The sequence below is a fragment of the Amphiprion ocellaris genome, chromosome 9 (genome assembly GCF_022539595.1).
Source record: "Amphiprion ocellaris isolate individual 3 ecotype Okinawa chromosome 9, ASM2253959v1, whole genome shotgun sequence".
Taxonomy (NCBI): domain Eukaryota; kingdom Metazoa; phylum Chordata; class Actinopteri; family Pomacentridae; genus Amphiprion; species Amphiprion ocellaris.
Window position 1 is genome coordinate 33,970,182 of NC_072774.1, and position 142,529 is coordinate 34,112,710.

Genomic DNA, 142,529 nt, shown 5'->3' on the forward strand with positions numbered 1-142,529 from the left:
CTTTATCTTCCTGCTAATGTGAGGGTATGCAGAAGGCCAGGAGAAGCATTATCTCCAGCATATACAGTACCTACTGTCAAGCATGGTGGAGGCAGTATCATGGTTTAGGGATGCATGAGTGCTGCTGGTGTTGGTCATCTCACTGTCTGTGGTGGCACATTGAACTCAAGTAATGTTCCGTTCTCCAAACCCACATGCTCTCTTCTGCAAGTGCTCTGTTTTGTTGAAGTCAAACTTGATGTTTCAACAAGATAATGCTCCTTAAACACATCCAGGACCAGTAGAACGTGGCTGTAGGAGCTCAGTATCCAGGTCTCAGAGTGGCCAGCTCAATCCCCAGACATGAACCCCATTGAAAAAGTGGTAGATTATGAAAAGGTCTATTTCAAAGCGTAAACCAAATAATTTAGAAGAATTAAAAGCAGTAATTCAAGAAGAATGGGACAAGATTACCTCTCAACAGTGTGAAAGCCTGGTGGAGAACATCCAGCCAGGATTAGAGCTCTACTCTGTTCCAGTCACAGGACTACTAAATACTATTTTGATGATGTGATACTTTATCTATTTTTGTTCAGTTTTGAACACATTCTCTGTTATTTGTTGACTTTGATACCAACAGTGTTGAGAACTGACATATTGAAACTGTCAAGAATTTAGTTTTGTTCATTTTTCTTGTAAACAATAAACAAAAAATATATATAATTTGTATTTGTGACAGTCTAATTCAGCCACACCTTTTTAAACACAAAAAAGATTTTTTCACAAATATTTCAGGATAATATTTGAGATTGTGTAAAATTTTAAGAGTGTCCAAAACCCTTTTTCTACCACTGTATATGTTGAATGTTACTGGTGCAGACTCTCACAAAATCAATTGCAAAAGATCCAAAAAGTAGTTCTCACACACTTTTAATCAAATCATATTCATACACATGCAATAGTGGAAGAAGCATTGCTGGTAAAACTTATATTTCTTCTATCTCCAAGATTTTACACAATGAAAAATTTAACAAACTTTTAACACACAACATTGATAAAGATTAAACCAATGATTTTCCAACCTCCTGTCTTACATCAAGCTGTCTGTAGTCGCCTCCACATTCAGAAGACTGAGTTGTTCACAGCTACACCAAATGCAAATTTCCCCACACTTATATGGTTTATTTAAATAAATGCTCAGATGATCCAGTGCCTCCTCAACAGAAAGCAGATTTCTGTATCAGAATTTATTTTTTCTCCTTTCTTCTCCCATGAATCACCTGACAACCCTTCACATTTATCTTGTGCTTCTTCATATAAAACTGTCCAAAACTCTTTCCACCTGCAGCAGCTACAGCAGTAACATGCTGTGTACTTTCTGATGCTTCACTGTTACTAATTTAATCATCAATGACATGCACCAAACAATTGCTTATTAGTTAATACTTTACAACTGCCTTTTGTACATTTCATGCAGGACTTCTATTTGTAATGGATTATCTTTTACATTGCTGTATTGATAGCATATGAATAACTAAAGCATTCTTCCACTGCTGAGTAAAGTATCAGTAGCAATCTATAATAATACTCCATTACCAAACCTCATAACTGTTTCATATACTTTTAAGCAGTTTTATCATCATCCTTGCATTATATTTTACAAAATGATTATATGCTTTGTGTGCAAAATCAGAATCTGAAAGGGAATTATCACTGTTAATTTAAAGTGTGATGAATTAAAAAGTATATTTCTGCCTGAAATGGAGAGGTGTCAAGCAGAATACAATGGAAATACACAACTGATGCATAAGTAGGCTGCCTTACAACTGCACTTGATTATTTTCCACCACAGTGTGAATGTGCCAGTGTATTGTACATTTCAGAATAAAGTAATTTAAAAAACTGCTCACTGTGCCAATTAATCAGATTCTTTGTAAAATAAATATCAAACAATATAAATATAAAAAAATATTCACTGCAAGTTAATGAGAAAAAGTGTTAGTGGGAGAGGGAAAACTGCCACCTCCTGGGGAAACATCTCCAGAAGCAAAAACTAAAAAAGAAGAGGTTCTGGTGGAAGAAGTCTCTACAGTTCTTTAAGAGAATTAATAATAATAACAATAATAATACATTTTATTTATAGGTGCCTGTCAGAACACTCAAGGTCACCGTACAAAGGAAACAAAGTAAAAACACATTCAAATAAACAATAGAAAATTTAAAGATGTAAAAAAAATTAAAAGAAGGAAATTTAGCAATTTTAAAATAACAGAACAAGAAAGAGGAATGGAGGTCACAGTGAGTAGGCTAGTTTGAACAGGTGGATTTTGAGATGAGATTTGAAAATGTGCAGTGTGTCGATGTTTCAGATGTCAGGTGCGAGGGAGTTCCAGAGGTGGAGGGCAGAGCAGCTAAAGGCTCTGGAGCCCATGGTGGTCATAAGGTGGGATGGTGAGATTGAGGGAGGAAGCTGATCTGAGAGACTGGCTGGGTGTGTTAATGTGGAGGAGTTTAACTGGAAGGACCAAACCCCGGATATAAGTCGACCCTCTTCCTCTCAACCTCTGCCGGCCTGTAGGTGGAGTCAACTTTCCACTCCTCATCCAAACCAACGGTCCTGGTTCCAAGATTCCTTCTGCATCCATTGAAATCTGCAGCATCATTCTCTCCAGTGCTGTACAGATGACTAACAGAGCTGCATAGGTTATTCCTTTACAGCTGGTGATATAACTGCTCCTCTAAGTGGAGCACATTTTAAGGTTTTCTCTCATGCTTCTCTCCAGATTTAAATATTTAGTGTATGTGCAGTCATTTACAGTTGTAGTGATTAAAGGTCAAAGGGGGGACATCTTGTTTTTGCAGATTCCCAGTGAAATTTAAACACACAAACTTGATCTGTTTATTTAGAGTAGCTAATGCTAGTACAGTATCGTAGCCTCAGAGCTCCACAGGCTCTGGTGGAGATGCTACGAGGAGAAGAAAACCAAAAATCCATATAACAACACCAGTTAATTTTTCACAATTAAGTCTATACAATTACTCATTTGCTGTATCTCAGTTGTCATCAATTTTTAGCACTTCTCTAATGTAACGGTATGTTAATTAAATAATCCCACAGACATCGTCACTCTAGCAGCAGCCTCTGCTTTGTCATCAGGTGATGAAATTCAGAGATCTGAAGTAAAACCCATTTACCATCACCAAAAGAGGAAGAGTGACACAGGAAAAAACTATACAATGTCACAAGGCTGTTGGAAACTTTATCATGAAAGACTTAGAGCCTGTCACTACAGTAGAGTGTCCAAAATGGCTTAGGCATGATAGATAACTGTATATACTGTAAGTATGCCATGTAAAATGTTAAGTTGTGTTCAGGCCTCCTCCATATCATCAGAAAAATGTTTGTCCACAGCAGGGGAACACTTCTTGAACAAAAAAATGGTTGATAGGTGGGTGAAATAATTCAGAAGAGAATGTCTTAAGCTCTCCTCTCCATTGTTCTGGTTACATTTTCTTAGGCAACCATTTTTGTTCATTTTAAAGAAGCTCAAGGACAAGGACTTTTGTTTTGTTACCCAACTTTACAGTTCACTTAGACTGTGAAAGTAGTCTCAGTGTAAAAAGTGATGAGTCACATACACTCCCACCCAAAAGTATTGGAACAGTGAGACCAATTCCTTTATTTTTGCTGTAGACTGAAAAAAACATGAAGATGAGACAAGAGATCAACATTTCAGCTTTTTTTTCTCCAAGTATTTACATCTGGATCTGATACACAAGTTAGAAGATAGCATTGTTTGCAACAGAACACCAAATTATTAGGTGATCAGAAGTATTGGAACAGATAGACTTTAGCTGCAAATCCTTTGCTTATAACTGCCTCAAGCCTGTGACCCACTGACATCACTAAACTTTTCCTTTCTTCTTTTGTCATGCTTTTCCAGGCTTTCAGTGCAGCTTCTTTCAGTAATTTGTTTTGGGGGGTTACTCCCTTCAGTCTCCTCTTTCGCAGGTAAACGCAGCTCTGCAAGGTTCAATTCTGGAGATTGACTTGGCCAATCTAAAACCTTCCACTTCTTGCTCCTGATGAATTCTTTGTTGTTTTGGCAGTGTGTTTGGGTTGTTATCTTGCTGCACGATGAAGAATCTCCCAGTCAGTTTGGTTGTACATTTCTTTAAATTGTCAAAATTGACAAAATGTTTCTGTAACTTCTGGGATCATGTGTTCCATCATGAATGAAGATTAATGATCCCATTCCAGAAGAAGACATACAAGCCCAAGCCATGGCATTACCTTCACTGTTCCACAGATGAGCTTGTATGTTTGGATCATGAACAGATCCTTTCTCCAAGCTTTAACCTTTCCATCACTTTGGTAAAGGTTCCTCTTTGTCTCATCAGTCCATGAAACTTTGTCCCAGAATTTTTCAGGCTCATCTCTGCACTTTCAGGCAAATACCAGCCTGGCCTTCCGATGCTTCTTGCTAATGAGTGGTTTTCATGTTCTGGTTTAGCCTCTGTTCTTTTGTTCATGAAGTCTCCTGTGAACAGTGATTGGGGGTATCTTCACTCCTGCCCTCTGGAGATTGTTGCTGATGCCACTAATAGTTGTTTTAAGATCTTTCTATACAGCTCTCACAATGTTTCTGTTGTCAGCTGCTGCTGTTTTCCTCGGTCTACCCGTTTGACATCTGTTACTTAGTACACCAGTGGTTTCTGTCTTCTTCAGGACATTCCAAATGGTTGTACTGATGTCACAGTGTATATATGGCAAATAATTACTCCACCAAGGAACACGGCAGAGTTATGTGATGATCGGCGCTGGTTTGTCTGTCTGTCTATCTGTGCACAACATTACTCAAAAATGGACTAATGGATTTGGATGAAATTTTCAGGGAAGGTCAGAAATGACACAAGGACCAAGTGATTAGTATTAGCCCTTGATGTGGATTATAGTCTGGATCCAGGGATTTGTTAAAGATTTCTGTATCATTGTGAAATAGCGGCACAACGTCTCTGCATTATGACTACAAGTGAACACTACGTCAGCTGCCTGCTGATGATCATATGATTGCGATCCTACTACAGATCCATCCACCGCTGTGGATCACAAATTTTTTAAAGATTTTGTCCATTGGAAATCACGCAACGACTGAGCAGCCTTGGCAAAGTACTGCACTCTCTGAGTGCTTTTCTTGTTCCACTTGCTGTAGTTTGGTTTTCATTTATTGTTGTTGGCTCAGTAGTGCCTTCTCTGGAGCTGTAGTGTGTAACTGCCGTTGGTGCCACACTGTCAGTTCTTGAGAGGCGTGCACGAGGTAGGTTGTGGAGCACAGCACAGGCTCATAAATGGTTGTTTTCCTGATGTCATTTTATTTATCTTATGAGTATATGTACACTATGATCTACTCGGATGTTCATTGGAGTGTGTTGACGCATATTTAATGTTTTTATTTGTTCAAACGTGTTTGGGGAGTTTGACACACTCCATGAGTTAGCTATCTAGTGAGCATTAGCCTAATGAACGTGCTGCTCCCTTTTCAGTGTGCTGTGCACGATACGGCTGAGTCCACTTACCAGAGGTGGTCTTACATTTACCAGGTACATACTGTGTTGTATTACCTTGTCTTAATATTGTATAACTGTGTAAAATTGACTGTCAGTTCTTGAGAGGCATGCCGTCTTATGCACAGGTTTTCTTATATTTACCGGTTACCAGAATAAATGGCACAAAGAAGACATCTCAGCCTTCTGACTTCTTTATACAAAAATTTCACAACGCGAAGTTGAGGCATTTTGAACCAGCCAGTGACAGTGTGACTGCATGATTACACTGGCAATGGCCAATGTTCAATGGCTCTGATTGATTTTCCATCTTCCCTCAGCTTCACAATTGCTTGTTTTTCGCCCATAGACAGCTCTCTGTTTTTCTTGTTGGTTACACCTCTAACTGTAGATGCAGTCTGCCCAGGAACAACCCAAATCTGAAACTGAACGTACACTGAGCGCGATTTATTGTTTGAATAATCAGTGTAATAGGACACACCAAGGCAACAAAAATAAAATCCAAACAATACTCATCCCTTACAAAAACTCAAGCAAAATAAGCCATGTGCACACAGAACAAAAAAAGAAAGACAAACCTGGGTATTTCACAAAGTCTTAGAGAGATTCACTATGAAGTGAGGTTAGGAGGCTATCTGTCTCTGGAGCTGCATGTGTACAGTTCAATCTTACTGGACTCAAGGTAGATGGTGAAAATAGGAGGGTTCCTTAGTTCACAGTAGTCCTACTACTGGAACCAGGTTTGGCACCTTGTAGACTGGATTCACCATCCAGTACTGGAAACTGTTCTCTCTAGAGTCTATGAAATCTTGTCTCAAATCTCTGCAATCTTCTTAGATGGTTCTGAGATTCACTCTGAGGTCTCAGCTCATCTGAAGTATGCTCCAACTCAAAAACCTGACCTATAAATAAGGTCAAAAGAAAATTACATCCATGCTAATTCTATCGGCATTTCTGGTCATAGGATATAGCGTATGAAATCAACTTATTGCTGCAATATAAGTGTCTGTTGTGCAACATAGATAATTCACCAGTTTCAGAATCACAATCTCTTTCAATAATTACTTCTGAGAGCTAATACTTTAAGCAAAACCTCATTTGAAGCTCAGCGACATAATGGAAAACATAAAACAACTGATACAATTTTAACTTTAGAAAACACCAGTCAACGTTGGAATTTACTGGCAAAGTAAATTTTAACCAGCAGCTCAGCTGCAGCAAATGACACTAACAGTTCTAACAGTGCATCAAAATTAAACAAGTGTCTCTAAAATACAGAAACATCACAGAACATGTCTACGAATCAGCAGCATCTCTTAAACTCTTTACAAATCCAGCACCTCAAGTCGCTGATATTTTAGCATATTCAATTGGGATCTTACATGGCACTTATTAGCATTTAAGCTACAGGACTTCCATAGCGCTAAGGTTTTAGCAGAAGTCAATAAGGTTTAATCACAGACTGTATATAAAGATCTTTATATACAGTCTACTGCATGTGTATGAATATGATTTGATTAAAAGTGTGTGAGAACTTCTTTTTGGATCTTTTGAAACTGATTTTGTGAGAGTCTGCACCAGTAACATTCAACATGTACAGTTGTAGAAAAAGGTTTTTGGACACTCTTAAAATTTTGCACAATCTCAAATATTATCAGGAAATATTTGTGAAATTTTTTTTTTGTGTTTAAGAAGATGTGGCTGAATTAGACAGACACAAATACAAATTATATATATTTTTTGTATATTGTTTACAAGAAAAATGAACAATACTAAATTCTTGACAGTTTCAATATGTCAGTTCTCAACACTGTCGGTATTAAAGTCAACAAATAACAGACAATGTGTTCAATGCTGAACAAAAATAGATAAAGCATCACATCATCAAAATAATATTTAGTAGTCCTGCGACTGGAACGGAGTAGAGCTCTAATCCTGGCTGGATGTTCTCCACCAGCCTTTCACACTGTTGAGGGGTAATCTTGTCCCATTCTGCTTGAATTACTGGGTTGATAGAATTATTGTTTAAATCAGTTTGTCTGTCTGTGCTTCTTTTCATCATCAGTAAAATAAGTCAAACTGGGTTGAGAAGAAATAATGATGCATTATTTTGAAACGTGTGTGTGTGTGTGTGTGTGTGTGTGTGTGTGTGTGTGTGTGTGTGTGTGTGTGTGTGTGTGTGTGTGTGTGTGTGTGTGTGTGTGTGTGTGTGAGGGGGACAGGGAGGGATCATGTGATGGAGGAGTGAGCTCGCCTTGTTGTGTAGGGATGTGAGACAAACACACACCGTTCAGAGTGTGTTCTCATCCACACCGTCTTGTGACCGCTGCTGCTAAAACCTGAGCGTCTGGCGGAGAAGCTGCAGCAACCGGAGAGCTGCTTTCTCCTCCTCCCTGCTGCTGCTTCCAGCCGGACCATCAATGCCTCCAGACTGCTTTTCGCACATCGGCCTGGACCAGTTCTCGACATCGGGCCTCCTGCGCTGAGAGAATGAAAGGATGGCCGAGCAGCGGTGCGGCGGGGACCACGGAGGACTGACGGATGCTGCTACAGCGACTCGCCGGGATGAGCAGCAGCATCACAGCACGATGAATTCACCGGAGGAAGCCGGAGCGGAGGACCTGTCTTTGGAGGAGATCCTGAGGCTTTATAACCAGCCCATCAACGAGGAGCAGGCATGGGCGGTGTGTTACCAGTGCTGCAGGACGCTGGCCAGGAAGCACCGGGGCAGGAGGAGCTCTTCTGCCGCTGCAGCCGCCGCCGGAGCCTCGTCAGCGGCGGGTCCGAGGAGGATATCTGGATCTGGGGATGTTAGGATACAGAAAGACGGGTCTGTGAGGGTGGAACACCAGGACTGTGAAGGTAAAACATTATGTAAGAGTGAGTGTGCTTAAAGCTGCTCAGATCTGGGCCAAGCCATCACTTGCATTTCAAATAAGGATGTTGTGATTGTTCTCAGTGTAAAAGCTGTACCTAAAATAAATTCCAGGAAAGCAAGACATCCTACAGAATTGCATTAAGAATAATAGCATATCATGGTGATACAGCTGCAATATGTCACTATTAATAAATGCATATTTTTAGCTCACATGCCAAGCCTGCTAGATATTTTTCGTGATTAGGTGCTTAATTTGCATCTCAGGATTAGCCTCCTCTCTAATCTGTAGCCGGATATCAACAACCATTAGGGCTCCATTACACACAAAGGAATGCCATCACAGACCCCTGCTGCCACTGGTGTTTTCACTGATTTACCCTGTTTCCTTACCACCAAAGGCACGTGTTCCTGGGCATCATGTGGTTTCATCTTCTAGCTGCCACTTCATCTCAGATCAGAGTGTTCATTCACTTCACCCGATTAAAGCATGTGATTACAGGCTGAAATGTGGGCACTGATCGGATCAAGACGTGGACCCATGCCCACAGAGAGTGGAAGAGGATGGGCACATTGTTTTGCCGTGTTGCTCCCTGTCACATGTGAGCCCCCATTTAATAAGTATAATTAATGAAGTGCTATGAAGATGAAGAGCTGGAGCCCTGCTAGTATCACAGTGCTTCTATTGCCAGGATGAAAATATCCAGGAAAGTCAGAGGAGACAGTGTGGCAGCAATGTGTGCCAAAAGAAAAACCAGTGCAATATTCTTAAGATGTCCCTTTAGACATTCACAGTGTGGCTGTGGTGCTTTAACGTCGACTTTATTGTACTTTATGGTAATTTGCCTCTCTTATGGGGCAGAGCTACAGTGCTTCAAGGTAATTTTTCTTGTAGAGTAGATTTTTTAAAGAAAGAAACAAACCAGGATTCACATGAAAACACAGCAGATGGCACTGCCATATGTATATCTGGCATGTGTTCTGCATGTCTGGCCTCCGTGGATGGGCGTGTCTGTGGATGTCAACATGTTCTTAAAGCAAACACTTCATGGGTCTTGTCAGATGAAGGCTTGACAAGTTCATCGTCTGCTGTAATTACATTTGCAGAGTACAGAGCAGACTGACTAAATGCCTATCTATCTATCTTTCTCTGTAATGAATGTAATGGATTACCTGAGGGCCTGGGGGATGCGCTCTTAACTCAGCTACAATTTACTCACACAGTATGCAACACTGCTGAGTCAATGCATTGGCCTTTGATTCAATAAATGCACAGCAGGCGTCATCCAATCGCCTCGTATGAGCAAATCTGAAAGACACAGCTGGGATGATGATGTTTGTGGCCTGTATGTCTATATGGCTAGAATGAATGGGCTATTTTTAGGAGCATGGAAGCAACCATTGGAAAGGGGAGTCTGGGCTTTTATTTCTCTGCTGCCCGTATAACATCACATCATGAGAAATGTTTTAAGAATATCTTGAACTGCACTGCAGTTAGATTTTTGGGGGCATTTTTTTCTTGCAAGCTGTTATGTTTGATGCTTGATTTTGTTTGCTGTGTACTGCTTTAGTAATCTGTAATGTTCCTATTCCATAGATGAACATCCTGGTAGTGTCTGACCATTTCGTTGGGTGATGTAGGTTGATGCCAGTTAGCTGTAAGGAAGTGGAATATGCAGAGGTGAATTGTTTTTCAGTAGAGGGTCTTGAAAATGTACATTAAGGTAGTGTTTCCCAATTCCTTTCAGTCTGATGTATCAGCAAGGCCCCATCAGATGAGTTCAAGCAATCCTCCACCTGCCATTTCCCAAATGTGTTTAATTCAACTGATTTTACCACTGTTGATGAAAGGGATTAGTGTATATAACAGTTGCTGTAACATTTTTTTCATATAAAGAGTTTGTGTTTAGGTTTGGGTTAGGGTTGAAATTTTGTGTCTGTCAGCTACATTTAGTTACTTTCAGTATTGTGTTTTGGCCATTTATATCTGTCACTATTAGCTTGTTTTTCGCTGTTGGTCCATTACATTTAGCTAATATTAGCAACCCATTGCTAATATTAGCACGTCATCACTTGTTTTTCAACTGTGTATCCATTATATTTCCTTTTAGCTACACATTTTAGCCATTACTTTGGAGTGTTCTGTCTTTTTCCCCCCACTAGACTTCATTTAGTTACTTTTATCCTTTACTTTTACATATCTAGTTTTAATCTGTTCATTCATTACATTTAGCTACTTTTAGCTAGTAGACTCATCCATTACTTGGCTTTTTAATCTGTGATAATTAGCCATTTTTTGCTACAAATTTTAAACATTTTTATCCACTAGTTTAGTTTTTTTCACTGGTTATACATGCCATTTACTTTTGCCTACACATTTTAGCAAGTTTAGCCTTTTAGCCTACATTTAGCTGCATATCTTAATCATTTTATCCATTACTTTGAGTGTTTTCATCTGTTTCACTGAGCTGCTTTTAGTGACTTTAGTACTTTTAGTTGTTTTCAGTTGTTTATCCATTACATTTATCTACTTTTAGCTACATATTGTAGCCATTTTATTGGTTGCTTTAGCTTTTTCATCTCTTTTTTCACTATAGTCAGCTACTTTTAGAATCATATTGGAGCCGTTTTTACAGTTTTCTTTTTATTTGTTATGTTAAGCTACTTTTAGTAGTTCATTTGAGCTTTTTTAAATACATTACTTTCAGCTTTTTCAACTGTTTGTCAATTACACTTGGCTAGTTTTAATGACCATTCAACTTTTTCCACTATTATCTACATCTTTAGCTAATTATTTCAGGTGTTTATCCATTTATTTTAGCTAGTCTATATACAGTATTCCAGCCATTTCTAGTTCTTCAAGCACTTGTATATTACTTTTAACTCAGTGTTTTTCAACTGTTTGCCATTACTTTTTAGCATTTCTCCACACTAGATGATCACACACTTGTGATTACAAATGATCTTTTCTTCAATTTACTTGAGCACACACTTTTTCCATGCAGCACCTGATAGCTTTAGAACTACTCCTCTGCTGGGAATTACATCACACCATGGCTTTAGGCAGTTCTAAGTAATTGTTGGAGCATTTTCTGGGTATATTGATCAGTGAAACCACACAGTTTCAGTTTTCAAGGTAGTTTGTTGCTCTAATTGTGCTGCTCAGCACACACTCTGTTTCCTGGATGCATGAGCTTAGCAAGCCAGAGCCATTCATGTAAATAATGAGATAAATTTGTGGCAATTGTAAAGCTTCTGAAGCTCTCATCACCCAAATTGGCTTCAAGTTAAATCCAGATGAAATTAGTTTTAGACCCTGTTGTCAGTCAAATCCATGTCTGCCCAGTATTCCTTTATTCAGCTGTTTATCTGGGGCACCTGACACTTTCTATCACGTCTGACTCCATCATGAAAGCAGGGCCCTTCAGTAAATGTTTTCATGTCACACTTGTGATAAATAGATTTAATTTCATGCTGGTGTCCTCTGTGAGTATTTTAGAATCATAAAAAAGGCACATTTGATTATCAGCTCACCCTATTTGCAGCACACACAAACACACACATTATGCATCCTACCCGTACAGATGGCATTCACCTCTGCTGATGCAAGTTGAGGTCATGAGATGATGACTGAGCGGTTGTGATGTTGCATTGCTGCATATTACAATACAAAACAGGCATTTGTTAAGAGGGTCATCTGTTATCATGCTGTTTGTTCATGAAGTAAAAGCTGAGCTGATGTAGCCTGAGGAGACATTAAAGCGGATCTTCAGTCTGAAGGGAGTACATTGATGAAACACAGCTGCTCGGAAAGAGTTTTGTCGTCACCGGTCACATGCCACTACAAATAATAAAGTAATTTGAAATGAAACAGAACATTTAAAAACAACATTCTCCATTTTTGAATTATTTCATCTTGTCCACAAACCATACAATGCATACTCTGTACATTATCCTGTTGTAAATAGTCAGCAGAGCATCAAATGTGTGTTAAGCAGGAGCTAGAAATAGTCACCAACACATCCACTGTTTCTTCCTGTTTTTTTTTTTTACTATCCCTTATTAATCCCACGAGGGGAAATTCTGATTTTCGCATCTCTCCCCAATTGGAGGAGAGCGACGGGTCAGCCGTGGTACAGCGCCCCTGGAGCAGGAAGGCTTAAGGGCCTCGCTCAAGGGCCCAACAGTGGCCGCATCGGGGCTTGAACCTCTGACCTTCTGATCTGTAGTCCAGAGACTTAACCGTTGCACCACCACTGACCCCAGTGAGGCAATGTTGGAGTCTTGGTTATCATTAAACATTTTTTGGTCTATTCAAAAGCCTTTTAAGATATCAAATATTGTGTTACAATGTATTTATAAGTAATTGGTAAAGATTTATGTTCCCTTATGTTGGATCAGGAGGAGTGAATTGGCTTTGGGCTGTGAGCCACAGACAGTGTTTAATACTCAGAAAATATTGTCAAGCTAACCTTTGTTATTTTAGGTATTTTAATTGAATTTTGTTGCTGGTAGGACTAGTTTTGTCCTTTAAAGCCTATCCCTATGAAGTTTAGAGTTGGCATGTTAGCATTTTTTGGACATGTTTTTCTCCTATGTAGTGAGATTTAGATTTAGTGGATAAAAATCATTAAAACAAGTGCTGGACTAGAGGTTGTTGAATCTTGATTTATCTTAGTAAAGTCCTCACTCAGTCTTTACTATTTGTATGCACAATTTCCTGCCTCCTGGGTTTCATTATTCATGATCGTAAACATGTCACATCTTAGTTGACAGTGGGTCCTGAGTTAATGCATATCAATAATGAAACAGTGCAATAATCATCACATGTGCTTAAAGCTCTTTAAGTCACATATACAGTATTTATGCAAAATAACTGAACCGGGTTGTGCAATTTGTCATGCATTTGTGTGTATGAGCTTTTTGTTTAGCCTTGTTTACTGCTTATTGTAACACTGTTTTCTTGTTTCTCTGCAGATAAATACAGGCCTTGCACAACAACAGAGGTGAGCAACTCCACTGTAATCCTATTGTACTAGTTTTATTTCATCATCATTACGCCTACAGAGGTTTGAGTAATATTATGTGGATATTTTTACTTTTGTATAGTATCAAAAACACACATACCTGCTGTTTATAAGAGAGAAATGCATACTGCTGGATGTGAAAAACAGGAAAATGTTTTGGCAACACAAAAAGATTACTTTGGCTGTAATTAGTTCTGAGTATTGTTTGCAATGCTTTTACTGCTCAAAGACTTCAGCAAATTCAGTGTTTCTGGAAAGGAACCAACAAGGCAATTAACAAAATATTTATGAGGGGAAATATGTGGCAGTACAGAGATAATAGCTAAGAGGTGGCTTTATCACAATAACAACTTGATTTCCTTTTTAATCATTTACCCTCCATGGGTGGTTTCCATGCATTAGCTGGCTACAGCAACAACAACAGAGACTGAATTTAGAATAGAGCGGGCACCCCTGCAGGATTATTTCAAGTGCAACTGGTGTCAGACAGTGCTGTGGTTAAAACTGTCATAAGCCCTGGGTGTGTTAATCCTGATGCCTGCAATGCAGCTGTTGCGGCTTGTCTGCTGCCGAAAATATTATTAAAATGTTATATTGCATTTTCTTCCAGGAGGCAATTGGAAGCTGTACACGCACAAAAAATAAACCTCAAAGCAGTAAAAACAAATACCAGACAGTAAATCTCCTGCGCAAGGTGTTGTTGTAGAGTTTGTGGCAATAATAGCTGATGTCATGATGGGCTAAGCTAGGCAATTAGCGTAGCTTAGCTTAAACACTGATAGCAGGTGGAAATAACTAACCTGGCTCCCTCAGAGGTTATTGTTTAAGAGGGGCTTGTTGTTGAAATGTGGTAATTAGTCTGTACTTGTATAAATCAGTCATTTGTAGAGGTGCTAGTAGTTGTCTATCTTAAACTTACTGTGCAGATCCAGGCTAGCAGTTAAGCTAATATAGGCTAGTTTAAAGAGAAAAGTAAACCTCCCACAACTTTGAGCTACTCCTTTCAAGAGATACTTCATTAATATATAATTGCCTCAGTAAAGTTGGTCTAATTGCAAGGGATTCAACAAGAAGCTGACATAATGCGACTTTTAGCCCAAGCTCAAGCAACACAACATCCTGCACTTTTTAACATATTTTGTTAAAACTTCCTTGCTGAGACTTTCTAAACTCTCAATTTTGTGCACAATTTCTGTTCTAAACCTGTAGTCTTTAATCCCAAGCCAATCAGGGTTATTTTCTCAAGTCTTGACAAAGCTCCTTCAGCGTCTCAGAACATATTATACAACAGTTTTCACTGGTTGAACAAGACTGATTGACAATGCAATTTGATGGACTGCTGCTTTAAAACACAGAACCTATAGATCAGCTATAGTGCTTGCTTTGCCACAAGTTAGATCATTTGAATGCATTATATTTGTGAATAGTTTATGTCTATATGGAGAGCTGCTTCCTTTAACCAGTTGTTTCCTCCTTCAGCCTCCCAGCTGCAGTCTCTGATTGACTGGTTGGAAATGTCAACCAGCGAGGCCTCCTGTTTGATGTGAGCTCTGGGAGAAATTTCAGACCTAATTAAACAGCTTCGCAAAGTCGATCCTCCTCCACAGCACACGCTCTCTCTACACTGTCCTCAGCTGCTGTTAATGTTTGTGATAAATGCTTGTGAAAAGACATCTTACAGTATGTGGGGGTTAGCTTCTCTGCTTTTGTGTTTTAGGACTATTTTGCTGGGCTTGTAGATGGAATAATTTTACTCCTGCTGGGATCTCTTTGGTGTATTTTGTGCATGATGTTGCACACTGACTGAGGATTTCCTCACGGTTAATTAGAGACAGTGTGCAGTACTTTTCAGGGAGTTGTGGTCTTGGATTACTGTGTAATAGACAGATGGACAGTCAGTGAATAATTCAAGCACATACACATACAGTCCACTGTTGAAGCAGTGAATGTGAAACTGTATAGACAAATCCCTACTAAGCAGCTTTGCACCAGAAATGAGTTCTCACAATGCTGTGTGTGACAGAATGGCTGACAAAACTACTGGCAAGTTGGTGGAGTTGCTTGATGCTTGACAGCATTAAAGGTATTCTGCTAGCATACAGCGTGGAATTAGCCCAGAGCTGGATGAACAGCAACACACGTGTAGTCGTAGCTGACACACATCATTTGCACACAGATTCAAACAGCGTGAACTCGTGCAAATGATGTGGCTGTACATGTCAGATGATGCTGTTTTCTTCATAGCCAATGAACCGAGTTCACCGGCACAGCATGCTGCAGCATAAGGTTCTTGGTGCATTAACCGCTAAAGTTAAGATCACTGGAAATGGATGAAATTCGTTAGAACTTTTATATGCAATCAGTCAAATGTAACAATTTGATATGCTGTTTTTAGCAAGGAATTTGATGATGAAGCCTCATCCTGTGATCCCGTGCTTTATCACGATCCATTCTGTCAAAGTTTAACAGTGTATGCCCCGTGCTCCCTTAATGCCCGAGCTTTAAAGTCTGGAAAAAGAATTAGAGTTTCATGTCACATTCAGTGTTTAATGCAAACAGAAAATTCTGTCAGAAGTCAGCAGTTAGTTCTCAGCAGGTATAATGTTCAGTTGCATTTGTTCCCTAGAAGGTTTGTACATGCATGACAAACAGACTAATTTAGAATATAAAAAAATAAGGCAAACTTTGGATGAATGTAAAACAATATATGTTTTCTGTTCAGAAGCTCTCTGTTTTGAATGTGAACCCATGTGGGTCCTACGTCTGCTAGAAAAGCCAGAGCAACCTTGCCCAGTCATATGACAGTCAGAGGTCACAGCAGCATCGGGCAGAAGAACCTCAGAAAACATTTGTTTAACTGTTTTCATTATTTAGAAAGGCTGCATGGTTATAGTCAAAAATTCTATTTTTAATTACATTGGTCAATACTGGGATCACCATTATTTACTACGATTACTCGCTGACTTTGGAAACATAACGCAGTTTCAGAACTTCTAAAGAGAACAGTCTTTTTTTCCAAACAGTTGAACTGGTTTCCCCTTTCTTGGTGACGAAAGGTTTTCTTTTTACCATCTTGGCTCAGCTTGACCAGCTTGTTCTGCAAAATTAATGACGTTCCCTGAGCCTCAGTTGTGTTTCATGTTATTTTGTGAACATTAGCGAGCTAACACGCTAAGCTAACTAATAGTGAGCGTGGTAGTCTGCCTCACCAGATGTAAACTGTAGGGATAAGACTGACATTTCTGCAACACATTTCATGTGACATACTCCTCATTTTGTGCAATCTGTATATTACCATTTTAAAAGTTTCCTTCCCTATGGGAATTAACAACAACAACCTCTGAGCAGCAGTCTACACGCTGGGAAAGACAGGTTTAACCAGAGATTTGGATTGCGCAATCAGGCCGGCCTGTTTGGTTCTTTTGGTGGTGGTTTGGTGGGACATCAGAACAGTTCTCCCAACACTATTTTGCAGGCTCACCTTTGCTGTATTATGGACTAGTCCCACCCAAAATGACTGTGATTTGTTTAAAGAAATACAGAAGAGGGAGTTTTCACCCTGTAATGAAATGAGTGCAGCCAGACCATTCTTCAGTGATGTGGAGCTAAGTCTGGCTATACGAGGCTAGGAACATGGTCAACATTAAACCCCCTAACATGTAGCATGCTAGTACTGTGGCTGTGTTTGCCTGCTGATGTCTGCATTTAATGTAACTCAAAGCATCACCTTTAATTTCTTCAGTTTCAGCTGAGCAGTTTGTTCTCTCTCATATTTCAGTGTCTCTGGTTAAACATGCTTTACTTATGTCAAATGGATTCAAAATTAGAGTACTCTTTGTCTCACATTTTCTTACAGTACATCTTTATTTATGGAGCTAGCCTTCGCCTTTATGACTGAATAAAAAGAAACACTAAACTGTTCATTAGTGTCACAGAAAAAAAAGGACATCATGTGGATTGGCACTGATCCTAAATCTGTGCTACTGTTGTCAGAAAAGTGTACAAAATAATCAGCTATAACGTAATTTGTGAGACAAATGCTTTAAGTGACTGTGATCTACTGTAGAGTGGTTGTTCGTTTGTCGCCATCAGTTCCTGTTTACTTTCACTGCGTGACCTAATTTCTCTGGGCCGACTAATGAGGAAATATAAATGCCTTTAATCCCATCATTGTTTCCACAATCCTTTAATTCAAACTGGTTTACCAGGTAATTATAGCAGTTCTTTGCTGCCTGGCTTGCAGTGATAGATGGCTTTTATGTTTGAGAGAACAGATCTCTTAGATTTCAGGTGTTTAATTGGAAAAGTTGGTGTTTGGTCACACAAAGCCATGTATCTAAAGCTAAAGTATTTCCCAGATTCTTAATGGATGTTTATTTCCTTGTTCAAAGGCATCTCCTCAGTAAAACTGTGTTGCCATGAGCTTGGTTTTGTCTCAACATATTACAAAGCTGGATTGCATCATGTGCATGGATAGACTGAAATGGTTTCTATACTGATTGATTAGACATCAGAAAATAAATCATGAACGTTTGGATAACAGATTCCAATGTCCTACTGTGCCTTTTCTGTATTTGTAGCTTTGTATTTATGTGAAACTTCTCAATATCAACAGGAGAAATTAGATTTGGTCCTATCATAGACACAGAATGTTGATGTTTAAATCATTTGAAGCAGTTTGCTCACATTGCCCGGTCTTTGCTTGGATTAAGAGTTATATTGGACTTCACACTGCAGGAAAATGTACATTCTAAACACTGACTGTATGGTAGGAAACACCTGGCTGTATTCACCCAAAGGGCCCTGTTACGTCATGTGTAGCATACTTTAGCTAGGACAGCGTCTAGATCAGGGCTATTCAATTAAAAATTGACTCGGGCCGGATTTTCAGACTAAGAACATGAGCTGGGCGGGATGTTTTTAGCAGACAGTGAGCAAAGTTAACCATTTAAAATAAACACAAACAGATAAGATAACAAACACACTGGATGTTTATTAACGTATTGCCACATCCAAAAGGACAAAAACACAATAGAAGAGCAGTACTTAAACTAAACCTGTGCTGAAATACTGCTTTTTTAAATTTTACATTTCAAACACACAACTTCAACACATTTTGATAGGTAAATACAAGCACAGGTTAAGGTGCATATGAACATAAAAACTAAGTGCCGATTAGAAACACCATCTTTTGTTTTGGTCACATCTCAAAGTGCATTAAAAAGTAACTTGCTTAACAGTAACTTTTCAGAACTTGAGACATTTTTCTTCTTTTGAAATAACAAAAAACAGAGTTTGTCCCTGTCCATATTTGGTCTCATCTGAGACAGTCACAGCTTCAGTGCATATAATCAAAAAATAAACAGTAGGCACAGTGATAATTACTATCCCTTTGAAATGAAATAAAGCTGACATCAAAGTGCATAATAAAGTGCAACTAAGTGAAATAACTGTCAAAACAAAACGTCTTTCTTAAATATTAAACTTATAATAAGTGAACAGAAAATAGTCACATAAATACATAAAACTACCTTTAGTGTCTGCTACAGCACGCTGCTTTGTTGCACTTACCATGTCTCAAAGACATCTGTGGCGAGAATGTTTGACGTGTCAGACCTGTTTGTTAGCAGATGTCACACTCGTCTTAACTTTATCGTCCGTTAAAACTTCATCCACGACAGCCAACATGCAGTCCTTCACAGTTTCTGAGTCTGTGAACAGCCTCTTTTTCGTGGCCCTTTCCTGAGCTGTGCAAGTCCGCTTCATTGTAGTACAGCTCCGGTTGTAAGATGCAGTCAAACTTTGAATTATAGCCGCTCTCTCATGAGATCCCTCGGGAAAGTTTGTCCGAAATGCGGCATGTTTTTTCAATGTGGTGTCTTCGGACATTATATTCTTTCAGCGCAGCAAAGCACTCGTTGCAGAGTAAACGCATTGGTTTGGCGTTCGGACTTGGTGGTAAATAAATAAATACTTGTCAGTCCAAACCGATGGTTTTCCTCGCCGCTTTGTCGTTTCAGGATAGAAAAAGACATGCTGCTATTTTCGCCTGTATAGAACTGCTAATGTTAACTTTTCAAACGCGTCTCCTCAAGACAATGCATTGTGGGTTAGTTGCTAGGTTACGGTAAGTGTTGCATTCAATGTTTGCAATAATGTTTGAATTTTTGTAAGAACTTGTCAGCGTTACTGAAAGATGTTTTGATGTTTTTCTCGGACCCAAGTCCCAATCACTCGGCAGTTGGTTTAGGGCCACTCGAGGGTTGCTTTCAGGCCACATGTGGCCCGCGGGCCGCTAATTGAATAGGGCTGGTCTAGATGTTACTTGTACTCTTAGAAACACAAAGCTCTGTGGTCATGTCATCCTGCTGGGTGTTAATATTTACACCTGAGGTCATGGCACTTTGCAAAGCTGTAGTGAAATTTGACCTTGACTGAAGTGAAATCTGGCAGCTGAACATAACATTCAAGTGTTTCTTTATGAATAACTTCAGTCTACTAGGTCAAAACCATCATTGCTTGTCAGCAGTAGTAGTAGTTATGTAGCTGGATGGTGGATGGATTTGAGCTGTATGTTGGACAGAAGGGCTCTAAATAAAGTTCTGTCTTTCTGTGTAGCTGAGGAATACATTTGCAGTTGTGAGAACATGTCTTTCACCATCACAGTTTCACTATTTGTTGACATCATGGGGCAATTTGAATAACATTAGACATGAAATAAGGGTCAAACTTTAGTTTCATCCAGTCTGTTCTATCATGAGGCCACAGTCAGTGAGTCCAATGAAAGGTTCAGGTGAGGTTACGAGGTACTTGCTGGACAACAGTGATTCAGTGGCCTTAGGAAAACCAATGTGATGCACAGTACCCTGTGCTCGAAATGTTTTGGCTTTTGTCCCTTTGGTGCCTTTGCTAAACCTCTACGTGACAGGAATCCTGGAATTTTTATCCAAATGGTTTGATTCTGCTCCTGCCTTAGATGATGGCTGCTGCTGCTACTCTGCAGCTCCGTTAAATCTCCTTTAGTTGACATCTTCATCCCTTTCCTACTCTTTCTCCTTCTCCCTCTTCGTTTTGTCTTATCCTCACCCCTTCCTTCCTTCAATCCCATCATTCCGCTTGGTCGCCTGGAAGCCTGGGAACCAGTCGGGGAGACTTTAAAGTAGAATGGAGACATGTTTGCTTTAGCCTCACAGTCACGGGAACTGCTCTTATTGCCTACAGTTAGTAACATATTGCAGTTAATTATTTGTGAAGAAATGACTTTTTTTTAACTTGGGTGACAGCTGCAATGTGGCTAGGGCTCAGTTTCACACAGTTTTGTTATGAAAAATAGAAAAATGAACCCATGGTGCATAGTTTTTAGTGTCACACTAACATTGTTATGATCAGGAAGGGAAGTGGAGGCCCATGAAATGTGAAAATCTGACACATTTTTGTGATACAGTTTTATTTTTTTGCTATAAAATGTCTTTTCGCTGTTGCATCACAAAACAAAATGGAACATGAGTCAACAACATATCACCTTTTCATGTGAGGTGCATGTGAAACACATTGTTGTGCTTTGATCTGTTTTAAAATTCTGATGATTTTATGCCTGTCTGTTGTATTTTTTTTTTTGCCTTGTGAAGCGCCTTGAAATGCAGGTTCTGAAAAATGCTAAATAAATTTCTAATAATTATTATTACATACTATGAAACAAAAATACAAAATTTAATCAATTTAAATGTGCAATAAACCAGTTATTGAACAAAACTAGCGTTTTTATTTTAAATAATCTAAATTTAAGTAAAATCTTCTGATTCCTCTGTTAATGCTCTGTATTAAATCCACACTACATGTCAGCTGACACAAATTGCAACCTTATTTTTTTTAAACAAATGCAAAATGTCAGTGTTTTAATAAAAAATTGTAAAGACTAGAGACCATGGCCAGACTAATGTGAAATTTCCTGTCGGGCTCCAGGGTCCAGAACAAAGGAAGCAGAACACTGTGGAGAAGGAACCAGCTCTATTATATTTTGTCATTTGATGAAGTATAACTTGATTTAGAAAAAAATACATCATGTGAACAAAATATGAACAATTTTTAGTAATCAGATTACAAAAAGCATTTGATCTAGGCTAGCGTTATACTTGCACGAGGGTCACATCTCCATCACCAGAGGGTGTACATAAGAGTCTGTGCAGATATATGTGCACCTTTTAATTTTTAATGACTTTAATGACTTTTAATGTGTGCGTTACGGCCACTGTGCTGGAAGGGCATCAGCTGTGCATTTGCTGAACAACCAAAATGGGCTATGATTTGATTTGTGGTGCGTGTGCCCAGAATACTTAAACACTGATCTCTGTATTCTGTATGGAACACATCGTTCAAACAGAATCCAGATGGACTAGAAAGTAGTGCATTAGGAACAACTATGCATCCTGGTGTCTGCAGCTGTCCATGTACACAACAGCAAAGGAGTCTAACCAGGCCCTTATAGTGAATCCTTCATCAGCACCATTGTTTCAGAATATCACTGTTGTATTTTAGTAAAGAAATAAGAGACCCAGCTACACTCTGTTAACCACAAGCATGTATTTCAGCATGCATTCTCAAAAGGAAGGAAACAGAATTGATTAAAAATAAATTGAAGGCTTTTGAATGTAGGACGATCCATCCGTCCATAATCTATACACCACTTTATCCTCATTAGGGTCATACGGGGCTGGAGTTTATCCCAGCTGACTTAAGGTGAAGGCAGGGGACACCTGGACAGGTCACCAGTCTATCACAGGACTACACATAGAGACAAACAATCACACTCACATTTAGAATCACAAATGAACCTCAGCATGTTTGGACATGACAAAGTCCAGGCTACAAGACTTCTGCTAGCAATCGGCTGAAACTTAATTCTACTTGATTTCAAAAGGATGCTGGTGTCCTTACAAGGCTGGACCATTTTTTTCTTTAACAGAGAAATGAACATGCCCTGATGCTGGGTTAAACACCAGGGGCACTAACATAAAGGACCACAACATATTACAAAATGAGCATCTTGAAGCCTTTAATCTTTGCTGTGAGAAAACTGAAGCGTTTTCCAGTCATTTTTTCTATTTAATCTCTTTGCAGGTCAAGTCCTGTTTCAACCCTTGACTGAATTCTTGAAAGGGAGGTTTTCTGATACCTGAGGAAAACTGTAGATAGGAAATAGAGGACCAAAAATCCACATACTTATCACATAAATCCATTCACTGTACTGGGCAGGGAGGGATAATCCACATCTGTCATATTGTCTACTACATGCTGTGTCTGCTGAAGGGGAATTCTCTGTGATTGCCTGAGGTTAAAGCAGGTCCCTGGAGGAATACATGGATGTGTGTGTGGTTGCAAGGTGTCATGTATCACTGGGTGTGTGGATCCGGGTGGAGCTCAGACAAAGAGGTTGCATTCAGTCATTCCCCCCCTCAGGAAACCCAGCTCTTACGCACTGATGGGGGGAGAGGAGGGCAGATCTCTCATGCGACTCCTCCCCCCTCCATCATTGATCTGTCCTTGATCTTCATGTCTGCACACACACACCCTTTACGATCCCCTTTCTCTCGATTTTGCCCCTTTGTTTGCCCTCCTTGACCTCTCTTATCCCTCCAGTGACTCTCATCACTGGCCCCTCCCCCCGTTTCCTGATATATTTATACCTCTGATCCCTGTCTTTCTACCCCCTTCCTTCCCCCATCGTCTCATTCAGCCCCTTTTCCTCACAATGTCTTTTCTCTCAGTGGTTTGTATGTTGTCTCGCTCCCTCTCTGCCTTTTCTGAGTGCTCAGGGCTGCAGAATAATCCCTTCTGTGATTTCCCACTCTTGTTTTTTGTCTTGGCTTTGGCAGTGCCAGCTTTATCCACCATGACTTTCACAATTCCAGAAGAGTGCTATAATCAAACGCTCCATCTCCTGACCTACATCCATCAACGCCTGAAATAAGAAATAGGGTTTGCTTTCTCAGTATATTCAAGAAAGCATTTTCTACCATCCAGGCAGCCAATACCTGAACATAATGTCTAGTGTTGAGCCTTACTTGACATACTTACTCATTCACTATGAATTTAGTTGTTCCTTTTTGTCAAATCTGTGGTGTTGCTGAGTATTGTTGCAGTTAAAATGATGCACAACCGTTTAAAAGTTTGGGCTCACCCAGACAATTTCATGTTTTCCAATAAAACTCACACTTTTATTCATGTGCTAACATAACTGCACAAGGGTTTTCTAATCATCAATGAGCCTTTCAACACCATTAGCTAACACAATGTAGCATTAGAACACAGGAGTGATGGTTGCTGGAAATGTTCCTCTGTACCCCTATGGAGATATTCCATTAAAAATCAGCTGTTTCCAGCTAGAATAGTCATTTACCACATTAACAATGTGTAGACTGTATTTATGATTCATTTACTGCTATCTTCATTGAAATAAACTGCCTTTCTTTCAAAAATAAGGACATTTCTAAGTGACTCCAAACTTTTGAATAGTAGTGTAGGTTGTACAAGACACTAATGCTTGTTTATTGACTGTCCCTTATGTAATTATTATATAGCCAGCTATAGCTCATGCTCTTTTATGGCTGGTTAACAGTATTAATGGTCTTAGAGAGGAACACTTTCCTGTGAATGAAAAAATAAAATGTGTTATGTACATTTATATTCTGCTATTCAATATATTTTTGCCATTTTATGTTTAAAGGTTTAGTTAAATCTGTATTTATCTCTGCATTTTTAGGATGATTCCTGCAGTAAGTGTAAAAAGGTGTAACTGCGTAATTACTACTGAATGGTATGGAAGGTTTTAAGTTTTTACAGCTGATTGATTTGTGGTTGCAGTTTTACTATTTTGGTTCACTTGCTCTGCTCTCAACAGATGATGGAGAGTTAAACCAATATAAAACAAAACTGTATTTTAGAATGTCAGAAGCATGACTCCAAATAAAGGTAAATTTGCTTTGTGCATCTGCGAGATCTATGAATAAGAAACTGCAAACACAAGCGATGTACACCAATCAGCTACAACATTAAACCTCCTGCCTAATATTGTGTCGTATGGTGCTGCTAAAACAACTCTAAGCCGTTGGTGTTGGGGAATAAAACTTTGGCGCTGGATCCTTTGGGTCCTGTGAGTTGTGGGATGGGGGCCTCCATGGATTGGGCTTGTTGCAGTGCATCCCATAGATACTTGATCTGGGGAGTTTGGAGGATGGGGCTCAACCTTGGGCTCTTTATGATGTTCCTCGACCCATTTCTGGACAGATTTTGTGCTTTGGAGGTGCACATTATCTGGCTGAGCGAGGTGGGTGCCAGTGTCGGGGGAGGGTGCTTAGCCTGGAACAATGTTAGGATGGGCGATGCATGTTAAAGTAACATCAACACAAATGCCAGGAGCAAAGTTCTACCAGCAGAACATCACAATGTGGTATGATGATCAGTACCGTTCTCTTAACCTGTCAGTAGTGCTTTTAGGAGCATGCTGAGGATACAAAATGGCAGTGGATTACGTGACAGGAATGGTCTGAGCTGTTAGACTGAAGGTCACATAAAATGATTTTTTAAAAAATATGCAATTACAATTCAAGTCTAATTAGTAGACTTTCTGATGCTAAAAGCTTGGTGCATTATGATTTGAAGTTGTTATATTCAAAGTCAGACAAACAGCAGATGATACATTCCTCTTTAATAGTTAAAAACACTGACTTGCTTGAGAACATGTATAATGGGATGATGGTCTTTTTACTCATACGTCACTTGATCACAAGATCAACAGTAATCTGCTCCCAGGGTCGACTTGTCAAAGGCCAGCCAGTGTGTTTATATGAATGGTGGAGGAGGGAGTCACGAGGTCAAAATATTACAGATATTCAGCTTAGGCCTGACACACGAAAGAGGATCATATTACATAACTAAGACTCAAATCCATTTTTTTAAATCATGTGGCAGATAGACAACAGAACAACATACAAAGCAAAACAAAAGGCACATAGACAATAAACAATAGTAGTATTAGTTTCTGTATAAAGCATTTTAAATCATCAGATACTGATTTAACTTGCTGTGTGTACCGCATTTGTACACTGTAGGTTTTTCACGATATTAGATCAACAGATGAAAGAAAAATTTTGGTTACAGATAAAAGAAGACTTGAGTGTTGTAAACATCTATCTATACTAAGCTAGCTACAGCATAAAACCCTGGTTGTCTTCTGGGCTCCTGCAGGTGATCGAGTCTCTGGGCATCATGATCTACAAGGCTCTGGACTACGGGCTGAAGGAGAATGAGGAGAGGGAGCTCAGCCCTCCTCTGGAGCAGCTCATTGACCTCATGACCAACATGGCCGAAGTCGAGAAGGACGCCTGCCCCGATGAAGGCTACGAGGCCACTGAGGAAGAGGATGAGGCAGAGGATGATAACATCTCCAACACTCACGGCTACAGAGATATCCTAAAGGTAAGTAGTTTTGAGAAGTGATTGCGTTTTTTTATGTGACATTGTGACTTAAGCTTTAGCTAACCAGCCTCCCATTTGTCTGATTTCAACCTTTTTAGCTATTGGTAGAAACGTAAAACTGAAAACTGTATATAAAAGATGGACATAAGATCCTCTTCTGAAAAATGAAGCCAGCAAGGAAAAGCTTAAACCTGCCTTCTTTCTAGTGGACAGCAGGGGGCGACTCCTCTGGTTGCGCAAAGATGTCCCATTGTATGGAAGTCCATGAGAAAATGACCTGACTATGAATGTCCTATGATCTGTTACCTTAGCAAACATCTCATCTTGAGTTTATGATCTCAATTGCTAGTTTCAAGACTATTTTAATACAGCATCATGTTCATTTTGCTTTCAGTTAAACATAGGTAAAATACAGAGCAAATGTTGTTTATTAAGTATGAGTAATGTAGGCGAAGTACATAGCTGCTGTAACAATGTAAATTTCCCCTGGAGTGGGGAGAAATAAAGAACTTTATCTTATCTTATCTTATCGTACAAGGTGGGAGGAGAATCATGAACTCATGACTTCACTGGCTCCAATAATGGAAGATGTGGCTATATAAGTAGATAATATGCTGTAAGTAATAGTATTAGTAAAATTTAAATTTACTCATTTGCTGTTTAACATCCTGCATATAAAATTCACAAGTAATTACAGAGATATTATCAGCAAACTATTCTGATTTGTATTGTTAGATGCTAACCAAACATTTAGATGTTTTACCTGGTCGAGGTGGAGCCATTTTTTGATTTTGGGCCATTTTTGGTTGCCTGGTAAAGTGTTCAGTATTTTCTCTGCAATGTTATAAAGTTAAGTTCTTGATGACCCATAATCTGTGAAGGGATTCTAGGAACACAAAAACCAGAGTAGTAACTGTTCCAGATAAGATGTGTGTCAGAGGGAAATGAAAATGTTAAACACGGCTCTGAACACAGAGATTAGCACCACAGTGCAGCCAGCCTGCCAGCCTCATCCATGCTGGGAGTCGTGTATCTCTGTTGACCAGTGGAGCAGAGTCACTGTGTCAGTACTCATGTGGTCTCACACACACACACACACACACACACACACACACACACACACTGCTCTCCAGTGAGATGTATTGGAGCAGTTTAGCATCCTGACTAGCCCAGTCTGCTCCCTCTGTTTACCTTTTGTCCTACAGTACTGACCCTTAATAACACTATTTACTACTTTTACCCACAAAGCCACCTTTATCAGGTAGCATTACTGCATTTTTTCTGTTAAAATAAGAAAGTCATTATCAATTAACTGAATCCGTATTTCTGTTAATCTCACTCTTGGAGCAGGATGTGAGCAGGATTACATTCACAGGGAGGCAGTTGTCTGGTTTTATCTGTGGTTAGAAACATTTTTGCAGTCTGGACAGATGGATGCCAAGAGCTTGCTGAGCATTGACCAAAGATACCTTCTGTTCCTCGGAGAGAAACAAGGACATATTCTGTCATCACTGTGTGTGTGTGTGTGTGTGTGTGTGTGTGTGTGTGTGTGTGTGTGTGTGTGTATCTGGAGAGTGTGTGTGTGTGCGTAGCAAGGCCTCGGTCAGTTTAATTTGACTGCCTCATTGTTTAAAACCTAGATACAGACAGATATGTTACCTGAAACTGTTGTGCTGTTTGTATAGCTAACAAGAAAGCAATCAAAATACGCAAATTAGACCTTTATCATGATATGTGACATGTCTCTGCTATCGTTTGCCAGCTATAAACTAGTCATTATTAAAGCACTAAAGTATTTAATGGTATAATATATGACATGAAACCTGATATAATTGGCTTTTTTACCTCTTCAATGACAGTCTAAGATAGTGAGTACTTTACGTTACACTGTTAATTTCTTTTTGTCTCAGGTTTGCGTCATTTTAATAATACAGTTGTGTGAAGTATGTACAAAAAATGCTTTACTTTCTCTATTATAGCTGTGTACAGCTCATCTACCCAGTCTGTCAGATGCCCCCAGTCACTACCAGGCAGTGTGCCGGGCTCTGTACACAGAAACCAGGGAACTACGCACCTTCCTGGAGAAGATCAAGAGTGCCAAAGAGGTGGGTCCTTATTATCATCCTTATAGCTGTGAGCTCTTGAAACGCCTTCCTCAGAGACATGTTGCAGTTTAGGCCATCAGATGTGTGTTTTATTACACATTATACAGCTGAAACTGGAAATTATTTTGTAGATTTGGTGAATGCATTCTGTTTTTACATAATGCTAGACGAAACAAAGCCCAAACTTCCTACGTCTAATAAATCGTAGAGGGTGATCACTGACCTTTACAGTGGCCACAAAGGACACAGTGAGACATCACATCAGTAGATTTGGGTCTGTGACCTTACATGCCCTGTGCACCCGACTAACCAGCATGACCCTCGCTGTCCCTGGGTACCACTGATGGTGCTGCCAGGGGCCATGTTAGCGTTGTAGAGCAGCTGATACCTCTTGGAAAAAAATAATCTTTCATATAACGTTGTTATATAACAGGACACATGATTATGTGGGGTTTCAATCCAAAACGCTGCATTTCTAATATAATTTATGTAAATTTAAATGCTGTTGCTGTTTTGTTAATATATGATTTACGGTATTATAAAATGTTCCAATTCTGTTAACTGAAGCCAAAACAGTACGTACAATATTATTCAAGCTATTGATAAAGAAAACAGCTTTCATATAACAAACATCAGAGTGAAAACAGTAGCATGATTCTCTCATCTTGTGTATTAAAGGTTCAAATGAGCAAACCAGTGGAGTGTAACAGTCATATCTGAGTGATCCATCCTTCCTGTCTCAGTTATGAGCCGTAGCTTATGCTGGATTTTAGCATGTAATATGCATGGACATAAGAGAGACACACAGAGGAATGACGACAGCATTCGTCTTTGTTTCCCGTATGACAGCAGCGGCAGTCAGCTGATACAGCGAGGCATCCGTGATAATGGCTGTGGATAAAGAAATGAATGGAATGTACACATGAGCGCACATCCTTTATTCCTCATCCTGTGACATAACAGCCCATAAAACACAGCTTTCACGAGCAGTTCATCCTCATCACTTTCAAGCAGAATTAATTGATTATAACATGTTGGGATAAATGGACGAAACCAGAGATGTTTTCTACGCTCACTTTTACCTAAAAGCCTAAAATCATGTCCAGAGTTTACAGAATAAAATAAAATACACATAAAGCTTCAAATTCCCATTAATAGATACTAGATTGAGCTATTGGAGGCCTTAAAGGGGAATAAGCAACAAGTAAAGGGATTTCTTTGGTCTTTTACTTTGTCACAATCTGTTTTACTCATTTAACTTACTTCACACATGCCACTCTTACCTTAACATTAATATGTCAGAAATTGTGTGTAAATAACAACCAAATATAAGCATGAGTTAAACCATGTTCAAAATGTGTTTTAATGTGATTTTGTTAAAAAATGCTGTTACCATCTGTCTAGTGCATATAGGGACTGTATGACAGTTGCATAAACCGGGAGAGTAATGCAATTTTTTTCTAAGGTGAGAAAAACACAATCAGTTGATTATACAATAATGAAAACATAATTGTGAATATTGCATTCCATTTCTGTTCTGATCCTCCTAAATCGTTCACACTAGAGCTTTAAGATATTAAGCTTTAAACTGGGGTACCTGATTAAACCACTTCAATCATTGTTACCGTTATTCAGTGACATGTTGCAGAGATGCTGCTTTGCCTTTTTCGAGGTCAAAAAGCCAGTCTGAAGACACCTTACTTTAAAGTGAAATATAAGGTCCACCCGCCTTACCCATCATAATAGTTTTTGCACAGTCACTTTCAAGAACTGATTTCATTTAGGTTTATTAATATGGGGCTGCACAGTGGTTTTGGTGGTTAGCACCGTAGCCTTGCAGCTAGAGGATCCCTGGTTCACATCCCAAACTGGGCTTGGGATCTTGAGCATTTAGTGGTGTATAATAATGGATGTTGATATGAGAAAAGGTTTGGTTTTGAATCAAAAAGTTAGACAAAGGATTTTAAATGTTGAGTACAGTTTCACTAATGCTGTCTAATTTAAGCTTCTGATTACACCAGTGTGTTATTTAGAGAAAATATAACTCCAAGGGTTTTCTTATTTCATTTAAAAATACAATGATTTCACGTGAGGATGTAGAAACTGTTTAAGAGGATTTTCCAACCTGGCATGTCTGCATTTTCAGCATGTCAGTGGTAAAGCTTGAAGAAAATGATGACTATGCAGCCAAAAACACCAGCTATCGTCAGCTTTGATGCAAACTGGCCCAGTGTTTGTCATCAGTGTTAGAATATCCTCACAGTGCGAGGCAGCCGTACAGGGTTTGGATGACAGCTGACAGGCTGAAGTGGGCTGCTGTGGAAAAATTGTGATGCGTTTGTCGTGCATGTCAGACATAGATGACAGTATCTGCAGACATGCTGACTCTCCTTCTGCCAAAAGTGCTGAGTTCAGGTTCTCATGACAGTAATTCAGACAGAAGTGATTAAAATAAACATGCATGAGGGTCCTGTTCTAGTGATTGGTGAGTCTGTGACTATATAACTAAGTATTAAGGCTCCCCTTAGTGTAACATGGGTATGGTGGCTGTTAAAGGTCAAGAGTCTATTCAAGAAGGGGGAGGTGGCAGGTTATTATCAATTATCATTCCAAGTGGTCTGTGATTAGCAGCTTTACAGAGTCACCATGCAATGCTTTCTACTTAATAAAACGGCTTGACAAGTGTCTTGGGGAGAAAATGAATGTGAGTTGATAGTCTGATTCTTTCATCACAGGTGCATTATCGACTTATTTCTCCCAAGTTCACATTCAGGCTGTTCTCTAAACACAAAGTCCCGTCTTGTTGCTGCACATTAAGATCCAGCACAGGACTCATTTTGGACTTTGTTTCTCTTCAGGAGCATTTTGAAGCTCAGCTGTGGGTTGGAACATTTCCCTGTGAGGAGTTGTGTATGTGTGTGGGTGTGTGTGTGTGTTCCACCTCAGGGTTCCTTCCTGCTATGCACTACTGCCACTGCCCTTTTAGTGTGCGTAATGCATCTGCATGAATAGAGGGGATTTGGTTGGTTACATAACTCGCTTGTAGGGGAGAGTGGACTCTTATTACAGGGTGGAAAATGCTGAGAAAGATGCTGTAAACCGAGGAAAGTTTGGGACTGCAGTAATTGTAAACTGAAGTGTCACACCATCACCGTTTACCATTTTATACAACACTTCATATGCAGGTAGCACAAACAGCGTGTTCAGTAATTAAAGAAAACAGACTATACTACAGTCTATACTGAGGTATAGTATATGACTTTAATATCATATAAACCATAGTATAAAGTCTAGAATATGCAATACCAAATACCATCCATCCATTATCTATACACCGCTTAATCCTCACTAGGGTCGCGGGGGGGGGGGGGGGGGGGGGGGGGGGGGGCGAAGGCAGGGGACACCCTAGACAGGTCGCCAGTCTGTCGCAGGGCCACATACAAAGACAAACAAGCACTCTCACATTCACACCTACGGGCAATTTAGAATAATCAATTAACCTCAGCATATTTTTGGACTGTGGGAGGAAGCCGGAGTACCCGGAGAAAACCCACACATGCACAGGAAGAACATGCAAACTCCATGCAGAAAGATCCCGGGAAAGCCGGGACGCGAACCAGGGACCTTCTTGCTGCAAGGCGAAAGTGCTAACCACTACGCCACTGTGCAGCCCCATACCAAATACCTAAAGTGAATGATCTTCCCATCAGCCCCAGCTGCACGTTGCATTGTGTGCAGGAGTCAGCATGCTAAGGCACTAAACTGGGACATGTTGAACATTGTATAATAATACATATACATTATACCTGCTATATCCATCCATTCATCCATTATCTAAACACTGTTTAATCCTCATTAGGGTCATGGGGGGCTGGAGTCTGTCCCAGCTGACTTAAAGTGAAGACAGGGGACACCTGGACAGGTCACTAGTCTTTCACAGGACTACATATAGAGACAAACAATCACACTCACATTCAGACCTACAAACAATTTAGAATCACCAATTAACCTCAGCATGTTTTTGGACTGTGGGAGGAAGCTGGAGAACCTGGAGAAAACCCACACATATACAGGAGAACATGGAGACTGCATGCAGAAAGATCCTGGGAAGGTCGGGACATGACCAGGGATCTACTAGCAGGAAGGCGAAAGTGCTAACCACCACGCCACTGTGCAGCCCTACCTGCTAAATGTCATGTAAATATTGTTGTTCTGATCATCTTTGCATGTTGACATTTGCAATGTCTACATTATATCTTCATAATTACTTTCCCACTTGTAAATAGAATTCACGTCAGCATCCAAGTATTAATTATGATTTTTTTCTGAAAGATCTAATATAATCTGACTAGGCACTAACAAGCACAGAAGTACCTGCAAAAGCAAACAAACAAGTTAGCCAGTGGGTGTTAAGGTAATTAAATGCTGAAATTGAATAGATAGCTTATGGTTCAATATTGATAAAGTGATATTATTTCACGACATAACAGGACAGGTGGAAGAGTGGCAACTTGAATCAATGACATGAACGGTCACAAATCATCTCTATCTCTATCATCTCTAGCCTATGCTAGTTGGCTGTAGACTGCAAATACATAAAAATACCTTTCTACATTGATCTCCACTTTTCATCAAGTAAGAGAAAAATGCAATAGACACAAGGAGGAAATGACATTAGAAAACAAGATGAGTTGTCTGTGTGATTGTCTCGGCATATTAATGCCCACATGGATGAATTTACACACACACGTGATCAGGATGTGTGGGAGGGTTTCTGTGTATGTCTCTTTGTCCATGTTTTTTTCTGAGATTCTATGTGTGTCCCAGTGTGTGTGAGTGTTTGTGTGTCCCCTCCATACAGTATGTGTGAGACCCTCCCTCCCTCATCCTGGCCTCGAGCTGTGTTGTCCCAGAAGGGCTCCATCTTTATCCACCCACTGCAACCAGCCACTGCTGCCAAAGAGTTCCTTTGTCTCACCGCAAAGACGTCTCCTGCTGCTGCAGATTCACAGAAAAGCAGCAAGATTAGCGGTGATTCACAGAAACAACTCTGGCTCCTATTTGCTCACGGATAAGTGCTTCTTGTCAGCTGCTGAGAGGGAAAATGAATGAAATGAACAGACAGAGAGCAGAATTAGTGAATTTGTAAAGGCAGTTGGCAGTTGCCCTCATTATTTGTGTGGCTGTACAGCAGCACAAATGTTGGTTTTGTTCACATGAGGGTCACTGCATGATTTACTGAAAATACAGAAAATGGTCTATGCCCAGTCAACCTTTTGAAATGGAAATATGCGGCTTTGATGCGATCTGGAGCCATGCTGCTCATCCAAATGAGATAATGGTGTTTAGAAGTGATTGAACTAAACTGCCTTGATGTTCTTCACCAGCTAGATTAGCAGTGTTTTAATTTGATGGGCTGTTATAAACCATTCATCACTGCGTGGCCTTGTGACACCATAGTACTGTATACACTATAGATACACTGACCTGTGATGCAGCAAAATGCATCCTGTTGTGAGTGGTGTTATGTAACCAGTCAGTGGTGACAGCTGCTCCCTGGTAGGATGATAGTGAATTGTGATTTCCCCTCTGGGTTGCGGTTTTAACTCTGCCGTCAGCCGGGCAGACTCCCGTGATTGTCTTATCAAACTTTCCTCCGCTGTGACGTGACGAGAGCAGTCTCACCACAAATATTAACCTGAGGGACATGTTTTCTGTCTGTCTGCTGTTTCAAAATGTACTTTTTGTTACATTTTGCTGCCTTATCTCTTCACACAAAAACATAGGCACACACACAATGGTGCTGTCGCCTGGAAAGCAGCAGAGGAATGCAGGTTGGCTCCTTGTTTCCCACAGACTGGCTGTCAGTCAGGCTGACAGGGTGTTACAACTCTCTAACGGCTTCACGTTGTGCAGGTTCACACAGGTGTCAGGATGGAAGAGCTGCACTTACAACTGACTGCCTGAGCTTTATGTCTTACCTCTTTATATTTCTACCTTAAGTACAAAGGTTAGACAGAGTTTTCTATGTGATGCTTGTTTTTCAAGAACAAGCTGTAATGTCGCCTTGACATAAAATTAACACACCGAAGGACGTGCTGAACAAGAGCTGGTGGTTTATTAGTGAGCTGCCTTCGAACTTTTCCAGAATCCCCATAACAGGTTCAACAACTCTCGTGATGTCTAGTGGTGCGTTCACTGACCACATAGTGTGGGAAATTACATTCACATACATTACATCTCCCCCTCTTTTGAGATAGGTTGTTCAAATTAATTTGAGTATTGTCCAAACCAGTCCATTTACCGTATTTGTCCAGAAAGGGTAATTAAACAAACTATATTTTACATGAAAATCAACTTAAGTGGCCCATAAAGAGCTCTACATCAATAACCAAAACAATAACCTTTCTGCTTCTCTTAAGCATTTATCATTTTATAGTCTTACTTCAAAATTTAACTCATCCTGGAACATCTCACAGTACAACAAACATTTTTTCATTTCCTGACTACAGGTCTAGTTTAGGTGGTGGCTTAATAACACGACCTGAACGAGTGACTGTAACTGTCCCAGTATTTGTTGGTGATTCTCCTGCACTACTAGGAGTGACATCACTGCTTTGGACAGGTGTAGGATCTTCTGGTGACGTATCGGCGGCTGGATTGGTGGGAGCACCAGGCACTTGCAAAACGTGGCGGCGGTTACGTCTGTAACAGCCTCCTTCCGGTGTCACCACAGCATATGACCTTGGAGTGGAACAGTTACCTAGTACCGTCCCTGGTGTAGTCCATTGTCTCTCATTGTCCAGTTTCATTAAGATCCTGTCTCCAGAGTCTAGTGGTGGCAAATCTCGAACACCATTCCTGCGGTTGTAGTAGAACGCTTGTTTCAGCTTAGCTGTAGCATCTGAAGAGCGCATCTCCTCCCTGTCTGGCCAGCTTGGATCCAGGTTAGTAGACAGGGTGGGCAGCGTGGTTCTGATCTTGCGGCCCATTAGCAGCTCTGCAGGGCTGAAACCTGTAGAAGCGTTGGGAGTGCTCCTATAGACCATAAGAGCGAGAAGAGGGTTGCTCTGCTTAAGGATACCTTTTGCTATCTGCACTGCCCTTTCTGCATGCCCATTGCTTTGAGCGTAACGTGGACTGGAGGTAGTGTGGACAAAATCAAACTCTCTGCTAAACCTCCCAAACTCCGCGGAAGTAAACTGAGGCCCATTATCACTAACAAGCTCTTCTGGAACTCTAAATCTTGCAAATGTTGCAGCTAGCTTGCTAATAACCTGTGTGGTTGTGGCTGCTGGTAAGTTCAGTACTTCAAGGTAACGAGAGTAATAATCAGAAGCAACTAAATAGGTTTGCTTGTTGTACTCACATAAGTCTACACCTATTTTTTTGCCATGGCCTATCTGGCAGTAAGGTTGACATGAGTGGTTCTTTATTTTGAGTGTGTCTGTTTTTGTTACAAAAATCACACTGGGTAACTTTGTCTTTTATACCTTTTGACAACCCTGGCCACCATACTGACTGTTAGGCTCTTTCTCTGCACTTTATTAGGCCTTGATGACCATCATGAATCCTGTCAATCATCTCTGATCTCAAAGAGGTGGGAATGACTATGCGGCTTCCCCTTACAACCAACCCGTCTACCACTGACAGTTCACCCCGGACTTTATAAAAATCCCTGACTGCTTCTGGGACCTGTCTTTCATATTCTGACCAGCCTGACTGAGTGAACTGTTTCACTAGCTGTAACTGGGGGTCTTGGTCAGTGTGGTCTCTTATCTGCTGCAGCTTCTGAGGGGTGGCTGGTAGGTTGGTGATGACGGATCCAATGTGTACCGTCACGTCTTCCTCCAGTTGGTCGTTGCTGGTCTGCTCCAGTGGACCCCTTGACAGCGTGTCCGCCACTGCCAGGGTCTTGCCAGGTGCGTATACTGCTTCTGAATTAAAGCGCATCAGTCTCATCAGAAGTCTCTGGCACCTTAGCGGGACGTTGTCCAAGTCCTTGTTGTTCATTAAAGGCACTAAGGGCTTGTGGTCTGTAATCATTGTGAAAGTCTCTAGTCCAATCAAGTACTTTTCAAAGCGCTCACAGGCCCAGACACTCGCTAGGCATTCTTTCTCTATTTGCGCGTACCTGGTTTCTGGATCACGTAGCCTCCTGGAACAGTAAGCAACCGGTTTCCAATCTTCTCCATGTTGTTGTAATAAGACTCCGCCAAGCCTGTAGCTGCTGGCGTCAGCTGACACCATTGTGGGCTTGCTAACATCATAGAAGGTAAGCACAGGTGCTGTTGATAGAGCAGCTTTCAGTCTTTTGAAAGAGAGTTCCTGGGCTGGACCCCACTGCCACTCAGACTTGGTTTTGAGCAGTTCATAGAGTGGTTGTCCAACTGTAGACATCTCCGGAACAAACTTGGCTAAGTAATTAACCATACCAATGAAGCGTCTTAGCTCGGCAATGTTCAGGGGTCTGGGGAAGTTTTCAATCCCCTCAACTTTTGCTGGGTCTGGTTTCACTCCATTTTCATCAATTATATGTCCCAGGAATCGAATTTGTCTCTGTTTGAATTTACACTTGCCTTTGTTTAGTTTCAAGCCAGCTTCCTCTGTCACTTTCAGGACCTGCTCCAAGCGTTTGTCGTGTTCCTCTTCGGTGCTCCCATGGACAAGGATGTCGTCCATATACACCTCCGTACCCTCCAGCCCCTGGAGTGTCTCCGCCATTTTTCGCTGAAATATCTCAGGGGCGCTCGATATGCCGAATGGAAGTCTGCAAATAGCATATCTACCAAAGGGAGTGATGAAGGTGGTAAGTTTGCGACTGTCTTTGTGCAGCGGGATTTGGTAAAACCCGCTTGCCGCGTCCAGGGACATGAACACTTTGGATCCTGAAAGTCTTGGCAATATTTCTTCCATTGTAGGTAATACATATTTCTCCCGTGCTACTGCTTTGTTCAGTTTTCTTAAGTCCACACAGCATCTGACTTCAACCTTGTTGGGCTTAAGACCGGCACCATTGCCGCGCACCATTCAGTGGGCTCGGTTACTTTCTCTATGATGCCCTCAGACTCTAATCTTTGTAGCTCCCTTTTGACAAGTGGCATGAGTGGTAGCGGAACTCTTCTAGCCACGTGGACTGCATATGGCTGCACATTGTCTTTGAGTAGGATTTTCACAGGTTCAGTCTTCAACAAACCGCTGGTTCCAAACACAGCACTGACTTCCTCTACTCTCTTAACCAGTCCCATTTTAACTGCTTCTATGCGGCTGAGCAGACAGCTGTTTCCTTTAATAACATACACTGGAAATGTGTAGTCTTCACCTTTATACTTTGTTTTGGCCTCGAACATCCCAAAACACTTAAGTGGACCTCCTGGCCCTGAGAAAGGTGTCGTTGTTGGATGCAAGTTGTATTTCTTATTGAGTAAACTGAAAGTTTTGTCTCCAATGACACTTGCATCTGCCCCTGTATCTATTTTGAATGTCAAGGGCACGTCTGCAATGTCTAATGTGACGGTCCATTTATCTGGATTAGCTGGGCCAGTAACTTCACCTAAGAACTGATACTGCTTGTTTTCATTGACTTCATTAACCGCTTTAGTATGGCATACACGCGCCCAATGTCCTTTCTTACTACACCTTTTGCATGAACTTTTAGCTGCTGGGCATTTCTTTTTATCATAGTGCTGTGTGCCGCACCTACCACAGTTTGGAGTTTCTCTTTGTATGTTTGGTGTGTACTTTTTGTAGTGTACTTTGCGACGTCCAAATGCGGAGATGCTCGCCACTTGCAGCTCTGGCGGGGGGCCGCTAGCTTGAAGGCTAATCTGTTTAGCAACCTCCTCGGACTGTCGTACCTGCTGAATTACATGAGCCAGCGTCAGATCTGCTGTGAGCTGTAATTTCTGAGACAAATCTTTGTCCTTTATGCCCACGACGAGTCTATCCCGGATATGTTCATCTCTCTTGTCACCAAAATCACAGTTCTCCACCATTTCATAAAGGACTCGCACATATGCCTCTGCCTTTTCCCCTTGAAGATGATTACGTTGGTAGAAACACGCTCTTTCATGTATTATGTTTCTTCTTGGTATGAAATATTCATCAAACTTGGCAATAACTACGTCATAGTCCTTTTTAGCGTCCTCGCTTGCAAACTCAAATGACGCGAAAATCTTTTCCGCTTCACTGCCCATCGCATAAACAAGCGCGCTGACTTGTACCTCGCCATTTTCCTCTTTGTTCAGCTTCGTAGCCAACCTGTAGCGTGTGAACCTTTGCCTCCACTCCGGCCATTCTCCCGGGCTGGTGAAGTTAAACTCCGACGGAGGATAAAACTTGGACATCTCGGATCCACAAAGGGTTGCACCGCTTCTGACACCATGTAATGTCGCCTTGACATAAAATTAACACACCGAAGGACGTGCTGAACAAGAGCTGGTGGTTTATTAGTGAGCTGCCTTCGAACTTTTCCAGAATCCCCATAACAGGCTCAACAACTCTCGTGATGTCTAGTGGTGCGTTCACTGACCACATAGTGTGGGAAATTACATTCACATTCATTACACAAGCTAGCAGTTTTTTTAAGCTGTAGCACAACACATAATATAAAAAAGAAAAACAGTTTTAAAAAATCCCTGTAAAGACCAAATTTTATTAGCCGTTTTTTTTTATTAGCCGTTGTTGTTAACTTAGCAATTCTTAGCCCATGGTACAATTGGTAGTATTTGGTTAGTGGCATTATGCTAAAATTCTCACAATAACAGTGCTAACATGCTACTGTTTAGTGGCTAATGTGTACTTTTACCTCAGCATTTTAGCATGCTAGCATTCACTGACAAACAATATGCATTGTTTGCAGTGAATATTTTCACTAGCATGTTAGAAAAGATGCTACACTGGTGTTGTTTATAGCATTACTCCAGTATGCCAGCATGCCAGGACTCCACAATGAAAGCAGGAATTCAGCCGTTATCAGTTATATTATTTACATCTGAGCTTTCCCCACTCTGACGTATCCAAATGTCCTCAATAAAAGATGTCATGTGAAGGTTTACAGCCGTGCTAGCTGCTTAGTGACGACAGAACTCATTGTAGGAAAGCAATACTGAAAAAAATACTAGTGAAGTCCCATATAAGTTCTTGTCATGTGAACCTGCTAATGTTAAGTATGTAACTCTTTTGATTATTGTTTAGCTTAGTTTTGCATGTTAGCATGCTAACATCTGTTGACGTGCTAAGTACATAGTACAGCAGAGACTAGCTGTAGGTAAAGCTGGGTAGCCAGAGTTTTTGAGGGATAAAATTCCTTAATAACCTTTCAGCATATACTAAAATAGTCTGATTAGAAATGAAACTCCTGCACCTCCTCTTCACTTCGTTTTTAGGCTTTAGAAAATCCAGCTCATTACGAGAGATTTCAGCCAATTATAAGTCTTTTCAGCCAGAACAGATGAGATAGTATAAAAGGAACACAGTCAGCAGTGAGGGTGTGTGGTGGTAGAACGGGTTAGATGGTGGATCATCACTCAGGAGAGCCTCAAAGTCACAAATGAATGCTAACTTTTATCTTCCCTGCCTTTGTGTGTTTGCGAGCTCATCTGATGGAAGAGGGGAGGGTTTGTTTGTTTTTTGCCTTCTGCTATTGCAGAGCAAAAAAAAAGAATCTGGCCTGATGATAGTGCAAAATCGAATAAAATGAAAACAGGAGATAACTAAAGTTAGTTTTGTTTACTGCGTGGGAAGAAGAGTTGCTGTGCCTAATTCCATGCTATTACATCCAAATGTTGAATACAAAAGCAAATAGTTCATGTTGCCCAGAGTTGTCTTTTCCACATGTCTACCTGCTCTGACTACCCTGGAGTCCAACAATATACATCAGCCAACAATTTCAGAGTTAGAATTATTCAGTTTGGTTTTATAGACTCTGAACACTTATTTTTAGCTGCCATGATTCATGTGATGATGCAGATTTTGGGGGATGATTGTGACTGGCAACACACACTAAAAGCTTGCTTTAGATTTGTGTAAGCTGAAATATAATGACTATGGTGTCTCCAGAGTCAGAGAAACATTTTTCAGGCTTAACTGGAGACAAACCTGTGACTTTACTGATCAATATGCACTGCCTTTTACATCTCTTTTGTTTTTCTTCTGGATACAGCATAGTGTTTCAGATTTCTTATACAACTGTAACACTTTCTCTTTTCCATCAGAACCTCCGTAAGATGGAGGAGGAGACGTCAGAGGAGCCTGGCCAAGATCTGAATGAGCTCCAGAATGCTGACTGGGTACGTAGCTAGACGTCTGACCTCTGACCTTCAGTCTCAGCTCATTTGTCCTTATTAAAGTCTAACTGACTAATCCGCGCTACAGGGATAAATCAGAGCTCTTTTAATGTACTAACAGAGGTTCTCCAAGAATGCATAAAGAAATCTATGCTATTGCATGTGCTACTCTAAACAGGCATTGATTAGAGAACTTCTCCGGATCCATGTTAAGATGGACAGAACCGCTGCCCTTGATAAATCGCCTCTGTTCTGGCAGCACAGACAGCTCACAGATGATGAAATGAGGATTCCTGTTGAAGAGGTCATGGTATTTTGATTTTTCGACGTCGTGGTCCAATTTTAAACTCTGCCCTTTCATCTTCTGTCAGGCTCGATTCTGGGTTCAGGTGATGAGGGACCTGCGTGAAGGAGTCAAGCTGAAGAAGGTGCAGGAGCGTCAGTACAACCCTCTGCCCATCGAGTACCAGCTCACTCCTTATGAGATGCTCATGGACGACATTAGGTCCAAGCGATACAAACTGCGTAAAGTCATGGTCAGTGCCTAGGAATGTATTACAGATTATTGAATGATGAAGTGCAACAGAAAATGTATCAGTAGTCATTAAAGTCATTGAATCCAACTGTTTCCCCAGTGTGAGAATGTGCTGCTTTTTACTGTTTTATTTATGTCATTGCTAACTGAATATCACAGGGTCTTGGGTTGTTGGTTAATCAAACATGACATTTGGAAATGTCAGTTTGGAGCCTTTGTAGTGAGCACTGACAGGCTAATTCATAATGAAAACCACCATTAGTCACAGCAGCAGCTAAAAGTTTTGTTTATAGTCCTAGATGATGTTTTCTTGCAACAGACAAGTTTAACATCTTATGAAACTTAAAATTTATGTTGTGTTTAATTTCATGCAACATAATTGACCTTTTGCTGTAACATTAACTCTATTTAGTACATGACCTTCTGAAACAGGCAGGTTTTATTATCAAGTCATTTTCTGTTGATGTGTGCGTTTTGTTTACTTTGTTTACTCTTTCAGGTCAATGGAGACATCCCACCAAGGTTAAAGAAAAGTGCTCATGAAGTCATCCTAGAGTTTATCAGGTCCAGACCACCTCTCAATCCTGTGAGTATAACTAACTAAATGCACTTATTTAAAGTTTGTAAAATGCAGTAAAAAATATGGATTCTAAGTAGCTGCACCACAGACAACTGTGTTGATCTCCACCCAGAGCAATTAAAATTGAATCTGCTTAAAAATGTTTCTACTGAAGACGCTGTTTGATAGCTTAGGCACCACTCTAACTGAACCTTATTAACTAAGCAAACTCACCTCAGTTAATTTTAGCTCAAACGAACAGATTAGATATGAAATTCAAATGGCAAATTGGTGGTTCTCCTTACCCCAATAAAAAGAAAACCAAAAGAATTATATACACTACTGTTCTAAAGTTTGGGGTCATCCAGACAATTTCATGTTTTCCATGAAAACTCACACTTTTATCCATGTGCTAACATAGCTGCACAAGTGTTTTCTAACCATCAATGAGCCTTTCAACACCATTAGCTAACACAACGTAGCATTAGAACACAGGAGTGATGGTTGCTGGAAATGTTTGTCTGTATCCCTATGGAGATATTCCATTAACCCTTGTGTCGTCCTGAGTGTCAAAATTGACCCGTTTTAAAGTTTGAAAATATGGGGAAAAAAAAATATTTTCACAGTGAAAATTCTGATGTCCACATTTTCAACATTTTTGGGAAATCTTTGAACATTTTTTGGTGGAAAAAAAGAATTGTTACAAATGTTTCTTAAGAACATTCACAAAAATGTTCTTAAGAAAATATTAGAAGTTTTACTGAGATATATGTAATCACTTTAGGTATTTTTAGGATTTTTTTTGAAAACATTTACAAGAATTTTCTTTCCAAATTTGGGGGATTTTTAAAAAATAAAACTTTTAAGAAATTATTGGAATTTTCTTCCTGAAGGTTTTGCAAATTTTCAGAAATTTGGGGAATTTTTTGTGGAATTTTTGATTTTTTTTTCAGACAAGGAAACAATATTTTTTGGTTGCCGTAAATGAACACAACAGGAGGGTTAAAAATCAGCCGTTTCCAGCTAGAATAGTCATTTACCACATTAACAATGTCTACACTAGATTTATCATTCATTTAATGTTATTTTCATTGAAAAAAATGCTTTTCTTTCAAAAATAAGGACATTTCTAAGTGACCCCAAACTTTTGAACGGTAGTGTATGAAACCAGCATCTGTGAAGTATGAAAATTGCAGCTGTCTAATTTAACTTCTACTCCAGGCTGAATCCAGTAAAAATGCTGCCTTCATCAGTTCTCTGCTGATATATATCTTGCAGCAGGATTAGCAGGGAGCTGTTTCAGCAGGGTTCCCCTCTCAGAAATCAGGAGAACAATTAGTCACAGGAGACACGTGGAGCTGGAGAGGAGAGGGCCTGCTGGCTATAACTCTGTTTGTATGAGTTCCTGTTCACCCCTAGTTGACTCTGTCGTACATCGTCACCCTGTGCAGGTGTCAGCTCGTAAGCTGAAGCCACAGCAGCAGCCTCCTCCCACCCTGCATGAGCGGATCCTGGAGGAGATCAAAGCAGAGAGGAAGCTTCGCCCGGTGTCGCCTGACATGGTCCGCCGGGGAAGGCTGGGTAAGAAAACTCACCACTCTGTTGGCCCTCCTCTTGTTATTTTGTTGCGCACACACATGCACACTCTCCTGCACATGCAACCATACTTCACTCTGAAATGTAACGTTTAAGCTGAAGTATGGAACTGATGCTTGCAACTCAAATCTCATGAGAAATTTGCAGTAGCTTCACTATTTTGAACCATGTTTCAATCCTTTTTTTTTTTTTACACTGTACTGCACTATTATTTGTGCCTCTGCTCTTTGCTATTGTAGCTGATGCCTTCTAACCTGTCATATTTGTTTTGCAACTAATGCCTATTATTGTTTTGTTGACTTTTACAGTGAAGTGAAAGTACACAATAATAATGCTAAGTGTCTGCAATTCTTTTAACACTAATAGCACTAAAAACAGTGGTGTTTATGAATGGCAGTAATCTCTCGCCATTGGCTGTGGCTTATTCGAAATCCTATTATCTCCCGTCATGTAACTGTTGAAACTTTTGTGATGTGAAACCAGACAATCACCATGCTAATTTCCTTGGTTACTTGCTAAATACAAGCAGATTACTTCCTCTTGTATGTGTTAAGTCTTGCCTTAATCTACCAATAACCGTCCCATGCCGTTACTGTCTCTCGTTGCAGTAATTCGGCCACTTAGCATGTCTTTCAGTTTTGATGCGTCAGGTAAAGTTTCCCTTGCTGCTTACCTGGCTTTTTATCTTTCTGTTACCCACCTAGTTGTGGCTGCTCATCTGCTCTGTCAGCTCACACACACACAAACATATCAACACACTGCACACATTTCATACCATGCTTCAATGTTGGGTGGTGGTTGGCTGCGATCTGTGGAAGTGAAACATGGTGATGTGGGACACTGGTTAGTAGGAGGAAGCAGCTGAGAGCAAACTTATGGATCATTCCAGAACTGGAGGACATTTGGGCTTCAAAAATTTTGAAAAATAAATCTTCTCTTTTATAATCTGCTACATATTCATCAATAATAGGTAATAAACTATCAAAGGCTTGATTGGCTCAGCTTCCACATCAATGGAACCATTTTTATTCCATGTTTTCTGTGTTGTTTGCTAACCCCACTCTAATCCATGCTAATGTGATCTTTTTCTCAGCAGTAGAAGCTAGATATTTAGCTAGCTGTTACTGCTGACCAAGAGGACAAACTGACTGATGGAAAACAGTCCAAAGAATTAGTCTGATCCTGATAATATGAGGTAGAGTGAGACATTCAATCAAGGCTGACAATGTTATGAAAATATGAAAACTAGAAGAGAGGACATAGCTTTGCTCTACCCATTCTTTAGGAAAACTGTTTGATGATGTTAATTCCAGCGCTTCATGTGATTCACTGTTTTCTGCTTCTTCTACCAGCTAAAAGGTTATGCTAACCGGGCTGTTGTGGGACACACGTTCCATGCATAATAATTATTATTTAAAATATTATGTGGATTAAAAACATTTTCCTACAATTACAAGAGACATTGATGACAAAATAATACCAAAAAAAGGAGATTTAAATTTCAGTTTAACTGTTTTATTTGAGATTGAATTTGGTGACCAGCAGGGGTGGGACAAGAGAAAAATAGTATTTTAGGGGACACTCCAGACTGATCTGGTATTTTAAAAATATTTTCAAACCATCTTTTCTCCTAGTGTTTTTAGATTTGGTCTCAGGACAAGTATATTTACACAACAACTGCATGTTTTCGTATTTTGTACGTGGATTATTTGAAATTTTACGTAAAATGTCCTCCAATTCTGGAGCGACCCTCATGAGTCACATGCTGGGCAGTTAACAGTCTAAAAATTGAAAATATACGCATGGTGGATATTTATATGCTGCTCAAGATACTTTAATGACAACTTTAATGATTTAGACCCTAATGTGGGAAATGGAAATTTATAGAAAATACAATTTTAATAGGTAAAATCCAAATAAAAGCATTTACTTCTCTAGTTTAGGTTGATTAAAGCTCTATGATTCAACTTTTTTATGTTATCAGTGGTTCAGCTGAACAGGTGTGGTATGAAAAGTGTCACCTGTAGTGACAAACACATGGACAATCTGACGTTTTAGTGTCTTTCAGCTCATTTGTTTTGGATTTTTGACCCCTGCATTCTAGCTTCAGTGTTTTTCTAGCAGCAACAGGCCTTCAAAAACAAACTGCAATCACAAGACTGGTGCTAAATGTGATTCTGTCTGTTTTAAAGTGTTTAATAGAGTCACATTTTTTCAAGTTTAGCTTCCATTTGCTTTGGTCATTCTCAACAGATACAACTCAAAAAGACATGTAAATTTAAAAAAAAAAGAACAATGGTGGTGAATCCAAAAACAACTGTTTGAAAACAGCAGGCTAAAGTACATCTATTGTTTTTGCGTAAATATTTTTGTTCAGATCCTTGTGCAGTTATAAGTTGACTTCTGCATGCACTGAAAAGGCTGCTGGAGTTGTTCCTCCTGTCAGTTCTGACTGAAAATAAATCCAGTTGTCTTGTAAGAGCAGACAGATCCACAGAGTCAGTTCTGTCTAAGTGCAGTTTAAGTGTGAAGCTGCACCAGTGTTTGTTAGACCAATGAGATGAGTATTTCATGCAGAAAAATCCAGATTTGTGTTTCTTCTCCTTTTTTATGGCTCTATGCTTTTTGTGTCTCATATAAAGGCAATTTGTATGTAAATCTTTAAATGCCAAATCTAACTTTAAAACAGCAATTAAATCCTGTGACAGTATGCAAGATGTTGACTTTTTTTTTTTTTTTTTAATAAAAATGCATCGCTGTTGATTTGTTTTTTGAAAGAATAAGCAATAGTCTTCATTTTATATTTTACAGACCAACAGAGGCAGAGCTGATGCTTATTTTTATAGTAACCGGGGTAAGGTTCATCGAATGTAGTCTACTCGCTGGTGTTTGTCACAAGAGGGAATCCTGACTTCCCATTAGCATCTGGCTGTCCTGAAGGGAGAAATGAAACTCAGCTCTCTGTGGCTTGTTGGAACAGATCACATTGCTTCATAGCCAGATTGAGACCTTAAATAGTTTTACTGCTCTTGAAGTGTTTAGATACTGAAGTAATGACCAGGAACAGTTTAAATGGTGTAACATTATCCAGCTGAATGTTCTGTACATTGTTTATCTTTTATTTTTTCAGTATTGTTTACTGTTGAGTGCAGTTTACATAGATCTGAAGAAGGTGTTGCAAAATTACATAACTGTCTCCTCAGTAAAACACAAATCTTTCTTTTCCTACTGACTGGTAGAACAAACTGCAGTTTTCAGAGGACAGTTCATATAATCAATGTTATGTATTTCTATCTTACATAACAAAAATGTTCCTTGTTGCTTCTGATCTCTAAACACTTAAGAAAAGCGTCACCTTTGCTAAGTATGTAATCTCCTGTAATGTGAATCTTAAATATAAGTGTGCTGCCAGCCATCTAATCAAGCGATGAACAGAAGCAGCTAAAAGAGTAACTGCCACCTCAGTGCCGCCAAGAATCATCGACTCCACACAAAAGAGTCTTTCCTGTGCCACAGTGACTTTGCAGAATTGAATCGGGGTGCAGGTGAATCAGTGTGCAGGTTCAAAATGCTGCACAGTCCATCATGATGAGCTACAGCCTTCTTTACCGACACTAGCATGTGATTAGCATTAAATAAAATGATGCGATTTTTATTGAAGTGGCAAAGAAACACTGCTTATGCTGTGTTCCACTATCCCTCCTACTGAAGCCAGTGTCTCTCATCACACCACAAGCTTTACTCCCTTCATTCATGCTGTCTGATAATTTGTATTTATGTGTGTGTACAAACTTGCCCCTCCGATGGATCATTCCCATACGATGTGAGCAGTTTGATTGCTTTCTACTTTATGTGGAGATGGTACATTTTCACTAACACGACTAAGATTTTAATCAGCAACCACAAAATCCTGTTTCAAACAGAGAAACATTTCAGAAGACTGAAAACAGCATTGTCTTGGTAATCTGTTATGTACATCTGGTGCAGTTTTGCCATGTGGCGGTGTCTTCACCAGCCAAATTCAAATGGTGCTGTGTCTTGTTTGTACATTTAGAATACTTAATCAGTTTAAAGGAGAAATATCGCTCCTTTGACTCCAACTAAATTGCATCAAAACCTTTCAAAAAATAGTTTGACATTCTGGCTTTTTTGTTTTAATTGTTGAGAAGTAGACTAGACAATGAATACCACTTTGTACTTGTGTTGAGTTTAAAGCCACATTCAGGAGGTGATTAACTTAGCTTAACAAAACTGGAAATTGGAGAAAACAAGCTTCCCAGACTCGCTTCAAAGTTTAAGAATCCAAAGAGCAGCTCTAAAGGTCTAAAGGCTTTCTTGTTTGTTTAATTCATACAATAACAGAAATGTTCGATGTGACTTGTTTGCTTCGTATTTCAACGTAATGATCAGTCTCCGGCACATCACTACTCCCGGCTGTCATTTCTAAAAATTACATAGCCTTAGTAGTGTTGATAGGTGGGTTTTTACAATTTAGACAGAACCAGGCTAGATGTCTCTACCTGTTTTTACACTGGAAAAAAAATGCCCCTCTCAAAACAAGACAAAACATTTATTTCAGGGAACTTTTACCTTGAAATAAGTGAAAAAATCTGTCAATAGAACAAGCGACAATGGCTTGGTAAGATTTCTTGAAATAAGATATGATATTTAGAATCTTGAGATCTTAAAATTAGCTGGGAAACTTATTTTAAGCTCTGTTTTACCAGGATTGTCAAGCTTAGGTGTCTTAACATAAGCCAGACATGCTAAAAAAAAATTGTAATTTTTCACTCAAAAATTGATTTTTGCTTTCATGTAACCTCCTAATTTGAGATATATTAAGCTTATTTTGAGTTTTTTTGTAAAATACAACTCAAAACAAGATAATTTCAAGATTGTTTGACTTAACAAGATATTTAAGATGCAATGTCTTAAAACAAGTCCCTCAATCTTGCTGAAATGTCACTTGTTAAGTGAATTTATCTTAAATCAAGTGGGATGAGACATTTTGACTAAAAATAAGACAAATAGACTTGGTAAGATTTTGAGTTTTTGCAGTGTAATGTTTATACTGAAGCTAAGCTAATCACCTCCTGGTTCCACTTTCAAACTTGACAGATGTGAGAGCAATATCGATCATCTCGTCTCACCGCTAAGAGAATGAATAGGAACGTTTTGCAGTAAAACTATTTCTCTGAAATCCAATAAAATCTGAATACTTTGTATCAGGTTTTGACAGCAGCTCCTTCAGAATTTAGAAATCAGTGACATCTTCTTTGTAGAGCTGACATTCAACAGTCACACTGCACACAAAGAAATCTAGAAGAAGAAACCTTTTCTGCCAGCAACAGAATGCAGCGCAGCAACAAGTAGAATTTTAATAAAGTTGTTTGAACACAAACAGTGTAAGAACACACACTCAGGCTATTTATATGCTCATGAACCCTCCTGTATCTGAAGGTGAGCTCAACACCAGTTAAAAAGCACTGTAAAAATATAGGATAAATGAACAACAGGTTCAAGGAGGATAAGAAGTAAATTATTATTAAATTATTCAGCCACACAATAATGTCTTTACTGCTACAACCAACACTGAATATGTAGATATAAACTGCAGGCTTACAAAGTGGGGGAATCTCCATGTAGCCATCCTAATGAAGGAAGTGTCCCCTTTTAGGTTTTGGCAAAACTCGCAGTATGCCACAGGATTTGTTCCGTACAGGAATAGGTAACGTATGAGCAATGCTGTGGACTGGAAGGCCTTGATGCCTTTAACCTACTGGCCTTGTCTGTCTCCCTCCCTGGCTGTAAACTAATACCTCCTCTAGTAGAATATGTGAAACTGAGTAAAACAAGGCTAGAGTGATGGCTGAATGGTTAAATGAATGCCTGGTGATGTGTTCTCTGAGGAATCTCAGTTAGTTCTGTTTCAGCAGTAGGAACAGAGCTCCTGTTGAGACGATGAGCTCATGTGGATGTTTTTCCCACAGACAAGACACTGGAAAGAGAATAGAGAGAAGTTTCACGATTCCCATAGATCCTATCAGCTGTCTCCTGCAGCATTTGCTTCTTCCCTCTTCTCACAATCCCTCCCTCCTTTCAAATCCTCTTTTCAGGTTGTCTTTTTGCTTTACCTACTCCTTCCCTCCCACAAATTACAGCTGGAATCAGGCAGCTTAGTTATGGTTAGTTGTCATAGACATTGTGACAGAGTTACCTTTTTAGTGAAGTGGGACATTTGGATTCAGGGCCAAAATATTTAAATATTTCATAAAAGAGTCATCCATGATCTGCGTGTAACACCGGCCTGCTCCTTTACCTCCCCTCAGACCAACTCAGCTCCGCTTCCTGACCTTTTTCACCTCCAGATGGAGCTCAAGTCTGTGCATTCATTGCATCCTTTCACTTTACCTCCCCTGTGATTCCAACATGTCTGTTTGAGATAATAAAATATAACTCAACGAGGATGCAAGGAATTGCAAGAGGAAGTGTTTTGGGATTCATCCCAATAGTTTTTTCCTCCTTATGTCTGAATGATGGGCTCATATGCGGCTCTGTGCAGATGAGTTTAGTCCGTACATGGGCAGGAGGGCGTCCAGCACTCTGTCTCTGATCAACGGATCAGCTTCTCCCAGAGTGGAACCATCTGGATCTCAGTCGGTACCTCAGAGGAAGAGACTTCTGAAGGCTCCCAGCCTCGCTGAGCTGGACAGCTCCGACTCTGATGTAAGTGTGTGTCTGGATTGTTTTTTTAGAAATTCTATCTGTCATGTACTCAGTAAATAGTGACTGATGTGCTTCTATATTCCCTGCATTCAGGATGAGATTGTCGGGCGCACATCAGCCAGCAGCTCCAGTGTGGCGACGTCTGTGATGGATGATACATCCCCAGAGTCTGTGCTGGGGAAGAAAAGTGAGTCAGGAAATATTTCTGCACCTTTGCCACAGCTCACTTCCCTCCTCTAACTAAACCTTTGACTGACAGTGATCGATGAGTTTTAATCTCTCTGCCTGTTCTCCTGACTCTTTTCTTTTTGTGGCTGTTTATGATCATTAGTTCTTGAGCCCTGAATTAATCAGTTAATCTGTCTTTTTATTCTCTTTTATCCTCCATATTTGAACACCAGCTCCACCCATGTTCCTGCCCATTTCCTCTACACCTCAGCCAGAGAGGCGTCAGACCCCTCAGAGGAGACACTCCATCGAGAAAGAAACACCTACCAACGTCCGACAGTTTCTACCACCCTCCAAACAGAACTCCAAGTCTCTGGTGAGGGACATTTTCGTGTATCCTTAAGCCCCAGGAAATGTACCAGGAAAAAAAATACAAGTTTGGACTGCAATCTGAACAAATCTCATAATGCATTAGTTTTAAAGCAAATTACATGCGTCAGTGTTTTTCTGTGGGCAGTGTAAGCTGGGAAACTCTGATTTGGTCACTGTGGTCCAGTAGCTTAATATACAGACACAGAACTGGAGAACATGACGAGATAAGAAGAGCTACATCTGTACAGAAAATGATGCGAGGAGGGATTGAAACTAAACACACACTGCCGTCTGTCTTAGCCTTTTGTTTGCATTCCATGGCTCTTCCCTTGGATCTCGTCCCTCGTTCTGTTCTTCCTCTCTCCAACACACACCTCCACCCTCTCTCGTTCAGGTTGGGATGATAGCCTCAATTCACTCCAGGATTCCCTTCTTCCTCCTCCGCCCCTCTCCCTCCACTCTCCAGCCTTTGCGGAGCTGCCACCCTGTTGAGGCGTTTGTGTTGGGGATGGTGAAGGCAGTCTTTGCTCTGTGCAGAGGCATTTATATGAGATGGAGACAGTCAGCCAAGGTTTGCCAGTCACCCCTCAGTCAGTCCTGGTATAATAACTGTAGCTGCCCATCCTCCCTTAATGCTGCACTAGAGGTACTTCTTATTAGGGCAGGCTGCTGCCATGAGAGACTGAGGACAAATATGTAACCAGCTAGTGGCTCTTATTAGTTTCATTGCTGTATTGCTGTGGATAACAGTTTAACACTCATACACGTAGATAGCTGTGACTAAACTCCATCTTAACCTGCTCTAATTTAATTAGCCCTTGCATTGCATTGACTATTACATTTATTTGAATTCATTGTCTGATTTGTTATAATTTGACCTCTGCGCATTATTTTTGTTCATGATTTTTCTGCCTTTATTAAGCTTGTTGGGACAGAGAAGACAGAAAATGACAGGAAGTAGTGACGGGGAACACCAGACTTCGATTTCTTGGTCTATGATTTTCATCAGTTCAAAACACTAAGATCTTTTTTTCATGTGTTTTCGAAGACAGAAAATTCAGTTTAAAGTTGTCTGATGTTTCCGATCCTTGTGTTTGCTCACAAAGCAGTGTACTGTAGCCGTAAAGAGTCACAAGATCAGCAGGACTCACAAGGCATTAACTCGCACTACAGCAGTCAGTGACTCATGATGAACGCCTGTTAAAAGGCCTGTTGTCTACTTCCTTCTTCCCAACTTTCTTTTGATCGAATTATGTTACTGTAATTATTTCAAAATAATCAGACTGCTCCAAAGTTCACCGGAAGTCTTCAGCATTGGAGAAAAACAGTTTTCTAGACAAACTTTTGTTTAGCTTGTCAAACTTTGACACACCTGCCAAGGACACAATGCAACACAAGCTTTTTCCACTCAGAATGAGCTGAATTCATTCTGAATAATGAGTTACCTGCGATATAAAACTATAAAACACCCGTGTGACTAAAGGCAGCAGAAATGTAGAAGCAGGAAAACTTTAAAAACCCATTTGCGTGCAGTTAATAGCTAATATGAAATAGAGCTAAACTGCTACATCTAGCTAGCAGTGTATCTGTTGACTTTTAAATGAGTCAGAAGTTGAAGTACAGAAATGCTAAACATGTTTACATAAGTTTCACATTCAAAGTTTTACTTTCAAAGCACAATTTATCATTACTGTACTTTTGAAACCCTCAACTAGCAATAACATACACCTCAGAAATCCAGTGTCCATTCTGTATTTTCTGGTGTTTTTTGACTGGTTTTACAAGAATAACTTGGTAATAGATTAAATGTTCTTTAATTCTTTAAGCACATTTTTTATACCTCCGACTGTCACGGTTCAGGTTTGGACCCAAGCACAGACACTAAACTTTGAAGGTAAGAAGACCAGAGTTTTGATGCAGCAGTATTCATTCACAAAAACAAACAATGTAAAAGGATGCAGACATAAGGACACAAAGTAACTCAGGGAAGTAGGTGAGGAGAAGAAAACTAAATAAGGAGCAGTGGCTGGACACGAAACACCTACAGTATACAAAGGCCCTAAACACAACTAACTAAGACACAAATAATAAATAATGACAAAGTATAGATTATTGGGTTCAAACAATAAATGGAGAAGCTAGGACACAAGGCAAAGTTCATCATAAGCAAGAATGACTTGGGTAAGTAAATTACAGGGAATATACTAACAAGGAGACACAAGAATTAACTGAACAGCAAACCAAATACTGAAAAATACACACTACAGACAAGGAAGGGGTTGGGAAGGGACAGGCAGGAGTCCATGTGGCAGCAAATAGTGAGTGCATGAAATGTTGAGGCAGGTAGGTGAACCAGAGCTGGAGTGAGTGAAAGATCCAGAGGAATGCAGGAACAAAGCAGGGGGCCAGTCAAGGGGTGTGTAGAAGTTGACAATCTGGCAGAGAATGAAGTCTGAGCTGAAGTTTTATCGAGAGGAGTGTTGACTGGTGAGTGCACTTGCTGCTGATTAGGCAGCAGCTACTAAGACAGGGCGAGAGGGAAAGCAGGAGCAGAGACTGCAGGAAATAAGAGGCTGAGGCAGGGATCCTGACACTGACAATAAGATCAATTATAAGTCATGAATTTGTAAGGACCAGACTGACACTGTACCGTAACTGTAGCTAAAGTGCTCCTCCTGCTTGATTGTGTCTTAATTTATGTTTCATTTATGAACAATAAGTGAAACTCATGCAGACCTGGTGCAATTAAACAATGAATCTATTAATATAATGAGTAACAGGGGAAAATTATGAAGCAAAAATCTAACTAAGGTCTGTCCTCAGGTAGGAGCAGCAGTAGTTTGTCTTTGTAGACCAAAAAAAAAGCCCTGTATTCCAACTTCAGACTTGATCATGGCCTCGTTTTCAGTTGTCAGCAATGGTGTTTAGCACCGCGGCTACGAAGCAGTTGAGTCTCTCCATCAGGGCATCTTTTGTGTAACTCTGTCTAACCTTTTCCTGAATAGATAGGACCGTGTTGTTTCTGATGGAGCAGCAGAGACCGGGTCCTGAACTGCTTTTGTTTCAGCTCAGTGAAATGGCTGCTGGGGTGTTGAAGGAGGTGCCAGAGGAGGAGCCTCCTGCTGCTGCTCTGTCAGGCTCTTTGCATATTTTTCATCCTGGCTCATGATCTTGGGATGCCTGTAGGTTACAGTCTTTCATGATTAGTTTTAGTGACATTTTAGAACATCACAACCACTGTGCTTTTACTGCTGTTAAATGTGTCAACTATAACTCACTCCAGCTGAGGAGGTGTGAGTTGAGCTGCCTTCTGAAAGGCAGATAAGCAGCATCTTTATTTTGGTGTTCACCTCCCACACCTGAAACAAGCAGTGAGATGTGATGATAGATGGAGGAAATCAAATGGTATGTAACAAATTCCAAACTAGTCTTGAGTCTTTTTAGGATTGTGTCTTACTAGCCTGAGAGGCAGTCAGGCATCAGCCTCATAGGAACAGCAAGCAAAGTACAAACCTGCACTCTGTTCGGAAGTTTGGGGTCAATTAGAAATGTCCTTATTTATGAAAGAAAAGCAATTTTTACGGTAGTGTATGTTTAACATATTCCACAACAACCAACAGCATCCTTCAGTGGCGCCTCACTGCCTGATAAATACGTGTCCATAAAACAATTTAATAACATTACCATGACCTGGATGACTGAGAATCTTCACAGACAATTTGATAACATCGTCACGGTTATTTTGTCAGAAAAAAATAAACCAAAATTTTCAACGATTTGACCTCATTTAGTTTTGTCCCTCTGTAGTACAAGTTTTTAAAAAACATTTTTAAGCAGCATGTGTTTCTCAGAATTTGCCCTGGAAAAAAAAGAATGTAAGATGATGTACCACATGAGATAACAGCAAAATTATGAGGCGATACACATGAATGTAAGTTGTTACAGAAACATGAAATAAACAAAACCAAGAGTTCATTACTCAGCTGCTCTTTAAGACAATCATTACACAGTTTGTGAAGCACGGCTGCAGGATTCCAGTGTTCTCTCCTGTTGTTTCCACATCATGAGCACTCTCTGATCTGCCTGTTTCTTCACTGAACAATGAGGACAGCTTTATAATGCAGCCTGGACACACTCACGCTGCTCTGAGTGCACAGGGAGGCCTGTCTGGGCACTGAACCAGGCACTGAGTCCTGTGTGTTGAACCTGCCACGATCCCTCACCACTGTGTGTGTGTGTGTGTGTGCGTGCGTGCGTGCGTGCGTGCGTGCGTGCGTGCGTGCGTGTGTGTCCATGTGTGTGTGGTGTGTGTTTATTATGGCAGGAGGAGTTCTGTTTCCCTGTGGAGTGTCTGTCTCTGACGGTGGAGGAGGTGATGCACATCAGACAGGTGCTGGTGAAGGCAGAGCTGGAGAAGTTCCAGCAGTACAAAGACGTCTACACCGCTATGAAGAAGGGAAAGGTAACACATTTTTTTCTTTACACACATCACTTGTATCGTGTACAGTATAAAACTGCTTTTTTGACACCGTTTATGAATGAGTAAGGCTGAGTCGATTACACCGTTACAAAAAGAGTAAATCTATCTTTCTCCTGAGGATTTTTGATGCCTACATGTGTTTGCAGGAGTTCATTTTTATTCTGATGTCGTGTTTCTTTTTTTTTTTTTATTGCAGCTTTGCTTCTGTTGTCGAACCAAAAGATTTTCCTTTTTCACCTGGTCCTACATCTGCCAGTTCTGCAAAAAGTAAAACATCTCAGAGGACTATCTGTCTTCTTTTCATGGAATATTACTCTGTATTTTGGAAAATGTAGCTGCTTTTACTAATGTCTTCCTCTGTTTCCTCTCCCAATCTTCTGTTTGTAGGCCTGTGTGTTCACAGTGCTGCAAAAAGGTAAGTCATGGAGGACACATCCATCAGCCAATCAGCTGCCCGTGCTGCTGCTTTATATCTAGTCTCATAAAAACAGTGTGGTCCCATTCAAAGAGTATTACTTCTCTTTTTGGAAGCAAGGTTGAAATATGGTTCAATATATAATTGTGGAACTTTTTCTAACATAGTTGACAGGTATCATAGTTGACATTTTTGCTGTTTTCAGGCCAAAAATCAACATTTCTTTTATTCTAACCAAACACTACGTGGTATTCTTAGACAAATATTCTTCTAAATATTATATATACAGTTGAGTAAAATAGAAATTGAAAGTTATTTATAAAGATATTGTAGTAAACCTGTTGACTACTTTATATTAAATAAGTCAGAAAGCTGTGGAGTCTGGCCAGTCATTTCTTCAGGAGGAAATGACATCATGTGGAGCAGGTCATGTGATCTGGAATCAACACACTTCCTTGAGAGGTGTTTTTGTAATGGGTAACCTAGTTGAAAGTGATTTCTCAGGCACACATACCATTTGTTATTTTCCATATAAAATCTGATATATTGCCAGAAAAGAAATATCTGCCATGATTATCTCAACTTAATAAAAAGAACACAATCAAAGCTATTTCTGAATCAGCTCATTTTATTATTGTTTAGCTCATTAGAAGGTGGTTGTTATTAAATTTGGACAGTTATTTTGTTGACATTTTAGTGATATCCAGTCATTTTTTATTAAGTGATTTTTTCCATAATAAATAATTGTGGAATTTGTAAAGACATGATCATAATGAACATAAAAACATCAGTTTTTTTACTTTTAATAAAAATGTATGCAAGATATATCCCATGGACTTAAAAAGTCCCTCAATTATATATTGACCCATATAATAGTTTTGCTGATGCGAATGGTGGTCATAGACTTCTGGGTTATTTCCTCCGTTCAAATCTCTAACAATTTTTTAAAACCTTAAGATATCTCTCCTGGTTAGTATCATTACCATGTTTCCAGATGCAAGATTTTAAATCGTTATGGTCAAAATTGCTCTTGAGTTATTATGTACGAACAGAAGTTGTCATAATACCATCATTTTCCTCAGTATTGTTCCTCAGTATTAACATTCATGCCTTCCATCTCTACCAGATGCGGCTGCCCTCCAAACCTTATTCCAGTTTGCCCATCTACTCTATTGGCTCGACTAACACTCTCCCCAGGCAGAGAATAACTGCCATGGCTGCTGTGGGACAAGGACTCTGTGTGGCTGAGGGGCCGGGGCCATCAGCAGTGGAAGGGCCCGCTGCTCCCCCCACTCTGAAAGGAGCAACTAAAGCAGCATCTAAAGGAGCTGCTAAAGCTTCCGGAGCAGCAGCAGGGGCAGCAGCTGCTAAATCAGATAAATCCTCCAGTAGCCCGCAGCGCCACAGCATCCAGAAGACCATGTCCAAGTAAGAGCAACAAACAGCGTTATCCACTCTGACAGGGGTGTGTTCATCCTCATTTTGACTGAACATGCAGACATTTGAGAAACAAAGGCACAAATATCAAACGAAACTTACCCCAAATGCTGCAGTACTAAACTCCAGGAGATGAAAATCACTAACAGCATGTGCTCCTCATCATAGACTGCAATACTGAAGCATACACACAAAACACAGAACAAAGGCTTCACTTATTGTTTTTACTGCCTTCGATCACATGATACCTCCAGTTTGCTTCTTTGGACTGTCAATCACTGACATCTAGTGGATAAAAATAAGACTACTAGACTTGCAAGTAGGTGACTAATTGTACACACTGATTTACCATTTAACCAAAACACACCCGTCTCCTCATCATATGAGCAACAAGAAAACTAGAAAATGATGTAACAATTATAGTTACATATGAATTCATTTAGTCATACTTTTACCACCACATCATGTACTCTCTAAAATCACAGAGCATTCATTGCACATTTTTACTCTGCCAAGGAGGTGGAGCCTCGGTGGAGTTACGTGACGATCGGTGTCTGTCTGTCTGTCTGTCAGCAACATTACTCAAAAATGAACTAACATATTTGGATGGAATTTTCAGGGAAGATCAGAAATGACACAAGGACCAAGTGATTAGATTTTGGCAGTGATGCGGCTTATAGTCTGGATCCACGGATTTGTTAAAGATTTCTGTATCATTGCGAGATAGCGTCACTGTAACCATGACAACAAGTGAACACTACATCAGCTGACTGCTGACGATCATGTGATTGTGATCCTACTATAAATCCACCACTACAGACTTACTGGGACTTATCAGTTGGAAATGATACGAGGAACAATTGATTAAATTGTGTGGGTGTTTCCGAGTCCACATGCATTACACACACCTGTGCTCAGCGCAAGGTCATTTTGTTTGTGGGTACATTGATATTAAATGACCACATTCTATGTTGCCATGATTCTGATCATTCAGTTCAATTCAATTTTATTTATATAGCACCAATTACAGGTCAAATTGTCTCAGGACTCTTTACAGAACCCATATGCCTGAACCTCCAGAGAATCCCTAAGGCAACAATGGCGGGAAAAACTCCCTTTTAATGGGAAGAAACCTTGAGCAGAACCCGGTCTTTTATGTGGGGGAACCCATCTGCTGCTGGCTGGCGGGTTGAGAGGGACAGAAGAGGTAGAGGGGGTCAAGATCACAGCAACATAAGCATGTGCAAAGTAGAATCAAGGCATGTTCTGTAAATATTCATCAGACCCAGAACCCCAGGGAAAGCAACGATTTATATCTAAATTTGATTATACTTTATCACACAGACAAATGGAAAAGTTTAAAGTCGGTGTAACCATAAATGAGACGGAGTGAACAGAGGTCGACATCTACATGATTGTATGTAATAATTTAGAGAATATCCCATAAAGAAAGAAATTAAAACATGTGGCACTCACTGGTCAACAGAAATGACATTAGTGAGCATCCAAAGCATCAGTAAGCTGGTCATATGTAGATAAGTGAGGTATGGATATATACAAAAAAATGCTGCATTTCTGACAATGCCATATGGGGGAATGAACTACCTTGGCGGAGTACTACGCTTTGAGAGCTTTTCTTTTCTATTCCTTTTATGTACATTCTAAACAAATAAGTTACTGTTGAACTTTTACATGATGGAAAACTGCATTTTCAGTCTTTGCACTTTTGGGTGAACTGACCCTTTCAATAATCCATAGAATTCATAAATTAGAACAATAATGTAAATTGTCAATACATTAAAACGATACTAGGTTCTGATCCTGTTTAAACCCAGTTTTCCTTGTTTCTCCTCCATGTAGGTTTTCGAAGCACGGCTCTCTAAAGTCTCACGAAGAGCTGGAGCTTCCCCCCGAGATGACGGAGGACTGGGCCTCCATGGAGGTGTGTGTGGACTGCAAGAAGTTCATCTCTGACATTATCGCCTCCAGCAAGCACAGCCTGTCACTGGCCACCAAGAGGGCTCGCTTAAAACGCAAGACGCAGTCCTTCTACCTGTCCTCCCCTAAAGGAAGGGAGGATTACCGGCCCTCCGAACGAACAATCAAAGAAATCTAAAACTCTGTATCTCTCTGTCTGGCTGCTTCCAGCTGCAGCTGCACAATTCTAAAAACTCAGCACTGGGTTTGATCTTGGTGTCGTCAGTACTTGAGTCAGAGAAAACAGAATGGCTGATGGTGGTTTTTGTTGCTGTGTCCTGATCGTCGTGTAAAGCTCCTCCAGAGAACAGCATACTGTAGATCCACCAGTCTTTTTGCTGTTTTACAATATCATTGAAGAATATCAACGAAGATCCTTTAATCCCTGGTCACAGACATTTGACTGAACAGAGCAGCAGAACTCAAAGCCGACTGACTTCCCTCCCCTCTGATAGCTCGGCAGTATGGTTCGACTCAAAGCACAATGCGGAAGAGAGGTCATGTTGTAAACTGAGAGTGAAAATACAGAATACTAAACTGTACGTTTTGTATGGGTTATAATTTAGTTTTTTACATACGTGTGTACAGTAAATGATTGTTCGATAAAATGTCACCTGCTCTTTTTAGTTTGGATTTCTCCTCTCTGATGCTGTCAGCACTCTTCAAAGCATGTTTGTTTTTCATGAGGAATGCTCTCCACGTTTGATTTGAAATCACCAAATGACAGTGCCAAATGATACCTTTATTCTTGTTACTCACAATTTTTCCCCTTGATGGACATTTGAAGTGATCTTACAACAAAATTGGCCAACACCTACTCATTAAACCCCCTCTTCACAGCATTCTTGCTATTTAATACTCATAAACTTAGTTAATATACTTCATTAGAACTGTGTAGATGTGGTTTGATTGGATTTGACTCATGGCATTCTGCTGCTCCAGTGATTTAGTATTGTACTTCTAAAAGTTTTTTTTAAAAATGGACAAATTACCACCACAAAAGAGATATTGCTGATATATTGTCCTTTAAATCCTACATAAGTGTATCTGTCTTTAGTTTAACCCTCCCTGACTGGTAAATGTGCATGCTGTAACACAGCTTTTCTGTAGTAAACTCATCTGAGTCTCAATCTTAGTATGAAACAACCCAGATTTTATGACACGACTGTTCTCAGTGGTTGTGAAGATTTTCTGTGTACAATCAGTGCAGTACTTCTATGAGCTAACCTCTCAAAAGCACAAAGAAAACATCCTCATATGAAAGAACTAACACTTTAATGGAGTTGATACAGAAGCAGGTTGCTCATACTTAGAGGGTTTTTGAGGAAATTTAGTTTTAGGGCCTTTAAAGCACATTGCTTAACCTGCTTAACTCATGCTGAAATACAACATTATCACCTACAGTATCGTGTAGGATTTTTAAACTTGCCTTTTAGTAATTTACATAAAAAATACATGTATTTTTGCATTTTTTAAAATGTACCTTTACATTGATGAATATCAACATATGTTAAATCCTTCACTTTTCTTTATGTTAACTTTTCCTGTTGTGTTTGTGTTGTGTTAATATGACTCATAATTAAACGCCTCATGTACAGATGATAAATCCAAGTTCACTGTAAAAACAGCAAAAAATGATAACACACTGTCCTGCTGTTTAACACATAAAGCAAGTCTTAAAGTAATGCCTTTATGATTTCCCCTTTGCCATTCAGATTCTCACAGGCAGGAATTAATATCTGCACTGTCGGCTCGGTGTTTATTTGATTCTTCATCACGTTCCTCATCTTCCTCCTGACATGTTTCTGCCTTAAAAGTTGCCTTTTATTGTCATTCTCACACGTTGAACAGTCATCTACTGTTACTGTACATACTTTGTTTCTACTGGTTTGTTTGTAGATCAGGTGCGTGTTGCCTTGACGATGACAGTGAGACTGCTGTAGAAGCACGTCTCTGAAGGGAAACGTTCCCAGTACAGTGTGTTCAAGTCATAGTGGAGGGGAGGCGTGTGACAGACAGCATCATGCATGTACTACAGTGTAGCTTGTACCTTCAATCTGTATTACCTTCAAGCTGTAACTCCTGGCAGAGAGTGCAACAAATGATGACTACAACAATAAACTGTAATGCAATACCTGGAAACTGTCTCTTTGTCTTGTATTTAAAACAAACAGGAAACAAATGAAACACCACTGTGCAATATCACCTAAATGTCAAATGATTCAAAAATGTATCGCCTTAATGTAACTGTAGTGCTTCTATGTTGAGCAAACTTTTCATTACTGAGTTTCAAGCTGAAATATTCCTCTTCTGCAGATTGGAGTCATCTTGTCAGCTGGTATTTTGGTATTTCCACCACATACATGGTGCTACACTGTCCTTTAAAAGTTTGGGGTCACTTAGAAATGTCCTTATTTTTGAAAGAAAAGCATTTTTTTTCAGTGAAGATAGCATTAAATGAATGATAAATCCAGTGTAGACATTGTTAATGTGATAAGTGACTATTCTAGCTGGGAACAGCTGGTTATTAATGGAATATCGACATAGAGGTACAGAGAAACATTTCCAGCAACCATCACTCCTGTGTTCTAATGCTACATTGTGTTAGCTAATGGTGTTGAAAGGCTAATTGATGATTAGCAAACCCTTGTGCAGTTATGTTAGCACATGGATAAAAGTGTGAGTTTTCATGGAAAACATGGATTTGTCTGGGTGACCCCATGCTTTTAGACGGTAGTGTACCTATAAATGTCACATCCCAGACATCTTGTACACTCATGCAGCCACATATCACTACACTCCCAGCTTGGTGCTTCACTCTCAGGACTAAGTCTATACTGTCAAACGTATTCATCTTGATGTCAGTGGACCAAAGAATGCACTCCCAATATTGATCAGATGTCTTGTTCTGTTCTTTAGGAAAGTTTCAGTTAGCATGTTTGTGCTAAAGAAGTCTGCAGCATTTGCCCATCTGTTTTTTAAACCTTACTTTTGCAAGTAGCACACTGTTATCTCTACTTTCTGATTACTGCTGCAACTGTGTTTCAATGATTTTTAGTTGGTCACTGATTTTCCTGTATCCTTTTCCATTTTATTAAGGCTCACAATCTTATTTTGTGAAGCACTTTGTGAATTTCAATTCTGTGAAAAGTGCTATATAAATACACTTTACTTACTTACTTACTTATTTTTCGGTTCTTCTGGCAACTCCTTCCCATGTAGATCTGTGATGCATACATGCAGATAGACACAGCCCTTCGATCTAAAATTAAGAAAGTTCTGGTGTTTACAGCTAATTTTAAAAAGATGTCCATGGAATTGGGGTATTCTGAAATCACACATGTATTCAGTTTACTTTAAGTAGTTCACATATATTTTTACTTGTGTGTCAGTGATACCAGGTGTATTCATTTTGCTGCATTAGGTTTCTACTTTGTAGCATTGTATTTTCAAAATAGTCTGTCTAACATGTTTGTTTTCTTTTAGCTAAAACCCCTTAGTGTCTGGATTGATAGTAATATAAGTTCTGAGCAGCACACTACAAAACACAAAGCGTCAGGTTTTTATTAATTTAGAAAAGATAATAACATCTCAGTTGTCAAATAAATAAATAAATAAATTCGGCTGGATCAGTGAATTCTTTTCAGTCCATTTCCTTGACTTTTAATCTACCTTGAACTGTCTTTTTTCTTTCATTAACACTAAACGATGACTGTTTTACGTTCCTTGTAGTAATGGAAAAGAACTATTATTTCACTCATATAAATATATTAACAAAGGCATTTTAACTTTGTACTTGAAAAAATAAGGATAACAAATAATGAAAAGTTTCCTATATTGTTTTAGACTAGAGATTGCTGTAGTTGGTGCTTATCTGTGGGAAAATCGTGTGCGGATAAAAAAAGAAAAAGAAAAAAATGGTAAGAAATTTTACTGTAGCATAATGTATGCTTAATACGCATTGCTTCTTAATCCTACATTCCATGCCGTAATGTTCTCCATGTCTGTTTTTCCAGAATGTTGTTTTTGAATTGATGCTCACTGTATTAGTTTTCACACACCATGTCATGTTTTATCTGTTGTTTAATATTTTTCTGTTTTATTTTGTCGCCACTTAATAAGACAGTTATTATTTTAGCTTTCAAATTTGTATTTTATTTAATTTTGAATGTTAAGGCACTTTTAGCTGCATGTGTTCCATGAACGGTGCTAAACATTTACATTCTTATTATTATTTAATACTAATAACCATATCCATCCAGACAGAGCAGCTGCAGGTGTACTCAGCCACATTATACATGACACAAAATAAATAAAGAGCACAAAACGCACCATGTAGCATCACACCATCTCTTTTTTTCTATTATTAACAGAATAAAATACTGATGCTGTATTTGATTGGATCAATAAAGTTATGAGGGGAAAAAAACGGCGCCCTGTTGCCATAGTGACCCGTAAACTTTGCGGTTAAAAGCAAGTTAAAGTGATTTCTCTACAGGATAAACTGATATTTACACACACTGAGAGTTGGAGTTACAGGGGAAATTTAAGTAAGTGACTGTTTTTACTTGTTATAACTAATAAAATAGTTTAACTAACCGTGTTTTTCCATGACAAGAAACGTTAGCTAGCACCTAAAGAAGCGTCGAGAAGGATGAGCTAATACCAGACACCACTGTAAATATATAGTTAAATAATATAAAAATACATGATAAACAGAATAGTTCTTGTTTACACGACGTCTTTTTGTAAATCTTGCTCATTAAAGATCACCATGCTAACATCAGCTTAAAGAAAAATAGCATATAATTGATTTTACATGTGGACACAAAACCCTTTAGTCCATGGACCAGATATCTGAACCACCGCAGGTGACCAAACCTAAGTGGTTCTCAAATGTACGTTGGGTTCATATAAGTACATTAGAATGTAACAGCCTTTCCACACTGGCAGGTTTATCACTTGTTTGTTAAACCGTCACATTCACCATGACCGCTGTATTGCACAATTTATTTAACCCTCTGAGGCCACAGTTGCAAAATTACATTTTTTTTAGTTGTACCTATTTCTGACTGAATGTAGACAAACACTACATATCCCAGCACCCCACACTCTGAACGGCAAAACTGCGACATTTTTGCAGGAAAATATTAATTCTGTAAGATATACCACATTCCAAGTTCCAACAGCATGTCTTCCACTGACCCCCAGCTCTCTCTTTGGAACAATTTCAATAATTATCCAAATAAATATTTGACCTGTAGTATTTTTTTTCTTCATCCTCAAGATGTTTAGTGATAGAAAATTCAAGTAATTAAAAAAATATATATATATATAATACAGTTGAAGACAAAATTATTAGCCCCCCCCCCGATTAAATTTACTTTTTTTTTCAAAAATTTCCCAAGTGCCATTAAACAGATCAAGGAATTTTTAACACAGCTTTTTCAAACATCATAGTTTTATTTTGGATGCTTACATTATTTTACTTTGCACACAGAAACAAGATTTTTTTTTAACAAAAACCAAAAACTACCAGGCTCAAAATTATTAGCTCCTTTGAAGCTAATAGTCAGTTGTGTTTCCTTTTTGCTGGATAAGAGTTCGGTTTGACACCATTTAAAAAATATTTGTATGATTACCTGGAAGTTAAAATATGCTGTATCACACTGACCGAACATCCCAAGACATGGTTGGTCTTTGGTTTTTAACTTCAATAGAATTTAAAATTTCACTATTCTATTGTTCCATCTTGCTTAGAGAAAATCTTGTTGCCATAGCAACAAAATCTTTCTAAGACTCAAGTTTGTTACAGTATTGTTCTGTGCTGTAAAGTTATTATTTAGATGAAGATGTGTAGCATGTGGCATTTCATATTTTTTCATAATGAGGAAAAATCCTATTGAATTCCGTCCCGTCACATCGATAGGACTTTTGGCTCAGACCCCTCGTCTTTCATCATGGGGCATGTCCATTAAATGAGTGATAGCATATATTAAGCTGTGAGTCTGCAAGGGATATCATATCAAAATGCAAACTAGAGACATATAGTAAGTTAAAAATACCAAAAAGAATTGGTCACCTCGGGTGGTACCGATCGATACCTGAAATTTTGGATCCAGGCCCATGGACTCCTTAGAGCAGCTCAGACTTGTCTCCTGTTTTCCACAGAATGTCTTTATCCAGGACTCAGAGTCTCAGAATGGCAGCTGCATTACAGGACTGTTCATCCAAGCTGGACATAGTGAGACTGAAGATGCAGCTCAGCAGGGAGCCAGCTGCACAGGTGACTCCGCTGTTTATCACCTGTTCATGTTCCCAGCCCAGAGCAACATCTGTCCAACAGCTGTCTGCTGCTGTGATCTCATGATGATGTGGCTGTCTGTTTGTTTTTAATCTACAGTTATTCTTCCTTTCATGATATACTGACTAATATGCTGACTTAGATGTGTGTCTGTGTGTAGGAGAAGGTCAGGCTGGCCAAGCTGACAAGAGATTGGTGAGTAGCACCAGAACAGACAGAAAAACGCTATGTCGCATCAACTTCTTCTCTGAGTTCCTGTGTCTCTCTGCAGTCAGTACGTCTCACTACAGATGTCCAAGCTGTGTTTGGAGCTGGAGGAGAAGCAGAGTTTCATCTCTCTGCTGCAGGCTGTGGAGGAAGAGCAGAAGCAGAAGGCTGATGTCAAGAGAAGGTTCATAGCTGCATTATTTTTAAAGAATATTAATAAATTCTAATAAGAATGCATAGCTAGACAATATGTGGTGTGCTTTCTGAGCAGAGGAATGTTACATTGGAGAAAAAAGAAAGGAAGATAGAAAGGGGCTAGTTTGTATTACATCAGTAATGTAAGTTTCTCTCCTCCCAGAGAGGCAAAGACAGAACTGAAGTATAGAGTACAGGCTCTACAGACACAACCGGAGGAGTTACAAATAAAAACTGACAAACTGAAGGTAAGGACATAAAAGATAAAATGTTCGATAAGGGGGTCCACTACTACCAGCACTCACTGCCCTTCAGGACATGGACTGCCTTTGCAGAGACATGAAGAAACGGCACAAAGAGCAGTCAAAGATTGCCGACAAAAAGAAGGCTGAGGAGAGAACTGCTGAGCTGCAGCTCCAGCTGAGACAGAAAGAGACGTGTCAGGCAGAGAAACTGCTGGAGGACCAGCTGGAGGTGGGTCCCACTGTCCATCTAGTCCACTTCAGCAAGGGTTAGTCCCACCAACTCAGCATGGCATGACAAGTGTTCTTACATTTTTAGAAGTAACAGATCTTTAGATTCCACAGTTAAATGCTGTCTTTTCTTTTCCCTTTTCCTGTCAGCTGCTGCAGAAACAGTTGAAGGAGGAGATTATGTTTCACCAGGAATCTGAGAAATTCCTGCAAAATCAGCACGAGGTTGGTACAGCTACATTACTACAAATATCAGATACTGTTATACCACTGGTTCGCTTCTGAGGCTGTCATTAGTGTAGCTGCACATCAACACCTAAACCCCAGTGCTGTGCTCTCAGAGGCTGTGGTTTAAACTGTACATTCAGTTTCATCTCAGTGCCATGAGAGGTCACTCTACCTGACATTTAAAGGTCCCATATGATAAAAATCCATTTTTATTGCGTTATGTATGTTTTCTAAACTTTGGGTTGTAAAATAAAAGCTGTTAAAATATGAAGATCCTTACTTCTGGCATTGTTCCAGTCCACCCACCACTAGACAGCCTCCCAGCTTTACAAGCCAGAAAGAATTTTCTTCAGTTTTTAGCCTTACGATCTGCCAGATTTATTTACTCCCTGAAGCTGCTTCAGCTAACTCTAAAACACTTCAGCCACAAGCAAAGTATGGCAAAATGTTCTTATGTTTGCTGCTAAAGTGAGCACAACAGCTGTCATGCACTCCCAACGTCTGAGGAAATGTCCCCACAAAATAGGAAAACGCTTAGTGCCGGCACATCGCATGGCTAATGTGGCTACCATTACCATTAGCTTTGACCATATGCCAACAGGTCAGAGCTCTGTGGATGACTGTGACAATAAAGCATTTACTGTATATTGCTGATCAGAAGATGAAAATCAGAAAGTTTTAACCTCTTTAATTAACTAGTGTATTGCTGCAATTATTCAAATTCACAGATTTTTGAGAATACTGACTGTAACTGAAAGTCACAAGGAAAAAGCTCCTTTTGGCAGCTGATGTTTTTGTTTTCACTACTGGCATTAAAGCTGTCAGTCTTACTATTTTTTATCAGTGTTAATATTTACCATGTAGAACAGCTAATCTTGTATTGTGGATCAGGAGCTGAAGCAGCTGTTGGATGAGTGGGAGCAGCGTACAAAGCGAATGCTGCAGGAGAAGGAGAAGCAGCTCAACACTGTGTGCTGCAAGAAAACGCTGAACTTCGACAGACTAATGGAGATGAAGAGGCAGGTGAGTACTACTCAGCTGCTGATGCTGAACAGCTCACTGTTACATGGATGTTAATTAGCCGCTGATTTCAGTTCAAGGAGATGGAGCAGGTGGCGATGGAGGACAGGGAGGAGCAGAAGAAACTGCTCCAAAAGCAGGAGGAGGTCAGAGCTGCTACCAAGGTAACAACATCCAATCAAAGCACTGATCAATGAGCCTCACCAATGCCTTTCACTCTTTTAGATCCACCATGTCGTTGGGTTGTTTAATGGACTGATCTGTTTGTGAACTGATGTGTGCAGCTGCAGGCCTGGTGGAGAGGCTGGATGGTCCGCCGAGGCCTCGGCAGTTTTAAAAAAGCAGAGGAAAACAAGAAAGGCAAGACAAAGAAGGAAGGAAAGAAGAAAAAGAAGAAGTGACTTTGCACTGCAGTGCTGCTTCCTGATAGTGGCAAAATGTACAGAATTTAATTACAATAAACACTAATGATACAAGTGAAAGTTCACTTCTTTGTTCTTTATTAAAAAGTTTTACAACAGATTCTTGTAATTATTAACATACGACAAAAGTCAAAAAATCAACAGTACAGTACAATACAGTATTAAAGAAGATGTACTTCAGGTAACATCAGGTCAGACAAGGATTAAACAATATCAAACATAAATAAGAAAAAAATCAAAATGACTTCCAGCAATGAACACTCCTGAGTACTCTACTGTTGACTGACCATAGGCCATACATTTTACGCCTTTATCATGACATGATAGAGATTTCAATCACAGACACACAACATCTGTTTGTCTATGCAATCACACAGTATACACTGAGCTGAAAAAAAAACACATTTCACAAGTTATCTTCCCTATCAGCACTGAAATTCAGTTACACAGAGATGAGTCATTACAAACTCAGCAGAGTAAAAAATTTCTTGCTGCTCCCCAACTTTAAGCCCCCACATCTGACAGAGGAGGAGAAGTCCCAGCATTGCCAAACAGGAAACACTCTGAGGGAAGAGAATTATTTTAGGAAAAGGTTCTGAGGAGCTGACGTTTGTTTGTGCGTACTGGAACTTTTACAACACTGGAATGATGGAGCAACTGGAGCAAAAACAGTGATGTCAGGCAGACTGTCAGACTAAAAACTCATGTCAACAAAGAGTTAATCAGCAGTGGTTAATTCAATTGTTGTTCGACACATTTTATGACATTAAATTGAATATCTTGGATTTCAGGATTAAACAAATAAGAAACTGACAAGCAGTCCTAATGAGTAAAAAATGAATTAAAAATAGGTGAAGAAGACGGAGACTGGGTCTGTAGTAGAATGAGTGTTCTGGGGACTGAAAACATCTGATCTATAACTGACTTTAAGGTGTAATCCTGCCAAAGACTCCAGGGTTGATAGAGTGTAGTGTGTGTCTGTGCATCAGCTCCATGTGGACAAAGTATCATAGTTGTGGTCCTTTCCGTTTCAGTCGAACGGTTGGCTCTGCTCAGCGTGCATGTAGTTGTTGTCTCCAATGATGACGCAGTTGAGGTGGGAGCTGTGGACGGTGACATTCAGATGCTCTGCTGAGGGAGGGAGAGGCCAGAGAGGAGGAGGTGGAGGAGGTGGAGGAGGAGGGGAAGTCCTCTGTGCTGCCTCTTGCTGTCCACAGCCACAGCTGCACCTCACATGACCTGAAACACAGCAGCAGGTTTGTACTTTTCATGAGTGCAGCCTGAGTGCTGTGATTCAGTGATAAACTACTCCTGTATTTGGTACAGCCACAGCAGAAAAATGCACACAACACACCACAGCTTAGCATAAAGTGCAGCTTGAAACTGTAGGGATTGCTGTATGAGTCAGTTCTGGCTGCTACCCACCGTGCATATGCAGCTCAGATTCCTGCATCAGAGGCTGACGTTCTGTCACAGTGGACGGGTAGGTCTCGTTTCCGATGACACAGTCGATTAAGGTGGAGTTGCTGATGTTGACGATCAAAATGGTGGACGGAGGGCTCTGGAGTGCAACTGTTTATGAGTGGGCGAGGCAGAAAAAGGGGAAAGGGAATATGAGAATGGGAAGTTATTGTTCCAGAATGACGTAATAGCAAAAGTGTGACATTGTCAAAGTTTCCTTCAAGTTCCCGAGTAAAGCTTTATTTCACAAACTGCTGATATGTGAAAAGCCAAATATCAGAGGGAAAATTAAAGCACAAAAGGAAATGCATATTTTATGCCCTGTGTGCAAAATTACTTAACACAACTTTAGCTCAAACTATCGTTTATTTTATTTCTGTAAAACCACTATGCATGGAGCTAGTTGGTGCCAAACTGTACCACAAATTAATTAAAAGTTGAGTCAAAGCTTTACTTGCCACATTTTGCTCACAATGTAAGGAAAATGAAACAGAGGAAAAATTTGAATATGATAGCATTTTATTGTAAAGAAGAAAGTGTCATACAAAAAGCTGAGGTTACCTTGTGTATTTGTATCCTCCTTGGGGTGATGGCTTGGAGCTGTAAAGGCAGTGAGAGTGGAGAAGTCACAGCTTTACTAATCATAAACTGTCTTTTGGCATTATGAGTGCAGAGAAAGTGAGCGTTTGAGTCATAAAGACAGCATTTGTGTCTCGGAAAGTGTTGATGTAATCACAGGCATATGATATATTTCTAAAATTAAAATGACAGAAAGTGATCTTACCTGAGCAGCATGTGACTTTTTCACACAACATCGGTTCTAAAGGCAGGCAGAAGAGGCGGCAGGCTCTAATGTAGCTCTTCTGAGCCATTCTGTGCATCACCTGGACGACTCTCTGCATGCTGAAGGGTTTAAAAGTCACCACCTGGAGGGTAAGAACAGACGTAAGGAGTCTTCTTTGCTGCCTTGTTTTAAAGATGAAGACAGCTTTAACCACCTGGTCCGTAGTGACAGACCAGGTGGTTAAAGCGGAATTTTGCTGCTGCTTTGCCAGGTCACGTGTCCTCTCTGGCTGGCAGCAGGTGAAGCGGGGGTTTTCAGCTCAGTAGAAAACTATATGCGGAAATGGTGTCATGTTGGAGGCTAAAGTTTTATACTTAAGCCAAACTAGTTGTCAAGTATTTCTTCTTACCTTTGAAAATGGAGACTTGTAAGCCCTTCTGTATTTTATCTATTACAGGCTACATAATATAGCGACATGATAAATAATACAGACAGACTCTCGTCCAACTTAAATACTCTATAGTATAAAACATCTCCAAAGATTCTCACCTGATTCAAAGGAGTTCTTTCTTTCATCTTTTCAGTATTGCGGTCAATGAAGGGAGGTACGGATTGAGGGTCTGAGCTGCTCATCTTTCGTGTAGTTTGGATATTATCGCTCTGAGCCGCAACACTGACTGATATAGAGTGGTTTCTTTAGAAAAGCCCCCGCGCATGCGCACTTCAACTCGGGGTTTCCCTCATCGATTTACCAGAATATTTTTCTCAGCATGAAAACACTGACGACATTACATCACTCTTTGCATGTTTTGCAGCTACGTTTATTAAACGCTAAATACTGTCTGCCTAGGAGTTTGTGTGTGATAGTCATCAGCTTTTCATGTGACTGACACAACAATAACACTGGTGGCTTTTAAGTTGTGTAGTTATGTCTTATCCTAACGAAAAAAAACTGCATTGGTCTTTATTTTATATCAAAATTCCCTTTATTATTCTGCTGTTGTTTTCCAGGTATATGCAGATGCAACCTTCTTAACACCTTGTAGATGTTAGTTTCACGCCAAAATACAGCACACAAGGTTCAGACTTAGTGATCAAATGAGTAAAAGCTGACATGCAGAGGCATGTTGTTTTCAACTCTGACCTGTTTTTTACTGAAACCTCAGCATGAGGTGGAAAAGATGATGCAACTGGCATTCATGCAGGTTTTGCTTTGTGGCGAAGTAGCCCACAATCCAACTTGAACTTTAACTTCTTGGGTAGTAGTAAAGTCTTTAAAGTGGAACACCTTTGAAGTGATGATATGATGGTAAAATGAAGAAGTCAATGGTAAGCCTATGTGGTGCAAAAACAAAACAACAACAAAAAAACTTATTGTGAGACACTCATTTTAGCTGTGGATTGCTATATAAAAAACTTAGGTACGACAAATACAAACATATGTATATATGTGAATATATATGTGTTTTTATAAAGTAAAATAACCACACACACACACACACACACACACACACACACACACACACACACACACATACGTTTTGAGAGTTGTCAAGTTGTCATTCGGTGGAGTGGTGTTTTGCTTCTTTCTCTAATATGTGGGTTATGTTGATTGGTTTGTGGAGTTACAGCCACTCCCTATTTAAGATGTCTTATGTTTGTATTAAGTCATTTCCCTGATGCAAGTCTAACACTGAAATGTTGCAAATAAAAGTGTGTTCACAGTGTGCCAGAGTCTTTTTGATGCTTTTGGATATGCATATACATACGTATTAGTCAGTGTAGTTCGAGGCCAACCTATTACTGAATTAAAAGAGTCAAGGGTGATGATGATCAAGTGCATCTGATGATGTATTCTATGTGAAAACACTACTTGCTGGAAGTGTCTTAGACAAAAATGCTGAGGAACATGATCATAGCACCTAAATGAGGAATTAAAAACCATTAACAACATATACATATCAATAATACAGCTTATGCAAACAATACAAGGCCTCTGTGATTGGTTATCATGAATTACATTGTTCGATAGGCAGCATTCCACTCGTGCAGCTACTTAGTTGGAACAACAGTTTAACTACTTTTTACATTTTTACCTCATAAACTTGGGAAGTCCCCTCTGAAGGGTCGCAAAATATATCTGAGACATTGTGAGATGATTAATAAGTAAAGGAAAAAGACACAAAGAAAGTTTCACTATACAATAATGTCATGTTGAATTTCCATCCTATAATATACGCTTTGTGTGAGATTTTATTTAAATCTTTGGGCATGCACTTGACAAATTTAGTGGGTGAATGTGTCTTTGGTGGGACTCCTGACTTTCTGAAATCTACAAGTTGGTTTGACTTATAATTGAACAGCTTGCTGTATGATTAAAATTCATATTTTGACAGTAACTAGTAACTACAGCTGCCAGACAAATGTGGTGGAGTAAAACTACTATCCTAAATGTAATGAAATAGGAATATATGGTAGCACTGAAGTGGATTACTTCCAAGAGCATTTTATGAGTAGGTATTCTGTGACATTACCCACTGCAGGCGGGTTCACCAATCCTCAACTCCTGGGAATTTTGTTTACAAAGATCAGCAGTCAAGTTCAAAACTTTAGAAGTTTTTTTTTTTTGTCAGTAAGACAGTAATCATGCTCATTAGCGAATAAGTATGCTTGTTCATGACACTGGTCAACCTCCAAGCAACACATCCTAAGTCAGAAGACCAAACTGAACCATGGTGTCTGGGGATTGTTCTCCAAAAAACTGTTGATTTTCGAGCCTTTTGATTCTACATTCTAGTGAATTTATGGAGTCATTTTGTTCCCAAAATGTGGAGTTAGGCATGTGGGCACCTGCTGGGAGAGCAGAAAAAAATCCTGATCAAAAATAGAAATAATAAAAAAAAAATACATCCTAAATTACCATATCAGCTAACCTCTTTGATTATCAAATCAAAAAGAAGCAGCCACTTGCACTGATGTAGAACACTCAGATTGGGGGTTCTATGAAAACCAAGGATGCCTCATCAACTGGATGTAACTGGATGACGTACGATTGGAGATTATTATAAGAATGACTGCTATTTGAAATTAAATCGATGTGCTACAACATGGTAGTAGGTTGTAGGCTCCTTGTCCACCTTAAAGTACAAACAATTAATATAGAAAATAATAATAACTTGGATTATTGCACATGGTTAAACTATGGTAAACCTGAGCTATTCTAAATATACACAAGTGTAATAACTGCAAACAAGGTACCAGCCACTTGAATCAATGAAACAACCTCATAACAACTACCTCATTTCACTCACACCTGTTTGTTTCTGCTGGTTGCTATTCTCAGAGAGCGTCGCCATCACCATAGTAACCAACTCCAGCCTGAGACCTCCTGGCACCACCACCCCTGTATGGATTATCAGAGACTGCTGCTGACAATGTCCTCTTTGAACTTTGCAAATCTGCTGTTGTTGTGTTGCAGGTACATGGGCTAGACGTGGCCATCGAGCAGGCCGGGGGCGTCTGGCACCGTGTAGTTCCTAGATCACCTCCTCTTTTTGCATTGTTCATATGGGATGGAAATAAAGTAATGTTGGTTTAGCACGTCGATCAAAGGCCTGTAGGTGTAAAGCAGGAAGCCCTCCACAATGAGGATGTGAATCTCCTCATTGTGGAGGAGACTCACATTAGAACATGGATTTAAGATGGTGTAAAAAATCAGTTGTCTTTACTTAGTGCGTGAGAGCTGAACGTCCTCAGTGGAATATATAAACACTGCAGCATTATGTATGGGACATAGATAGGAGTTCTGTTGTAATTTACGGTCAACCGGAGTGAGCCGCCCCCTTAAGAACAATGTCTGTTTTATTTTAATATATGTACATGTATCGAATATCAATATCACATGTAAAAAAAAAACACACATTTTGAAAGTAACCTAATTGCATTCTAACAAACTCCCACTTTGTTATTATATAGAACAGCGATGCTCAGCTAACACTAGCTAACAATTCAAGCTAGCTAGCTAGTGCTACAGCAAGTTTATATAGCAAAACATAGTTTCACATAAAGTCAGCTTAGTTAGACTTTTAGACACATGATAGTTTTTTTCACTGCTGGTTAATTTTTATGTTGTTGTATTTGATAATGGCATATACAATTTGTCAAAAATCTAGGCTCTAGTATTTAAAATTATTGATGTCCATGATTGGCTCCTCACCCCATGGCCCTCAAAAGTCCTTCTCTTATACTTTTCCATAACGTGACAAAAGTGTTTATATTTTTTTGTTCAAACTAATGCACATCACTCTCATTTAAACAATAAAGTGTGTGTACTTATATTTAAGTGTGGGATGCTTATGTACACTCACTGGTCCCTTTACTAGGTGCACCTGTTCAATTGCTTGTTAACACAAATAGCTAATCAACCAATCAAATGGCCGCAACTCAATGTATTTAGGCATGCAGACTGGTCAAGACAACTTACTGAAGTTCAAACTGAGCATCAGAATGGGGAAGAAAGGGGATTTAAGTGACTTTGAATGTAGCTGGTCTGAGTATTTCAGAAACTGCTGATCTACTGGGATTTTCACCATCAACCATCTCTAGGGTTTACAGAGAATGGTCTGAAAAAGAGAAAATATCCAATCAGTGCCAGCCGTGTGGATGAAAAGGCCTTGTTAATGTGAGAGGTCAGAGGAGAACGGGCAGACTGGTTGGAGATGATAGAAAGGTGACAGTAACTCAAATAACCACTGGTTACAACCAAGGAATGCAGAATACCATCTCTGAACCACAGCACGTCCAGCCATGAAGAAGATGGACTACAGCAGCAGAAGATCACATCGGGTTCCTGTAAGCTAAGAACAGGAAACTGAGTCTACAATTCACACAAGCTCACCAAAAATGGACAATAGATGTCAAAAAGGCCAGGTTGTTTTAGTTTGTGTGGCTTTGGCGCCCTCTAGTGGCGGGTTTGTTAATATTATGTAGTTTTAATTAGGCACGTTTTTGGCCACCTAAGTTTAAGGCCCACGTTACACTGAGCTAAGTGGAAGTTCAAGTTGTCTCTTCAAACCACAAAATGAATGTCTGCGTGCATTAGCATGTAAGTATTTTCATGATGTGAATAGTTAGGCTACTTTAAGTTGTTTATGTGCATATTTAGATTTCTAGAGGCACTATTTATAGTTTCATGGTTAACATGGTAGCATTTGCTGTTAGCTTAGCACAGACAATACATGTGACATGTACATTTATTTTCCTTTGTTCTCTGTATGTGTTTCAGAAACCACAGGCATAGACAGACACAGATATAGACACAGATACAGTCCAAGAAAGGATGGGACAATAAAACTTATAAAGATCAACTTTGGCCTGGTTCTTCAAAGACATTAAAATATTAAGTATCCTGGCCTGATACACTGCAGCGGTTATCATCCACCAGTTATTACAAGTTCACCACAATAGCCAATTCTTTTCAATAGAAGACTGAAAAAACGTTGCTGGTCTGATGAGTCTCCATTTCAGCTGCAACATTCAGATGGTCAGAACATAAACAGCATGAAAGCATGGAACCATCCTGCCTTGTATCAACGGTTCAGGCTGCTGCTGCTGGTGGTGTAATGGTGTGTTGGATATTTTCTTGGCTGACTTTGGGCCCCTTAACACCAACTGAGCATCATTTAAACACCACAGCTTACCTGAGTATTGTTGCTAACCATGTCCATCCCTTTATGACCACAGTGACCATCTTCTGATGCTACTTCCGGCAGGATAATGCTCCATGTCACAAAGCTCAGATCATCTCAAACCAGTTTCTAGAACATGACAGTAGGTTCACTGTACTCCAAAGGCTTACACAGTCACCACATCTCAATACAGTAGCACCTTTGGGATGTGGTGGAACGGCACATTGACATCATGGATGTGCAGCTGAAAAATCTGCAGCAACTGTGTGATGCTATCATGTCAATATGGCCCAAAATCTCAAAGGAATGTTTCCAGTTGACATTATTATTCAACAAAAATTTGGTCATTGGAATTGTAGAAAAATCTCTCCAGGGTGTTTAACCCACCAGACAAATTCAATTAATCACATATTAGAAAGCTAGTTGTACTGGTTCAGCCAACTTAGGTACAAATAGTACAAGTTTAAAACATAGAGAGTCTGTGATTTTAAAATTATTAACTGGCGATGTTTGAAAAACCCAGTTTCCATTTATCCATCCTCTTTCTTCCACTTACATGGTCATAAAGCAACGCCGGCATTACTGCTGATGCTGCACCAATCCTTATGTGTCCAGTTCCCCTAAATTTTCCCATCATTCGTGAACATGATCCTGACAAACTTAAACTCCTTCATTTGAGGCTGCAACTCATCCCCAACTCAGAGGAAACAACCCAACAGTTTCTGTCAGAGAGCCATGGCCTCAGAGTAGGATGTGTTGACTGAACCTGGCTACTGAACCTTTGGCTGCAGGCTGCCCCAGTGTGAGCTGAAGGTCAAGGATTGATGAAGTCAACAGAACGGCATCATCTGCAAAAAGCAGTGATGAGACTCCGAAGTTCCTAAACCAGACATGCTCCTTACCTGAGCTGACAATATTACACATAGCCATAATCTGTCCAGTAAATGTTTTAAAAGGGGTGTTTTAACCCTTTTCCTCGGCACACTTCAGTTTCAGAATCAAAACAAAAATGACCTCAATAGAAAACACACTAGCATCAAAGAATTTATACTGATGTTGCCGACTTGGTTGTAACTAAGTCTAAGGGAAAACATATAGTGCACATTGGAGTGACCATCAAGTCTTTAATGATTTTAAAAATGTCAGCAGCATTTTAAAAATATCTTGAGTATTTTTTTTTATCAGCATTTAAAGAAATAATTCTCTATCTCTGTGTTCCAAATCAAAAACACGAGGGGCAGAAAATGGTGCTATTGTACAACTCTTTTAATTGACTAACGCAAACATTTCCACTTAGGAGACATTTAAGCCACACATTACAGCATTGTAATAGAGTCTGAGCAGAGCTGTTTCTGAATACTATACAAAATAAAGCCTGCCCGTATTAACTTGCCATACTATAATTGGAAACATCAGATAATTATTGCTAATTCATGGTACCAAAAATGATCATGAGGTAGACAGTTAATGTAATACGACACTACTGTTCTAAAGTTTAGGGTCACTTAGAAATGGCCTTATTTTTGAAAGAAAAGATGTTTGTGTAATTGTAGACAACATTAAATGAATCAGAAATCCCGTGTAGACATTGTTAATGTGGTAAATGTCTATTCTAGCTGGAAATGGCTGATTTTTGATGGAATATCTCTAAGAGGTACAGAGGAACATTTCCAGCAACCATCACTCCTGTGTTCTAATGCTATATTGTGTTAGCTAATGGTGTTGAAAGGCTCATTGATGAATAGAAACGCTTGTGCAGTTATGTTAGCACATGAATGGAAGTGGGAGTTTTCGTGGAAATCGTGAAATTGCCTGGACGACCCCAAACTTTTGAACGGTAGTGTATTTGTGTGATACTTCCGGGTGAAGATGAATTCTCCCGACTGTCCGTGAAAGCAGCACTGAGTGAAACTGCCAGCAGGAGCAGTCGAGAGCGGAGATCATTAGAGAGCAAATCCAGCTTCCTGGATGGAAAAGAAAGCAGAACCGACACACACCAGGACACACACACACACAAGCCAGGCAACAGCGAGCAGGACGCTTAGACATGCTTTTAGTTCCTTTTTAGGCCCGCTGCGGGTGTTAGAAAGGCGCAGTCGGTGCGGTCGCAGCGGCGTTAGGCATTGACAGCAGCTTGTTCCAGCAGCAGACTATATCAACACATGTGTTGATAGAGTCTGTGTTAGCAGTCAGAGCACTGCGGCTGTGCATCTGGACTCCTTCACCCAGCGGTCCACTGGCAAGGTAGGTCCCCCACCGTCATGTGGCTTTTCTCTGCATCACTGTGGACCATCCATCATTAAGGCTGTTTGTGAAATCACCATCATAAGGTGAACGCATTTTAAATTTTGACCTATGCGAGTGTGCAACCTTGAGGGGGATGCAGATGTGTCGTGTGGCTGAATGCACTGCAACAGATTCGATTTTAGTGGATAATAAACGTGCATATGTCATAGCAAGCTGGGAATATAACTACCTTTAAATCACATCTGTCACATTAAATCCCCTCCACAGTTATTGTGTTTAAGCAGATCTGCACTAGATCAAGACTTAGATTTTCAACTTTCTATCTTCATTTTGCACTAAATAACACACGCTGTCTATTAGGCTGGAGATCCTCAGTCAGACAGCAGACAGGGAGTGTCTGCAGCTGTACAAATGATGCCAGATGAATCCTGCTACACACTTCCCCAAGCACACACTCCCAGCTGCCTCTCTCCACAACACAGTGATAGTCTGTAGAAAAGTGGCAGCAGCTTTTCACAAGGCAGAACTGGTTTTCCGTTTCTGCCTCTCCGGTCAACAATGATGCTTTGACCCCCCCCCCCCCCCCCCATTACCCCCCCGTGTCTGGAATGCCACCTAGACCTTGATCCACGAGGACTACTAATCGCCGAATGGTCAGCTCCACACCTAAAAAGAAACCGTTAGCACACAGGGGTGTTTTGATTAACAAATTGCTCCAACAGTGGAGGCTTGAGTTTGAATGTGGGCTTTTTAGGGGCCGGGAATGCAACCAGGATGAGGTTTTGATATCAGTACTTAAAGTGATGTCTTTTGTTTTAAGATTCTGGTTGTTAAGGAGTTCGTATTGACAGTTAGTATGCTTAATTTCACTCGTTTGGGCTTCTGAATTAGCTTTCTAATTACGATCCAGTCCTCAAACTTCAATCTGATTGCTGGGTTGCACTCAATCAGATAACTCTGAAGCATTTATGACTTCTGTGTAGTTCATTTTTGGAGTCAAGCAGCCTATCAAACTACCTCATAGCTATCATGCAAAGGTGTTCACTAGTGATAAACACACTTGTACCAGTCTGATCTGTTGACGAATGGTTACCCAGGTAATCTCAAGTTCGTCTAAACTTTGAAGTTGCCCAGGGATGAAAGCGTTGCTCTGTTCTTAATTACACATCAGAGTTTCCATGGAGGAAAGTGAGCAGACAAGAAAGCTGTTATTTTCCCATGTACTAAAACAGGGTTGGTAATGTTCAGGCAGGACGGGACAGGCTGATGATGACTGCAGCCGGCTCAGCTCGTCTGTCCGTAAGTAGTGCCTGAGGATCGACTATGACTGTGCAGAAATAGCAACGTGAGCTGCTCCATACGCTCAACAAGCACTCCTGTCAGTGATCTGCATGTATGCCGCCGCTCATCGATAGCACATTATCAAAGAGCGCTCAGTGAAAAATTCAGGGCGCTGCTGGTGATGGTGGCTGTATTGATTGAGTCGCTCCAAAGTTTCCTGCCAACTTTAACAGTCTGCAGCAACAGAGAACATTGTGTGTGGGATAATGTGTGATTTCAACAGTTGCTCAGGCTTCACAGTGTGCTTTTAACGCCGCGGTTTCCTGTGTGACCCTGTTCTGTGTCCAAACACTGTTATCCACTGGATTAATCTCAAATCCCAGATTATGTTGTTGTTATTTCTCATGCTTTTTGGGTATGGACTGAACCAAAGGGACGATTTTTGGGTTTAGTAACTTTGGTTTCCTATACCACCAGGTTACATTTTTATCATCCATCCACTTGTGTCCTTCTGTCCCGAAATGTGTAACTAGTGCATAAAATCTGATAAGCAAAGAGGAAGTCACCTTAAATTTATGCATCATGCTGTAGTTGAAGAGATGTTTGTATAATTCTTCCACATTAGTCCATATTTATGTATGTTCCAATAAATGTTGTAAGTGTTGTCTTGAAATCATGGTCATCTTGCTTTTTCGTGTACGTAACAAGTCCTCAAACTTGCAAAACCACAAGTCTTCTTCAGAACGAGTTATTCTGTCCCATAGAAAACACTGCTCCTCATCTGCCTGCCAACTTGCTTTGACATATAGACAGAAGTGGTTGAATTCAGTTCTACTTTGACATGTGCTTGACCATTTTTTCAAACTTTTGCAGCCACGCAACCATTTTGATCAAGTTTTTAAAAATGGCGTGACAATCAACAGTCAATTCGTCCAGTCAGGATAACTGACAGCTGGTCAATAGCTGTAGGCTTGATAAACACAGACCTTGGACTCTAGCCTTAAAAATGACATCCATAAATAGAGAAACAACAAAGGATGATGTTTAAGAGTCAATATTATGCAGTTATTACACACAATTACATTTACTTAGTGCATGTTTAAACAGTGACTAATTCTTCTGTGAGGGAGCAAGACAATCACTGTGTATTATGCAGGGAGTTGGTATGCTAGAAGGAGTTTCTAGAAACCGGGTGCAGTGTTTTCTGAAGGGGAAGGGAAAGCAGAGTAACACCCTCACTGGACACACAAATACATCAGTGCTTCTTCTGCTTTTAGGAACATGGAGGATGTAGCTCCTCTCCATCCCCAGCAGAAGGGCTAGGAGTAGCCTGATTTCTCCATCCTTCTCTCCCTGCTTCGCCTCATCATGGCCAGCAGGAGTCCCACCCTGAGCCGGGAAGCCAGGGATTCGGCTCCGGAGACACCTGAGGCTGCCGCTGACCCCCAACCAGGGCCCGAGATCTTCTGCAAGCTGTGCCTCACTGAGCAACCATCTGCAGCCACCAAGGAGCTGCAGAGCTGCAAGTGCATCTTCTGCACATCGGTAGGTAGAGATGTCCAGTTTATTCAAGTTGTCTATATTGGGTAACGCTCATACCCAGGTTTTGTTTGAGCAGTTTAGGGCACATGAGCTCTTATGGCAGGCAAACCTATGAATTTCTGGTGCTGAAACAGAATAGGGCTGTTAGACTACATTCAGCTTGTATTGCTCAAGCTTTTAGTCATTTTGTGTAGGCAGCAAAGATTTCACAAAAGTGATCTAACACCAGACCTTTCAATTCGGGTAATTTAGACAAATGTCCAATGCTTAAATTACTTGGAATGGGATGGTCTCTTTTATTGTGGCACTGCTTCCCACTTTAAGATCTTAAAATAGATCCTGGGCAAGGCTTGCTTATTTCCATTTGAGTGAAACAAAGTGGTTTCAACACAGGAGAGACTTTCTCTCACACCTAGTCTCTTTGAGTTGTCCTTGGAATTTTTTTGTGATTTATCATTGCTGTTGACAGTTTCTTAACAACTGACAAACATGACCTGAGTTTCAATTTCAGTCCTTTTATGAGAACAGAAGTGCTATCTTTAGAATCCACAGCTGTATCATTTATAACAGGAGTACAGAGGTCTGCTGGCTGCTGCACTCTGCTCATCCAATGCGTTCCTGCCTGGCATATCAAAACTGAGTGGATTCCAGATAGAGGCAGGTGTTAATCTCTGTCCAAGCTAGCTAAGTTGTCAGCGCTGGGCACACAAGGTCACACGGATAAAGCACACATACACAGAAGAGCAGTGAGGGACATGGATATCGTAAACCCTGCTTATCTAAATTGTATGAATCTGAAACATCTCCTCCGGTGCGGTTCAAGAGAACACTCCATTGCTTGTGTTTTGATGTGGTCATTTCAGCTTGCTGCATGAGAACACAGCTGATGAGCACGTTTGCACATTCCAGACTTTTGCCAGAGATTTGTTTTTGTTCTTCCACAGAAAAGCGATATTTAAATGGTTGGATTTTCTGTTCCTCAAAACTGTCTGGCTTTGCGCAATGTTTGCTTAGTTCCTCCTACGTTTTCAGATTTCATGGTTGTAGCAACATATGACTTTTGACGTGTGAGCGCTGATAAGCAACTTGTGTTTATGTGACTTGTAGATTGCCCTGTTTTCACAACAGCTCGTTTTCCCTTTCCTCGCTTTGCACTTTACTCTTGTCCTGTTTGAATGTGTTGTTTATTATTTTTCACCCTGGATAGACAGTAAAGATAAACTGCTGCTTGCCAAGGCCATATTTACTTATGATGCATTGTGGTACAGTTCTCATTGTTCCATGAAAGTCTAATGCTGCCATCTTGTTCTTCCCTGTCCAGTGTTTGCAGCAGTATGTTCAGCTAGCCATAATGGAGGGTGGGGGTGCACCCATCACCTGCCCAGATATGACCTGCCAAAAGACTGGAGTGCTGCTGGACTCTGAGGTATGCCCTCTTTACAACCAGTGATATGTAGGTCATGAGGGAACCCAAAAACAGCAAGGAGTTCTAGATGAGGTAAAATGCAGATGCCATGTTGATGTGCAGATGTGCAGGAAACGGCAAACGTGTCTGACTTTTGCTGTAAAACATTCCTAGCATTTTAAAATAGCTGGTTTTACTGGTTAGTTTGCAGCCCTGAGTGCTGCTACCGTACTTCTGCAGAAACATGAAGTGGGATTTTCACCCTTGTGATTTTACAGTTGTGTGGGCTGGATTAAGAGTTGTGTAAATGCTGTGTCTGAGGAAAGTAAAGTGCAGTAAAGTGATGCCGCACAGTAAACACTGCAATGAAGAAGCTTAAACTGCTGACTGTAAAAGAAATGGAAATTCTTCTCTAATCTTTTTCTCGTCTGAAGGCATCTTGATTAAGACACTTACTGCAAGAGGAACCTCTTAACTAGAATTTGTTGTCCTTCAGTCTGAATTAGAATTGTTTGCCAGTAGTGAAGATAGGCAGGCATTAGACAAACACAAAGTTAAAAACATGCAGTGCTAGCTGTAATACTTGATTTAGTCTGTGTTTAGTCCTAAAAAATGATTTTTACTACAAATCACATTAAATTCCAATCAAATTTTGCAGTCTTTTTATGTCAAAGATATTAAAATCAGTACATTTTTTTTCACTCAGTGTCTATTCACTAACTGTTGAGGTGTGTTAGAAAATATGCAGCTAAATGCAGCTGTGCAGTTTAGTGTCTTTGTAGATACACTGTGATCTGTACATTTTAATACACAAATGATAAATTGAGCCACAAGAATGATAAAATTTCACTTATTTTTCCTAAGACATTTCAATGTCATAATGTTTTGTAAAAAGATTAATTTTGCACTAAAACAAAGGGAAATATTTGGAATGGTGGTTATTTATCGGTTATCATGCTGTGGTTTTACTCGTCCGGCCCACTTGAGATCAACTTGGGCTGTATGTGGCCCCTGAGCTAAAATGAGTTTTCCACCCCTGGCCTAGATGATCGGAAGCATTGTCTTCTCAGCAACAACACAAAACAGCCTCACTTTCATTTTGACCGCCCGGTATTTTTGTGTCTTGAAAAACATGCCCTGTTTTGCAAACTTCAGCATAAGCTGCATGAAGTTGAATACTGCCAGTGACCTCTCTATCATCAAAGCTCTGAGCAAATGAAGCGCGACTAAAGCTCCACTCTTTGCTCTGTGATTGCAGATAGCTGGCTTGGCTGCAGCAGATCAGGCTGAGCTGTATGAGCGTCTGAAGTTTGAGAGAGGTAGGTACTGTTGCATTAGCATACTGATGGCTGATGGCAGGCAGCGGGCTATTTCAGGTCACACCAGCAGCCCCACTGAGTGTTGAGCTTCACATGCCTGGGATATTGTGGGGCCTTCTCTCCCTTTTTCTGTTCTGGTCCAGTCTTACCCCAGAGGTTACTGGAACTCTGCCTTTATTATCTTCAGTTGAACTAAAGATAACTGGCAGCATATAAGAATAATCAGAACAACAAACACTGCAATGTTACCGTTTTGATAAATCTGAAGTAATGACATTTTCAGTGCAAATAAATCATGTGACCACTATGTAACTGATTGCACCATAAATTGCAGAAATTTTTGTGTAGCCTAATAGTGTCTCTGCGCTGCACTCGAGGCCTGCGACTTGAAAGAATGTGGAAATAGCTTTCTGTTGACATTTATAAATTGCAAACTGAGGTTAGTTTGCCTTGCAGCTATATTGGTCTTTACCAGTTGCACAGTAACAATACGCTGTGAAGCCAATAATAGTTGTTGTTTACTGTAGCCATAAATCATAAGACTCGTATTATTGGAAGTATAAAGAAGTGCAAAGTACAGACTGTATTGCAACAGTGTTTCCCTTCAGTTATGATTCACAATGAAAGTATGAGCTGGTAAAGGGTCTGAGTCAACTTTCGGTGGCTGTTTTTTCTGTTTGGTTGACACTTCAGATTACATTTTAATTTATTTTTTACTTTGACATAATAAGTCGTATTCTTTAGAAGCCTTATAAACCCTTTCAGAAAATTGTTTGCATTGTAAGATACGAAATTATAAAGGAGAAGAATGAATTTGTTAGATGTTTCTAGTCATGCAGTAATGCTGTGGCTTATGTGTTTGTTTAGAAGCAAATGCTCACGAGCTAATGAGGAACATGATAAACGTTACCAGCCTAACATTACAATATCAGTATGAGCAATAAACAGGAACTCACTGAGCTGCTGGCATGGTTTTTATCAGTAGTCTGAGTTTTATTATCTGTTTTCTTCATCTGCGGGGATGGTGGTGATACGGATAGGAAACCAGTTTAATTGTCTTCTACTTTGTTTCTTAATACTATACAATAAATCTCCAATCACATCCCCTCTTTGTTGCTCCACAGAGGTGAAGCTGGACCCCGGTAAAGCCTGGTGCCCGGTGCTTGAATGCCAGGCGGTGTGCAGTGTGCATCCCAGCACCGAGGGCCAACCCGCCGCCGTGCCCTGCCCGACCTGTCACACCGTCTTCTGCTCGGGCTGCAGAGGACCATGGCAGGACGGCCACGCCTGCCCCGAGCGCCAGCCAATCATGTCCTCACCCTCTCATGAAAGCAGGTCAGTGAGCTGGCAGTTTGCTCAGCTGCACTCTGCCTGCAGCCACAGAGCGGCACCATGAAACTGATACTGTGCTAAAGATTAGATTAGGACACGGAGGGGTTGCTGTAAACAAATACATGTTTATCTTTTTTTTAAACATATGCTGTGCAGGAAAGTCCCATCCCTCCATTTCCAAAAAGACCTGACAGTTATTGGGTGAGGATATTTACAGCACATTGAATGGATTGTTTAAGTGATGTGTGGCTCCTCATCCCTCAGTAGAGACCGTGTGCTGAATAAAAACATTATTTCAGGATTAATAGTTTAGTATTCCTCAGCAGTGCCCTCTGTGTAGTCCCTGTTGTACAGCTACATTACTGTGCTGCTCTGAGCTGTGGTGCTGCCAGACTGACTGATGTCATTGGGGAGCCACTGAGTTATATTGGAATTCCATTGTCTCAGTGCCAAAGGGAGGAGGAGGATGGGCACCAAGCCAGTTAGTTCACTGTACAGCAGGAGCCTGATCACTGCAGTGAAGCAGTGGTCTCTGCAGTGTGCTGTGAGGGATGGAGCAGTGGGTGAGGAAAATGTAGCTTTTGATTTGTATTTTTAAGAGCATGATATACATTTGCCTCAACCAGCAGATCTGTTTGGTCACGTTTTTCCAACAACAGTTTAACCACGACTTTATAAAATGCTGTTGTCTAAAGTCTTCAGACACAGTTCACCCTGCATCAGAAAGCTCATTGTCTAAATGTTCAGTTTATTTATACATTTAAAGCTCACTATGTTCTGTAACTTTCATTTCCCTGCATAATGCTCCATTTGTTCTTTCAAAGGTCGCCCCATATTTGCTTTGAATGGCCATTTCACTTTCTCTTAGTTGTTTTTACTCTGACACTGTGTTCAAGTTTGTATTTTGCAGTAGCAAGTTGCACCTAGACGATGCTATTTTCTATGACAAGCAGTCGTCATGACCACATAACTTCTTATTTTTCATGTTAGCAAATAAGAATATCCTGATCTAAGAATGCCAGTGTACAACAATCTGCATGGGCTTGTTGAGTTTCTTGTCTCCATTGTTGTGCTACTTTTTTGGCTTATTCAATGGCAGGTGGTGACAGAGGTTGTGCTTTCAAAGTTTTGATTGGCTCAGGGAAACAGCCTTCAGTGGGCACAGATCTACAGTAATGGCTACTAAATTGGTAGCTGTGGCCAGTGTTTTATAGATCTGCTACCAGGCTAGCTCCACACTACCACACAGCAAAAGGAGGTCAAGTTTAAAGCTGCTTTAATCAATAGAAACATATGAGAGGTTGCTGAAAATACTACTAAATATATGAAATATGAAAGGTTCATCATCTGACTCTTCACTTCCACATTTCGTCTTATTGTTTTGTGCAACGCCTAAATTCTGAGGCTCAGATATTTACCGTTTTAGCTTAGTCTCGCAGCTCTCTCATAGTAGTTACCAGGTGCAACCTGCTTTCAGCAAGGAAGCTCATATCCACCTATTACACACTACCAGCCCAGCTCACAGGCAGAGATGCTGGCCACAGTGTCACATATTTACTTTATAGGTGACCCACACAGAGCTAAAAGGAGAGTGAATATTGGACCTACATTCATCCAGTGACCCGAAATATGACTCCAACTGCTTGTGTTAATGTGCAAATAGCCAACTAACCCCAACCCTTAGCCTTAACAGCTTGTTATGCCTACCAAAAATGTAAATGTTTAAAGACGGTGAGACTAAAATCATTTTAATCAGCCTTGTCTAATTAGTTTTTGAGCGTAGGATGTCACTTCATAGCAGTATTGGCATGACTTTAAGGTCAGTAGTAGATAGAGCCTTGCATTGTACTTGGAGAATACTACTCTCATACCTTTAGTTCCCAAAATAATTAACCCAGTTCAACGTGAGTGCTGACCCTTCACACTGCGGCTAAATAAAGATGTCACACATTGCCTGGAAGCTCCTGAGGCCTTCCTGGCTTCATACTCCAGCATGCTCCCATTAATGGCATTCCGAATGTGTCTTTCTCCAGGGCCCGCTCCGACAGTGACTCCGACATGCCCATCAAGCAGTGTCCTATGTGTGATGTCTACATCGAGAGGAACCAGGGCTGTGCACAGATGCTGTGTAAGAGCTGCAAACACACCTTCTGCTGGTACTGTCTGCAGAATCTGGATGTGAGTCTCTGCTGCTACCGTCCTCTCAGATGTGATTCATGGTGCTGAACACAAGTTGAAAAATAAATACACTACCCAGCCCCTAACGTGTGTGTGTGTGTGTGTGTGTGTGTGTGTGTGTGTGTGTGTGTGTGTGTGTGTGTGTGTGTGTGTGTGTGTGTGTGTGTGTGTGTGTGTGTGTGTGTGTGTGTGTGTGTGTGTGTTTGTGTGTGTTTGTGTGTGTTTGTTTGTTTGTTTGTTTGTTTAAATTCAGGGTGATATCTTCCTGAGACATTATGATAAGGGACCGTGCAGAAACAAGCTGGGACACTCCAGGGCCTCAGTTATGTGGAACAGAACGCAGGTGAGGCCACTTCCAGACAGCAGAGCAAACACACAGCATTAATTTCAGGCTTGTGGTGAGGCTGTCATTGTCTGTATGGATTAGCCTGCTGAACCACCCATCCATAAGGGCTAGACTATTGCATGCATGGGTTTCATTTTAGTGTAACTGTGCCATCACACCACCACAATTGGGCGTCTTCCCAACCCCACTGTTAGATAGAAACACCCACCAGTAAAATGACACAAATCTATGCTGGGCAGTAAGATTTCCGTGGCACGTTTCACTTTATTTAGAATTTCTGAAAAAAAATGACATTTGTGCATAACTTAACCCTCGTTTAGTATCAGACATGGTAAACACTTAGCTTCCCTCTGCTTATCATCTGCTACATTCAGTATTAAAGTTCCCCTTAAAGACAGTAAAGTATGTGCAGCTTGCTGTTATGGTTTATTTTCCACCAGTGTGACCAGGAGTTCCTTTATCAGACTTTAAACTGAAGTCTAATCTCAAATTCCTACCCTGCAATGACGTCACCCGTTCAACAAAACAGTTACAGTTGGCCACCAAACCTGCTTTGTTCCTGCTTTTCCCTGCTCTAATTCCATTATCACATGATTAGTATCAAGTTAGCTTGATCAGGAGGTTTCCTGATTCCGTCTCGGTGCGTACACTTTGTCAAGTGTCTGGAGAGTCAGAGTACAAGAGCACAGTTGTTTCTTGCCAAACAGCTCAACTCAGACACGGTTACACCCTTGCCTTACAGGCCCTCAAATGTTTACAGTCTGCTTGCCAGTAATTCCTTTTCCCACAATGACATTCTTTGCTGCTCAAAACACTTTGGTCGCTTTTATATGTATGTGTCATTTGATCCATGTGCCACTAGTTTTAGCTGAAAGCTATACATATGTGTATACTTTTTGAGGTATAACGCAATGCCAGCCCATATCAGAAGAAGAAGAAAAGCACTCAGAGAGCGTAGTACTCTGCTAAGGCTGCTCATTGTATAATTTCCAACGGATGAAATCTTGAAAAAAAAAAAAAAAAAACAGAAATCATGGCACCATAGAATGTGTCCATTTAATATAGATGTACCCACAAACAAAATGACCTTGCACTGAGCACAGGCGTGTGTTATGCATGTGTGTGTTATGTACAGATACTGAATCACGTGACCTAAATATGTAGCGAGCGGCAGGAATTGATGGGACTCAGAAACACCCCCACAATTTAATCAATTGTTCCTTGTATGATTTCTGACTGATAAGTCCTGATAAGTCCACAGCGGTGGATTTGTAGTAGGATCACAATCATGTGATCATCATCAGGCAGCCGACGTAGTGTTCACTTGTTGTCATGGTTACAGTGATGCCGTGCCGCTATCTCACAATGATACAGAAATATTTAACAAATCCGTCGATCCACACTATAAGCTGCATCACTGTCAGAATCTAATCACTTGGTCCTTGTGTCATTTCTGACCTTCCTTGGAAATTTCATCCAAATCCATTGTTCCGTTTTTGAGTAATGTTGCTAACAGACAAACGTACGCCGATCGCCACATAACTCCACCATTCCTTGGCGTTATGAAGCAAGACTATTTTAACCTCTTGATGCCTATTGTCGCGAATTCGCAACATACCACTTTCATTCAGACGGCTGAGAGCGTATCCATTCCCCCAATGCCGGTTTGTGCATATTCAATACGTACCGAGGAACCTTTTGCAAGCACTGGTTTCTTGTAGGACCGGTTGGAGTGGGACCTAATTATTATATATCTGTTGTTATTATTATATATCTATGTTCTATGTGTAATAGATAAATTAACAATCTCCACTTATTTTAGCATCAGCTGGAAAGCAAAAACACAACAAAAAAATGATTTTCATTTAATTGTAAATAAATTTAGGTGTCAAGGGGTTAATGCAAGGATCAATTTCATGTGTGTATATTTTGTCAAACTTAATTCCTTCAATAATTTAAAATGAAAAGTAAAAAAACACCTTTGGGAGCAGGAACAAATGCTGTAAACACTGACATTGTATCACTTTAAGAAGCATTGCTGCTCATTTTCACATCCAACTGACACAGAACAACGTTAGAGTTCATTAGGACTCATGTCTCAGTCTGCCTGATGGATGCAAGTTAAATATTCACTTCTATTTTGGTTCAGCACCTGAGACATGTATGTGTCTCTTTAGGTGCTGAATTCTCTGCATTGTTCACCAGCTAGTTGCAGCATTTGTATGTTTACTGTTGAATGTAGAGTGGGTGATGTTTGGAGGGTTTATATCACAACTGTTTCATCAAAGAAAAAACCATGAGCAGAAAGATGCTCTGTAGTCAGAATTTGCACACTGTTGTTTAAGCCAGTGTTGATATGAAAGTATGGATCGGTGCAGCTTTAAACATGTTGAAATGTTGTCATTCAGGTGGTGGGCATCCTGGTGGGGGTCAGCATCATTGTGTTGGTGACGTCTCCTCTGCTCCTGCTGGCGTCGCCCTTCATCCTGTGCTGTGTGTGCAAGCCCTGCAGAGGCAAGAAGAAGAAGAAGAAGAGGAAGAAGGACCTCAGCCAGCCAGACTCCTCCACATCATAGCAGCTCTCGCTCCCATCTGCCTGCCCAGGATCACGCCACTAACCTCATGAAAGCCAAGATAAGTGCTGCATGGTGGAAAAGAATAAAACTCATGGAACAATGGAGTACTTTTTTATTTCTCGACAGACTGAAACTGTAAGTGGATCACCAAGATCAACAAGTACAGACTTTTCTATGAAGCCTCAGTGAGAGAGCTGCTCAAAGATAACTCTGGAATTACAAGAGTACGTACTTCATACGACGGACGTGTAAATATATGGAGAATGAATGTAAGTCACTTGCCTAGCTAGTTTTCAGAGGCACAACAGATAGTAAGTAGATCGGCGGCTGTGAGAGTTTTCCTGCGCAGGGCTTTCTCTCTCTAATGCGTGCACGCACGCACGCACACACACACACACACACACACACACACACACACACACACACACACACGCACGCAGTTCAAAGTGCAACGCCACCCTCATGTGCCAGACGTCATGGTGCCAAACCAGAGGTGTTAGGTGCTCAAGTGCCTCGCTCTACAGTGCCTGGTGCTTGGTTCGATTTGTTTTGCCTTCCATTCTATCTTTATCTTATGCAAAATGTTTTTGGCATTCTGAAAACGGACGACCGTCAGGATCACACAGGGTTGTAAAATCTCTCAACAATGCGAAACATTCTCTGATAATGGGAGAAGGCAAATCTGAAGCAAGCATAAGTTATGGCAACTGGACTAACCTCATGTGAGTCGAAAACGTTTCACCTCTCATCCAAGAGGCTTCTTCAGTTCTGAAAGCCTGGTGGGGAGTACCAGATATTTATCCACCAGGAGGGTGGTGGCAAAAACAAGTGGACAAAGACCCGAAACCAACAGACTCGTTAGGTGTTAATGTGAGTCGTTAGCCTTTGATGGGCGGTCGTTACCCCTCCCAGCCCTCTAGGAGGGTGGTTGGGGGTCACCTGACTGCAAGTGGGACAGATGGCTGCACCTCCTTGGGAGGGCTCTAAGAACGGCGTTGTAAGTGGGAGACAAGTGGTGTCTGAGGCCCCCTCCTCTGTTCAAAGATGGCCGTTCTAGTTTGACATGAATGGCTTCTTTTACCCCTCTCTCAAACCATCTGTCCTCTCTGGCTAGAATGCGCACCTTGTGGTCATCAAAGGAGTGCCCCTTCTCCTTGAGGTGGAGGTGGACTGCTGAGTCCTGGCCTGTGGTCGTGGCCCTCCTGTGTTGTGCCATGCGCTTGTGTAATGGCTGCTTAGTCTCTCCAATGTACAGGTCAGAGCATTCCTCATTGCACTGCACTGCGTACACCACATTGCTCTGTTTCTCCCTTGGAATTTTGTCCTTGGGATGGACCAGCTTTTGCCTCAGAGTGTTGCTGGGCTTGAAGTGTACTGGGATCTGGTGGGTGTTAAAGATCCTCCTGAGTTTCTCTGAAATTCCTGCCACATAGGGGATGACAATGTTGTTTCTCTTTTTTTTTGTGGTCCTCGTCTTTCTTAACGAAGGCAAATGGCATCACGTGTGCACCGTTGATTCTGTGCTGATGTGAAACATGATAGGGCTGCAATGGTGCACAGAGAACTCTTCCTCTGCGGATGTTTGTTGTCTACACCTGGCGTATGTTGCAGACCAAAGGCTCTAAAGGATAATGTGTACTTTTCTAAAGTGTGTTAATATGTATTTATGGGTTATGTGTGTATGGCATCATTTCTACGTTTCTGTTGATGTTTCTGCATCAGATATTTTATAAAAGCATCATTGTAAATGAAAATAAACATAATGTGTTGAACATGCATCAGATGGTGTGGTTTGCCAGTGACATTTATCATTTCAGGACACAGATGGAAGCATCTACATATACTACAGCCTACATATCGTGTGTTTTTAGTTGAAACCAGAAGTTTACACACACTATTAAAAGACATCTTTTCTTCTTACTGTCAGACATTAAATCAGACTAAACTTTTCCTGTTTTAGGTTAGGATCACCAAAGTTATTTCTATTTGCTAAATGTCAGAAGAGTGAGAGAATTTTTATTACTTTCTTCAAAGTCAGAAGTTTACATACACTAACGTTACTATGCCTTCAAGGTACTTGGGAAGGCCCAGATAATGATGATGTCATGGCTTTGAAGGCTTTTGATAGGTTAATTGACAACATTTGTGCTAATTGGAGACACACCTCAAACACACTGCTTCTTTGTGTGACATCACGGAAACGTTTTTAAAAAATCAGCCAAGATAGAAGACAACTGTGGACCTCCAAAAGTCTGGTTCATCCTTGGATACAAAGTCAAGATGACTGAAGGTTCATGTTCATCTGTTCAAACAGTTATACGCCATGGGAATGTCCAGCCATCATACCGCTCAGGGTTCTGTGACCCAGAGATGATCGTGTTTTGGTGGGAAATGTGCGTATCAACCCCAGAACAAAAGCAAAAGACCTTGTAAAGATGCTGCCTGAAGCTGGTAAGAGTGTTATTATCCACAGTGAAATGAGTCCTGTACCAACACGGGCTGAGACATGTCCTCTGGTCTGAAGAAACTAAAATTGAACTGTTTGGCCATAATCACCATCGTCACATCTGGAGGAAAAAGGGGGAGGTAGAAAGCCTGAGTACACCATCCCAACTGTGAAGCACAGGGGTGGCAGCATCATGGTGTGGAAGTATTCTGCTGCACGAGGGACTGGTGCACTTCACAAAATAAATGGCATCGTGAGGAAAGAACATTATGTGAAAATATTGAAGCAACATCTCAAGACATCAGCCAGGAAGTTAAAGCTTGGGTGTAATGGGTCTTATAAATGAACAATGACCTGAAGCAGACCGCCAAAATAGTTACAAAGTGGCTTATGGACAATAAAGTCACAAAGCCCTGATCTCAATCTCATAGAAAATTTGTGAGCAGAACTGAAAATGTGTGTATGAGCAAGGTGGTCTACAAACCTGACTCAGTTACACCAGTTCTGTCCAGAGGAAGCTCGTGGAAGGATCCCCAAAACATTTGACTCAAGTCACACAGTTTAAAAGGCCACCAAATACTAAGGAAATATGTGTAACTGTCTGACTTTGAAGAAAATAGTAAAAAACTGTCCTAAAAATTCTCGCTCTCATTATTAATAATATTGAGAGATACAGTGAATGATATAATAATAATTTTGGTAATCCTGACTGATCTAAAACAGGAAAAGTTTAGTCTGATTTAATGTCAGTGGAAAAAAAGGTGTCTTTTTATACAGTGTATGTAAACTTCTGGTTTCAACTGTATATATGTGGACATATATTTTTTATTTGTTCTGCATACATCAGTATAGCTTATAATAAATCTCATGCATCTAAAATAGTGAATGGAAGCACAGATGTTGAGAAAGCTGCTGTCACTCATCCTCCTTATTTAATCAAAATTGTAGAGTCCATTGACAGAATCTATTTTGTTGAAACTTGTCTACCAAACTGTTTGCTGGTGCAGCCTTTGGTGCTGTTATCTCCCATTAAGAGGCTGCACTCAAATCCACAAAGCGGTGAAGATCAATACCTCATATATACTGTACAACTAGCCTATATTCACACTGAACAGCATGTAACTACGTACGTACTGTGTGTGACACTAAATATCCTGCTGATGTAGTAATGTTGATTAGGAGATACATGGACATCTACTACATAATGCATAGGTGCCCCATGTGTTAGATTTCTTTCATGGGATGGCAGCTCAGTGAATTGAAACAACTTAATTTTTACTTATGTAAATGTTCAGTTGACTCCAGCTGTTAAAATTAGGCCAGAGTCTCGTTTTAAAGTTATTGTTTTGGCCTTTATTATATAGAACAGTGTAGACAGAGCGACAGGAAGCCTGGATAGCAGAGTGGGGGAATGACACCCAGTAAATGGCCATGAGCTGGATTCGAACCCACAACCGCTGCGTCTGGAACCACATCCTCTGTTTATGGGTCACCCGCTCAGCCAGCTGACCTATGTGAACACCCAGAGTCTCGTTTTAAAGGGATTCAGCGACACCTTGTGGCCGAGGGGGGGGGGGCTCCTTGTTTTGCAACAGCAGAGGAAGGACGTGGACTAAATCGTGTTTGCAGGAACTGGAGAAGTCTGGACCCAGAAATGGCATCGCCGGAGGAATTCTTTGCAGGTAAATGACAGCGTGTCAGTGCTTAAAGGCGCTGTAAGTTGTGCTCTGTCAGCTGTGTGTGTGTATGTTTGTGTACAAATAAAGTGTCCCGTTTGTGCAGCGAGCCGTGAACAGCAACTCTGGTCTGTTTGTCCAACTCATACTGAAACAGAAGAAAAACGCTGAAGCTGCTGCTGCTGTCCTGCAGCTGTTTGAGGTCTGACAGGACAGAGGACTTTGTGACCTGATTCTGTGAAAACATGTTCTGCTTTACCATTTGATCAGTACTTTCAACCAGATTGCATTTAACTTACTTTCACTGCATTTCCCACGTACCACATGACTAAATGAGTTCTATACATCCACCTTTGTTTCATCAAATATTACTGCAGGCATCCCCAAGATCCAGTATGTTCCAGCTGCTGGACCCTCAGATGTCATGTGCTTCAGACACTACAATGCAGGAGAGGTCAGAGCCCCAAAGGCTTCCCAGCTTTGTTTCTGTATTTCATGCCGTCTCAGTCCATTTGATTTTTTGTTTGTTGCACCACATAGTTTTGGCTTGAGGGCTTCTCCAAGGGACCCTCTGTCAAAGTCTAATTTAAACCTAACTTCTTTTATATTGAGAACTATTTATGTGCAGTTGTTTTGTTGTGAAATAAGAATCCAGGGCCCCTCTCAGGAGGTTATGTCATGTGTTCATGTCATGGTTTTGAATGCAGATTTAGAGTTGTGGGTCTCTGTGTTTAGCTCAGTGTTCCTCTGTGCAGGTTCTAATGGGGAGGACGATGGAGGACTGGCTGAGGTTCTCCGTCTGTTACTGGCACTCCTTCTGTGGAACTGGTACTGTCTCATCTGAGCCAGCGCTAATCTTAGAACAGTCTGTGGAGGCTTACTTGAACCAATATGAAGTCGAGGCTTTGACAAACACTTGCTTCAGACCCCTTTCAAGTGTTTTAAAGCCCTACTTGAAACCACAGACTGTATTTAAGCTTGAAACAGATCATCACCAGAACCACTTCTCTAAATTCAGGTCTGCACATGTCTCCCTTGCAACATTGTCTTGTTTTCTGTTCGGTAGGTGCTGATCCGTTCGGGTTTCCAACCTTCCAGCGGCCCTGGAATCAAGGGACCCCCATGGAATCAGCCAAGAAGCGACTCCACGCTGCATTTGAGTTCTTCACCAAGCTTGGTGTGAGGAGATTTAGATGACTTTTAATAACATATGTCTGATCAACATGACTGTATACTTCTTTTCTGACATTTATGTTTCTTCATAGGTGAAGTATTACACGTTTCATGACAGGTCAGTCACTCAAAGCAATCCTGCTTTTACTCTTATGTTCTGGAAGAGTTGAGAAGAAAATGATACACTTAGAACTAGTTTAATATTTAAAAGTAATGAAGATGTGACAGTGCAAACGACAAATATTTGGACAGTTACACATTTTTTCTTCTTCAGATATAGCTATTTTCACATGCATTGGCCAAAGTTCAAAAGTAGGGAGACTCGTCCAGATTTTTCCTCTTCATCCTGAGAGTCTCCTCTAATGTTTTCTGTGTAAATTTTGGATTGTCTGATTGGATGAAATGTTGCTTTTGATGCATTTGGCTGAATATAAGCACAGAATTCACCTGTATACCTCCATCAAAAAAGTGTGAAAATCAGCCATTTATACCCAGATGATAACAGAATCATCACCATGTTTTATTTACGAATCAAGAATCAAGAGTCTTTATTGTCATTGTGTTTCCACACAGCGAAATTACGATTGGTGACTCGCAGCAATAGATAAAAAATAGAAAAAGGCACACTGAGATTACTTACTGAGACTTCACTGCAGTATCCAACTCTCCAAATATTTACAGTGTGCACTGTAAATGTAGATGTTGAGTTGTTTCAGTTAGCTGTGTTCTATTGTCCACAGAGATATGGCCCCTGAGGGCTCCACATTGGAGGAGTCCAACAGGAATCTGGATGAAATCACAGATATGGCTCTGAAGCTGCAGAGCCAGACTGGAATCAAGGTGCTGTGGGTCACCTGCAACCTCTTCACCCACCCAAGGTCAGCATTTACCCACATGGACAGTTAAGAACCCCAGAAACCTGAGTGTCAGCAGAATAAGAAGTTATAGCTCCAGCTTTAAATTCATTTCAAACATCATCATATTCAGAATAATGTGATTTTAGGCGTCAAGCAGGAGGGTCTAGGTTAGTACAACCAATCTGACAGTGTTCTATTTATTTCATGCACATTTAACCAGTGAACATCATGTGACAGGTATATGAACGGTGCAGCCACCAACCCAGACGGCCATGTTCTGGCCTACGCTGGTGCTCAGGTGAAGAAGGGTTTGGATATTGCCGAGAAGTTGAGTGCAGAAAACTTTGGTATGAGTCACTTGAGATGTAATACATGTGAACCATTGCTTTGAAAATGTTGTGTTCTCACTGTAATCAGCGTATGTTTGACTCCACAGTGTTCTGGGGAGGCAGAGAAGGTTTCCTCTCCATCCACAACACTGATGTCGCTGCTGAACTGAAGCACATGGCCAGCTTCTTCAAAATGGCCGTCAGTAAGTGAGCACATGAACATGGGATATACGTTGAGTTTTGTTTATTCAGTGAGGACTGACGACTTCCAGCTTCATGTCTGTTTATTGTTTTTCCAGAGTACAAAGAGAAGATTGGGTTGAAGTGTCAGTTTCTTATTGAGCCCAAACCTAAGGAGCCCTGCAAGCACCAGTACGACTACGGTATGTCTCCCACATTTAAAATCCTTCGTCATCTCACATTTTCAGTGCTGCAGCTTCTTTGCCCCTTTTCTCTTCTACAGATGCTATGAGTGTTATAGGATTCCTTAAGCATTATGGTCTGGAGAGTCACTTTAAGTTGAACATTGAGCCCAACCACACCACCCTGGCAGGACACTCCTATGAACATGATGTCGTCATGGCTTCTGCGTGAGACATCACAACTTTCATCACAACTTTTACTTTACATTTAATAGTGTTGCTAACTTTGCTGCCATTCCTTGCTATATGTTAAATGTTTTATATCATATTGTTTGCTGGTGGACAGTTTTGGCATGCTGGGTTCTGTTGACTCAAACACTGGTTCTCCTGACTTGGGATGGGACACCGATCAGTTCCCCATGGACATCAGGAACACCACCTTGGTCATGAAGGTAAGCTAATGGTCTATCCTATTCTCTCTCACACCAACTGGTCGAGGCAGATGGCTGCCTTCACTGAGCCTGGTTCTGCCGGAGGTTCTTTCCCCTGAAGGGTATATTTTTTCTGCACCACACATCAACTTGTCCCATGACCTTCACCTCACACCAGCTGCTTTGGCTTCAAGCAAAAAACCAAGAAGACATTTTTTAAATTGAATGTTTTTGAATGTGCCTTTCTGTGTTTTTGTGTTCTTGTGTTGTGCATAATAAATTAATCCACAGGCTTTTAATAGTGCAGGTTTAGAACAAAGGTTAGGTGCTGTATCTGATCCAGATGTGGAATGAAGATGGGGTTGTAAATGCTCACAGGGTCTGAGAATCAGACTAATTCCTGGGTAGGTTTTCTGTGGCTCAGACGAGGAAGAATCTGGGGTACCAATGAAATTACAATGTGAGGGATAACCTCCTTAAACAGTGTTCATTTTTGACAATTTGGTCAATATCTGTGCAATACTTCTGTCACTGAAATAGGAAATGCTCTTTTAAGATGTATTTTTTACATTGGATGTTTTGCACAGTTACTTTTGTAATGATCTCTTTATTGTTTTCCCCTAACTCTTATTGTCTGTTGCCAAAGAGCTGCTCAAAGGGAATTGTTTGCTTTCGTTGGATTTCTCTGTATAATCTTGTCCACCTTACTGTGTGAAAGCCTTGAGATAGCGTGTTGTAAATTTGTCCTGTATAAATAATACTATTTACTACAGGTAGATGTTAGAAAATTTTGCTGATATACTTTGGTGAAGTAGGACTAATCAGTTGGCAGATATTTCCCCTGTTGTGGGCAGTGGTACAAGCTGTACATACAATATATGACTTATCACCTGCAAAATTGATATGGGTAAAGTAGAGGCAGACAGATGCTAACTTGCATATACTGCAGATATGGAACCGTCATTGTGAGTTGTGTTTCTGGCCACTTGGCAAATGTAAATCCAGTAATTAGTCTGGAAAGTGAGATTAATTAAAGTAGATTTTGGAGGCCAGACAACCAAAACAATTAGCCAAAGTAAGCTAATACAAGTGGAAGAATTAAAAACTGTAGAGTCTGTGGTAATTCTCACTTTGTGTGAGTGAACCCCTACACAATAATCATTTAAGGCATTGTTAATAGAACGTTTTTGATTAGTGCAGCTTTATTTTTTTTAATACAAACAACTAAAAACAATCAAGCTTCATTCAGGTAAAGAAGGATTTTTCAATGAATTCTTTGGCTCGCTAGCAGCAGTAGATGAGGACAGTGATAATGGAACCAGTTATTCTTCAGTGTCTACTCTGCTCCAGACCATCATTGAACAAGGTGGCCTGCAGCCAGGAGGCCTGAACTTTGATGCGAAGGTTCGCCGGGAGTCCACTGATCTTGAGGACCTTTTCATCGCTCATATTGGAGCTATGGACGCCTTCGCAAGAGGACTCAGAAATGCTGTTCGCATCATTGAGGACGGGCTTCTAGCTGGTATGCTGAAGGTATGTGTGCAGCTGCTTGAACGTAATATAGATTTTAATTCAGATGCACTGGATTATTGGTGATCGATTATGTCTGATGTTAAACAGGAGCGATACTCAAGTTTCCATCATGGCCTTGGACAGAAGGTAGAGGATGGTTCTGCCACCTTAGAGGAGATGGAGGTAAGACTCCAACTTGAGCTTTTCCAGTGGGATTTTCATTAAATGTATAAGACACACTACCGTTCAAAAGTTTGGGGTCACCCAGACATTTTCATGTTTTCCATGAAAACTCACTTTTATTCATGTGCTAACATAACTGCACAAGGGTTTTCTAATCATCAATGAGCCTTTCAACACCATACTCACTGTATCATGAGAACATAGAAGTGATGGTTGCTGGAAAAGTTCCTCTGTACCCCTATGGAGATATTCCATTAAAAATCAGCTGTTTCCAGCTAGAATAGTCATTTTACCACATTAACAATGTCTACACTGGATTTATCATTCATTTTATGTTATCTTCATTGGAAAAAAACTGCTTTTCTTTCAACAATAAGGACATTTCTAAGTGATTCCAAACTTTTGAACAGTAGTGTATATATGATATAGTTTATGTACTGGAGATCTGAGTGAGAATGGACGATCCCCCATATCAAAATGTTGTGTGTTTGTTATTTCAGGCTTTCATCAAGCAGAACGGTGAACCGAAAGTAACTTCAGGAAAGCAGGAAAAATATGAGACCATCTTTAATCACTACATTTAATAAAAACATTGTCTCTCTGTATTAGCATATAACTTTGGACCTGCTGTATTACTGATAAAGAAGCACCAAGTCCTGCTGGAACTAATACTAATTAATGTAGTTAACCATGTAAAAATGCTGGACATGTCATTTGACAAGTTAAAATGGTGAAATATATATTAGTTTCAATGTGTAATTCCATTGACCTACAATGTCATCTGGCCATATTCATATGAACTATTGACTAAGTTTACTATTTAGCAAAACACATCATCAGATTGAAGTTGATCATGTGCACTTATATAATTCACACAGTTCTACAATGGTTAAATCTAACAAATATCCAAAAAAAAACATTTTTTGTAATTAATAAAGACAGCACAAAATACCTTATTGTTTGTGGCGTAGTTTCTGCTGTTTTACTACCGTAAATATTTTTCTATGACAGAATAAAAGGAATCCATATAAAAACAGAAAAACTGGCATTTACGTCATTATATATCAATATACATTATGTTTGTACCACCTCTTATAACTCAAACAATAGTTGTAGGCTTCATAATATAATAATTCCTTCCATTTCCCTCTACATCTGGCTTTGGTAAATTGGAAATTAATTGAAACTGCACCTAAAGTCTCAAAAGTAAAAGTAGTTTATACAGAAGAATTGTACGTTCCACTGTTATCCGTACATCATACATGTAAACAGCATTTTACTGATGTTAGATGAGGTAGGTTAATGTTTAACTGATCATAAAAGGCTGCAAACAGTAATTATTTTCATTGTGCATAATCCTGCTGGTCAGTTTCTTGATTATTTGATTTAGAAATTTCTTAAAATATTGAGAGATGCACAAATATAACAGTTGCTCAGAGTCTTAAATGACACCTTCAAACAGAATTGTTTAAATAATTACAAGGAAAACATAGATTTGAGTCTGGAACAATGAAATGGTGACATTTCTACATTAAAAAGACAAACTAGCTTTAAATGAAGTCATTTAAACTTTTTAACTCCACAGATTTCATGTAACAAACTGTAGTTTTAAAAAGTTGATTAGGACATCTATTGTTAGGTAGATTAATGTATAATGTACTGCTATCACTACGTGTTGGATACAAGGTGTACGTGAACATAGATTAACAGCAAGCCAAACTCATTTCATGAGCCAGGTAGCTTGAGCGTCTTGCTCCTCTTATTCATTACAATGTTGACTCTTAGAAAAGACGACTGAAAACTGAAAACAAACAGAAATAAACATATATTAGCGCCTTGGTATAACAAATACAGGCCTACAGAAAGGCTCAGCCTCATACGGAGGTCATTGACACATACTGGCGATCTATTGAAATGCTAATAGCGTCGTAAGCGCCGGCATTGCTATGCTAATGCTACTAGCAGAGCAAATAGATACAAAACGATCTCTATACAAGCTAAGAACACACTCAAACTAGTCTTTAAACACAGGATACACTTACAGCCATTGCTTTCGATGGGAAGAAAAAATGATTACAGCAGGACATGAGCAGTATGGGGCATTTGTGAGCGTGAGGAGGATTCAGCACGTTGTTACCCAATGGCTGTTACTGAGTAGCTAGGCCGGACTTCCTGTTACACACAACTACGGTGAATGGCTTCAAAATAAAATACCTTGAAATGACTGTAGGCAATATAAATATATAAATTAATTACTTTTAACCTTTGTAGCTCTAAATCTCGCACATGAAATGATGTTTTATGACTAACTTATTAAGAACATATTTTTAAACCTTTTAATAAAACACATGAATTAAACAGTTTCACTGGGGGCAGAACATATAACAAAGCAGTTTGCAGACTTTTCATATGTTTTGTGCCGAGGAATAAGGAGAAGAAGTTGGAGAATTAACTTATATAAAATAATTTATAATCTATGTGGTTATCTTCCACTGCTGATATCTGGAGTCATTTACTGTAAGTAGTAGTTTTTTGCATTTTTTAAAATTATATAATTTTTAATATGTAGAAAGATTAAAATGAACACATTGGATTCCTTTTCTTCATTAGGATAGATCTATGGAGTCACTGGAGTGCCACAATAAAATAAATAAATAAATAAATAAATGTGGAAGTATAAAGAGAAATAAATAAATGTAGAAATATAAAGAGAAATAAATAAGGAAATAAGTGTGGAAATAGGATTCCTGCCTGATGCCAGCTCCTAGCACGGCTGAAGTCAAGTGATGGCACTGTGGCGCTTTGGCTAATTCTACCAGCAGGGCTCTGATAGTTCAGTAAGTTTATGTTTATTTTCTTATTGGTGCCAGCTTTAATGCACTTCATATACACCTGTAGTGTCAGATATAATTTGTACGGTGCACTCCAGATGTCGATGGAGTTTATTTGTGTGTGTGTTGACCAGAGAAGAAAGTTAGCATCCAGTAAATATTAGCTTTGATGTGAATTAGCGATGCTAACCGAGCTAGCTGCTCAGTCGTCGCCTGATTAAAGCTAACGTAGCATTAAGCTAACGTAGCATTAAGCCAACGATGTTTGTGTTGTGTCATGTAAACAGCTGAAGCGTGTTGTGTCACTGTAATGTGGTACATTTAGTTAATAAAACTGTCAGTGGAGACACTGGTTCACATTAATGTAACATTTAGAAAACATAAATGTGATTAAAACAGTGAGATTAAGGTTCTGTGTTGTCAGTAGTCCTGAATATCTGCTAAGTCTCCAAAGTTAAACTGGAGAAAGCAGTAAATCTGCTCTCTAGTCGTTAACATTGTTTAATGACTGATTTACATATTTTAGTACGTATTCCTGCAGTGTAGATTGGAAAAATAAACTCCCAGAATATGATCAAAGTCAACAGATAAAGCAAAGAAGACTGGAGTTCCCTCCACCCAGAATCTATATCTGTCCCTCTATGCTCATCAGGAAAAGAAAAGGTCTTAAATTACAACGTTTTTGACTTCTTCAGAGACCCCTCTTGCTATTTGTGCCTCGAGTTTCACGGGATTCATAGGAAGAGAACTGACTGATCAGTAGGCACTGGTTTTATATGCGCTGATTTGTTGTTACCATAACCTGCTCCAGAGTATGTGTGGAGCATAAGTTACCATAACGATACTTCTAGGTAAGAACTGAGCCATTGTTGTGGATATGAAAACAAGGGTCAGACCCAAAGTTTAGACCCCTCTCTAACTCTAAACCTTGCTTTGCAGTACAGGCCTCTGGTCATGCCGGCAACATCAAAACTTTAATCCAGGACAATGCAACAAATCGACAAAACACTTAGGTATACACATAAAGCATATCTAAAAATCAGGTTACTGTGTGATAATGTAAGCACATGCATTTAGTCAGGGATGTAATCTAAAAGCCAGTTCCATTGTGGGTCTAGTTCTAGTATTTTGGAAATTTTGACAAATGTTAGAGATTTGAAAAAATTCCAATTTTTTAAGTGAATTTGGAACTGAATTTTAGTTTGACAAAATTTTCTCAATATATCAGTTTTGTTTTTAGGGCATTGTAGGAATCTTAATTTGTTTTGTGTAACTTTACATTGACAGTGAAATGCAATGTTCAAAATTGTCTGTGAAAAAAGAAAGAGCAATAAATGAAATTGTCTATTAACAGACTATAGACATTCCCACAAGGCAAGAATAGCAGCAGATTGTCTCCAGAAGCCGCCGTACAGTTGAATCCAGTGATTTGTGCTGTACGACACTTCAAATATCACCACAGTCAGTGGTCCTAACCTACATTTCTTCTTCTTAGCACAAGTCGGATTCACGGTTGTGGCCCTACGTCTACCCCAGTAAATACTCAGAAGCTCCAAAACTACAGGAAGAGGAAAGGTGGAAGGACGAGAGGGAGCGAGAACGAGACAGGAAAGGGAAAGAAGAGAGGCTATGACCAAAGGAGGGACTCCAGAAAGAGGAGGGGAAGGATGGCCAAGAGGGCAGGACACAGCTGCCCCTGGAGGAGCACCGAGGGGAAGGGAAGGAGCCACGACCCCCCCACATACAGTTTCCATCTTCTTTGGCCCAGCACCAGGGATACATGCAATACATGCATGGACTTTATGCCTACAGCCAGGGCTACGAGCCCAGCCACCCTGGGTACAGAAGCATGCCCTCGGGTGTGATGCAAAATTATCCAGGTAATAAGAGAAATAATTATTGGAATTAGGTGCCTTATTTTTTCTTGAAAGAGAATTGTTTTTGCAGCACAGTAATATAAAAACACAGACACATGAAGCGTAAATGCAATGAAAACACCAGAAGAGAAGTGAAGACACTTTTACTATGCACAGAGTTAAAGTGTGTATGGTGATAAATGAAACTTGGGATAAGAATCTAGAAGAGTATTTTTGGTAATAATACTTTTTATTCAAACAAGCAAGCGTGCAGGACACAGGATTAATACTTGAAACATTAAACCCATTAACTGACTAATTGCGAGCAAACATAAAGCGCCTGAAATCAGTTTTAAAAGACTGAAAACAGCAAAACAGGCACTTCAAAAATACAGTACACCTATTGACACATAATCACACAATCTTCTTTTCGAAAACCTTAGAAGAAAATAAACTTCAATTCGGACAAGGAAAGCGGCGAAGTGCAGGTGAACTCGCTTCTATACTCTATGGGGAGAGATGCTGAACCCATTTATGGCTCGTTTGTGTTTCCTGCTGCCACTGATGCTAGGCCACATCCAGAGTATGACTATGACCTAGTTATTGGACAGTTTGATGAACACTTTGTCCCTAAAAGAAACGTTATCCACGACTGTGCCTGTTTTCACAGAAGAAGCCAAAGGGCTGGTGAGACAGTCGAAGCTTTTGTGCGGAGCCTGTATGAGCTCGCGCAGCACTGCAAGTTTGGCGTGGGGAAGGATGAGCAGATCCGGGATCGGATTGTCATCGGAATAATGGACAAAGAGGTTTCCCACAAACTACAACTAGAGGCAGACCTGACTCTGGAGAAAGCCATCCAGTTAGCACATCAAAGTGAGCAAGTAAAACAGCAAAATGCAGAGCGTGTGGAAACAACGGTGAATGAGGTGAGACAAAAACACTACAACAGCACAAAAAGAAGCTACGAGAAACGTCAGGCACCAGGACAGAAATACAGTGAGCACAAGCAAAACTGTCAAAGATGCAACAGGATGCATGATAAAAGGGAAAACTGTCCAGCTCGAAATAAAAGATGCAGAAAGTGCAATAAAATGGGACATTTTGAGGCTGTGTGCAAAACTAAAATGCTGGAAGAAGTCAGAGCAGAAGCTGGCATGGATTCAGATGAGGATTCATTTTTCATTGGAGAACTGTTCCAGAGAGCGACTACAAAGTCAAAGGCAAATGTCATTGAGGAGTCAGATTCAGACACTGACTGGGACATTAAGCTACAAGTGAATGGCAGCCCAGTGGATTTTAAAATTGACACTGGTGCAGATACCACTGTTATGACAGAAATGACTTTCAATAAGCTACAACAAAAACCAAAGTTAAGCAAGTCCAGGTCAACAGTGTACAGCCCAGGTGGAAAAGTCAGATGTGTGGGGAAGTTTCTTGCAACCACCACATACAAAAGTCAGAAATACCAGTACTGGATTACAGTTATTAAGGAACAGTACGCAAGCAACTTGTTAAGCAAAACTGTGGCAAAACGCATGGGACTAATAGCAAGAGTCAATGCTGTCAGTACGGATCTAACAAGCGAAGTGTTTGGAGAAATAGGACTACTGAACTGTGAGCCTGTTAAGATAGAGCTGACTGAGGATGCAGTCCCATATAGTGTCAACACGCCACGCAGAGTACCTTTTCCACTTCTCCCAAAGGTTGAGAAAGAGTTAAAGCGCATGCTGAGCCTTGGGATCATTGAGGAAGTTACAGAGCCCACGGACTGGTGTGCGCCAATGGTGCCCGCTCCAAAACGCAACAATGACCAAGTCAGAGTGTGCGTCGATTTGAAACGCTTAAACAAGGGAGTAAAGCGTGAACGTTACATTTTGCCCACACTGGATGACATAACACCAAAGCTCGCTGGAGCTAAGGTTTTCTCCACTCTGGATGCATCTAGCGGTTTTTGGCAAATTCCGTTAGACCCCAGCTGTCAAAAACTAACCACGTTCATAACCCCAATGGGTCGGTTTTGCTTCAAGCGACTGCCATTTGGCATTACATCAGCGCCTGAGATTTTCCAGCGGCTGATGAGTAATCTGCTGAAAGGCCTGGATGGAACTGTTGTTGTGATGGACGATATTCTTGTTTTTGGGTCAAGTGAGGAGGAGCATAACCGCCGTCTGAATGCTGTATTGCGGACCGTCAAAGCGTCCGGTCTCAAGCTCAACAGGGCTAAGTGTCACTTTAGAAAGACTGAACTGCAGTTCTTTGGACACATTATAAGCGCAGATGGTGTGAAGCCCGATGAAAGTAAAGTGGAGGCCATTGCTAAAATGCCCAGTCCCTCAAATGTGGAGCAACTGCGACAGGTGCTTGGGCTCGTGAACTATGTTGGGAAGTTTCTGCCAGGCCTGTCCACTGTAATGCATCCACTTACCAACCTGCTCAAAAAGGAAACTGCATGGGTTTGGGACGAGCCTCAAGAGCAAGCATTTAACAAAGCAAAAGCAATGCTTATAGCTGCTCCCGCCTTAAGTTACTATGACGCCAACAAGCCGACAGTGGTCAGCGCCGACGCCAGCAGCTACGGCCTTGGTGCTGCCCTGTTGCAAGACCATGATGGAGAGTTCAGGCCAGTTGCCTTTTGCTCGCGCACACTCACGGATGCGGAGAAGAGATATTCGCAAATCGAGAAAGAGTGTCTGGCATCAGTTTGGGCTTGTGAACGTTTTGCCCGTTACATCCAAGGTATGGGCCATGTTCGTTTACAAACTGACCACAAGCCACTGGTACCATTGATCAACTCGTACGACCTTGACAAAACGCCACTAAGATGTCAGAGACTGCTTATGCGATTAATGCGATTCAATGTTACTGCTGAACATGTTCCTGGCAAGCAGCTTGTAGTCGCAGACGCTCTCTCCAGGCACCCACTAAGTGACAGCCACGTGCCAGAAACCGAAAAACAAGTGAAGGCATATGTGAACACTATTGTGGCCAGCAAACCAATCATGTCACAGAAACTTGAGGAGATTCATCAAGTTACAAAAAGGGATGTGGAACTTCAAAAAGTTATCACTTACATCAGAAAAGGGTGGCCCTGGAAAATGCCTGAGAGCTCATCACTACACAAATACCAAGCTGCCAGAAATCATCTATCAGAGTCAGATGGCCTGGTTCTGTATCAAGATCGCATCGTTGTTCCTGCAACACTCAGAGCTGATGTCTTGGACCAACTACATGAAGGTCACCAGGGCCTCACCAAGTGTAGGGAGCGTGCCAAGTTGACGGTATGGTGGCCGAACATTGGAGCACAGATCACACACAAAGTAACATCTTGTGATTTTTGCAGAGTGCACAAACGTACTCAGAGACGGGAACCACTGGTAACAACTCCACTGCCCAGCAGCCCATGGCAACGGATTGCAGTGGATCTGTTCGAATTAGAGGGTAAGAATTATCTTACAGCTGTTGATTATTTTTCAAGAGACATTGAAATTGCTTCCCTCTCCACCACTACCAGCAGACAGGTTATTAACAAACTAAAGAGCATGTTTGTCAGATGGGGCATTCCACTGGAACTGATCAGTGACAACGGGACGCAGTTTACGTCAGCTGAATTCCAAGAGTTCAAGCAGAGGTATGGTTTCACTCACACCACCTCTAGTCCCCATTACCCACAGTCAAACGGAGCTGCAGAGAGGGCCGTTCAGACTGCCAAGCACATCCTCAGACAGCCTGATCCCTGTTTAGCTCTCATGAGTTACCGCTCCACTCCAATAGCAGCTACCGGAGCAAGTCCAGCGCAGCTCATGACAGGTAGACAAATACGCACTACTTACCCTGTTCTGGAAAAGACATTATTGCCATGTCCAGTTGACCCAGACAAAGTGTACAAGAAGGACAGTGTTGCAAAAGACTCTTACAGATTCTTCTACAACCGCAGACACTCAGCACGTACACTACCTGAGCTTCAACCAGGTCAAAGCGTAAGAGTGAAGCATGACGGACAGAAAGGATGGACGACTCCGGCCAAAGTCATCGGAAAGTCCAAGGAGCCGAGATCCTACCTCGTGGAGATGGCAAACGGAAACGTCGCTCGTCGCAACAGACGTCACCTCCAGCTTGTTCCTGGGACTGAAATTCCTGCAGAGCAACACAGTCCTGAGCGAACAGCACCACGGCAGGACTCCAGTTCCCCAGCTGCAGATGTGGCTATTCTACCAGAACCACCATGTAGCCAACCACCAGCAGATACTTCTCAGGGAGTTCCTCTTCCACCATCAACTCCTGTCAGGACGACTTCCAGGGGCCGCGAGATCAAGATACCTCTCAGGTTCAGAGACTGATAAATGGGGCAGAATAATCCCCTTCAGGACTGAGGGCAGTCTACCCCTGTGATGTCCTGCATCGTTCTATGTTTCAGTGTTTTCCTGACTTATAATGAAAAAAAAAGTATTGTTGCATGATTAAAAGAAAGTGTTGAACTGTTGTGGAACATAAAAGCTAAATTTAAGTTTAACTAAGTAACTAGAGGTAACGGAACAGAAATAATCGAATATGCTAAAATGTCACAGCGTTCTTTTTGTCATGTGTCTTACACAGCAGATGTTTGGGATCTAGCTTTCAAAAGGGGGAGACGTTGTGAGATTGGTGTTTATTGTCCCTCTGGAGTTGCTATAGTTGGATCACAGTGACCACTAGGGGGCACTGCAAGACAGTTAAGCAATGAGATCCAGTATATGAGCCGTGTTGTTGTGTGTCTGACGTTGCGGCTAATAAAAGCAGTTAAATGAGGACTTACACCCGTGTCTTGCCTCATATCATGACAGTACAGTTCAAGACAGTTCACAGAATTGTAACATACATCTTGAGAGAACAAGTGGAGAACAGTTTTTTTCTTTCTTTTTAAAATTAGGCACACTAAGGCAAGGTATTACACTTATTTAGTTAAAAAAGCAAGGATCTTTTAATACTATTATATAATACTGAGGATTTCCTGTTTATATCACAAGCAAATTTTAAAGACTTGAAATACTCTGAGAAATAGTTTCGAAATACAGCAAAAATAGGAGTGGAGCTTCTCCATTTACAGGTATGAATAAAAAATTTACCCATTACAATAACAAAATTAACAGTATCTGAAATTGTCAAGTCCAAATTGTCCATATAATAGATGACATCATTCAAAATAAAAGGGGGTACATTTGGAATTTTTAATGATATCCAACCATGTATAGCAGTCCAGAAGTCCATAGCATGTTGACAGTTGAAAAATAGATGTTCAATTGTCTCTTTTTCAACTGAGCAAAAAGTACAGAGGTCTTCCAGTTCGGTATAGATCATACATTTAACTTCATATCGACGTCTGTCACGCACATGCGCGTGCGTGCGTCATCTTAACGCCATGGAAACAACGATGACGCGCAGCCGAACTCCTATAAAAGACCTGCTGCTCTTTCGACTGTCATTCTGCACTTGGATTTGGAGCTGAGCTGTTAGAGAAACTGGGAGCTGGACTCTGGACATTTGAAACGCTGGAAAGCATCCGAAGAATGGACCTTGCTGAAGAACAAACTCAGTGGATTACTGACAGAAGAAGAAGAAAACCGACCCGCTGGACAAACGGATCAGACAGAAGAGCAGCTGCTGTTTGGAGGCCTGACAAACCTGGAGAGTCAGCACACAGGTAAGAAAATACAACTGGTGTTTCTGCTGAGCATGACTCCTAAACTGACCTTCAGAAACACCTTGGACGCGATTTCAGGAGAAATTTTAGAATAAATTGTTGAATTCAAAGTTTGTTAAGTAACGTAATGTTTGAGGACCTGTTTGAAAAACTGTTTTGGTGATACAGACGGTTTCTTGGTGTAATTTCCGTATTTATTTTATGTGAAAAGTTGAGGGAAATGTATGGAATGTGCTTTTAATGCTGTAGTCATTTGGGAAAACTGATATTTCGGTTTGAGGACATGGATTTTTCTCGAATTTGGTGTTGAAACTTTTGGAAACAAAATGGCGTCGAGGCCATTTTTCAAAAAATGCTCCAACTGTTTATTTGTGGAATCCGTGGAACGGTCAGCAGAAGTGTTCGTAGAGGCTTTATGACGTCACAGCGTCCAGGCTCAGAGATCGTAGCTGAGTTTAGCTGGTTGTTGAAAATGTTGTTGGACATCGGGTCTTTTTCAGTTCAGAGCTGATCCTGTCTGTGAACGGATGTTACAATGTTGTTTAAAACGCACAGTCAGGTTTGTGTTGTTCTGAACTCAGAGCTGAACTGAACCAGTGTCGGTCTGATGCTCCACCTGTTATTTCATCTCTCCGAGTCAAACCGAGCTGTTCTGCTGTTTTCTTTCATAACCGTGTGAGTAACTGCGTGTTTCCTGCCTCCTGTCCGATGTTTGATTTCCAGTTTCTAAGCTGGAGAATAAGAGGCTGTCACAGTAGCTCACACTTTTGTGTGCTTATTTCGGATGAGGCCTGTTGCTGACTGCTCATAATGTCAACAAGGTTCAGCGTTATTCTGAGTGGTTTTGTTCACTGCAGCTGATTGACTGTATCAGTGTTTCATAGCTGATGGAGAATGTGGCCTCATAAGCTGACCCTCTCTTCAAACTCTCGGATTCCTAGTTGATTTGTTAAACAGTAATATTCAGATTTGCTAGAATTTAATTGTGGATTTTTCCGAAACATCATTATACCTACAGATAACCTATTTACTGCCTAAAGCTGACTGTGGGTGACATTCTTTCTTTTGACTATTAAATACCTGCAGCTTTATTCAGCATCAGAAACTGTAAGTGCTTCTTCAAACTGATAGTGGTGATTGTATTTACACACTTTAACACTGGTCCTGATGGTAAATAATGTTCTTGTTCTGGATGAATCCTGAACTCCATCAGAGATTCCAGGAGAGTTTTTATTCAGATAAAACGTCATTACACTCTAAAGGACTTTTCAGTGTTTTAAATGTGTGACTGCAGCTTTGCTCAGCATCAGAAACGATAAGTGATTCTTCAGACTGAAAATGATTGCGTTGAATGGTCTGGAAACCCGTGTTTTCCCTGAGACCTTTTCCGGTGGGTTCTTTATTTAACTTTCTGTCCCTGTAGCTGCTGACAGCCATCCAGACTGAAGAATGTTGGCATAATACAAATATGAAAGGACATGGCATCATTTTGGTGAATCAAAACACAGACCTCAAATTCATCAGCTTTGGCTTTGAGTCCTCCAAGCTGCTGAAGCAGAGCTATCATGTAGATATTGGATAAGGGTGGGTTTGAAACATTACAACTCTTTAATGCTATGCAACCAACGATTGTTAACATGTGAAACTGTCCAGGAAGTCATTGTGTTTGACTTTTGTTTTCCACCCTCAGGACTCCTGATGTGATTGTGGACCTTCCCACCTCTGAGACGACAGATAGGTGGCCTTTGAATGCTGTTCTGTACACGTTTTATAAAATGCACTAATTTTTTGTTCTTATTCTTTGCCTTGTCTTCTCTTTTATTGTCTTCCTTTTTTCATCATGTTTTCCACCTTCTTCCTCTTCTACTACTCTTCTTCTTGTCTGTTTTCTAATCCTTCTTCTCTTCTTCCTCCCTCTCCTCCTTTTTCTCCCCCTCTCGTCATCTCATCCCTTTCCTTTCATTGTTTTGTCCTCCTCTTTTCCCCCTTCCTTCTGCTTCTACTGCCTCCAGTTTTTTCTCCATTTTCTTCTCCTTTTCTGTCTTTTTCTCCCCTTCCTTTGCCTCCATTCTGCTTTTTTCTTCATGTTCTCTTCCTTTCTCTTAACTACTTTTTCTTCTTCACCTTCTTCTCTCCCTCGTTCCACTCATTATTCTTTCGATTCTTTCTTTACCTCCATGTTCTTTTCCTTCTCCTTCTGTCATCTTCATCATCTCTTCATCCCTCTACTTCTTGTTTTCCTTTATCCTTTTCTCCACCTCCTTCACTTCCTCCTTCTTTCCTCCTTTCTTTTCCTTTTTCTCCTCTTCCTATTCTGTCATCTTCTTAGCCTTTTCTCTTCTTCTGTCTTCTTGTCCTTCCTTCTCCTCCTGTCATTTTCCTCTTCGTTCATCTCCTCTTTCCTCCACCCTTGTTCTTCTTCTTCCTTCTCTATTACTCCTACTTCCATCTTTCTCTTCTTTCTCCTCTTCCTTCTGTCTTTGTCTCCTTCTTTCTCCTCCACTGTTTTATTTGTTTCTTTGTCATTCTTTTCATTTTTCTCATTCTTTTAGTCTCCTCCTCTCTTCATTGTCTCCTTACACAACTTCCTTTACTCCTTGTTCTTGCATTTTCTTTCTGTCCATCTTCAGTCTCCTTCATTCTTTTGTTCTTCTTCTCCTTCTTTTTTCACTCTTGTCTTCTCCTCATCCTTCTTTTTCCTCTACTCTTTTCTCTTTGCCTTTTACTTCCTCTTCTACTTATTCTTTTTCATTTCTTCCTCTGTTACTCCTTGTTCCCCCTCTTTCTACTCTTCCTCACTCTATTTTTTTGTCTCCTCCTTCTCTTGTCTTCATTCTCCTTCTGTCTAGTCATTTTCTTATCCCATCTTCCTATTTTTTTACTCCTTCCTCCTCTCCTTTTTTCTTCTTCTCTTCCCCTTTCTTCTTGAGTTGTCCTCCTCCTTTCTCTCCTAGTACTGCTTCTTTTCCAACTCTTCCCCTCTTTCCTTGTTGTTCTTTCTCCTTCTCTTCCTCATTCTTTCCTTTTGTCTTCTGTTTTTTCTCCTTCTTTTGGCTTTTTCTTTATTCTCCTTCCGTTTTTCCTTTTTTTCTCCTCCTACTCCTCTGTCTTCCATTTATTTCTCCTTCTGTCGTCTTTTCCAGCTTCTGTCTTCTCATTTTTCCTCCCTGTGCTCCCTCATTCTTTTCTTCTTCTCCTTCTTTTGCTTCCTCCCTTTTCTGTCTTCTTTCTCCTTCTTTGTCTTGTTCTTCTTCATGTCCTTCTTTCTACCTCCTCTGTCTTTTTATCCTTTCTCCTCCTCCTTTCTCTTCTTCTCCTTCTTTCTCATTTTCCTTCTTTGTCTACTCTGCTCTTCCTCATTCCTCTCTCCTTCTGTCTACTTTTAATTATTCTTGTCTTCCTTGAGTTTTCTTTCTCCTTCTTTTTTCTTTTTCTATTCCTGTTTTTCTTAGTCCTCTCGTCTTTGTCCTTCTACATTTTATTTCCTCTGGCCCTTTCTCCCTCCCTCCTGGTTATCCATCTCTTCCTCACTTTACTCCTTCTGATTCTTCCTCCTCATTCTCTTCTCCTTTTCTACCTTCTTTTTTCTGCTCCCCATTCCGTCTTCTCCTTCTTCCTCCTTTTCTCCTCCTGTCCTCTCATTCTTTCTTCTCCTTTTCATTCTTGTTAATGATCTTCCCGTCTTCTTCTCCTCCCTGTTTTTCTCTTTCCTCCTCTCTGTTCCCCCTTTTTCTTTGTTCTCCTTCTTTCTCTCCCACTGTTTTCATCTGTTCATCCCTTTTACTCGTTGCTTTTTCCTTATTCTTCTCTTCTTCCTCTTGTTTTAGATATCTTGTGCTTCCTCCTTCCCAATCTACTCTCCCTCATTCTTATCTCCTCTCCTCTTCATCTCCTCATTCTTCCTCTTCTCTGTTCTCCTTTCTTCTCCTCTTCCTCCTTCATCTACTCCTGTTTTCTACTTTCCTCTTCTACTCATTCTTCTTAATCTCTTCCTCCCTTTACTCATTGTTCCTCTCCTTCCTTCTTCTCCTTCTCTCCCTCATTCTTTTAGTCTTGTCTTCTTCTACTCCTCTCATTCTTTTCTTGTGTCTTGTCATTCTTATCCCATCCTTCTATTTTTTCTCCCTCCTTCTCTTCTTCTGTTTTCTTCCTTTCTATCCCTTTTTTCTTCATCCTCTACTGCTGCTAGTTTTCAAACTCTTAATCCCTTTACTCCTTGTTCATCCTCCTTCTCCTTCACTTTCTGTCCTCTCCCTTCTTCTGCTCTTCCTTCTGACTTCTACTTCTTTCTCCTGTCTTCTCCTTCTGCCTACTAGTTTTTTCCTCCTTCTGCTCCTTGTTCTGTTCTCTCCCTCATTCTTTTATTCTTCTTCTGCTTCTTCTTTCTTCTCCCTTTTATTCTTTCTCATAGTTCTCCTCTATTCTACTACACTTATATTTTTCTCCTTCCTTCTCTGTTCTCCTGTTTTCTTCTCTCCCCCCTTTATGTTCTACTCTGTTCTCTCCTACTACATTTCCATCTCTTTTCCCTCTGCTCCTTCTTCCTCCTCTTCCTCATTCTTTTCTTCTCCTCCTTCTTTTCTTCATTTTTTCTTTTCCTCTTCCTTCTATCTTCCTCTTCTACTCCATCTCCCAGTTTTTCCTTCCTCTTTCTGTCTTGTACTTTCTCCTCCTCCTTTGTATTTATCTCCTTTGTCCTCCTTCTCTGTGGCCTTTTCCTCGTCTTTTTCATCTCTTGCTTCTCTTCCTCCTTCTTCTTAGTCTTCTCATCTCCCCCTTCTCTTCTTCTTCTCATTCCTGCTCCTCCTTGTCTTTTGTCTTCTTTCTCCTCTTCTTGCTTTCTCCTCTGCTTTTCCTCATTCTTTTCTTCTTCTTCTGTCTTGTCATTTTTATCATCCTCCTTCTGTCTTCTTCTTCTACTCCTCCCCTCCTATTTTTCTTTTCCTTTTCCTTTTGCCTTCGTGTCCTTCTCTTCTTCGTTCTGCTCATTCTTCTTCCTTTTCTATTCCTATTCTGTCTTTTTCTTGTCCTTCTTCTTCGTCGTGTTTTTTCTATCTTTGCCTCCTTGCACTACTCCCTCTTCTCGTCTTTTTCCCTTTTCTCCTTCCATCTTAATTTTCTCCTCTTCCTTCTCCATTTTTGTTCTCCTCCTTCCTCTTCTATAACTCATTTTTCTTCATCTGTTCCTCCCTTGACTCCTTGCTTCTCTTCATCTTCTTCTCCTGCTCTCCCTCATTCTCTCCTTATGCTTTTCATCTTGCCTTTCTCTTCTCCTACTCCTTGTATTCATTCTTTCCTTCTCCTCCTTTTCTTTTTTCTCTTACTCAGTCTCACCTTCTGGTTTTCTACCTCATTCTTTTCTATACCCTCCTCCTTTCTCCTACCTTGTCATCTTCTCTTCCTAATCGTCTTTGTCTCCTTACAGTACTCCCTTTTCTCATCCCTTCTTCCCTTTACTCTTTTTTCTTCCGTATTGTTTTTCATTCTTTTCTTCTCCTCCCTGTCATTCTTGTCTTCTCCTCTTGCTTATTGCTTTTCTTCTCTTCCATCTTTTTCTACTTCTCCTTTTTTCTTTGTTTCCCCCTTCCTCTTCTACTACTCATTCTTCTTCATCTATCCTTCTCCTTTCTCCTCCTCCTTTTTGTCTACTTCTTTCTCCTTCGTTGTCTTGTCCTTTCTCCATATCCTTCCTTCTACCCTTTCTGTCTCCTGTCTCCTCCTACTTCTCTGTTGCCTTCTTCCTCTTCTTTTCATCCCTTCCTCCCTGTGCTCCTTGCTCATCTTGCTTCTCTTTCTGCTCTTCCTCATCCTTCTCCTTTCCTTTCCTTCAGTCTTGCCATTCTTTTCTCATCCTTTTTCTACTCGTCCTCTCCTATTTTCCTCCTTCCTCTCCTCTTTGTTCTTCTTTATTTCTCCTCTGCGCCTTTTATCTTTTCCTCTCCTACTATTTCTATTATTTTTTCATCTCTTCCTCCTTCTACTCCTTGTTCCTCTTCTTATTACTCCTCCTCCTCTTCTCCTTTTCCTCATTCTTGTCTTGTCCTTTTCTACCTCATTCTCCAATTCCTTTTTCATGTCCTTCTCCTACTTTGTCCTCCTCTTTTTGCTGTTTCCTTCTCTTCCTCCTTTTGTTTTTGTCTCCTTTCTTCTCCTTCTGTTGTCTTCTTCATCTCTGCATCTCTCTACTCCTTGCTCTTCTTCCTCCTTCCTCCTTTTTTCTAATTCTCTTTCTTGTAAGAAAAAGGAAAAGATTCTTCTCCTTCATTCTCCTTTGTCAACTCCTTCCTCTTTCCTTCTCCTCCTCCTCATCTGATTGCTTCTCCTTTATTGTCCTTTTGTCTTTTCTTCCTTCTGTCTCCTCTTTTTTCTTCTTTATTTGATTCTCCTCCTCCTGCATCTTCTCCTTTCTCCTCCTCTGTCTCAAACTCCTTGTTTTTCTTTCTCCTCCTCTTTGTCTCATTTCTCCTCACCCTCCTATCTTCTCCTCCCTCCTCTTCCCTTTTCACCTGTTACTTCATCTTTTCCTTGGTCTTCTTCCCTCTTCCTCTCTCCAGCATGCTTTTCTACTCCATCTCTTGTCTTTCTGTCCTTTATCTTCTTTTTCCGTCTTCTTTTTCCTCCTCCTTGTCTGTGTTGTTCTTTCTCCTCCTATCTTCATTTCATTCTTTCTCTTCCTTCTGTATTTGTCTCCTTCTCTGTTGTTGTCTCCACTTTGCCGTTCTTCTTACTTTTTCTCCATCTCCTTTTTCTTCTCCATTTACTGCTCCCTTTTCTCATCCCATCCTCCCTTTCCGCTTTCTTCATTGGATGCCATCTTCTCCTTCTTTTTTCTTAGTTTTTTCTTCTTCTACTCTTCCTGCTTCTCTTGTCCTTCTGTCTTGTTCTCTTCCTGCTTTCTTGTCCTCCTTTCTCTTGCTACTACTACTTTTTCCTCGTGTTCTCCTCCTTCTTCTATGACTCATTCTTCTCCATTCCTTCCTCCCTCTGCTCCTTGTTCCTCTTCCTCCTTTTTCTCCTTCTACTCTTCCTCATTCTGTCCCTCATTCATTTCTCTCATCTCATTTCTTCTCCTTTTCATTCTTTTTAATAGTTCTCCTCTCTTCTACTACTTTTTTCTCCTTTCCCCTCTCTGTTCGCTTTTCTTCTCCTCCCCCTTTATGTTCTCCTCCTTCTTCCTCTCCTACTACATTTCCATCTCTTCGCCCTCTACTCCTTGTATTTCTTCCTCTTTCTCATTCTTTTAACCTCCTCCTTTTCCTTGTTTTTTCCTTCTCCTCTTCCCTCCATCTTCCTCTTCTACTCCATCTCCTAATTTTTCTTTCCTGCTTCTATCTTCTCCTACTTTCTCCTCCTCTTTTGTATTTATCTTCTTTGTCCTCCTCCTTCTGTCACCTTTTCCTCTTGTTTTTCATCTCTTCCTTCTCTTCCTCTTCCTTTTCTGTCCTTTTGTCTTTTCCTCCTTCCTTCTTTTGTCTTTGGGTCCATCTCTTCTTCCTTCTACTCATCCTTCTTCCTCTTCCCTTTCTATTACTGTTCCTTCTGGCTTTTTGTTTTCCCTCTTTTTCTCTTTCTTTTCTTCTTCTATCTTTATTGTCTCCTTATGCTACACCCTCTTATCTCTTCCTCCCTTTTCTCCCATCTTCTTTTTGTCCTTTTTCATTCTTCCTTCTTGTCATTCTTGTCTTCTCATCCTCCATTTTCTCCCATTTTTTTCTTCATTTTTGTTCTCCTCCTTCCTCTACTACAACTCATTTTTCTTCATCTGTTCCGTCCTTTACTCTTTGCTCTTCTTCTTCTCCTACTCTCCCTCATTCTCTTCTCATTCTTTTCACACTCTCTTTCTCTTCTCTTCCTCCCTTTAGTCCTTATTCTTCTATATTCTTTTTCATTATTTTCTTCTTCTCCTACTACTTGTCATTCTTGTCTTCTCCTCTTGCTTAATGCTTTTCTTCTCTTCCTCCTTTTTCTTCTACTACTCAATTCTTCATGCTCTCCTCCCTCTTCCTCTTCTACTACTAATTCTTCTCCATATCTTCCTCCTTTTACTCCCCATTCCTGTTCTTTTGTCTTTTTCTACTCTTCCTCATTGTTTTCTTCTCCTTCTTTCTCCTCCTCCCTTTTTGTCTACTTCTTTCTCTTTCTTTGTCTTGTCCTTTGTCCATATTCTTCCTTCTACCCGTTCTGTCTTCTCCTTTCTCCTCCTCTTTCTCCGTTGTCTTCTACTTTCTCCACCTCCTTCTTTCTCATCCTCCTTCTGTCGCCGACTCCTACTTTTCCTCCACCTTCTTTGTCTTCCTCTCCTTCTGTCTTCCTTATCTTCTTCTCATTCTTCTTCATCTCCTCCTCCCTTTATTCCTTGTTCCTTCCCCTCCTCCTCTTTCTCTTCCTCATTCTTTTCTTCTACTTCTTTCTCCTGCTGTCTTCTATTCATTTTTCCTCCCTCTGATTCTTGTCCATCTTTCTCACTTATTCTTTTCTTCTGTCTTCTTCCTTTTCCACTTCCCTCTTTCTCCTCCTTTTCTATTCTTCTTCTGCTTCTACTTCTTCTTCTGTCATCGTCTATCTTCTTCTATTCTTTCATCTCATTCTTTTAATTCATCAGTCTTCTCCTTGTTTCTCCTTCTGTCGCCCCCCTTTTTCATCCCTTTCTTCCTCTACTCCTTGTTTTTCTTCCTCCTTCTGTCTTCCTTTTCTACTCCTTTTCCTTCTTTTTTCTTGATCTATCATTCTTCTGTCTTCACCTACTCTGTCTCTCTCTCTGCCTCCTCCTTCTCTGTTGCCTTCTTCCTCTTCTTTTCATCCCTTCCTCTCCTTGCTTCTCTTTCTGCTCTTCCTCCTCCTTCTCTTCTCCTTCTATCTTGCCATTCTTCTCTCATCCCAGTCTTGTTTTTCTTCTCCTCCCCTCCTATTTTCCTCTTTCCTCTCCTCTTTGTTCTTTTTTTATCCTCTGCGCCTTGTTTCTTTTTTCTCTTCCTCTCCTACTATTTCTACTACTGTTCCATCTCTTCCTCCTTCACTCCTCGTTCTTCTTCTTACTATGTCTCCTCCTTCTCTTCCTCATTCTGTCCTTCTCCTCCACTTCTCCTTTTTTCTCTTCCTCATTCTTGTCTTGTCCTTTTCTACCTCATTCTTTTCTCCTCCTTTTTATCTCCTCCTACTTTGTCCTCCTCTTTTTGTTGTCTCCTTCTCTTCTTCCTCTTGTTTTTGTCTCCTCCTTCTGTTGTCTTCTTCATCTCTGCCTATCTGTACTCCTTGCTCTTCTTCCTCCTTTTTCTAATTCTCTTCCTTGTAAGGAAAAGAAAAGTTTCTTCAGTCTTCTCCTTCATTCTCCGTTGTCATTTTCTTCCTCTTTCTTCCTCTTCCTCCTGATTGCTTCTCCTTTATTGTCCTTTTGTCTTTTCTTCCTTCTGTCTCCTCATTGGTTTTTCCTTCTCCTGCATCTTCTCCTTCTTTCTCTATCTCCAACTCCTTGTTTTTCCTCCTTCTACTCTTTGTCTCCTTTCTCCTCATCCTCCTATCTTCTCCTCCCTCCTCTTCACTTTTCAGCTGTTAATTAATCTGCTCCTTGTTCTTTTCCCCATCATTCTTTTGTGTGTCATTTATCTTCTTTCCATCTTCTTTCTCCTCCTCCTTCTGTTCTCCTTACTCCTCCTATCTTCATTTCATTCTTTATCTCTTCCTTCTGTATTTGTTTCTGCCTTTATTGTCGTTGACTCATCTTTGCCATTCTTCTCTTCCTTTACTGCTCCCTTTTCTCATCTCTTCCTCCTTTACTCTTTATTCATCTGACGCTATCCTCTTCTTCTTTTCCTTAATCTTTCTCCTTTTACTCTTCCTCCTCCTTCTCCTTCTGTCTTCTCTTCCCGCTTTCTTGTCCTCCTTTCTCTTGCTACTACGACTTTTGTCCTCGTTCTCCTCCTTTCTCTTGTACAACTCATTCTTCTCCATCTCGTCTTCCCTCTACTCCTTGTTCCTCTTCCTCCTTTTTCTCCTTCTACTCTTCCTCATTCTGTCCCTCATTCATTTTGTCTCTTCCCCCTTCTTCCCGTTCTTATTTTCTCCTCCTGTTCCCTCTCTGTCTTCTTTCTTTCTCCTCTTCCTTCTCTTCCTCATTCTCCTCCTGTCTCCTTCTTCTACTCCATTTTTTCTCATCCCTCTTCTCTCCTCATTGTTCCTCTTTCTTCTACTTCTGCTACTTTTCCTCCCTTGACTCCTTGTTTTTCTTGCTTCTTCTCTTCCTCCTTTCCTTCTTCTCCTCTTCTTTATTCTTCAGCCATTGTGTTATTATTTTCCCTCCTTATTCTTCTCTTTTCCTCCTTTCCCTTATTCTCATCTTCTCCTTCTGTCTTCTCCTTTCTCCTGTCTTTATCGCCGTCTTTCTTCCTTCGCCTCCTGATATCTCCTTTCTTCTCCTCTGTCTCTGTCTGCATCTCCTGCTTCCTCCTGCTCCTTCTCTGTCACTTTCTTTTTCATCTCTTCCTTCCTCTTTTCCTTGTTTATCTCTGTCCTTATTCTTTTCTTCTCCTCATTTTCCTTCCCTTTTCTCATCTTTTTGAAGATGCTTCCTTCTTTTTCTACTCGTCCTTCTACACGTATTTGCCTTTTCCCCAGTCTTTGCTTCTCCTCTTGTCGTCTCCATCTTTCTTCTCCTCCTGTCTTTTTCTCCTTTCTCCTCCTCTATTCTGTCGTCTTCTACTTTGTCATTCTCTATATTCTTTATCTTCTTTCTTCTTCACATCTTTCTCCTTTTATTGGCCTTTTCCTGTCCTTATTCTTTTCTACATTTTCTCCTGTCGCTTCGTTCTTTCTCCTCTACCTTCTCTGTCCTCTTCTTCCTCCTACTTTTCATTTTCTCCTTCTTTTCCTTATTCTTTCCTTCTCTTCTTTGTTCTTTTCCATTGCTTCCTTTTTTCCTTCATGTTCTCCTCTTCCTTCTACACTGTAAACCCGGATAAGTTCATTGTACTTAAACCATTTGCGTCAAGTGATTGCCTCAAATGGTTTAAGTTATTGACTGCAGAGAAATTTAATTTGTTTAAGTATAGTCAACTTAAATGTACAATAGGCGGAACTTAATATTATACGTCAAATACACTTAAAAATTCTAGTTTTATTAAAATTCTTAATATATTAAAAAAATTATAGTTGGGATAAAAAAAAAATCCAATTAAGTTCTTTTGTCAATAACCACACAATGCAGCACATTTAATTCATTTTATTGAAACATAACAAAACAACAAATATTGTTCAACATGCAGTGAGGACAAGAATGGGTTTAAAAAAAACTGCAACTTTCTAAAATATGTCCTCTGTGGAATAATTTTAGTAAAATAAACAATACTAGATGCATCTTGTACAAGAGGAATCACATACAAAATGAGCAACAGCATGAATATTTGTTTCAGTCAGTGCAATTTAACGGTGCAATAATCCAGACATGGGCTTGAAGAGTTGTGCCTTGCACTGCAAGCTCATTCTTCAGCTTTTGAGTCTTTGGAGGTAGCTCTCTTCGGCCTGAATTTATTATGACCTGCTGAATGAAGGTAAAGGTGTTCATGCTCCTCAGGTAGTGCAGGTGGAGTGTGGAGGTAAAGCCAAACAAGAGGCACATTGCTTGAGGTAGGTTGGTGAGTGTGTCCATTACAGGGCTGCCCTCTAGGATGATTCCCACTCATGAAGGGTTTAGTTGTGGTGATGCTGGGCTTGCAGCGCTGTTGTCCTCATAGCAGAGTAATGCCACTGGAATGTCGCCGGAGTCTCCCTCATTAAGATTCTATATAGTGCAAGAAATGAGACAAAACAAGGATATTTAGGTTAACAACAATTTCTCTATGACCTTCTTTAATATTGCAATTTTTCTAATTCATTGTGGTTGTATTTTAGGTTGTGTTGTGTAAACAAGTTGTTAGAGCCATTTTTGTGTGTGTTCTATGGGTGTCTGTTGGTGTATAAATTTCATGTTTTGACAGTAGCTGGTATATTGGACAATGTAAATGAATGGTATAAACAGAAGAAGGGTTAATTCAGGTGTGCTGCTGACTGGGGAGAAGCACACAGTTTTTTAATCAGAGTTTTAGTGGCCGAAATTAAGCCTTTTAGTTTATTTTGCATGTAAGTACAAATTAGTGGAACAAGAGCGTGTAGATCAATAAAGGCGATATTGGAAATACGCTCAAGATCTCTGGATTCCTTCAATGGAGCCAGCACAAAGTATGCCTTACCTGGAAGTTCCAGCAGCAGCCCCTCACTGGTTTAGGTTTTTTTGTAGAAATCAAGTCACTATACAAGCCCTTTTAATGTTTGCATACTTTGCGGTATAAAACGCAATAATTAGTTTTGCCTTGCTTACAAGGAAGGCATATTATCAAGTTAAATTCAACTTGAGTTCAATGAAACAACTTCAAAAAAACCTAATTATAATAACCCATCATCCCAAATAAACAAAACCTGAAAATGGCAAAACTGATTCAAACACTTATCAAAAAACATTACTCACCAAATTGCTCTGAAAGAACATGGATGCATTGTCCCTAAGAATGACTTTAAGTCCTCTCAGGACAAGGCTTCTAATGGCTGTTGGCTCAGTGCTCTGCAAAGGTATAAAGGTATAGCACGCACTTAATGTAGGACAATGAAATATATCTTATATCACTTTATTTATCCATATAAAGAAACACCTAAATGAAAGAGAGTTAGTTTATGTAATATGGATGAACTAACCATCAATATCATTAAAGAAAACAGGAATATCAACCCACCGTTGTCTGTTGTAGCAGGTCAGCTAACTGCTTGCCTCTCCGACCCATCTTCCTCTTGAAGATTTCCATGAAATTAGAAAGAATTTTTCTTGAAGATTTCAACCCTGTTAAACTCCAACCTGAAAATTTTGAAAAAAAAATACATTTGTCATGAGACAAAATTACCATGACAAACAGCAAAACTTAATTCTAGAGTCTGCAGTTTGCATTTGACCCACATTTATGATGTGAAAGCAGGATAAATAGCTATGGAGTGCATTAAGAGACTTAAATGTACACATACATTCCTGGTGTAAGCAAGAAAGAGTTCAGTTCTGGCAGAAGTTCCATGTTTTAGCCGACAATGTTTGATAAGCTGTGTTTCTTCTCACAGATGACAGGGCAGTACTTGCATTTCCAAGGCATTATAATGAGGCTTTATACAAAAATAGGACAATAAATGGGGCTAATGTTAAAAATGGGCATTTACTTTTCAAAACTACACTGAAGTAATTTGAATTCTACTCTGTTTCAAAACTGTATGTAGAGAACACACAGGTCGAGAGAAACTCTACAAACAAAATGATTATCAAAGTCTTACTATTCACCTTACCCACGTTCACATGTACACATTTCAAGCTAGAAAAATACCAGCAGTTTCCGATTAGTACTGGAATAGAGAAAACAACTCACCTTGTTCAGACAGAAAATGGCAACTGCTTTACTGGAGACAAATGTCCTTTGAAAGGGTCCAAACTTGTAAAAAATTGAAAAATGCAGGCAGAAAACATATTTTCCAAGAAGCATGAAAGGTGCAAAGGCCTTACATTGCTCTGTGAAAATGAGAAAAAGGCGCAAACTTCTCTGTATCCTCCAACGGACAAGCCCAGACTTGTTTTGACTTGTGAGCCAAATAATCTCCTCAAATAAATATCGAGTACGGTAAGTATGGACTTCCAGACTTGACAGTGACGTCTTTGAAGTGCAAACTCCTGAGGATGGGAGGATGAATGGTGACTATTCTGCAATCTGAACATCAGCGTCCTTGATGATGTTGCATCTTGGTGGTGGACTTGCCTGTATTTTCACCTTCATGTTTACTGTATTATACCGATATTTACAATAAAAGAGCATGCACACCAACAAAATATCTGTCTATTTTCATTTGAGTACTACAGTTGGATATTAAAATATTGCCATAAAACCACTTTGAAGCTAAGGAGGAAGCAGCACAACTATGGAGGCAGATCTGGGCAGGAAGAATCAGTATGTGGAGGAGAAGAAGGGGAGGAGCCCTGTTAGCTTGTCTCTCTAAAAACATGTTCCTTATGTTCATCTCAACCAGGCATGTCCAAAGTCCAGCCTGTGGTCAGAGTTTACACAGCCGCTGTCATATAATGTATAATTTGTGGCCCGTCAGTGCTGTCAAAGAGAATATGCATATCTCTGAGAGACAAAATGCAATTGTGTGTTGTTGAATGATGGCAGCAATGCTCTGTTGCCTCCCTCTGACTATGTGACTTCTCTGCGACCCTTTCCAGACGATTTCTTAAATGGAAACTGCAGATTGTTTTTTTTTTTTTTTTTTTTTTTTTTTAAAAAGAAAGGAAAGACACTACCAGTCAAAACATTCTAGTGCATATGACAAGTTACCCAGGAGCAACCGCACTAAGAAGGTGAAGCAACTGGAAGCAGTCTTTGCTTCACAGCAATGCTTTTTCTGTCTTAGTGAGAAAAAAGGACAGTTCCTGGCAAACAAGGGACAATGCATGCCACAACTATCAGATCCTGTACGGCTGGCAGATTTGGCATTTTTAGTTGACTAAATAAAGCATCTGAATGTGCTCAACATGAGACTTCAAGCATAAGATGCAGCGGTGAGCCAGTTGTCTGCACACATCAAAACCTTTGGAACCAAGCTACAACTTTTCCAAAAACACTTGTCACAAACTGAGCCCGACACTGCACATTTCTCAGCTCTACAGTTTTCCACAGGACAATATTAATACATAAACAATGAGTTTACCAACTCTCAGCTATTGAAAATGAGATGTTGCTTTTTTTCTTCTCCTTTCTCTGTGGACCCTGATGATGCTCCTCATCAACTGGAGCTCATTGAGCTGTATGTGAACTGGTTATCTGTTTTGAATTTGATAGTTGACAGACAGCATTTCAGTGTCCATACTAAGTCGTGTTAAAAATGAACCTATTATGATATTTATAAGCTTCCTGGAGGTTTTTTCTTTATGTAGCTGGGCCCTCCCGATATGAGACGTATTGATTTTAGGACCTGTTTATGTCTGGGTAACTTACGTTTATTTGCATTCCCATGTGAATAAATGAAAATTGTCATCCATAAAACTTATACAAAACAGTGCATTTGAATTTAGGTTTAATGGTTCAAAGAATGTGAGACAGGATGGTTGGCCCTCGGGCATTATCTCATTATCAAATGTGATCCAGATTCAGACTGAGATATACAAGAACGACCCAGTAGAGGGAGCATTTAAAGTCTATGAAGACTTTGTATTGTGCAAGTCTGGCAAGAACACATGCACCAGTAAGAGATGTAATGCAAACACGCATTACACTGAATATTGAGTACAGGGTGAACCCTAACTGCATATTCTGCTCAGTGATTGTGTACAGTGTTGCTTGCGACCTCGTGGTTCCCACTTGTGTTTCTTGCGTCCTCTTCCTGTCTCCAGGTGTGTATCAGCACGTTTCAGGCTCTGCTGTGGGTAGACATACCATCAAGATCCTGGGCTGGGGAGAGGAGGATGGTGTTTCCAACTGGCTCTGTGTCAACTCCTGGAACACTGACTGGGGTGATAATGGTAAGCAGAGACATGTATTTTACTACTTTCAAGTTGCACAAAATAATCACTTTCATTATAAACAGTAGCGCTTCTACACTAAGACAGTGGGATATTAGAATCACTGCAGTATAACACACCACCTGCAGCCTTAAGTGACCACACTGCTGAACCAGCATTTTTCTCACGGTGTCTCAGAAACATAACCTTCATAAAGACTTAGATTGTCTTAGACTGTGATAGGGATTCTCAGATAAAACCTAAGGTAAGACAACAAACCAGCATGTGATAAGGATGTGAAGTATTTTCCATGAACAAGTCTGTGAATATTTTGTACCTTGAAAGCATAACTCTGCTATTGTGTTGCAGTAATTTCTCTTAACCCAGATTGGCTTGCATCGTATTGGAGCACAAGCCTTGCTGGTCTTAATTGACAGTGAATGAATAAATGCCTTTTTCCCGCCCCTGTAGATCCGATTTCAAGTTTTGAGGTGCAGCGTCGTTACATCATCACTAGAGGGGGGACACACTCCTTTTGTCTGTCATAGAACTGTGACCGCAATTTCCTGCTTTTAGTCCCTTTAGAGCCGACTGATGGCTTTGCTGTCTAAAGAAAGCCCCATGTTATGTGTGCAAACGTAAAAAGTCAAGCAGCCTTCACTTCACTCAGGTGGATTTGCAGATGTATTAGCAAAAATAGCAAGAATGTGCCTGCACACAAATCTCCATTGTTGAACGGATGATGTGTCTCTGTGAGAGGACATAAGAAAAGGTTAGACAACAGCTTACACAGGAAGATCATTTTCAAAGACACACCTGTGCAATTAATTATATCTCTGCTGCTTTGATGCCAGTTGTCACTGTCTTAGAAGTGATTGAATTGTTTTGAATGAAATAAAAAAGCAATGAATCTTTGGTCCTTTTGTGTTTTTACTCAATCTCCAACATTTTTTGACTGATTTCAAATCTTACAAGCCTTCCTCTGGATTAAAATACACAACGCACACACTCAAAGGTTTGGACACACTTTCTCATTTAATGGTTTTTCTTTATTTTCATGACTGTTTACATTGTAGATTCTCACTGAAGGCATCAAAACTATGAATGAACACATATGGAATTATGTACTAAACAACAAAGCATGTTTTATATTTTGGATTCTTCCAAACAGCCACCCATTGCTTTGATTACTGCTTTGCACACTCTTGTCATTCTCTCAATGAATGAACCTGAAATGGTTTTCCAACAGTCTTGAAGGAGTTTCCAGAGATCTATTATTTTATTTTTTCAGTGGTTTGTTTCGTTTTTTGGTTATGTTATTTTTCCAGTTGTTTATTTTTTTCCTGGTTATTTCATTTTTCCAATTATTTGTTTTCCTTGCTGGCTGTTTGTTTCATATTGTAATTGTTTAATTTTGGCAGTAGTTTATTTTATTTTCCAATTGTTTATGTCATTTCTTCAATTGATTATTTTTTTCCCGGTTGTTTACTTTATTTTTCCAGTTGATTTTGTTTTGGTGTTTGTTTATTTTATTTTTCCAGTTGTTTATTTTATTTTCTGGTTGTTTATTTTATTTTTCTGAGTCTTTATTTCCCCCAGCTGTTTATTTTATTGTTCCGGTTGTTTATTTTATTTTTCCAGTTGTTATAAGAAAATGTTCCACCCAACAAGCTTAATGTCGTCTCCTCTTCCTTCACTGTTCACCAAACTTTCTTGTGCGCTGTCATTACTCAATACATCCTGTGTATCTTCTTCGAGGCTGGCAAGACCCTGATGTGTTTCTATTAACGTCTCCGTGCTTTTATATTGATAGGCTGGCATCCTACAAAGTAAACAAAATGGCGTCGAGGCCATTTTTCAAAAAATGCTCCAACTGTTTATTTGTGGAATCCGTGGAACGGTCAGCAGAAATGTTCGGAGAGGCTTTATGACGTCACAGCGTCCAGGCTCAGAGATCGTAGCTGAGTTTAGCTGGTTGTTGAAAATGTTGTTGGACATCGGGTCTTTTTCAGTTCAGAGCTGATCCTGTCTGTGAACGGATGTTCCAATGTTGTTTAAAACGCACAGTCAGGTTTGTGTTGTTCTGAACTCAGAGCTGAACTGAACCAGTGTCGGTCTGATGCTCCACCTGTTATTTCATCTCTCCGAGTCAAACCGAGCTGTTCTGCTGTTTTCTTTCATAACCGTGTGAGTAACTGCGTGTTTCCTGCCTCCTGTCCGATGTTTGATTTCCAGTTTCTAAGCTGGAGAATAAGAGGCTGTCACAGTAGCTCACACTTTTGTGTGCTTATTTCGGATGAGGCCTGTTGCTGACTGCTCATAATGTCAACAAGGTTCAGCGTTATTCTGAGTGGTTTTGTTCACTGCAGCTGATTGACTGTATCAGTGTTTCATAGCTGATGGAGAATGTGGCCTCATAAGCTGACCCTCTCTTCAAACTCTCGGATTCCTAGTTGATTTGTTAAACAGTAATATTCAGATTTGCTAGAATTTAATTGTGGATTTTTCAGAAACATCATTATACCTACAGATAACCTATTTACTGCCTAAAGCTGACTGTGGGTGACATTCTTTCTTTTGACTATTAAATACCTGCAGCTTTATTCAGCATCAGAAACTGTAAGTGCTTTTTCAAACTGATAGTGGTGATTGTATTTACACACTTTAACACTGGTCCTGATGGTAAATAATGTTCTTGTTCTGGATGAATCCTGAACTCCATCAGAGATTCCAGGAGAGTTTTTATTCAGATAAAACGTCATTACACTCTAAAGGACTTTTCAGTGTTTTAAATGTGTGACTGCAGCTTTGCTCAGCATCAGAACAATAAGTGATTCTTCAGACTGAAAATGATTGCGTTGAATGGTCTGGAAACCCGTGTTTTTCCTGAGACCTTTTCCGGTGGGTTCTTTATTTAACTTTCTGCCCCTGTAGCTGCTGACAGCCATCCAGACTGAAGAATGTTGGCATAATACAAATATGAAAGCACATGGCATCATTTTGGTGAATCAAAACACAGACCTCAAATTCATCAGCTTTGGCTTTGAGTCCTCCAAGCTGCTGAAGCAGAGCTATCATGTAGATATTGGATAAGGGTGGGTTTGAAACATTACAACTCTTTAATGCTATGCAACCAACGATTGTTAACATGTGAAACTGTCCAGGAAGTCATTGTGTTTGACTTTTGTTTTCCACCCTCAGGTCTCCTGATGTGATTGTGGACCTTCCCACCTCTGAGACGACAGATAGGTGGCCTTTGAATGCTGTTCTGTACACGTTTTATAAAATGCACTAATTTTTTGTTCTTATTCTTTGCCTTGTCTTCTCTTTTGTCTTCCTTTTTTCATCATGTTTTCCACCTTCTTCCTCTTCTACTACTCTTCTTCTTGTCTGTTTTCTAATCCTTCTTCTCTTCTTCCTCCCTCTCCTCCTTTTTCTCCCCCTCTCGTCATCTCATCCCTTTCCTTTCATTGTTTTGTCCTCCTCTTTTCCCCCTTCCTTCTGCTTCTACTGCCTCCAGTTTTTTCTCCATTTTCTTCTCCTTTTCTGTCTTTTTCTCCCCTTCCTTTGCCTCCATTCTGCTTTTTTCTTCATGTTCTCTTCCTTTCTCTTAACTACTTTTTCTTCTTCTCCTTCTTCTCTCCCTCGTTCCACTCATTATTCTTTCGATTCCTTCTTTACCTCCATGTTCTTTTCCTTCTCCTTCTGTCATCTTCATCATCTCTTCATCCCTCTACTTCTTGTTTTCATTTATCCTTTTCTCCACCTCCTTCACTTCCTCCTTCTTTCCTCCTTTCTTTTCCTTTTTCTCCTCTTCCTATTCTGTCATCTTCTTAGCCTTTTCTCTTCTTCTGTCTTCTTGTCCTTCCTTCTCCTCCTGTCATTTTCCTCTTCGTTCATCTCCTCTTTCCTCCACCCTTGTTCTTCTTCTTCCTTCTCTAATACTCCTACTTCCATCTTTCTCTTCTTTCTCCTCTTCCTTCTGTCTTTGTCTCCTTCTTTCTCCTCCACTGTTTTATTTGTTTCTTTGTCATTTTTTTCATTTTTCTCATTACACAACTTCCTTTACTCCTTGTTCTTGCATTTTCTTTCTGTCCATCTTCAGTCTCCTTCATTCTTTTGTTCTTCTTCTCCTTCTTTTTTCACTCTTGTCTTCTCCTCATCCTTCTTTTTCCTCTAATCTTTTCTCTTCGCCTTTTACTTCCTCTTCTACTTATTCTTTTTCATTTCTTCCTCTGTTACTCCTTGTTCCCCCTCTTTCTACTCTTCCTCACTCTATTGTTTTGTCTCCTCCTTCTCTTGTCTTCATTCTCCTTCTGTCTAGTCATTTTCTTATCCCATCTTCCTATTTTTTTACTCCTTCCTCCTCTCCTTTTTTCTTCTTCTCTTCCCCTTTCTTCTTGAGTTGTCCTCCTCCTTTCTCTCCTAGTACTGCTTCTTTTCCAACTCTTCCCCTCTTTCCTTGTTGTTCTTTCTCCTTCTCTTCCTCATTCTTTCATTTTGTCTTCTGTTTTTTCTCCTTCTTTTGGCTTTTTCTTTATTCTCCTTCCGTTTTTCCTTTTTTTCTCCTCCTACTCCTCTGTCTTCCATTTATTTCCCCTTCTGTCGTCTTTTCCATCTTCTGTCTTCTCATTTTTCCTCCTTCTCCTCCTTTCCTCCTTCCTTTTTTGCTCCCTCATTCTTTTCTTCTTCTTCTTTTGCTTCCTCCCTTTTCTGTCTTCTTTCTCCTTCTTTGTCTTGTTCTTCTTCATGTCCTTCTTTCTACCTCCTCTGTCTTTTTATCCTTTCTCCTCCTCCTTTCTCTTCTTCTCCTTCTTTCTCATTTTCCTTCTTTGTCTACTCTGCTCTTCCTCATTCCTCTCTCCTTCTGTCTACTTTTAATTATTCTTGTGTTCCTTGAGTTTTCTTTCTCCTTCTTTTTTCTTTTTCTATTCCTGTTTTTCTTAGTCCTCTCGTCTTTGTCCTTCTACATTTTATTTCCTCTGGCCCTTTCTCGCTCCCTCCTGCTTATCCATCTCTTCCTCACTTTACTCCTTCTGATTCTTCCTCCTCATTCTCTTCTCCTTTTCTACCTTCTTTTTTCTTCTCCCCATTCATCTCTTCCTCCCTTTACTCATTGTTCCTCTCCTTCCTTCTTCTCCTTCTCTCCCTCATTCTTTTAGTCTTGTCTTCTTTACTCCTCTCATTCTTTTCTTGTGTCTTGTCATTCTTATCCCATCCTTCTATTTTTTTCTCCCTCCTTCTCTTCTTCTGTTTTCTTCCTTTCTATCCCTTTTTTCTTCATCCTCTACTGCGGCTAGTTTTCAAACTCTTAATCCCTTTACTCCTTGTTCATCCTCCTTCTCATTCACTTTCTGTCCTCTCCATTCTTCTGCTCTTCCTTCTGACTTCTACTTCTTTCTCCTGTCTTCTCCTTCTGCCTACTAGTTTTTTCCTCCTTCTGCTCCTTGTTCTGTTCTCCCCCTCATTCTTTTATTCTTCTTCTGCTTCTTCTTTCTTCTCCCTTTTATTCTTTCTCATAGTTCTCCTCTATTCTACTACACTTATATTTTTCTCCTTCCTTCTCTGTTCTCCTGTTTTCTTCTCTCCCCCCTTTATGTTCGACTCTGTTCTCTCCTACTACATTTCCATCTCTTTTCCCTCTGCTCCTTCTTCCTCCTCTTCCTCATTCTTTTCTTCTCCTCCTTCTTTTCTTCATTTTTTCTTTTCCTCTTCCTTCTATCTTCCTCTTCTACTCCATCTCCCAGTTTTTCCTTCCTCTTTCTGTCTTGTACTTTCTCCTCCTCCTTTGTATTTATCTCCTTTGTCCTCCTTCTCTGTGGCCTTTTCCTCGTCTTTTTCATCTCTTGCTTCTCTTCCTCCTTCTTAGTCTTCTCATCTCCCCCTTCTCTTCTTCTTCTCATTCCTGCTCCTCCTTGTCTTTTGTCTTCTTTCTCCTCTTTTTGCTTTCTCCTCTGCTTTTCCTCATTCTTTTCTTCTTCTTCTGTCTTGTCATTTTTATCATCCTCCTTCTGTCTTCTTCTTCTACTCCTCCCCTCCTATTTTTCTTTTCCTTTTCTTTTCCTTCTCCCCTTCCTTTAGCCTTCGTGTCCTTCTCTTCTTCGTTCTGCTCATTCTTCTTCCTTTTCTATTCCTATTCTGTCTTTTTCTTGTCCTTCTTCTTCGTCGTGTTTTTTCTATCTTTGTCTCCTTGCACTACTCCCTCTTCTCGTCTTTTTCCCTTTTCTCCTTCCATCTTAATTTTCTCCTCTTCCTTCTCCATTTTTGTTCTCCTCCTTCCTCTTCTATAACTCATTTTTCTTCATCTGTTCCTCCCTTGACTCCTTGCTTCTCTTCATCTTCTTCTCCTGCTCTCCCTCATTCTCTCCTTATGCTTTTCATCTTGCCTTTCTCTTCTTCTACTCCTTGTATTAATTCTTTCCTTCTCCTCCTTTTCTTTTTTCTCTTACTCAGTCTCACCTTCTGGTTTTCTACCTCATTCTTTTCTATACCCTCCTCCTTTCTCCTACCTTGTCATCTTCTCTTCCTAATCGTCTTTGTCTCCTTACAGTACTCCCTTTTTTCATCCCTTCTTCCCTTTACTCCTTTTTCTTCCGTATTGTTTTTCATTCTTTTCTTCTCCTCCCTGTCATTCTTGTCTTCTCCTCTTGCTTATTGCTTTTCTTCTCTTCCATCTTTTTCTACTTCTCCTTTTTTCTTTGTTTCCCCCCTTCCTCTTCTACTACTCATTCTTCTTCATCTATCCTTGTCCTTTCTCCTTCTCCTTTTTGTCTACTTCTTTCTCCTTCGTTGTCTTGTCCTTTCTCCATATCCTTCCTTCTACCCTTTCTGTCTCCTGTCTCCTCCTACTTCTCTGTTGCCTTCTTCCTCTTCTTTTCATCCCTTCCTCCCTGTGCTCCTCGCTCATCTTGCTTCTCTTTCTGCTCTTCCTCATCCTTCTCCTTTCCTTTCCTTCAGTCTTGCCATTCTTTTCGCATCCTTTTTCTACTCGTCCTCTCCTATTTTCCTCCTTCCTCTCCTCTTTGTTCTTCTTTATTTCTCCTCTGCGCCTTTTTTCTTTTCCTCTCCTACTATTTCTATTATTTTTTCATCTCTTCCTCCTTCTACTCCTTGTTCCTCTTCTTATTACTCCTCCTCTTCTCCTTTTCCTCATTCTTGTCTTGTCCTTTTCTACCTCATTCTCCAATTCCTTTTTCATGTCCTTCTCCTACTTTGTCCTCCTCTTTTTGCTGTTTCCTTCTCTTCCTCCTTTTGTTTTTGTCTCCTTTCTTCTCCTTCTGTTGTCTTCTTCATCTCTGCATCTCTCTACTCCTTGCTCTTCTTCCTCCTTCCTCCTTTTTCTAATTCTCTTTCTTGTAAGAAAAAGGAAAAGATTCTTCTTCATTCTCCTTTGTCAACTCCTTCCTCTTTCCTTCTCCTCCTCCTCATCTGATTGCTTCTCCTTTATTGTCCTTTTGTCTTTTCTTCCTTCTGTCTCCTCTTTTTTCTTCTTTATTTGATTCTCCTCCTCCTGCATCTTCTCCTTTCTCCTCCTCTGTCTCAAACTCCTTGTTTTTCTTTCTCCTCCTCTTTGTCTCATTTCTCCTCACCCTCCTATCTTCTCCTCCCTCCTCTTCCCTTTTCACCTGTTACTTCATCTTTTCCTTGGTCTTCTTCCCTCTTCCTCTCTCCAGCATGTTTTTCTACTCCATCTCTGTCTTTCTGTCCTTTATCTTCTTTTTCCGTCTTCTTTCTCCTCCTCCTTGTCTGTGTTGTTCTTTCTCCTCCTATCTTCATTTCATTCTTTCTCTTCCTTCTGTATTTGTCTCCTTCTCTGTTGTTGTCTCCACTTTGCCGTTCTTCTTACTTTTTCTCCATCTCCTTTTTCTTCTCCATTTACTGCTCCCTTTTCTCATCCCATCCTCCCTTTCCGCTTTCTTCATTGGATGCCATCTTCTCCTTCTTTTTTCTTAGTTTTTCCTTCTTCTACTCTTCCTGCTTCTCTTGTCCTTCTGTCTTGTTCTCTTCCTGCTTTCTTGTCCTCCTTTCTCTTGCTACTACTACTTTTTCCTCGTGTTCTCCTCCTTCTTCTACGACTCATTCTTCTCCATTCCTTCCTCCCTCTGCTCCTTGTTCCTCTTCCTCCTTTTTCTCCTTCTACTCTTCCTCATTCTGTCCCTCATTCATTTCTCTCTCATCTCATTTCTTCTCCTTTTCATTCTTTTTAATAGTTCTCCTCTCTTCTACTACTTTTTTCTCCTTTCCCCTCTCTGTTCGCTTTTCTTCTCCTCCCCCTTTATGTTCTCCTCCTTCTTCCTCTGCTACTACATTTCCATCTCTTCGCCCTCTACTCCTTGTATTTCTTCCTCTTTCTCATTCTTTTAACCTCCTCCTTTTCCTTGTTTTTTCCTTCTCCTCTTCCCTCCATCTTCCTCTTCTACTCCATCTCCTAATTTTTCTTTCCTGCTTCTATCTTCTCCTACTTTCTCCTCCTCTTTTGTATTCATCTTCTTTGTCCTCCTCCTTCTGTCACCTTTTCCTCTTGTTTTTCATCTCTTCCTTCTCTTCCTCTTCCTTTTCTGTCCTTTTGTCTTTTCCTCCTTCCTTCTTTTGTCTTTGGGTCCATCTCTTCTTCCTTCTACTCATCCTTCTTCCTCTTCCCTTTCTATTACTATTCCTTCTGGCTTTTTGTTTTCCCTCTTTTTCTCTTTCTTTTCTTCTTCTATCTTTATTGTCTCCTTATGCTACACCCTCTTATCTCTTCCTCCCTTTTCTCCCATCTTCTTTTTGTCCTTTTTCATTCTTCCTTCTTGTCATTCTTGTCTTCTCATCCTCCATTTTCTCCCATTTTTTTCTTCATTTTTGTTCTCCTCCTTCCTCTACTACAACTCATTTTTCTTCATCTGTTCCATTTACTCTTTGGTCCTCTTCTTCTGCTACTCTCCCTCATTCTCTTCTCATTCTTTTCACACTCTCTTTCTCTTCCCTTCCTCCCTTTAGTCCTCATTCTTCTATATTCTTTTTCATTATTTTCTTCTTCTCCTACTACTTGTCATTCTTGTCTTCTCCTCTTGCTTAATGCTTTTCTTCTCTTCCTCCTTTTTCTTCTACTACTCAATTCTTCATGCTCTCCTCCCTCTTCCTCTTCTACTACTAATTCTTCTCCATATCTTCCTCCTTTTACTCCCCATTCCTGTTCTTTTGTCTTTTTCTACTCTTCCTCATTGTTTTCTTCTCCTTCTTTCTGCTCCTCCCTTTTTGTCTACTTCTTTCTCTTTCTTTGTCTTGTCCTTTGTCCATATTCTTCCTTCTACCCTTTCTGTCTTCTCCTTTCTCCTCCTCTTTCTCCGTTGTCTTCTACTTTCTCCACCTCCTTCTTTCTCATCCTCCTTCTGTCGCCGACTCCTACTTTTCCTCCACCTTCTTTGTCTTCCTCTCCTTCTGTCTTCCTTATCTTCTTCTCATTCTTCTTCATCTCCTCCTCCCTTTATTCCTTGTTCCTTCCCCTCCTCCTCTTTCTCTTCCTCATTCTTTTCTTCTTCTTTCTCCTGCTGTCTTCTATTCATTTTTCCTCCCTCTGATTCTTGTCCATCTTTCTCACTTATTCTTTTCTTCTGTCTTCTTCCTTTTCCACTTCCCTCTTTCTCCTCCTTTTCTATTCTTCTTCTGCTTCTACATCTTCTACTTCTGTCATCGTCTATCTTCTTCTATTCTTTCATCTCATTCTTTTAATTCATCAGTCTTCTCCTTGTTTCTCCTTCTGTCGCCCCCCTTTTTCATCCCTTTCTTCCTCTACTCCTTGTTTTTCTTCCTCCTTCTGTCTTCCTTTTCTACTCCTTTTCCTTCTTTTTTCTTGATCTATCATTCTTCTGTCTTCACCTACTCTCTGTCTCCTTTCTCCTCCTCCTTCTCTGTTGCCTTCTTCCTCTTCTTTTCATCCCTTCCTCTCCTTGCTTCTCTTTCTGCTCTTCCTCCTCCTTCTCTTCTCCTTCTATCTTGCCATTCTTCTCTCATCCCAGTCTTGTTTTTCTTCTCCTCCCCTCCTATTTTCCTCTTTCCTCTCCTCTTTGTTCTTTTTTTATCCTCTGCGCCTTGTTTCTTTTTTCTCTTCCTCTCCTACTATTTCTACTACTGTTCCATCTCTTCCTCCTTCACTCCTCGTTCTTCTTCTTACTATGTCTCCTCCTTCTCTTCCTCATTCTGTCCTTCTCCTCCACTTCTCCTTTTTTCTCTTCCTCATTCTTGTCTTGTCCTTTTCTACCTCATTCTTTTCTCCTCCTTTTTATCTCCTCCTACTTTGTCCTCCTCTTTTTGTTGTCTCCTTCTCTTCTTCCTCTTGTTTTTGTCTCCTCCTTCTGTTGTCTTCTTCATCTCTGCCTATCTGTACTCCTTGCTCTTCTTCCTCCTTTTTCTAATTCTCTTCCTTGTAAGGAAAAGAAAAGTTTCTTCAGTCTTCTCCTTCATTCTCCGTTGTCATTTTCTTCCTCTTTCTTCCTCTTCCTCCTGATTGCTTCTCCTTTATTGTCCTTTTGTCTTTTCTTCCTTCTGTCTCCTCATTGGTTTTTCCTTCTCCTGCATCTTCTCCTTCTTTCTCTATCTCCAACTCCTTGTTTTTCCTCCTTCTACTCTTTGTCTCCTTTCTCCTCATCCTCCTATCTTCTCCTCCCTCCTCTTCACTTTTCAGCTGTTAATTAATCTGCTCCTTGTTCTTTTCCCCATCATTCTTTTGTGTGTCATTTATCTTCTTTCCATCTTCTTTCTCCTCCTCCTTCTGTTCTCCTTACTCCTCCTATCTTCATTTCATTCTTTATCTCTTCCTTCTGTATTTGTTTCTGCCTTTATTGTCGTTGACTCATCTTTGCCATTCTTCTCTTCCTTTACTGCTCCCTTTTCTCATCTCTTCCTCCTTTACTCTTTATTCATCTGACGCTATCCTCTTCTTCTTTTTCTTAATCTTTCTCCTTTTACTCTTCCTCCTCCTTCTCCTTCTGTCTTCTCTTCCCGCTTTCTTGTCCTCCTTTCTCTTGCTACTATGACTTTTGTCCTCGTTCTCCTCCTTTCTCTTGTACAACTCATTCTTCTCCATCTCGTCTTCCCTCTACTCCTTGTTCCTCTTTCTTCTACTTCTGCTACTTTTCCTCCCTTGACTCCTTGTTTTTCTTGCTTCTTCTCTTCCTCCTTTCCTTCTTCTCCTCTTCTTTATTCTTCAGCCATTGTGTTATTATTTTCCCTCCTTATTCTTCTCTTTTCCTCCTTTCCCTTATTCTCATCTTCTCCTTCTGTCTTCTCCTTTCTCCTGTCTTTATCGCCGTCTTTCTTCCTTCGCCTCCTGATATCTCCTTTCTTCTCCTCTGTCTCTGTCTGCATCTCCTGCTTCCTCCTGCTCCTTCTCTTTCACTTTCTTTTTCATCTCCTCCTTCCTCTTTTCCTTGTTTATCTCTGTCCTTATTCTTTTCTTCTCCTCATTTTCCTTCCCTTTTCTCATCTTTTTGAAGATGCTTCCTTCTTTTTCTACTCGTCCTTCTACACGTATTTGCCTTTTCCCCAGTCTTTGCTTCTCCTCTTGTCGTCTCCATCTTTCTTCTCCTCCTGTCTTTTTCTCCTTTCTCCTCCTCTATTCTGTCGTCTTCTACTTTGTCATTCTCTATATTCTTTATCTTCTTTCTTCTTCACATCTTTCTCCTTTTATTGGCCTTTTCCTGTCCTTATTCTTTTCTGCATTTTCTCCTGTCGCTTCGTTCTTTCTCCTCTACCTTCTCTGTCCTCTTCTTCCTCCTACTTTTCATTTTCTCCTTCTTTTCCTTATTCTTTCCTTCTCTTCTTTGTTCTTTTCCATTGCTTCCTTTTTTCCTTCATGTTCTCCTCTTCCTTCTACACTGTAAACCCGGATAAGTTCATTGTACTTAAACCATTTGCGTCAAGTGATTGCCTCAAATGGTTTAAGTTATTGAGTGCAGAGAAATTTAAGTTGTTTAAGTATAGTCAACTTAAATGTACAATAGGCGGAACTTAAAATTATACGTCAAATACACTTAAAAATTCTAGTTTTATTAAAATTCTGAATATATTAAAAAAATTATAGTTGGGATAAAAAAAAATCCAATTAAGTTCTTTTGTCAATAACCACACAATGCAGCACATTTAATTCATTTTATTGAAACATAACAAAACAACAAATATTGCTCAACATGCAGTGAGGACAAGAATGGGTTTAAAAAAAACTGCAACTTTCTAAAATATGTCCTCTGTGGAATAATTTTAGTAAAATAAACAATACTAGATGCATCTTGTACAAGAGGAATCACATACAAAATGAGCAACAGCATGAATATTTGTTTCAGTCAGTGCAATTTAACTGTGCAATAATCCAGACATGGGCTTGAAGAGTTGTGCCTTGCACTGCAAGCTCATTCTTCAGCTTTTGAGTCTTTGGAGGTAGCTCTCTTCGGCCTGAATTTATTATGACCTGCTGAATGAAGGTAAAGGTGTTCATGCTCCTCAGGTAGTGCAGGTGGAGTGTGGAGGTAAAGCCAAACAAGAGGCACATTGCTTGAGGTAGGTTGGTGAGTGTGTCCATTACAGGGCTGCCCTCTAGGATGATTCCCACTCATGAAGGGTTTAGTTGTGGTGATGCTGGGCTTGCAGCGCTGTTGTCCTCATAGCAGAGTAATGCCACTGGAATGTCGCCGGAGTCTCCCTCATTAAGATTCTATATAGTGCAAGAAATGAGACAAAACAAGGATATTTAGGTTAACAACAATTTCTCTATGACCTTCTTTAATATTGCAATTTTTCTAATTCATTGTGGTTGTATTTTAGGTTGTGTTGTGTAAACAAGTTGTTAGAGCCATTTTTGTGTGTGTTCTATGGGTGTCTGTTGGTGTATAAATTTCATGTTTTGACAGTAGCTGGTATATTGGAAAATGTAAATGAATGGTATAAACAGAAGAAGGGTTAATTCAGGTGTGCTGCTGACTGGGGAGAAGCACACAATTTTTTAATCAGAGTTTTAGTGGCCGAAATTAAGCCTTTTAGTTTATTTTGCATGTAAGTACAAATTAGTGGAACAAGAGCGTGTAGATCAATAAAGGCGATATTGGAAATACGCTCAAGATCTCTGGATTCCTTCAATGGAGCCAGCACAAAGTATGCCTTACCTGGAAGTTCCAGCAGCAGCCCCTCACTGGTTTAGGTTTTTTTGTAGAAATCAAGTCACTATACAAGCCCTTCTAATGTTTGCATACTTTGCGGTATAAAACGCAATAATTAGTTTTGCCTTGCTTACAAGGAAGGCATATTATCAAGTTAAAATCAACTTGAGTTCAATGAAACAACTTCAAAAAAACCTAATTATAATAACCCATCATCCCAAATAAACAAAACCTGAAAATGGCAAAACTGATTCAAACACTTATCAAAAAACATTACTCACCAAATTGCTCTGAAAGAACATGGATGCATTGTCCCTAAGAATGACTTTAAGTCCTCTCAGGACAAGGCTTCTAATGGCTGTTGGCTCAGTGCTCTGCAAAGGTATAAAGGTATAACACGCACTTAATGTAGGACAATGAAATATATCTTATATCACTTTATTTATCCATATAAAGAAACACCTAAATGAAAGAGAGTTAGTTTATGTAATATGGATGAACTAACCATCCATATCATTAAAGAAAACAGGAATATCAACCCACCGTTGTCTGTTGTAGCAGGTCAGCTAACTGCTTGCCTCTCCGACCCATCTTCCTCTTGAAGATTTCCATGAAATTAGAAAGAATTTTTCTTGAAGATTTCAACCCTGTTAAACTCCAACCTGAAAATTTTGAAAAAAAATACATTTGTCATGAGACAAAATTACCATGACAAACAGCAAAACTTAATTCTAGAGTCTGCAGTTTGCATTTGACCCACATTTATGATGTGAAAGCAGGATAAATAGCTATGGAGTGCATTGAGAGACTTAAATGTACACATACATTCCTGGTGTAAGCAAGAAAGAGTTCAGTTCTGGCAGAAGTTCCATGTTTTAGCCGACAATGTTTGATAAGCTGTGTTCTCTTCTCACAGATGACAGGGCAGTACTTGCATTTCCAAGGCATTATAATGAGGCTTTATACAAAAATAGGACAATAAATGGGGCTAATGTTAAAAATGGGCATTTACTTTTCAAAACTACACTGAAGTAATTTGAATTCTACTCTGTTTCAAAACTGTATGTAGAGAACACACAGGTCGAGAGAAACTCTACAAACAAAATGATTATCAAAGTCTTACTATTCACCTTACCCACGTTCACATGTACACATTTCAAGCTAGAAAAATACCAGCAGTTTCCGATTAGTACTGGAATAGAGAAAACAACTCCCCTCGTTCAGACAGAAAATGGCATCCGCTTTACTGGAGACAAATGTCCTTTGAAAGGGTCCAAACTTGTAAAAAATTGAAAAATGCAGGCAGAAAACATATTTTCCAAGAAGCATGAAAGGTGCAAAGGCCTTACATTGCTCTGTGAAAATGAGAAAAAGGCGCAAACTTCTCTGTATCCTCCAATGGACAAGCCCAGACTTGTTTTGACTTGTGAGCCAAATAATCTCCTCAAATAAATATCGAGTACGGTAAGTATGGACTTCCAGACTTGACAGTGACGTCTTTGAAGTACAAACTCCTGAGGATGGGAGGATGAATGGTGACTATTCTGCAATCTGAACATCAGCGTCCTTGATGATGTTGCATCTTGGTGGTGGACTTGCCTGTATTTTCACCTTCATGTTTACTGTATTATACCGATATTTACAATAAAAGAGCAAGCACACCAACAAAATATCTGTCTATTTTCATTTGAGTACTACAGTTGGATATTAAAATATTGCCATAAAACCACTTTGAAGCTAAGGAGGAAGCAGCACAACTATGGAGGCAGATCTGGGCAGGAAGAATCAGGATGTGGAGGAGAAGAAGGGGAGGAGCCCTGTTAGCTTGTCTCTCTAAAAACATGTTCCTTATGTTCATCTCAACCAGGCATGTCCAAAGTCCAGCCTGTGGTCAGATTTTACACAGCCGCTGTCATATAATGTATAATTTGTGGCCCATCAGTGCTGTCAAAGAGAATATGCATATCTCTGAGAGACAAAATGCAATTGTGTGTTGTTGAATGATGGCAGCAATGCTCTGTTGCCTCCCTCTGACTATGTGACTTCTCTGTGACCCTTTCCAGACGATTTCTTAAATGGAAACTGCAGATTGTTTTTTTTTTTTTTTTTTTTTTTTTTTATAAAAAGAAAGGAAAGACACTACCAGTCAAAACATTCTAGTGCATATGACAAGTTACCCAGGAGCAACCGCACTAAGAAGGTGAAGCAACTGGAAGCAGTCTTTGCTTCACAGCAATGCTTTTTCTGTCTCAGTGAGAAAAAAAGGACAGTTCCTGGCAAACAAGGGACAATACATGCCACAACTATCAGATCCTGTACGGCTGGCAGATTTGGCATTTTTAGTTGACTAAATAAAGCATTTGAATGTGCTCAACATGAGACTTCAAGCATAAGATGCAGCGGTGAGCCAGTTGTCTGCACACATCAAAACCTTTGGAACCAAGCTACAACTTTTCCAGAAACACTTGTCACAAACTGAGCCTGACACTGCACATTTCTCAGCTCTACAGTTTTCCACAGGACAATATTAATACATAAACAATGAGTTTACCAACTCTCAGCTATTGAAAATGAGATGTTGCTTTTTTTTCTTCTCCTTTCTCTGTGGACCCTGATGATGCTCCTCATCAACTGGAGCTCATTGAGCTGTATGTGAACTGGTTATCTGTTTTGAATTTGATAGTTGACAGACAGCATTTCAGTGTCCATACTAAGTCGTGTTAAAAATGAACCTATTATGATATTTATACGCTTCCTGGAGGTTTTTTCTTTATGTAACTGGGCCCTCCCGATATGAGACGTATTGATTTTAGGACCTGTTTATGTCTGGGTAACTTACGTTTATTTGCATTCCCATGTGAATAAATGAAAATTGTCATCCATAAAACTTATACAAAACAGTGCATTTGAATTTAGGTTTAATGGTTCAAAGAATGTGAGACAGGATGGTTGGCCCATTATCAAATGTGATCCAGATTCAGACTGAGATATACAAGAACGACCCAGTAGAGGGAGCATTTAAAGTCTATGAAGACTTTGTATTGTGCAAGTCTGGCAAGAACACATGCACCAGTAAGAGATATAATGCAAACACGCATTACACTGAATATTGAGTACAGGGTGAACCCTAACTGCATATTCTGCTCAGTGATTGTGTACAGTGTTGCTTGTGACCTCGTGGTTCCCACTTGTGTTTCTTGCGTCCTCTTCCTGTCTCCAGGTGTGTATCAGCACGTTTCAGGCTCTGCTGTGGGTAGACATACCATCAAGATCCTGGGCTGGGGAGAGGAGGATTGTAAAGTATGGATAGGTTATAGGGTGGTTTAGGGTTGGGAACACTACAGATGAACTCCGGTCAGAGAATCCTTTAAACAGCTTTACTTCCACAGCACAGAATGGTGATTGATTGAGGATGAGTTGTTTACATTGATGTGGGTGTGTGTTTATGTGTGTGTGTGTGTGTGTGTGGTCTAAACAGGAAAAAACAGAAAGAAATAATATACAATTAGAATAGTCGTTTCAAAATAAGCCATGAAATAATAAGCTAATAACGGTAAAATAACATTAGCCTAAGAATATTAAGTTTGGCCTTATTTATGTTTATATTTATGATTGCTACGATGACAATACAGACCAGGCATGACATAAGGCTATAACATTGTGACCTACTAATTAAGCATGCAAACAACAAAGGAAAACTTAGCACTCAATAAACTAACCAGTGTTCATCACAAAGTCCCAGAAACATGCAACAGCATTATTAAACTTACTTTTGTCCATATAACGCACACAAACTAGGAAAAACAGTTCACCGTGGCAGTATCCATCCTCCTGGAGCAGGAACAGCTGATCATCACGCTGCCTCTCTGCATGCAGGCACAGTTCACGTGAGATGAGCGTGAGAGGCGTTCAAGTGCATCTCGGAAATCCCAGCACTGTCCAAATAGGCTTTCAGACAAGGCCGCCCCCAACTGTCCGCAGGGCAGTTGAAAGAGAAGAAGAAAGTCTATTTGGTGGCATCTTCTTCATCCTTGTCCTCAAGTGCTGGGAGCAGGATGAGCCGGGCAACTGGACGAACGTAGGTACGATCCTTCACTTGAACACTGGCAGTTCGGATGCGTCCATCTGCTCCTGGATGGGCCCCGGTGACCCGTCCTACAGGCCACGATGCTCGGGGAAGTTGGGGATCAATGATTAAGACAACGTCACCAATGGAGAGTGCATTACCGTCCTTCTTCCACTTACTGCGCTCTTGCAGCCCCGGCAGATAGTGACTGATAAAAGAGGACCAGAAGCGATCAGCGATAGCTTGACTGTGCCTCCAACGTCTTCTCCCAAGCTCACTAGGGTCATAGACTGCTTGAGGAAGCGACAAGTCGTGTCGGCCCATAAGGAGTAGGTTTGGCGTAACCGGGTCTGGATCAGAGGGATCTGAAGACAAGTAGCCTAAAGGTTTAGCATTCAGTATGCCTTCGACCTCCACCAGAGTGGTTAACAAGACAGGTTCAGGAACGATCTGATCTTTGAGAACGACGCGAAGTGCTGTCTTGATAGATTTCACTTCCCTCTCCCAAGTGCCGCCGAAGTGCGGCGCGCTCGGAGGATTGAATCGGAAGGATATCTGTTGTTCAGCAAGTTGCTCTCTCAAGGGAGATGCCATGGCAGCGACTGCTTCACGTAACTCTCGCTCTCCACCGACGAAGTTGGTACCATTGTCCATAAGGAGTTCGAACGGTTTGCCACGTCGGGAGATGAATCTTCTCAATGACAGAAGGAAAGCATCCGTATCAAGGCTCTCCAACAACTCCAGATGCACCGAGCGAGTTGTCATGCATTTGTAGACTATGCCCCATCTCTTTTCAGTGCGGCGACCGATCCTCACTTGGAAAGGTCCAAAGCAATCAACTCCGGTTGAATAAAACGGTGGCT

The 142,529-nt window shown here is 40.3% G+C and overlaps 6 protein-coding genes and 2 long non-coding RNA genes across 17 annotated transcripts in view; 4 read left to right on the plus strand and 4 right to left on the minus strand.

The window, feature by feature from the left end:
- The first annotated feature begins 7,768 nt into the window (after positions 1 to 7,768).
- spire1b (spire-type actin nucleation factor 1b) lies at positions 7,769 to 60,719 on the plus strand. 6 transcript variants are annotated; one of them, XM_055013731.1, is made up of 18 exons: positions 7,769 to 8,406; positions 13,397 to 13,425; positions 25,690 to 25,920; positions 27,900 to 28,025; positions 40,241 to 40,315; positions 40,684 to 40,848; positions 41,347 to 41,433; positions 42,858 to 42,987; positions 43,611 to 43,652; positions 49,565 to 49,728; positions 49,822 to 49,915; positions 50,130 to 50,272; positions 50,663 to 50,839; positions 54,593 to 54,730; positions 54,945 to 55,015; positions 55,136 to 55,163; positions 56,290 to 56,591; positions 58,461 to 60,719. In XM_055013731.1, exons 1-18 carry the CDS (start codon positions 8,043 to 8,045, stop codon positions 58,714 to 58,716), a joined length of 2,622 nt encoding a protein of 873 aa, XP_054869706.1. In that variant the 5' UTR covers positions 7,769 to 8,042; the 3' UTR covers positions 58,717 to 60,719. The 6 variants fall into 6 exon arrangements, with proteins under 6 accessions (XP_054869706.1, XP_054869705.1, XP_054869707.1 ...); XM_055013730.1 differs by lacking the exon at positions 43,611 to 43,652 and adding an exon at positions 48,680 to 48,730; XM_055013732.1 differs by lacking the exon at positions 43,611 to 43,652.
- A 2,280-nt stretch (positions 60,720 to 62,999) lies between these two features.
- iqcg (IQ motif containing G) lies at positions 63,000 to 67,486 on the plus strand. 2 transcript variants are annotated; one of them, XM_023271501.3, is made up of 10 exons: positions 63,000 to 63,127; positions 64,749 to 64,863; positions 65,042 to 65,076; positions 65,153 to 65,272; positions 65,447 to 65,531; positions 65,599 to 65,757; positions 65,907 to 65,981; positions 66,876 to 67,007; positions 67,079 to 67,168; positions 67,289 to 67,486. In XM_023271501.3, exons 2-10 carry the CDS (start codon positions 64,750 to 64,752, stop codon positions 67,403 to 67,405), a joined length of 927 nt encoding a protein of 308 aa, XP_023127269.1. In that variant the 5' UTR covers positions 63,000 to 63,127; position 64,749; the 3' UTR covers positions 67,406 to 67,486. The 2 variants fall into 2 exon arrangements, with proteins under 2 accessions (XP_023127269.1, XP_023127270.1); XM_023271502.3 differs by having other exon boundaries at positions 67,079 to 67,150; positions 67,230 to 67,367.
- On the minus strand, positions 67,482 to 70,372 carry LOC111569412 (uncharacterized). Its single transcript, XM_023271503.3, has 5 exons — positions 70,221 to 70,372; positions 69,672 to 69,813; positions 69,449 to 69,487; positions 68,852 to 68,998; positions 67,482 to 68,665 (listed from the first exon to the last, which is right to left on the minus strand). Exons 1-5 carry the CDS (start codon positions 70,302 to 70,304, stop codon positions 68,457 to 68,459), a joined length of 621 nt encoding a protein of 206 aa, XP_023127271.1. The 5' UTR covers positions 70,305 to 70,372; the 3' UTR covers positions 67,482 to 68,456.
- A 4,327-nt stretch (positions 70,373 to 74,699) lies between these two features.
- On the plus strand, positions 74,700 to 91,362 carry rnf144b (ring finger protein 144B). 3 transcript variants are annotated; one of them, XM_035948723.2, is made up of 8 exons: positions 74,700 to 74,775; positions 80,164 to 80,431; positions 81,750 to 81,854; positions 83,092 to 83,152; positions 84,277 to 84,487; positions 86,518 to 86,662; positions 86,916 to 87,005; positions 89,417 to 91,362. In XM_035948723.2, exons 2-8 carry the CDS (start codon positions 80,255 to 80,257, stop codon positions 89,582 to 89,584), a joined length of 957 nt encoding a protein of 318 aa, XP_035804616.2. In that variant the 5' UTR covers positions 74,700 to 74,775; positions 80,164 to 80,254; the 3' UTR covers positions 89,585 to 91,362. The 3 variants fall into 3 exon arrangements, with proteins under 3 accessions (XP_035804616.2, XP_023127262.2, XP_054869955.1); XM_023271494.3 differs by lacking the exon at positions 74,700 to 74,775 and adding an exon at positions 77,155 to 77,602; XM_055013980.1 differs by lacking the exon at positions 74,700 to 74,775 and adding an exon at positions 78,561 to 78,904.
- Positions 91,363 to 93,608: 2,246 nt separating this feature from the next.
- On the plus strand, positions 93,609 to 99,156 carry LOC111569415 (uncharacterized). Of its 2 annotated transcripts, XM_023271507.3 has the most exons (15): positions 93,626 to 93,712; positions 93,813 to 93,908; positions 94,084 to 94,160; positions 94,462 to 94,534; positions 94,773 to 94,885; positions 94,972 to 94,997; positions 95,620 to 95,757; positions 95,974 to 96,083; positions 96,173 to 96,268; positions 96,365 to 96,448; positions 96,529 to 96,655; positions 96,774 to 96,879; positions 98,209 to 98,391; positions 98,479 to 98,553; positions 99,054 to 99,156. In XM_023271507.3, exons 3-15 carry the CDS (start codon positions 94,131 to 94,133, stop codon positions 99,135 to 99,137), a joined length of 1,245 nt encoding a protein of 414 aa, XP_023127275.1. In that variant the 5' UTR covers positions 93,626 to 93,712; positions 93,813 to 93,908; positions 94,084 to 94,130; the 3' UTR covers positions 99,138 to 99,156. The 2 variants fall into 2 exon arrangements, with proteins under 2 accessions (XP_023127274.2, XP_023127275.1); XM_023271506.3 differs by lacking the exon at positions 93,813 to 93,908 and having other exon boundaries at positions 93,609 to 93,712.
- An 843-nt stretch (positions 99,157 to 99,999) lies between these two features.
- Positions 100,000 to 100,700, minus strand: LOC129349593 (uncharacterized). Its single transcript, XR_008602651.1, has 2 exons — positions 100,596 to 100,700; positions 100,000 to 100,354 (listed from the first exon to the last, which is right to left on the minus strand). It is a non-coding gene; the product is annotated as an uncharacterized LOC129349593 (long non-coding RNA).
- Positions 100,701 to 120,186: 19,486 nt separating this feature from the next.
- On the minus strand, positions 120,187 to 121,796 carry LOC118471127 (uncharacterized). Its single transcript, XR_008602813.1, has 3 exons — positions 121,676 to 121,796; positions 121,414 to 121,506; positions 120,187 to 120,690 (listed from the first exon to the last, which is right to left on the minus strand). It is a non-coding gene; the product is annotated as an uncharacterized LOC118471127 (long non-coding RNA).
- A 14,789-nt stretch (positions 121,797 to 136,585) lies between these two features.
- LOC129349632 (uncharacterized) overlaps positions 136,586 to 142,529 on the minus strand; it is an 8,462-nt gene continuing 2,518 nt past the window's right edge. The window contains exons 1-3 of the mRNA XM_055013465.1: positions 138,144 to 142,529; positions 137,882 to 137,974; positions 136,586 to 137,158 (exon numbers count right to left, since the gene is read on the minus strand). The exon at positions 138,144 to 142,529 is cut by the window's right edge and continues 2,518 nt beyond it. Coding sequence (XP_054869440.1) covers positions 141,607 to 142,529 — 923 coding nt within the window. The 3' untranslated portion in view covers positions 136,586 to 137,158; positions 137,882 to 137,974; positions 138,144 to 141,606. The remainder of the gene's footprint in view (positions 137,159 to 137,881; positions 137,975 to 138,143) is intronic.

Bases quoted from the DNA above. Each gene is read 5' to 3' on its own strand.
- LOC111569412 (XM_023271503.3), bottom strand. From the start codon at position 70,304: ATGAGCAGCTCAGACCCTCAATCCGTACCTCCCTTCATTGACCGCAAT. The intron at 68,999-69,448 runs GTAACCTCAGCT...ACTCATAAACAG, and splicing joins GGAGGATACAAATACACAAG to TTGCACTCCAGAGCCCTCCG. The intron at 68,666-68,851 runs GTGGGTAGCAGC...GCTGTGTTTCAG, and splicing joins ATCTGAGCTGCATATGCACG to GTCATGTGAGGTGCAGCTGT.
- iqcg (XM_023271501.3), top strand. From the start codon at position 64,750: ATGTCTTTATCCAGGACTCAGAGTCTCAGAATGGCAGCTGCATTACAG. The intron at 65,273-65,446 runs GTTCATAGCTGC...CTCTCCTCCCAG, and splicing joins AAGGCTGATGTCAAGAGAAG to AGAGGCAAAGACAGAACTGA. The intron at 65,982-66,875 runs GTTGGTACAGCT...ATTGTGGATCAG, and splicing joins TCCTGCAAAATCAGCACGAG to GAGCTGAAGCAGCTGTTGGA.
- rnf144b (XM_035948723.2), top strand. From the start codon at position 80,255: ATGGCCAGCAGGAGTCCCACCCTGAGCCGGGAAGCCAGGGATTCGGCT. The intron at 81,855-83,091 runs GTATGCCCTCTT...CTGTGATTGCAG, and splicing joins GAGTGCTGCTGGACTCTGAG to ATAGCTGGCTTGGCTGCAGC. The intron at 84,488-86,517 runs GTCAGTGAGCTG...GTCTTTCTCCAG, and splicing joins TCACCCTCTCATGAAAGCAG to GGCCCGCTCCGACAGTGACT.
- LOC111569415 (XM_023271506.3), top strand. From the start codon at position 93,685: ATGGCATCGCCGGAGGAATTCTTTGCAG. The intron at 94,886-94,971 runs GTGAGGAGATTT...GTTTCTTCATAG, and splicing joins AGTTCTTCACCAAGCTTGGT to GTGAAGTATTACACGTTTCA. The intron at 95,758-95,973 runs GTCAGCATTTAC...ATCATGTGACAG, and splicing joins AACCTCTTCACCCACCCAAG to GTATATGAACGGTGCAGCCA.
- spire1b (XM_055013730.1), top strand. From the start codon at position 8,043: ATGGCCGAGCAGCGGTGCGGCGGGGACCACGGAGGACTGACGGATGCT. The intron at 28,026-40,240 runs GTGGGTCCTTAT...CTTTTCCATCAG, and splicing joins AGATCAAGAGTGCCAAAGAG to AACCTCCGTAAGATGGAGGA. The intron at 41,434-42,857 runs GTGAGTATAACT...CACCCTGTGCAG, and splicing joins CCAGACCACCTCTCAATCCT to GTGTCAGCTCGTAAGCTGAA.